The 144,179-nt window shown below is 41.0% G+C and overlaps 2 protein-coding genes and 1 pseudogene across 4 annotated transcripts; 1 reads left to right on the forward strand and 2 right to left on the reverse strand.

The window, feature by feature from the left end:
* Window positions 1–2,232: 2,232 nt before the first annotated feature.
* Window positions 2,233–110,052, forward strand: BCAT1 (branched chain amino acid transaminase 1). 2 transcript variants are annotated; one of them, XM_082635823.1, is made up of 11 exons: window positions 2,233–2,319; window positions 2,447–2,614; window positions 46,104–46,175; window positions 65,812–65,922; window positions 68,875–68,994; window positions 75,736–75,899; window positions 82,081–82,223; window positions 88,206–88,291; window positions 91,170–91,310; window positions 95,883–95,957; window positions 103,903–110,052. In XM_082635823.1, exons 1-11 carry the CDS (start codon window positions 2,248–2,250, stop codon window positions 103,942–103,944), a joined length of 1,194 nt encoding a protein of 397 aa, XP_082491949.1. In that variant the 5' UTR covers window positions 2,233–2,247; the 3' UTR covers window positions 103,945–110,052. The 2 variants fall into 2 exon arrangements, with proteins under 2 accessions (XP_082491949.1, XP_082491950.1); XM_082635824.1 differs by lacking the exon at window positions 2,233–2,319 and adding an exon at window positions 56,937–57,137 and having other exon boundaries at window positions 2,442–2,614.
* On the reverse strand, window positions 92,698–93,405 carry LOC309812190 (large ribosomal subunit protein uL6). Its single transcript, XM_082635825.1, has one exon. The coding sequence runs from the start codon at window positions 93,369–93,371 to the stop codon at window positions 92,793–92,795; it is 579 nt and encodes a 192-aa protein (XP_082491951.1). The 5' UTR covers window positions 93,372–93,405; the 3' UTR covers window positions 92,698–92,792.
* LOC309812506 (MARCKS-related protein-like) lies at window positions 99,566–100,143 on the reverse strand (annotated as a pseudogene). The gene has a single exon. The product of its transcript is annotated as an MARCKS-related protein-like (transcript).
* Window positions 110,053–144,179: the final 34,127 nt, after the last annotated feature.

Genomic DNA, 144,179 nt, shown 5'->3' on the forward strand with positions numbered 1-144,179 from the left:
GCATTGGCAGGCGGGTTCTTAATCACTGCGCCACCAGGGAAGTCCCCCAGTAACAGACTTTTTATGACAGCGATGACAAAATGGAGCTGGGCTGTCTGGGGCTTTGAAATCAATCTCAAAGTTAGTGTCTCTGGGAACTGTTAGAAATTCTGTCTCTTCTTCGAGTTCAGAAAAACACACACACACATACACACACAAAAACAAAACAAACAAAAAGCCCACTGCCCATGGATAAAGATATGGAATACATCAAGTCTGAAGAATGCAACTTCCTTTAATATCTTTTAACTGTGACTTTCTTGAAGTGTAGCGCCACTGACAGCGTAACAATCTTGGCTGATGATGACCCTCTTCATTTGGGAAACAGCATTTTTGGTGTCCAGGAGGGAAGTTTGGGGAATGTTTGCATGTTGCAATGAGGGACCTCTGTGGGACACTCCTCTCAACAGACAGAGCCGTAGAGAGATTGTTCTCATATTCTTCTGTAGATGTTAATTCCCACAATTCCTCTTTCACTTTACTTCTAGCTTCCCTTCAAGCTCTATGCCTTTATACCACCTTCTCTCTGCCTTTGTTGCTCACATAGGAAAGTCATTGGATCTAGAAGTCATTGCCAGTCATGGTTCAGAATTTATTCATTAATTCATTCAGGTCTATCACCCCATCAGTCTCTATCCCTTTACCATGGTTTATTTATCCCCATAAAATTTTCTACTTGCCACCTGATTTAAAAAAAATAACACCTTTATTGAGATGTAATTCACTTCATACAGTTGACCTATTTAAAGAGTATAATTATATTTTATTGTATTCACAGAGTTGTGCAACCATCACCACAGTTGAATTTTAGAACATTTTAATCATCCCCCAAAAAAACCCTGTACACATTAGCAGCGACTCTCTACTCCCCCCTCTCCCTAGATTGGCAACCACCATCTATTTTCTGTCCCTATGGATCTTCCTATTCTGGGTATTTCAGATAAATGTAATTATGATTTGTGATCATCTGTGACTGGCTTTGTTCACTTTGTGTAATGTTTGCAAGGTTAATTCATTTTATAGCATGTATCAGTAGTTCATTTCTTTTTATTACCAAATTATATTCTTTTGTGTGAATATACCACATTGTATTTAACCATTCATCAGGTGATGGACATTTTACTACCTGATTCATGTTCATTTTCTGTTTCCCACTTTAAAATATAAGCTCCATGTGTGTCACTTTTTTTTTTTTTTTTTTTTTTTTTTTTTTTTTTTACCACTCTACCCCTAAAATCTTGTCCAGTGCCTGGCACTTTATAAGAGTTCAGGGAATTCCCTGGTGGCACAGTGGTTCAGGCTCTGCCCTTTCATCACCCAGGGTTTGGGTTCAATCCCTGGTCTGGGAATTAAGATCCCACAAACCCTGCAGAGCCACCGAAAAAAAAAAGAAAAGCTCAATAAATTTATCAAATGAAAGACTCTATCATTCATTCACCTAACCAAACTTAGTTAAGTATCCACACACACATTTGTGTTGAACACTCCCTCTCCAAGGCAGTCCACCGGCTGTAGGAGATGAATACCACAAAGGATCTACCCTCAAGAATCTCGTAATCTAATGATGTGACATCCGTGCAGGTAATTAAAATAAAGGATACGGACAAAGTGCAGTGCATAGACAAGAGCTCAGTTCTGCTTGAGGGACTCAGCTATGACTTCATAGCAAAGACTCTAGTTGAGGTTTACAAAAACCGGAAGTTGCCAGATTGACACAGTGAGTCAGAGAGTGGTCAACCAGAAGGGCATTTAAGCAAACTCGTTGAGCCTGACCAGACAGCTGGAACAGTAGAAATGCTGGAGCTTTTGTGTAGAAGTGGGGAGAGGAACTGGCCTAGCAGGAAATATTCAAATGAGAAAAAATTGTACATGCTCAGTCAAAGGATTAGAATAATTCCCCCAAGTGTATGAGAAATTGACAAAAAATGTTGACTGAGCAGGGGACTGAGGGACTAGAGGAAGGGGTGTGAGAAACAGAGATTGGCAAACTCTTTAAAAACAGGCACGTGTTCTTTACTATTCAAAATATACATTTAAAATTTTTCTGTTTTAGATGACCGGGATCCACTGTATAATCTTGAGCAGGGGCATGCAGGAAGTTACTCTGGGGAGTGTGGAAAGTGAGGTGGGCAGGCAGCCAGCTAAGGAGGGAATGGCGATCATGATCTGTGATCTGCTTTTCTTCTTTTCTTTGACATCCCCACATCAATGATATACGCACACCCAGGCACTAACTCAGGGGTTAAGAGTTTGAAAAGCTGGCATCCTCCACCCCCAGGAGTGAGCGGTGGGTAAGGGTTTGGACTGGGCGCCGGGTCGGAATATTCGTGCGGAAGAGGCTCTACCGTCTGGGGCCCGTCTGGGGGAAACACATCCTCAAGACTCTTCCTGCTGATGCAATCTGCAGGAGAGCCAGCGATCGCCGCTGCCCGGGCCAGTCTGCGAGGCGCCCGCCACGTGTGCCCGCCGCCACTCCAGCCACTTCCCCAGACTCGCGCCGCCCGGACCGCCTGGGACGCAGCACCTTTGCCTCCGCTCACCTCGAGCTGCTCTCACGGCCGAGCGAACAATGAAGGTAACTGCTTTTGATTCTGACTGTATTTTTACAAAAATGTGTGTGTGGATTGAGCCTGCGATTCCTCCAACGCACAGTTGGCAGAAAGGAGACGGAGGAAGGACCACACGGTTTCTTGCCACGCAAACGTTTGCAATTTTTCCCTTATCAGTCATCGTCGGACAGGACCTTACATTCTTCTTCTCTTCAGACTTCTGCTTAACCCCCGCTCACAGGATGTACCGCCCGCCTCACGCTCTTTCACAACTGCATTCGTGAAGCGAGATAAAAGGCTGCTCGCAGCTCCTTCCCCTGCCTGTTTTGAAGCGCGGAAAGGAAGAGGAAGCTCTTCTCAGTTTTCTAAGATGCACAGGAGGTGGGGAATTTCGGAGGAGAGGTCTGGGGGATGTCACTGGCTGTAAACGGGTTTTCTGCTCGGCGTTAAGTTACAAAGGAGGGAGGTGCAGAACTAGGTAAGGGGCGCTGTCTCACCGCTATTAAAACAAAAGGCTTGGGCTTCCCTGGTGGCGCAGTGGTTGAGAGTCCGCCTGCCGATGCAGGGGACACGGGTTCGTGCCCCGGTCCGGGAAGATCCCACATGCCGCGGAGCGGCTGGGCCCGTGAGCCATGGCCGCTGAGCCTGCGCGTCCGGTGCCTGTGCCCGACAACGGGAGAGGCCACAACAGTGAGAGGCCCGCGTACCGCAAAAAAACAAAAACAAAAAACAGAAGGCTTGTCTTACTTTGTTTCTTGTGAATAGTCAAGCTTCTAAGAGTTACAAATCAGAGAAGCCTAAGGGCATTCTTTTATTCAAGAACACCCTGGGGTCTTTTATTCTTATGCTAATCAAGGATAATTAGCCCAGCTGCCTATTCCTTGGGAAGATTTAGGTGTAGAAATGAACAGATTTAAGGGTTCTGTTTTCCTGGTCCTACACGCTGGAAAACTGCAATGATATGAAAAACTGCAGTGCAGCTTTTTTAAAGGAAAGTGAAGGATGGACAAGTGGTCCTGCCTTCTAACATCTTGGAAGTAGGAGATTCCTCTATGCAGTCTGAACTTTGAGGAGAAAAAAAGCTGAGTTTCAGAGTTTCCAAGGAGGGAGATAAGTACGGTTTTCAACTGGGCTTATCCACAACCCATTCCAGCCTACAATTTCACTTACGAGAAATAATATGTCAATGGTGCCTTTTCACCAAACAAAAATTTCCACTATGATTAAGCAGGAAATGAGTGGAAACGTAGTTCTGTATTAAGAAGAGATATGCAAATGCGCCGCGGTGAAAAAGTCAGCAGCCTTCCTCTTCTAGAGTTAAGAGATTCAATTTCTGGCTTGCTCATGCCTGTCTACTTTCAGCTGAAAAATACACTTTGATTGAGTATTGAATTAGTGAGTAAAAGGAGAAAATTATGAGAATAAACGGTCTTGCTTTTCCAACTTTCCCCTGTACCATGTGGAACTGTGGTTGATTATCTGTATGTAGCTGATTATCTGTAAGTTCATGGGTGCTTTAACATGAGTCCAAAACCCCCTTCCCTTTTACGAGGTACTTTTTATAACACAGGAACTGAAGATATCTTCAAGTAGTCTCATTTCTGTTTTCTGATATTTTACTAAGATTAAGAAAGAAATGCTTATGTATTTTAGGCTTGATCTAAGGAGTATTTAAGGTTCCTTTAAGTGTGTTTTTATTATTTCAAAAAACCTTTCTACTAATCTTTTACCTAAGTGTTGCTCATACTTAGGTCATCCTTTAAAAAAAAAATGTTATTTGCACAAGACACCATGATAGGCTCTGTCCTCAGCAAATTTTCCAGACATGGTCTTGCCTGGGAGCTATTATGTTAAGATGGACACATACAGAGTGGGCAACCGAGTGAGAAAAATAGCATATACATTGAATAGGATGTGTATAAAAATGGTAATTACATACTATAACTTACTGAATTAAGGTGGAGATTTACAAGAGACACATATCTGAAAGGACAGAGATAAGAAGTCATTGGCAGGGATGCATGGTTAAATGAAGGGAGAGGGCTGTTTGTGTGTGCTCGTAGGGGGCCCAACAGGACGCCTGGCAGGGAGAGGGGATTCACATTCCAGACACAGGATGTGGCCCCTCAGGCCAGGCTCAGAGATGCATAGCTAGTTAAGCAGGCCTAACAAAAGGGCAGTGGTAGAACCTGCAATGGTGAGAAAGAAAAAAAAGAAAAAGGGAGAACAAAAAATGAGAGTTTAATTTTGGCCAATATTTCATTTAGTGAGTTTCCATAATAAACAACTTCATTTGATTTTAGAACTACAGAGAGAAAGGAAGATGAGTTAAGAAAATTTTCCATTTGTATGCAAGAATTTCTCTTGCCTGTCAGATCATTGAACCTGAGAAGGTCTAATCATTTGAAATGGGCTTAAAACCTTGTGAAAGACAGTCGAGAACAGTCCTCTGATTATTACAGAGGTTTATGCTAAGAATTAAAATCAAGTTATGGTTTTCTTCAGTAGTTGTGTATCTCCCAATTATTTTCATAATTTTAGATGTTATCCCTTACATCAGGTCAGGACTTTTAGTTCTGTAGGGGAGGAAAAATAATTTTCCCTCTACCCTTCTAGATTCTTGGCTAAGATATCCCCGTAATAAAACACAGATTAACAGGAAAAAAAACCCCAGAAGTTTAATAACATGTATACCTCCTGTGTACATGGAAGATACCCAGGAAAACTGAGTCACTCCCTGCAATGGCCCAAGCTATCGCCTTAAATATCATCTTCAGCTAAAGACAAAAGAAAGATGCTGGAGCAGCAGTGGAGCAAACCAGTTATGGGAGGTTATCAGACAATGCACAGAAAATTGCAGATTTAAGTTGGTACCTTCTCGGTACAGAGAGGGAGACACCCTTACAAATGGGGATTTCCATTGTAAATGCAACTTCTACCTGTTTTCAAATATTCTTTTGTGTCTGCAGCCTTTCAGAGATAATCAGTTCAAAATAATCCTTCTGCCAAAGAGGCATATTTTAGGGGTGATCTGTTCTGCTCCCCTTCAGTTCATTATTTCTAATATTAGGAGATAGACCAAGGGGCTTCCCTGGTGGCGCAGTGGTTGAGAGTCCGCCTGCCGATGCAGGGGACACGGGTTCGTGCCCCGGTCCGGGAAGACCCCACATGCCGCGGAGCGGCTGGGCCCGTGAGCCATGGCCGCTGAGCCCGCGCGTCCAGAGCCTGTGCTCCGCAATGGGAGAGGCCACAACAGTGAGAGGCCCGCGTACTTCAAAAAAAAAAAAAAAGAGAGAGAGATAGACCAGGGAAGGGTTGACCTAAAACAAATAGACTGCGGCAAATATTTCTCCAGCAAAGATGGTTTTGTTTGGGATCAGCAGAGAATTGCAATTTGGGGTCTGCGACCAAGGCCAGCCACAAGGAAGTCTCTGCGCAGCAAGGAAAGAAGTCTTTATAGAGGGGAGAAGGACATTGGAACGGCTCTAGTAAACAGAGTCCATAGCTTTTCACTGACCGAGTTGCTGCTGGAGTCTTTCTTCTTCTTGTTGGGCTCTGCTATCATTGCAGGCCCGGAGAATTCCCTCTTCTGGGCTCCTGACTCTATTAAATTGAAGTTTCTGTAATTTTTTAAAGTGCACAGCTGGATAGTATAACCTGAGAGGTCTAGGCTTATGAGTAAACTTTTTCTGTGCACAAATGAAGAGTTGTTTCTAAACTGTGGGCACTGTGAGTGTTTGGATTAGTTATATCTTTGGGGGTTTCAGGTTGTTTGGTTCTCTGAGTGGCCTCTCCTCAATGGGTGTAGAAAGATGAAAATGAAGAGTTTTCTCTGTCTTATTTTAGGCTTGGCAACTGTAATTCCTCTAACTAACAGATGCCACTCTACGGAAACCCAGTGGAATGTTCAGCCTTATTATGCCCAAGGGGATTTAGTTACCATATTAGAGTGAGAATCTGGTACCTCCCATGATAGACATCATTATCCCAGGCATCCTCCACTTCCTATATGGTACATCATTCTTTCTGAGCACAGGAGGAGACCGTGGCTGGTCTGCTCACTTTACAGTTGTAAATGTGGGCAGCCTTTGTGTTGTAACTTTATCCCCTTAACAGCTGTCCAAATGCTCTAAACATTTAAAGTGACATATGGTAACATTCCTACTGATGGGCTTTACTGAGTCTCTGTAGCCCATTTGGTAATACATGTCAGTGGCCATTCAACTAAGGCTACTGAAATTGGAATCCATGTACATCAAACTTGGGTGCAACTCAAATGTTTAAAACGTTTCAAAATGAAGCATTTGGGATGCTCTGATTCCTAAACATAACTTTGTAAATATTTGCATACATTTTTATCATAAGATCTAGTCTATGATTCACAATGTCAGTTGTAAATATGAAGCCACAGCAGAATCAGTCTTTTCTATCACACAAGGGTTCATGATGTGCCAGTTGCACCTGTGCTTCTAATTAGTCCTCTCAAATCTACAAGATGAATAATATCACCCTAGAAATTGAATCTTACATCCTTAAAATAACTTAGAAATGAGATCACCTTATTAATACAGTATAGCATATAAACATTTTCCTATTGTCATATAGGCCATGCCCCTTTTGTGGGAAAAGCCATTTTGCAAAATATTTCTCTCATGTTCAGTGATTAATGGGAGAAAGAAAATCTTAAAAAAAGAGATAATCAGAGGGCTTCCCTGGTGGCGCGGTGATTGAGAATCCGCCTGCCGATGCAGGGGACGCGGGTTTGTGCCCCGGTCCGGGAAGATCCCACATGCCGCGGAGCGGCTGGGCCCGTGAGCCATGGCCGCGGAGCCTGCGCATCCGGAGCCTGTGCTCCGCAACGGGAGAGGCCACAACAGTGAGAGGCCCGCATACCGCAAAAAAAAAAAAAAAAAAAAAAAAAAAGAGATAATCATGCTCCAGAAATTTAGGGAAAGGGTCAAGAAGAGAAGAAAAAGGAAGACAAGTGAAAAAAAAAAAAAAAAAAACCAGAGGAAATTACATTACAACAAGCAATAATCAGGAAAAGTCATACTGAAAAACGTGATTCTTTGTGATTGAAAAATTTGTCAAATTCAGCTAGTTCCATTAATAGTCTTATATTTCATCTAAAAAGAACCAATTCATTAGTTTTTTAAAATTTTCTTATGTAGATCTGAATATTTCATCAATTGTATGTACAGTCTATCCCCTAGTCTGAGAAATGTTTTTGCTATTTTGACTGGAGATGGTTAAGAATCCTAGGACATAATTAGAGTTCAAATTCTACCTGACTCCTTATACATCTAGACAGAAGGGGCACCTGTTGGGATGTTCTAAGCCAAACAAGCTACAAATGTCTCTTACGTGACCAGCAAAGACCTCAATGGATTTCCGGCATAAGGCCAAGGGTGGATGTGCACACGATGATCACTCAGCAGTTGTTAACATTCCATCACTATGAAAGGGCAATTTTGCCTAGTACATTTCATTTCATTTTAGCTGATTCAGATTCAAAGTTATATTGTTTTGATTTTAGTACTAGATATTAGGGCAGGAATCTGAAATCACAGTAAATGTTTCTTTGAACTTTGACGATAAGAGGTAGAGTTAAAATGGAGCTGTAAGGTCACTTGGGGAAGCATAATAATGCATTGCTCAGGGATTCCATGTTTTTCAAGGTTAGTGAATGGTTTGTACTTGCAAGGTTAATGTTGGTGTTCATAGTAGAAACACATCCAGGTTTTGGGAAGGACTTCTTTGCTTAACAAAAGTGAGATGCTTTATATTTTTAAATGCTATATAAGTTACGTAACATTGAATTGTAACCTCAAAACAGTCATATGAGGAAAGCATGGCGACTATTATGAACTCCCATTTTACAGGCAAGGAAAATGAAGATCAGAAAACTCACTTAAATTGTTTAAGATCACAAACTGCCCAACATTATGAGAAACTGGATATATTTGATTCCTAGTCCAGTGTGCTGTCTCCCTCACCAGTGCTTCTAGCTCTTTTTTGATGTCACTTTGCAACTCTTAGAAGAATGGATAATCACCTCAGCAAAATGCACAAATACACATAGGCACAAAAATTTATATCTAAATTATTTATTGTTAAAACCAAGGCAATGCAGTCCATACAGCGTGAAAGCCTGGTGGAAAATACTGAAATGATCTAGTTATTTAGAACAGTGGAGTGCTATTGACCCTTGCACCTGAAATCAGCTGAGATATGTAAATGTATAAGCAAGAGAGCCACACTGCCCTTTGAATATTGAAAATACCCGCCTTTAGTCCAAAAGGCAAGCAATTATTTCCTTTGCCTTTTAGCAACACACGAGTTATCAGTTTCTTCTTTTTATCTCATCAAGCACATAGTGTAGAGGAGGGAGAAAAAAGTTTCCCCTTTCCTTTTAGGTTCATTTCCTGGCATCATGCAAATTAGGCTGACAAAAGACAGATTAACAAGAGAAAACCAGAGTTTATTAGCTCTTGCAGCTTGCATACATACAGGAGAAACTCAGTGATGAGTAACTCAAGGGGTGGTTAGAACTTGGGTTTATATGGCATCTTAACAAAGAGAAACAAATTTGTAAAGGCAAACGTTTTAAGTTTCCAAGGGCAGCAAACTGTGGGAAGGTAAATATATGGAGGATACTAGAGGGGGAATATTTGTGCAGGTCCATCTCAGTACTGACTTTCTGTCTTCTTCATGGCTGTAAAACTTCTTCAGGAGAGGAGATTTTTGGCAGTCCTCTTTTCTCAGAAGTTTCTGCTTTTAGTCAGAGAAGGGAGGTTCCAGGAAGCCTTCCTGTTGCATCTGTTGGGTCTCTCGTGCTTTCAGTTTAAAATAATCCTTATCCCAAAGTGGCATATTTTAGGATGTCATATTCTGATCCTCTACAATATAGTCACAGAATAGAACTTGATGCCACAGAAGCTGCACCCTAATTTCTTTGATCTTCATCTCATTTTGAAGTGTATGCATGGCTGTTTTTATTAAACAGGGTTAGTACACAATTTCTTAGCAGAGTTTAGTAGTTTGGGGTACCTACCCTTCCCATTTCATTGGTAACTTCCCTACCCAAATAGGTCTACATGGTTATGTTGCTACCAGATGACCACTGCCTCAGCCACAGCTAATTAGAGTAAGGGTGGATATTTGGCCCAAGTCCAACCATCTTTCACTTCTTTCTTACTCTCTTATCCCCTACATTAAATCAGATACCATATGCTGCGGATTCTGTTTTATCTGTTTCTATATGTTCTCTCTTTCCCATTGCTGGTGTACTTTCATTATTTCAAAAGTCTCTCAACTGGTCTCAAGATTATTTTTTCTTAATTTTCCTAAAGCATTATTTTGATTACATCATTCACCCACCCAAAATACCTCTATGACTTCACCATTGTCTACTGAACTGAACTTAGTGCATGAGGTCTTTTCCTAATCTATCCTCTCTTCTATGTGGTTGTGCTCCTCCAATCATTATGGAGGATTTGCTATTCCTCAACATGAACTTTTGCATTTCCATATATTCATTTCTAACTCCTTCTTCCTCATACGTCCTCCGCATTTTTGCCCTCCATCATGCCACTCACCATGTGGCTCAGCCCCCAGGCACTTCTTGAGAAAGTGACTTGTTTTATAGTAGAATGAATATGGGTGAAAGATGGTTAAGGTAAGAGTAGGGTTACCTTTTGAAGTCAGGAAATAAGATATTGGTCATATCCTGCAATTTCTGCACTCACATTTCCTCTCTTCCGTGAACCTTGTACCATCATTGGGGCTCTTACAGGTATTGGTTGAGGCAAATCAATGACCCCTTTCTAGACTTCCTAGATCCAGATTAATTGATTCTGTTTTATACTTCTTTGTTTTCAAACAGCAGATACATTTTTTTCCACACCTGGATTTATTTGGAGTCAAAGTTTTAATTGACTTCCAAAAGACAGAGGGTTATAAAACCAGGCAACAGTTAGTACTTACATGTTTTAATGCTTATTGCCAAATTCATTTTATGCAGCTAGTTTTTCCTGATTGATTTTTTAGTGGTGAAACTGTACATAGATTGTAAGCATTCATTGCACACATTTCTGGGAAAGTTCATTCAAAAAGATGCTACATAACAAAATGAACTGGACCCATGAAAATCATAAGGATCAAACTCAACAATGCCAGTCCACTAAATCGCTACCATCTTCAGATTTAGGCAGTATGTAAAGAGAAAGAGTCCCTGCCACACCCCAAGGAACTGACTTAGAATATAGAACAAAGTCACGTGTCTAGGAATGTTAACAAATTCCAATACTGTTTAACATGGGGATTTTGTTGTTGTTGTTTGCAAACAAAGCAGTTCTTAAGCAAAATAATTAATGCATACACAGACAAACAAATCCAACAAAAGAGGCACTGAGAAGCAGTGTTCATTGAATATTGGAATTTTGAAAGAAAAAAATCTATTAGGTCATTTTAGGCGTTTACTTCTGCTAAAGAAGGATTGTTCTTTTGAGTTTATTTTTCTAGCTTTCAATTCTATTCCACTTAAAAATCTAAAGAACCAAGACTTCTCAAATCTTCTGTGGACAATGTTGCCACTTACTATATTCACTATTTAAAAGTTTCCTGATAATTATTTTCCTTTCCTTTTAGTTCTGTATTCTATTTGCTCTAATTAGTAATGTCAGTAATTCAGTGAATATGTAGATAGAGAATGTCAATAAGTTTTGTGCTCCTTTAATTATTTCATGCATGCCTCTTACATTAACATTGTGTCTGCTGGTCTACTGGCACCTTTCCTCCTCTTGACCAATGTTCTTAGAACATTTATTCACAGTAGTCCATCAGTCTACCATTTGATGTTAAAAGACAACTTTTTTTTTTTTTTTTTTGGCTGCGTTGGGTCTTTGTTGCTGTACGCAGACTTTCTCTAGCTGTGGTGAGCAGGGGCTACTCTTTGTTGCGGTGCGCGGGCTTCTTATTGTGGTGGCTTGTCTTGTTGCGGAGCATGGGCTCCAGGCATGTGGGCTTCAGTAGTTGCAGTGCGTGGGCTCAGTAGTTGTGGCTCGAGGGCTCTAGAATGCAGGCTCAGTAGTTGTGGCCACAGGGTTAGTTGCTCTGCGGCATGTGGCATCTTCCCAAACCAAGGCTTGAACCCGTGTCCCCTGTATCGGCAGGCGGATTCTTAATCACTGTGCCAGGGAAGCCCGGACCTCATTCTTTTTTACACCTGATGCATATGTGGGTGACTTCCAATCTTTTGTTATTACAAACAATGCTGCAGTCAATACTCTCATTCGTATGTCATTTCACACATGTACACGTAAATACAAGACACTTTTAATTAAACTAAGTACTAACAATGATGTTGAACTATTAAATCTATCTCAGACTATGTAGTTAAGATAATGTGGTTGCAAATGACCCCTCATTCCCAGCATCATAATGTTGTCTTTTGGGGCTTCCCTGGTGGCACAGTGGTTAAGAATCCGCCTGCCAATGTAGGGGACACAGGTTCAAGCCCTGGTCTGGGAAGATCCCACATGTCGCAGAGCAACTAAGCCCGTGCGCCACAACTACTGAGCCCGTGCTCTAGAGCCCGTGAGCCATAACTGCTGAGCCCACGTGCCGCAACGACTGAAGCCCACGCACCTGGAACCCGTGCTCGGCAACAAGAGAAGCCACCGCAATGAGAAGCCCATGCACTGCAATGAAGACCCAATGCAGCCAAAAAAAAAGAATGAGGTTTAAAAAAAAAACAGCTAGTCGAGGAAAGAATGAGTAAGCTCTCTAGACACAGATTAAAGGAAAATCTCCACGAGCCTCTTCACTGTATACCTTTGTGCATTTGCTTTTAGACCATGTGAGTTTATTACATTCAAAATTGAAATTAAAACAAAAAAATGGAAATCCCTTGTAGTGGAATTAATTTGACTCTAGAGCCATTATCAAGGAAATCTGAAATTCTGGGTAATTCAGCACAATCAGTTAAGACCAAGGATATATTTCTTGACAAAATCTCCAAACTATTATATTTAATGATAACTAACTAAAAATTATCCTTTGCTGTACGCCTGAAACTAACAACATTGTAAATCAACTATATTCCAATGTAAAATTAAAAATTTTTTAAATTATCTATTGAGAAAGCAGTTAAACATAATATGTACAACAAACTTTACAGTAACTATTATATTAAGAATATATAGAAGAGAAGATGGCCTTCTATGAGCCATGAAGTGGGCCCTCACCATACACCAAATCTGCCTTGGTCTTGAACTTCCCAGCCTCCAGGTCGATAAGAAATAAATTTCTGTTGTTTACAAGCCAAAAAAAAAAGTATACAAACTCTTCTTGAAACCTAACATTTATAATAATGACTAGCAAACAATGATTGACTTGAGTTTCATTTAATTAAACACGTAGCTCTTACTAAGACTATCAGGCTTTATACCAGGTAATAGGTGAATGGAAATAATTCAAGCATTATTCATACTCTTGAGAAATTACTCTATTCAGAAAGAGATATATAAAAAGTAACGCAATAAAGTATAATGCGGGTTACAGTAGAAGTCTGCACAAAGTACAGTGGTACATGAAAAAGATTAGTCAGAGAAATCAGGGAAGGCTTGAAATCAGTGGAGGTGATGTTTGAGCAGAAGCATGAGAGAAGGTCAGGTGAACAAGGAAGTAAGAGTGTTTTAGACACATATGTGGTCTACTTTCACCCAACCCCAGACTTCTGGACCTAGATTCAATCACTCATTCCTTTACCGTAAAAGACCATGAGGAAAAGCGTGCCTGGCTCCCTTCCAGACCACTGGTAAATACAGAGGCCTGAGTACCCAACATTCTTGAGGAATGAACTATTAGAACTCACACCACTGGCAAGCTTGCAATCAGTTAAATTCAGCAAATCACATTTTGCTCACAATGTCTCCATCCTTCACTGTCTCTTGATGCTCTGGGTTTTCTCTCTTGACTCAACCCTCACTAGAACCTCCCACCCAAATTCGTCCACAGTATCCTTTGCAACTCAGTATTAGCACACCCCCCTCTCCTCTCCTAGATGTTTCCCCCTCCTCCTGCCCTCAGGTGAGGTCACTTCCCTCTACAGGGGAGGTGACTCACTTTCTCTACTCTCTCCCCTCTCCGAATTAGAGGGCGCTGGTCTCCTTCACCCTGCCCATGCTGTCTCCACATCAGACAGCCCCTATAGAACCCCTTGCCACTGCTCATACTAGTAGTCTGTGCCCACTCTCTGCCTCATAGCTGTCATGGAGAGACACGCTGTCACCCTGCCTCATTCACCACTGAAGAGTTTTAGCACTTGTCTCCTGATTCTCTCTTCCATCTCAAGTCCTCTCTTCTCGTATTATTACAAGGTGCATGGCTGGCCCATTCCCCTTTCTTGCATCTCAGTGGTTTTAATTTCTTATCTCCATTGTTGCACTACATTCCTCATAATCCACCCACACCTATGGTCATACCCAGACTTTTTTTTTTTTTTTTTTTTTTGTGGTACGCGGGCCTCTCACTGTTGTGGCCTCTCCCGTTGCAGAGCACAGGCTCCAGACGCGCAGGCTCAGCGGCCATAGGTCACGGGCCCAGCCACTCCGCGGCATGTGGGATCTTCCCAGACAGGGGCACGAACCCGTGTCCCCTGCATCGGCAGGTGGACTCTCAACCACTGCGCCACCAGGGAAGCTCATACCCAGACTTTTGAATGACACTAAATTATACCAAGTCCCATCAGTTATTTTTGGTCCAAGATATAACTTACATGAGTTTGGTTCTCTCCACTTTATCTACCATGTGCCTAGTTCAAGCTACTGTCTTCTCTTCAGGTGGTATATATGTTTCTATTTTTGCTCACCTCTTGGTTATCCCCACCTCCCACCCCTAATCTATTCTTCACAAAGCAGAGTGATCACATCTGTCATCTGCTTCAAAAATTCCTCCAGGGCTTCCCTGGTGGCGCAGTGGTTGAGAGTCCGCCTGCCGATGCAGGGGACACGGGTTCGTGCCCCGGTCCGGGAAGATCCCACATGCCATGGAGCGGCTGGGCCCGTGAGCCATGGCCGCTGAGCCTGCGCATCCGGAGCCTGTGCTCCGCAACGGGAGAGGCCACAACAGTGAGGGTCCCACATACCGCAAAAAAAAAAAAAAAAAAAAAAATTCCTCCACCCCTTCCTCTTATGCTTTGAATAAAGCCCAAAGTCCCTCCCATGCTCTAGAAGCCCCCAAAATCTGGTCCTTCTTACCTTTGCAGCCTCACCTTGTTACCACTGTTTCCATCTCCCTTAATCCCCCAAACTTTTCCTTCCGGGCCTTTGCACCTGCTGATCCCTCTGCCTTAAAGGCCTTCTTCCTACTCCCCATCAAGCTGGCTCCTTTTTTTTTTTTTTTAAATATTTATTTATTTACTTAGGCTGTGCCAGGTCTTAGTTGCGGCACGTGGGATCTTTGTTGTGGCATGAGAACTCTTAGTTGCGGCATGCATGCACAATGTAATTCCCTGACCAGGGATCAAACCTGGGCACCCTGCACTGGGAGTATGGAGTCTCACCCACTGGGCCACCAGGGAAGTCTCCAGCTGGCTCCTTATCACCCTGCCAGCCTCAGACTGGATGTCGCTACCTCAGAGATAACCTCACAACACCCCAGTGATTCCCAGTCCTTTAGAGCACTAATTGCAATTTACTGGTGTGATTATCTGTACGGTTTGGGGATTGATATCTGACTCTCCCACGAGATCATACATTTCTTGAGGGCAAGGAGCATATCCAGTTTTTTGCCACTGTGCAAACACGTGTAATCCAATACCTGGCCCAGCATAAGGGGTTGGTGAGTGTGGTAAGCTGAGTAATGAACTCCCAGTTATGTCCATGGCTCAATCCTCTGAAGCTTTTATGGTAAAGGAGATTTTGCAGGTATGACTAAGTTATAGCTCGTGAGATGGGGAGATTATCCTTGATATTCTGGTTGGGGCCAGTGTAATCACAGGGGTCTACAAGAGGAAGGCAGGAGGGTCACAGGAAGAGAAGGAGATGTGACAATGGAAGAAGAGGTTGGGGGGAAAGAGGGAGTAAGATTTGAAGATGCTACGCTGCTTGCTTTGAAGTTGGAGAAGGAACCATGAGTCAAGGAATGCAGGTGGCTTCTACAAGCTGGAAAAGGCAAGGAAACAGATTCTCACCCTACAGCCTCCAGAAGGAATGTAGCTCTGCTGATACCTTGACTTGGGACTTCTGACCTCCAAAACTGTAAGATAATGCCACAAAATGTATGGTAATTGGTTACAGCAGCAACAGAAAATGAATATAGCTTTTGACACCTAGAAATAGGGTGCTACTGTAACAAATACTTGAAAATGTGGAAGTGGCTTTGAATTGGGCATTGGGCAGAGGATGGAAGAAATTTGAGGAGTGCAAAAGGAAAAGCCTACATTGTCTTGAACCGATTGTTAGAAATATGGATGTTAAAAGCACCACTGATGAGGGCTCTGAAAGTACTGGAGAATATACTTATGGAAACCAGAGGAAAGGGGATCCTTATTATATAGTAGAAGAAAGCTTAGTGGGTTTGTGTATTACAGTTATGTGAAAAGCAGAATTTGTAAGTGATGAACTGAGATATTTAGCTGAGATTTCCAAGCAAAGAATTGAAGTTGCAGCCTGGTTTCTTCTTTCTGATTATAGTAAAATGCAAAAGGAAAGAGATAAGTTGAGGGGAGAACGGTTAAGCCCGAAGGAACCAGGTCTTGAAGGGCTGGGAAATTCTCAGACTCTTCAGATTATGAAAGACCCTCACATGAGGAGATTCACCATCAGGAAAGCACACTCTGGCTGAGGCTGAGTTAGGAGACTGTGGTGACATGCAAGGAAGAGGTGATGGTGCTTGGACTAGGGGGGTGGTGGTGGTGTGGAAAAGATAGAGGAATGAGTTGGTTTTATTGGGACTTTGTTTAGGGTCTTTTGGGCCTATAAATGGAAACACATGTTACACTCTTATAGAGCTCCCTTTCCTGGCCACCTGAGCTCTCTAGCTGTCTAAACCCTCACTGGAATGTTTTGTCTTAGTGTCCCTTGGGACCAGATCATCTTTTTCTGCTTGTATGCACTCTGGATTTCTCCCTGGACTAAAGGTCCAGTGAGGAGTGGTCTCTAACTTCCTGCTCTTCCTCCATCACTCCATCAAGGAGTCTCCCAGATGCCCTTTAGGCAACTCACTGGATCCCCTTGGTGCAAGAAACAATCACCATCACATCCATTTCACCCTGGGCACAGACCAGAGGGCGGGGCCATCTTGTCCTTCAGTCCTTGGGTAGCAGACAAGTTAATACAGTGTTAACAGGATTAGAGAGAAAAGGAGAGATAATAGTAATGTGAGGGCTTCCCTGGTGGCGCAGTGGTTGAGAGTCCGCCTGCCGATGCAGGGGACGCAGGTTCGTGCCCCGGTCCGGGAAGATCCCACATGCCGTGGAGCGGCTGGGCCCGTGAGCCATGGCCGCTGAGCCTGCGCGTCCAGAGCCTGTGCTCTGCAACGGGAGAGGCCACAACAGTGAGAGGCCCGCGTACCGCAAAAAAAAAAAAAAAAAAAAAAATAGTAATGTGATGGAGCCACCAAAGGACCCAAAGCCTGTAAGGAAGATAGAAATCTCTTGATTAAGAGATCCAAAAACTAGAAGAACCAGAGCAGGTGGTGCCAAAAGGTAAACAAAACTGAGATGTGGTGATATAACTAATAGCGAAGAAGGAAGAATATCCACCCCCTTCTTTTCATTTCCCTCAGGATGATGACTTCAGATTACTATAATGCACTTACTGAACAAACATTTGAAGAGTACTTACTATGTAAGCAGCCGGCACTGCTCAAGGTCTTGAGGCTATGAGAATGAAGACTCGGCAGAGTCAACACTCTCACGGCACTCATAGGGAAAGGCCACGTAACATGATGGTTATGGGCAAAATCTGGGACCAGACTGCTGGTGTGTTTTCTTATCTATAAAATGGTGGTAATAATAGTACCTACCCCACAGGATGCTGTGAGGATTGAATAAAGAAACAAATGTAGAGCCCTTCTATCAGTGGTTTGAAATAAGTACTACATAAATATTAACTAAAGTTATTCTAATTTACTCTCTTGTGCTAACAAATAAAATATTCCAATTTGTGATGCAGTAGCAAGAAAATAAAATATACAAAGCTACAGTAATCAAGACAGTATGGTACTGGCACAAAAACAGAAAGATAGATCAATGGAACAGGATAGAAAGCCCAGAGTTAAACCCACGGACATATGGTCACCTTATCTTTGATAAAGGAGGCAGGAATGTACAGTGGAGAAAGGACAGTCTCTTCAATAAGTGGTGCTGGGAAAACTGGATAGGGACATGTAAAAGTATGAGATTAGATCATTCCCTAACACCATACACAAAAATAAGCTCAAAATGGATTAAAGACCTAAATGTAAGGCCAGACACTATCAAACTCTTAGAGGAAAACATAGGCAGAACACTCTATGACATAAATCACAGCAAGATCCTTTTTGACCCACCTCCTAGAGAAATGGAAATAAAGACAAAAATAAACACATGGGACCTAATGAAACTTAAAAGCTTTTGCACAGCAAAGGAAACCATAAACAAGACCAAAAGACAACCCTCAGAATGGGAGAAAATATTTGCAAATGAAGCAACTGACAAAGGATTAATCTCCAAAATTTATAAGCAGCTCATGCAGCTCAATAACAAAAAAACAAACAACCCAATCCAAAAATGGGCAGAAGACTTAAATAGGCATTTCTCCACAGAAGATATACAGACTGCCAACAAACACATGAAAGGATGCTCAACATCTTTACTCATTAGAGAAATGCGAATCAAAACCACAATGAGATATCATCTCACACCAGTCAGAATGGCCATCATCAAGAAATCTAGAAACAATAAATGCTGGAGAGGGTGTGGAAAAAAGGGAACACTCTTGCACTGCTGGTGGGAATGTGAATTGGTACAGCCGCTATGGAGAACGGTATGGAGGTTCCTTAAAAAACTAAAAATAGAACTACCATATGACCCAGCAATCCCACTACTGGGCATATACCCTGAGAAAACCATAATTCAAAAAGAGACATGTACCAAAATGTTCATAGCAGCCCTATTTACAATAGCCCGGAGATGGAAACAACCTAAGTGTCCATCATCGGATGAATGGATAAAGAAGATGTGGCACATATATACAATGGAATATTACTCAGCCATAAAAAGAAATGAAATTGAGCTATTTGTAATGAGGTGGATAGACCTAGAGTCTGTCATACAGAGTGAAGTAAGTCAGAAAGAGAAAGACAAATACTGTATGCTAACACATATATATGGAATTTAAGAAAAAAAAAATGTCATGAAGAACATAGGGGTAAGACAGGAATAAAGACACAGACCTACTAGAGAATGGACTTGAGGATATGGGGAGGGGGAAGGGTAAGCTGTGACAAAGTGAAAGAGCGGCATGGACATATATACACTACCAAACGTGAGGTAGATAGCTAGTGGGAAGCAGCCGTATAGCACAGGGAGATCAGCTCGGTACTTTGTGACCGCCTGGAGGGGTGGGATAGGGAGGGTGGGAGGGAGACGCAAAAGGGAGGGGATATGGAAACATATGTATATGTATAACTGATTAAATTTGTTATAAAGCAAAAAAATAAAATAAAATAAAATTAAAAAAAATAAAATAAAATAAAATAAAGTGATGTTATAGTGATAGAGCTGAGAGGAAGCCAATACTAATTTATACTGGCTGGTCAGGGAAAGCCTCACAGAGAAGGTGGTGAATTTTGTGCTGAGACCTGAGTACCATGAAAAACCATGGGGTGATCTGGAGGTAGCGTCCCATGCATAGTGAGCAGCAGAGTTAGCTTGCTAAACTTCCTGGAGTTTAGTGAGAGAGGAGAAAAGTTTCATGATAGGGCCACATCATGAATACTCCTTTAAGCCATGGTAAGGAGTGTGGATTTTATTCAAAGTGCAGTGGATCATTTGAGCAACAGATGGAATTACATTTTAAAAAGTCACTGGTGAGTCAAATAGTATATTATGGTTACATTTTTTTTTTCCTTACACACCTTTTGTTTTTCCTGTAGTTAATTATTGCATTCTTTTCTTCCATTTGCTCACTCTACTATGTATTTATTATGAATTATTCCCAACTCTCAAATAGCCTCTATAATTTTGCATAGATCAAGTGTATCCATTTATCTGTGAGTCCTTTTTTATTTTTCCTGGACTATTTTTTTTCTGCCACCCTTCTTGTTTTTATTCCAATCTGTCCTGGTTTCTCTCCAGGACAGCTGCACAGCTGTCTTTCTAAGACTTCTCCTTGGCATCCTGTATCCTCTGTGTTAGGCCCCCAGATTTCTGAATCATGGCTTCCTCTTTCTTAGTTTACTTCCTTATTTGTGTGGAGCATATCCTTCAGTAGTTTCCAATTAAAGGGTATATAAGAGGTAAATGTTTTGATTCCTTTCATGCCTGAAAATGCTTTTGTTGTATCACACTAGGTTGATATTTGATTATGAACAGCTTTCTGAGTTAGAAATGATTTTGCATCCAAGTTTTAAAGGAATTACTATATTATTTTCTAGTTTCCTGTGTCATTAATGAGAAGTCAAAGGACACTCTTATTTCAGATCCTTTTTACATGCAACCTATTTTTGTTCTTTCCAGAAACATTCAGGATCTCTTTTTATTGCTTGTGTTTGGAAACTTTACCATGACATGAGTCCTTTCATCCTAGGAAATTTTCTGGTCATATATCTTTTGATAATTTCTTCCTCTCCTCTTTCTTCTTTTCTTTTTCTTAATCTCCTATTTGTTTATTGTTAGACTGCCTTGACTGATCCTCTAATTAAAAAAATTTCTCCCCAAATGTCCAATTTGGGAAGGGGGGAGATTTCATCAATGTTATCTTCCAACCTTTTCCTTGAATTTAAAAATTTTAGTCTTCGTATTTCTAAGGCCATTAAAAATTCTCTAGGGCTTCCCTGGTGGCGCAGTGGTTGGGAGTCTGCCTGCTGATGCAGCGGACACGGGTTCATGCCCCGGTCCGGGAGGATCCTACGTAGCTGCCGAGCGGCTGGGCCTGTGAGCCAAGGCTGCTGGGCCTGCGCGTCCGGAGCCTGTGTTCCGCGACGGGAGAGGTCACAACGGTGAGAGGTCCACGTACTGCAAAAAGAAAAAAAAAATTCTCTAATTATTTAAATAATAACATCATGTTCTTGTTTCATGGATGAAATATCTTTTCTATATTTCTGAGGAAATTAATTATAATTAAAATATTTTCTTCCTACTCTCTGTATTGCTCCTCCCCTATACCTCTTATTTGTTTCTGTTTTTTTGGGAGGAGGAGGTTACCTTTCACGTAGGAGGCTTCAAATATCTGGTGACCTGTGGCAACCCGTTTATATTTAAGAATGAGGCAGCAAGAAGCCTCTGGGAAGCTCTGTACACATGCTTGGTGCCTTCTCTGGTCCATTTCATAGTTTTATGACCACAGGGAAGTGACTAGGCCATTTCATTGGAGGATTCCCAACTATTCTTTTTTTTTTTTTTTTTTTTCTTTTTGCTGTATGCGGGCCTCTCACTGTTGTGGCCTCTCCCGTTGCGGAGCACAGGCTCCGGATGCGCAGGCCCAGCGGCCATGGCTCACGGGCCCAGCCGCTCCGCGGCATATGGGATCCTCCCAGACCGGGGCACAAACCCGTATCCCCTGCATCGGCAGGCGGACTCTCAACCACTGCGCCACCAGGGAGGCCCCCAACTATTCTTAATTCTAGCTCTTTTCTCAGGGCATTATATAGTTTTTTCAGGAAGAATCATCCAATCTGCATAGGACTTTCTGCCTATGTTTTGTGGACCACTGTAGGGAACTAGTGGTTTCATCATTTAGTGTGTGGATTTTCATTATTTTCCCTGGAAAGTGTTTAGATTCCCTTAAGCCTGGATCTCTTGTGGCTCATTTCTCCAGTGAATAAATCTCTCATTTCCTGCTGGAATTAGGAAGAAGTAGTTACCTGGCTGGGCTAGGTGGGTGTGGAGCCCCAGAGGTAGGTGTATATGAACCTTATATGGGTAAGACAGGATGTTAAATGGGGCCATGGTCTCCACTGAGGCTCTAGTAGAGTTGACCCTCCATATCCAAGACTGTACTACGTGGTTTTATATAAGGGACTTGGGCATCCTCAGATTTTGGTATCTGAGGGGGCATCCTGGAACCAATCCCCAGCAGATACTGTAGGGAACACAGAGAGACAAGTACCTATACATTCCAAGCAGATACATTTTGATGTATCCAAAGAACTTCCTAAAGGACAGCAAAATTAGTTCTATAAACTTTTAACTCATTACTTATCTCCAATTTATATTTAACAGAAGGCTGGAGATTGAGCAGGCAGGGAAGAAAAGCATTATTTGGAAAAAAATTGTTGGCCAAGCAAGGTGTGCTTGGCATTTCCCCTCCTTTACCCTGGAGGAGGGAAGGAGGGATACTCCCATCTCTCCTACAGGATCCTCACCCAAAACTATGTGAGGAGATCAGTGGGTCCCTTTGCTGAAAGGGTCTGGAGTGGAGCCTGGAGATTTCTTGAGCGCACTTTATTTGTGTTCCCTGGCATTTGGGGGGCGGGGTATATACCAGTGTCTGACTCTCCCCTGGGTCAGTCAAGGCTGGCTGGCACTGCCTGTGATGGAAGAGTCAAGAGAGAGGTCTTCAGAGGATGCAGTTTACAATTCCAGAGTTTTGTGGGGCAAAGATGCCATGAGCTATGAGGACTCTTAGGAAAGGAGCCATATCAGAATCAGCCAGAAAGGATCCTGTCCAAGAAGGCTGCTTTCTGGGGCAAGGAGAGGCCAGCTGTCAGAGGCTGGTTAGAGGGTGTAATGCCAGCGCCAGAGCTGAAGGGGCCCAATCGGAGGTGAGGCAGGGTGTGCACTACTGCAGTGGGCAACTGCAGGGCAGAGGTCTCCTTTGGTGGGGCGGTAAGAGAAGACGGGTGTGTGAAGCATCCATAGATGCCCTATGATGCTATAAAAAGCCAGCATTTGACCATTTGCCATGGGATGGGGTGGGAGGGCAATGCCAGAATATAATGGTCCTAGACAAGTCTGTTCCCGTTTCCTCTTGTTGCTGGTGCACATGACCCTGGGGAACCCAAAAATTGCAGCTGGGGAGTGGAGAGAAGATGGAACAAGGAGAGTGGTGAAAAAATAGGAGGGCACATTCCAGCTGCTGGGTTTGGGGTGAGGGTTGATCAGGGAGAAACAGCCGTCAATGTGACGTGAAAATCTCATTTCAGTTCATACTGGGTCTTTTAAATACTTGAAAACGAGATTGGACTCATACTTAAAAGTGACTGGGAACACAACAGGATCAGCCTGGTCATCTCCACATGGGGAGCTAGGTTTTAAAAAGTGGGGTTGAGGGTGGTGGTGAGAGAAAAATAAAACTCTTACTGATTGTACTCATCCCAAGTTAATGCCATTCAGTAATGGTTATGCAGATTTTTATTAAAACTCCCTACTTCAGCTTTACCTTTTAAAATCCCTGGTGCCTCTCTTCTGAGTCTTTGTGAGCTTCTGTGAAGGAAATCAGATTTTCTTCAGTGTCTCCTTTGCAATGTGGTTTCAGTTCCTTCTAGGCTACAGAGTTGGTGATTTCTCTCTTTCCGCTTTCTGCCTTCCAGAATGGTTGACGTCACTCGGTACTATTGTCTCCTATTCTCTTTCTCCTACGGATTACACTTTAAAAAATACTTGTTTCAGTGAGTTTCTGGAAGGATTGTGGAGAAATGGTCTTATATTACACCATGTTTAACTGGAATCTCAGACAAATATTTTAAGGATAAATAATAATATTCTCAGTTTTCCCAGTACTGTTACGTAGAGCTTGTCTCTATAAATCACCTTGAGTTCTTTTTTTCCCCCATAATTGGATTTTTGGTCACTTCATCATCACCAAAGAGCTGAAATTTTTTCTTTTCTTTCTCTCTTTTTTTTTTTTTTGGCCACACCACGCAACTTGTAGGATCTCAGTTCCCCGACCAGGGATTGAACCCAGGCCCTTGTAAGTGAGAGCACAGATTCCTAACCACTGGACAACCAGGGAATTCGTGAAATTTTTTTCAATTTAATTTTTTATTTTTACACAATCTTTAAAGGTACTTTCCATTTACAGTTATTACAAAATACTGGTTCTATTCCCTGTGTTGCACAACACATCCTTGAGCCTATCTTACACCTAATAGTTTGTACCTCCCCCTCTCCACCCCTGTATTGCCCGCCCACCCACTGGTAACCATTAGTTTGTTCTCTTATCTGTGAGTCTGCTTTTTAAATTTTATATTCACTAGTTTGTTATATTTTTTAGATTCCACATATAAGCGATATCATATAGTATTTATCTTTCTTGAAGAGATGAAATTTAACTCAAAACAAATAACTATTGTTTTATGCAAAATTTTTAATAAGGGGATGAAGATTGTAACTCAAGAGTTGAAATGGGGTTTAAAGGTTGTATGCATTTTGTTTTTGTTTTTGTTTTTGTTTTTTTGTGGTACGCGGGCCTCTCACTGTTGCTGCCTCTCCCGTTGCGGAGCACAGGCTCCGGACGCGCAGGCTCAGCAGCCATGGCTCACGGGCCCAGCCGCTCCGCGGCATGTGGGATCTTCCCGGACCGGGGCACGAACCTGTGTCCCCTGCATCGGCAGGCGGACTCTCAACCACTGCGCCACCAGGGAAGCCCTGTATGCATTTTTAAATTATTCTGTCCCACATTTTACAGACAAGTGAAACATTTATATATATGTATGAATTTTTCTAATTTCTCCACAATTTTTTTTAGTGGACTTCCAAACCTACTGTATTAGGCAGGACTCTCCAGAGAAATAGAACCAATAGGACATATATGGAGAGAGAGATTTAGGCTAAGGAATTGGCTCATGTGATTGTGCGAGCTTGCAAGTTCAAAATCTATAGGGCAAGTTGACAGGTTGGAAATTCTGGTAAGAGCTGATGCTGTAGTCCCAAGTCAGAAATTTGCCGGACAGACCAGGTAGGCTACAAACTCAAGGAGGGTTTCTGTGTTGCAGTCTTGAGGCCAAATTCCTTCTTCTGGAAAACATAGTCTTTTTTTTTTTTTCCCTCTTAAGGCCTTCAACTGATTTGTTGTGGCTCACCCACACTACAGAGGGTGATCTGCTTTACTCAAAGTCTGCTGATTTAAATGTTAATCACATCTAAAAACTACCTCCACAGTAACATCTAGACTTATATTGGACCAAACAAATGGACACATAAAATTAGCCAACATCACACTTAACATAGAGATGAAAGAATATGCAAAAAACAACCTGTATGTCCTTTATCTAGATTCATCAGTGGTTAAGCTTTTCATGTGCTTTATCTTTCTCTCAAGTGATGAATCATATGAAAATAAATTCCAGCTGTGATGATACTCCTCACCCAAAATACTTCATGTCCCAGGAATAGGGACATTCTCCAAATAGCACACTTAAGAAAATTAAAATTACTGCAGTGAGATCATTTCCAGTCCATATGCTGTTTGTTCCAGTTGGCCTCAGAATATTTTTCATAGCTTTGTGCTTATTGGTTTTGTTGTTTACACATTGCATTTGTCTCTTTCCAGCCTAGAACTATCCCTTTTTTTGCTGCCGTTCTTTTTCATGACACTGTCTGTTTTGAAGATTTCAGCCAGTTGTCTTGTAGGATGTCCCCACATTCTGGATTGGTCTAGTTTTTTCTTTTGGGTCCAGGTTAAACCTCTTGGTAAGAATACCACTGAGGTGAGATTGTGTCTTCATTGCCTCCCATCAGGAGACACATAATGTTTCCTGGTACCTCTATGAACATGTTAAGTTTGATCACTTGGTGAAGGTGATGGCCAGGACTTCTCTCCTTGTAAAGGGATATTTCCCCCTTTTTATTTTTTAAAACTTTTTAATTTTTAAAACTATTATTATTTTTGGCTGCATCACGTGGCTTGCAGGATCTTAGTTCCCCAAGCAGGGACTGAACTGAGGCCATGGCAGTGAAAGCACCAAGTCCTAACCACTGGACCACCAGGGAATTCCCTCCCCCTTTTTAATTAGTATGTAATCTGTGGCATGATACTTTGAGTCTGTGACTATCTCATTCTCCAACCACCTTTCATCTGATGATTTTAGCATCCCTTGACTGATCTAATTATATTATTCTCAACATTGGTCCATTGGCATTCTCATGTAAAGAAGAGGTTTCCCTTTCTCTCTCTCCTCTCTTGTAATTTGTTATTTCATTATAAGTTATTAAAAATTATAATATTTTTCAATAAATTCTCAGTCTAGAAAAGGGAGGAAATGAGAGAGTAAGTTACAAACATACCTGACTGAAAATACCTAGTGCTCTAATCATGCCATCATTTAGACCAAAAAGCTACCTGTGCAAAATCAACTTGTATTTTTTTGTTCATTTTGTAATAAAATCTAACAGCGAATTAGTAAAAATTAAACAAATTGATCAAGATCCCCAGTAATTGCAGAGATGGACATAGACTACACAGACTGCTTTCTACTTTCACATCTGTTAAGTGCTCTGTGTGGTCTGAAGACTTGGCTTCTAGTACCAGCACTGCCTCATTTTATTTTATTATTTATTTATTTTTTTCTTTTGGCCGTGCCATGCGGCATGTGGGATCTTAGTTCCAACCCGTGTCCCCTGCATTGGAAGCGCAGAGTCTTAACCATGGACGGCCAGCCAAAAAGCTGCCTCTTTTTATTTTTTAAATTAATTAATTTTTTTTTTTTTTTTTGCGGTATGCGGACCTCTCACTGTTGTGGCCTCTCCCGTTGCGGAGCACAGGCTCCAGACGCGCAGGCTCAGCGGCCATGGCTCACGGGCCCAGCCGCTCCACAGCATGTGGGATCTTCCTGGACCGGGGCACGAACCCGTGTCCCCTGCATCGGCAGGCGGACTCTCAACCACCGCGCCACCAGGGAAGCCCAAAGCTGCCTCTTTTTAGATGTGACTTTGGTCAAGGCAATCTACCTTTCTGATATGCAGTTTGGTTATCTCCAAAGTGAACATGAGAACTTCACCTGGATACTTCATGGCCTTTGCCCTCAATGACAACCTCTCCACAGTTGATCAGGTCTACTCCTGTGCATAAAAGCATTAATGAAATAGATCTGAGATTGCTAGCCTTGGAAACGTCTACTGGCAAGGCTGGCCCTTGGTGTCTGGGAACTTGAATTTCCAGAGGGTTCCCACAGTTCCCTGATAAGAGTGGCTTACTGTACCTAAACTATTTGTACAATGTGCATTCTGCCATACATCTATTTCCTTCCGGGAGTCTGAAATTTGTTATGTGCTGGTAGAGGGTACCTACATGGCCAGCCCCTGATAAAAGCCTCCGGCACTGAGTCTCTACTGCGCTTCCCTGGTAGATGACATTTCACATGTGTTGTTGCAACATGTTGCTGAAGGAACGAAGCGCATCCTGTGTGACTCTGCTGGGAGAGGACCCTTGGAAGCTTGCACCTGGTTTCCTCTGGGCTTTGTCCCATGTGCCTTTTCCCTTTGCTCATCTGCCTTTGGTCCTTTTTCATCCTTTAATAAATCACAGCTGTGAGCACCGAGTCCTGCACATCATCCTAGCAAATCATCACACTTTTTCCAATTTTCTCATCTGCAAAAGGGAATTTCTAATGATAATAATACCTACCTTATAGTGTTGTTGTAATGTGTGTGGGATTAAGGGCCTGATAGAAATGTGTCTGATGGAGGGTGGTTATGATGATGCAGTATGTTCATTGTTTATATGAGGAACACCTTGTGTTTTGTGTGCATGCTCATGTCTTTTTGTCAAAGTAACACTGACACATCCGCTCACGTAAATTAACTCTCAAATCTTTGATGACTCATTTGGTGAGAACAGCACGTTCACACACCAGCTTATAAGGACACCTGCATCTTTCACTAAAATGTGTGTGTGGGTGTGTGTGTGGGTGTGTGTTTCATCACTTCACAAATATGAAATAACTTGGGAGTTTTTTTATGGTCTGAATGTGTCCCCCCAGCATTCACATGTTGAATCCTAACTCCCAAAGGTGATAGTAGTAGTAGGTGGGTCCTTTGGAAGGGGACTAAGCTCTCACGACTGGGATTAGTACTTTATAAAAGAAGCTCAAGAGAGATCCCTTGCCCCTCTACCACCCGGGACGCAACAAAAAGTCTGCACCCCCAAAGAAGGCCCTCACCGGTCACGTTGGTACCATGATCCTGGGCTTCCTGCCTCAAGAACTGTGAGAAATAAATGTTTGTTATTTATTAGGTGCCCACTATTTATGCACCCCTATGTTCACTGCAGCACTATTTATAATACCAAGAAATGGAAGCAACCCAAGTGCCCATCAACAGATGAATGGATAAAGAAATTGTAATACACACACACACACACACACACACACACACACAGGAATATTATTCAGCCACAAGAAAGAAAGAAATCTTTCCATTTGCAACAACATGGATGGAACTTGAGGGCATTACTCTATCTGAAAGTAAGTCAGACAGAGAAAGAAAAATACTGTATAATCTCACTCATATGTGGAATCTAAAAACAAACAAATAAACAAACAAGCAAAACCAAGCTCATAGATACAGAAACAGATTGGTGGTTGCCAGAGGTGGGGTTGGGGGCTGGGCAAAATGGGTGAAGGGGGTCAAAAGGTACAAAGTTCCAGTTATAAAATAAATAAGTCCTGGGGATGTAATGTGCAGCATGATAACTATAGTTAACAATGCTGTATTACCTATTTGCAAGTTGCTAAGAGAGCAGACCTTAAAAATTCTCATCACAAGAAAAAAATTTCTGTTAACTATATATGGTGACAGATGTTAACTAGACTTATTGTGGTGACCATTTCACAATACACACAAATATAGAATTATGTTGTACACTTGAAACTAATATAATGTTATATGTCAACTATACCTCAATATTAAAAAACATGTAAGTTTTTTTACATGCTCACACTTTTAAAAACATCTTTTTCTATGGCAGAAGGTAGAGTGTATGAGAAATGCAATTCTTTACTGCTGAGCCTATTTTTACACAGTAGATGGCTGCATTATTGTAAAGTCATAATATCTACTTATATTTTGTAAACTAGTCTACTCAAATGCACAGAGTAAATTGCTTTTTAAAATCTGTACTCAGCCATAAAAAAGAATGAAACAATGCCATTTGCAGCAACATGGATGCAACTACAGTTTATCATACTAAGTGAAGTAAGTCAGAAAGGGAAAGACAAATATCATATATTATAACTTATATGTGGAATCTAAAATATGGCACAAATGAACCTATCTACAGAAACAGACTCACAGACATAAAGAATAGACTTGTGGTTGCCAAGGGAGAGGAAGGAGGGAGAGGGATGGACTGGGAGTCTGGGGTTGGTAGATGCAAACTACTACATTTAGAATGGATAAACAATAAGGTCCTACTGTATAGCACAGGGAACTATATTCAATATCCTGTGATAAACCATAAAGATATAAAAAAAGAATGTCTATATGTGTATAACTGAGTCACTTTGCTGTACAGCAGTAATTAACACAGCATTGTAAATCAACTCTACTTCAATAAAAAAAAATTTTTTAATAAATAAAAGCCATCTGTGGCAAAACTTTTGCATTGTAGAAATCCTATGACAGTGGTCCCCAACCTTTTGGGCACCAGGGGCCAGTTTCATGGAAGACAATTTTTCCACAGACTCTGGGGTGGGGGGAGGCAGATGGTTTTGGGATGATTCAAGTGCATTACATTTATTGTGCACTTTATTTCTACTATTATTACACTGTAATATATAATGAATAATTATGCAACTCACCATAATGCAGAATCAGTGGGAGCCCTGAGCTTGCTTTCGCTTGCCACTCACTGATAAGGTTCTGATACGAGTCTGCAAAGAATTGATTTATTATGGTCTCCGTGCAGTCAAACCTCTCTGCTAATGATAATCTGTATTTGCAGCCGCTCCCCAGCGCTAGCACCACCACCTCAGCTCCCCCTCAGATCATCAGGCTTTAGATTCTCATAAGGAGCGCGCAACCTAGATCCCTCGCATGCGCAGTTCACAGTAGGGTTCGCTCTCCTATGAGAATCTAATGCCGCCGCTGATCTGACAGGAGGCGGAGCTCAGGCGGTAATGCGAGCGATGGGGAGCGGCTGTGAATACAGATGAAGCTTCGCTCGCTCCCCCCGCCACTCACCTCCTGCTGGGCAGCCCGGTTTCTAACAGGCCACGGACTGGTACCGGTCCTATGATATATCTGTCCTATGATATATCTGTTTGGTAAATTGAGACTGCCATATATTGGGCTTACTTTAGTGGGGAAAATGTATGCTGTTATCATTAGTGAGAAAAAGCTTCCATACCAATTTTTAAAAGCAGAAATAAATTAAACATGCTTTTTGAGGAAGTGAGTTTTAATTCACTTGAGGACTGCACCATATCCAAACATTGAAGGAACCCTAATGGAAAACCGGTTTTTCTGTATGTTGCTCCAGTAATCTGAGGAAAGGCTAAGAAGCCAGTGGACCTCTTAGTACAACAGTAGAAGTGCTAGCCACGTGGGAGTGGTCTATTTGCCAGGAGGGTTTATGGGCATCTAAGGTCAAACCACCCCTTCTCAGCCGGGCGGCAGGGTTGCAAGGAAGCCATGCCACAAAGTCTGTGTGTAGCGAGGTGAAAGTCCTGTGGATCCTTTCATCTCTATAAAATTAGAAATAATTCCAGTTTCACAGATGCCAAATTTTCTCAAATATTTCTCAGATATGAAGATTGAATATGAATCTTCACTGTAATCATTATAACTAAGGGAGTGAGAGCTTACTACGTGCCAGCACAGGCTTTATGTGAATTACCTCACTTAGTCCTCATGAATACTCTATTATTAGCATTTCACAAGTGGAAGAATTGAGACACAGAAAGGTTAAGTAACTAGACCAAGCTTGCGGAGCCACTGAATCCAGTAACGTCACTCCAGAGTCTGTGTGCTTTACCGCTGTGTTATAGGGTCTCCCTACAAACTTGATTAACCTGATATTGGAAAAAAGAAACAACTATAACATATTCTGTTCATGTTTGCAAAATGTTCTAACTTACATATTTCCTTTTTACCTCTGTAGGGAGGGTAGCTGAGGTTCAGAGACACAAGGCGATTTGCCCAAGGTTATAGATCTCCTAGATAACAGAGCTAGAGCTTGAAACAAAATCTTGCAATGAACTCGGAACGCATGACTTAGTGAGATTCAGAAAAAGTTCTGAGGGGCATTTCTATTCAGAAATGTGTGGAAGTTAGGGGAGGTAGGCAAAATATCTTGTAAATAGGTAAAGGCAGTTTTAGTAAGTCAGGTTCAATAGATCTATGACACGGGGCCTGAACAAATGGCCACTTTAAAATCTATCTTTGATTCTTTTATGCCCAACACAATTGAGTTTACTTAGGTATCTGTTTTCTACTCTTTCTCCTTCTCTCCCTATATGTATGTGTGTGTAAAACAAATCAGCTTATCTGTCCATTTTTTTAATTGTCAAAATAAGTTTAGTTAACATCCATTATATCTTTTTTTTTTTTTGCGGTACGCGGGCCTCTCACTGTTGTGGCCTCTCCCATTGCGGAGCACAGGCTCCGGACGCGCAGGCTCAGCGGCCACGGCTCACGGGCCCAGCCGCTCCGCATGTGGGATCTTCCCGGACCGGGGCGTGAACCCACACAGGCGGACTCTCAACCACTGTGCCACCAGGGAAGCCCTCTTTTTTTAAATTTAAGCAAAAACATGGTGGATTTATACATTCAATCAATTTATTCAGAAAATATTTTTTGAGGTTCACACAGTTGCCTGGCTGTGTACTAAGCCCTGGAAATCCAAAAGAGGATGAAGTCACTGCCCGGACAGTTAAAGACCATAAAGAAGTGACATAACTGCTCTAGTAAATGTAAGGTTAAACTAGCATCTCCAACCTGCAGAATTCACACCCCTGGGGATACAGGAAGACTTTCCAAAACAGTACACAGGACAGACAAGTGTTAGAAGCCCATCATCTCCCAGGTTCTTAACCTTTATTTAACTCTTTCCCGAGCTCTGCCCGCAGGAAAACATCCGTGAAGCAAGCATCTTGCCAGTTCTCTTTTCCCATCTCCCTTTTCTCAACAGCCTTCTCCCATGCTACAGGAGAAAAGCTTTTCTTTCATTCACTCCAAATTGCCCAGCAAACCACCAGAGCACAAAGAAATGGACAGTTCAGATGATGTGTCAATAAAACCTTTTAAAATTAAGTCCTCATAAACCCATTGTTGGGCTTCACTTCTTGGTCTTATTGCTGTTTCTCATCTGGGGTGGAGAATGCCGTGGGTTGTGATCGTCTGAATTTGGACTATGTTTAAGATCGAGGCAGCAGGAGCAACGACAACTTTTGTTGAAAAGCCTCGCCTCTTCCATCCCCTGACTCTGATTGATGAATCGTCCCGCCTGGCGAGGAACATTGAAAAAGGCGGCGGTTATTCATCCAGGTGGCAGACACACGGCACTGTTCCTTCTGTGCCTCATCTTTCCACATTAAAGTGAGAGTATTTCAGGGCTTCCCTGGTGGCGCAGTGGTTGAGAGTCCGCCTGCTGATGCGGGGGACGCGGGTTCGTGCCCCGGTCTGGGAGGATCCCACATGCCGCGGAGCGGCTGGGCCCGTGAGCCATGGCCACTGAGCCTGCGCGTCCGGAGCCAGAGCTCCGCAATGGGAGAGGCCACAACAGTGAGAGGCCCGCGAACCACAAAGAAAAACAAAACAAAACAAAAACGAGAGTATTTGAAGTTTATAGAAAGCATGCTGGAAATGACAGATATACAAGGCGTGCCCTTGGCCTTTTCACCTCGAGAAAGCTTGACGGTCTTTCATCCCATTTGTTTGCATTTCTCTTGCATACTTGGAATGATCTCAAAGAGCAGGTGGTGATAAGTGCCCTGTTTACAGTTCTGATATAGGGAATGGCACATCTTACAGCCAGAGGGACATATCTGAGAGAAGTTAGTTAGTATTTTATATTTTCTTGAACATATATTACGCTCACAGGAAAGGCATTTTCATTAACTTTTTCCAGAAGTTCACTGTATTCCAAAATACCTGACTTTCCTTTGCTGTATATCTTTTGCTCATGTCAATCATCAATCACTTCTCATTCTTCCTACTTATCATGTACTTATTAAAATTAGTTTACCTTAATGCGAGTATGTTGTGGATTCTACTATAAATAGTATACTTAACAAACATGAATAAAACTTAATACATCTACCTTGGTCATGGCCCAAGGCCTTTTCTTTCTGCTGTTAATTTCCTCAAAGTAGATTAACTTGTACTCTTAAAAGCAGAGCAGCTGCTTTCAGTGGAAAACAAAATGTTCTCTAAAGCAATCCAGGATCTAATACTCTGGATTTTAAAAAACAAGCCTCATTTAGTTAGGATTAATTTCTCCCTCTCAGAAGTTGATATGTGGTTCTATTTCTATAAAATGCACTATTATAAGCATAACTGTTTCCAAACATGAAATGAAATTTCTTATCTTTCTACCTAGAATCTTCAGGTGTCTGTTTCTCTGTCCTCTGTCACTCCTTTTCAGGGTACGTCAAGATGACCCTAGTATAGACACTTGCCATGCTAAGGATTTCCTCTGTGTATGAAGGAAAATAAGAAGTGCCAATGAGGGCGAGAGGAAGGACAGGAAGGGAGAGAAAGCAAGAGCTTCAGAATTTGCAGAATCCACTGAGCTCAGGAGTCTGCACTTTGTCTGGGAGCCTGGTGGTTTCAAGGTGGTTGTGTACCCCCAGGATGTGCAACAGAGACCACTGGGGTGTCAGAAGCATTGATTATATTCATGTTTTTTCTAACATACAGGAAAAAATGAAATTGTACGTATATTTAACTCACATGGGTTTACATGGGCACCGTCTACTCAGTCCATCAGAGGGTCACACTGTCACTGACTTTGAGCACTGAGTGTCCCAAGGCAGTGCAGGGGAAGGGTCTCCTGTGCAGCCTTGAGCATTCGTCCTCTTTCAGCAGAGGGGGTTGTGACTGTGACAATTTATATGAGCCTGGTTAAGGGGCTTTGTAGATTATGTCAGCCAGTGTTAATTGATAATCCTTGAAAAAGGGACAACTAGCTTTAACAGATTTCTGCAAACAGAATAAAATAAACACAAACAAAATTCAAAGCATATATCATCAAAGAGTCTACAAATAGGGGCTTCCCTGGTGGCGCAGTGGTTGAGAATCTGCCTGCCAATGCAGGGGACACGGGTTCGAGCTCTGGTCTGGGAGGATCCCACATGCCGCGGGGCGGCTAGGCCCATGAGCCACAACTACTGAGCCTGCGCATCTGGAGCCTGTGCTCCGCAATGAGAGGCCGCGATAGTGAGAGGCCCGCGCACCGCGATGAAGAGTGGCCCCCACTTGCCACAACTAGAGAAAGCCCTTGCACAGAAACAAAGACCCAACACAGCCAAAATAAATGAATTAATTAATAAACTCCTACCCCCAACATCTTCTAAAAAAAAAAAAAAGAGTCTACGAATAATAAATTTTGGAGAGAGTGTGGAGAAAAGGGAACCCTCCAACACTGTTGGTGGTACAATGTAAATTGGCCACTATGGAGTATGGAGCTTCCTTAAAAAACTGAGGGTAGAGTTACCATGTGATCCAGCAATCTCACTCCTGGGCATATATCCAGAAGAGATGAAAAACCTAATTTGAAAAGATACATGCACCCCAATGTTCATAGCAGCACTATTTACAATAGCTAAGACACAGAAACAACCCAAGTGCCCATCAACAGAAGATGTGGAGATACATACACACACACACACACACGCGCACACACACACAATGGAATATTACTCAGCCATAAAAAAGAATGAAATATTTCCATTTGAATCAACACGGATGGACCTAGAGATTAGTAACTCAGACAAAGACGAATATTATATGATATCTCTTGTATATGGAATCTAAAAAATAACACAAATCAACTTATTTACAAAACAGAAAAAGACTCACAGACATAGAAATCAAACTTACGGTTACCAAAGAGGAAAAGGGTAGGGGAGGGATAAATTAGGAGTATGGGATTAACAGATACACACCACGACATATAAAATAGATAAACAAAAAGGATTTACTGTATAGCACAGGAACTATATTCAATATCTTGTAATAACCTATAATGGAAGAGAATCTGAAGCTGTATACCTGAAACTAAACAATATTTTAAATCAACTATAGTTAAATTAAAAAAATAAAGTATTAGTGATATAAAAATAAGGAAATAACAAAAACAAAACAGCTAATATTTTTCCAATTCTATTTATTTGTTTATTTATTTATTTACGGCTGCATTGGGTCTTCGTTGCTGTGTGCAGGCTTTCTCTAGCTGCTGCGAGTGGGGGCTACTCTTCCTTGTGGTGCGCGGGCTTCTCTTTGTTGCAGAGGATGGGCTCTAGGCACGTGGGCTTCAGTAGTTGTGGCTCGTGGGCTCTAGAGAGCCGACTCAGTAGTTGCAGCGCATGGGCATAGTTGCTCCGCGGCATGTGGGATCTTCCCAGACCAGGGCTGGAACCTGTGTCCGCTGCATTGGCAGGCGGATTCTTAACCAGTGCACCACCAAAGAAGTCCCTATTTTTCCAATTCTTATTACAGCTTCTCCATTATCCATATCCCGAGATAGAAATACCAATGATTTAATCAGAACTGACAAGCAGTGGGGCACAAAATTGTGGTATCATCAAGAAGACTATTTAAAAGGGAATTCTATCTACTGTCATTAATGATTACTTAGCCCTACTGTATATTTGGCCTGTAGCCAAGGATGGTAGACGAAAACCACCATAATTAGGAAGATATTTTAAAATGCTAATTATTTCATGTTTATCTCATGTTTATCTCATTTTTTATTCCTATTTTTGTGTATGACTTATGTATTAGGTTATTTTCATAAATGACTATATATGTTAGGCTTGCATGCTGTTTTGGTTAACATTGCTATATAATCAACTAACCCAAACTCTATGGCTTAAAACAATGTTTTACTGTCTCTCATGGTCTAAAGATTATCTGGGCTCAGCAGAGTAGGTTTTTTCTTTTTTTAAACTTTTTATTTTATACTGGAATATAGTTGATTAACAGTGTTGTGGGGGACCACCCTGGTGGTCCAGTGGTTAAGATTCCATGCTTCCAATGCAGGGGGCATGGGTTAGATCCCTGGTCAGGGAACTAAGATCCCACATTCCGCATGGCATGGCCAAAAACCAAACAAACAAGAAAACAATGTTGTGATGGTTTCAGGTGTACAGCAAAGTGATTCAGTTATACATCTACATGTATCTATTCTTTTTCAAATTCTTTTCCCATTTTGGTTGCTACATAATAGTGAGCAGAGTTCCCTGTGCTATACAGTAGGTCCTTGTTTGTTAGCCATCTTAAATATGTACATGTCAATCCCAAACTACCTAACTATCCCTCCCCCCAACCCTTCCCCTCTAGTAACTATAAGTTCATTCTCTTAGTATGTGAGTCTTAGCAGAGTACTTTTAACCTAGGGTTTCTCATGTGATTTCAATCAGTCATCTGAACATTCAACAGGGCTGGATGCTCAAGATGACAACTCACACGGCTGGCAGCTGATGCTGAATGTTGGCTGGGAGCTCATCTGGGACTGCTGACTAGTGAGCCTGTACATGGCCTCTCCCTCATTTGCACTTCTTACAGCATGGCGGCTGGGTTCCAAGTGCAGGAGTCCCAAGCACCTTCCAAGGGGAAGGATGCAGAAGCTGCCAGGCCATTTAAAGTGCACACCTAGAATTGGAGCAGCATTGCTTTTACATTTCTGCTCTATTCTATTGGTCAAAACAGTCACAGGGGGCTTCCCTGGTGGCGCAGTGGTTGAGAGTCTGCCTGCTAATGCAAGGGGACACGGGTTCGAGCCCTGGTCTGGGAGGATCCCACATGCCGCGGAGCGACTGGGCCCGTGAGCCACAACTGCTGAACCTGCTTGTCTGGAGCCTGAGCTCCGCAACAAGAGAGGCTGCGATAGTGAGAGGCCTGTGCACCGCGATGAAGAGTGGCCCCCGCTTGCCACAACTAGAGAAAGTCCTCGCACAGAAATGAAGACCCAACACAGCAAAAATTAATTAATTAATTAATAAACTCCTACCCCCAACATCTTCTTTAAAAAAAAAAACAGTCACAGGGCCCACCCAGATTCAAAAGGGTAGGGGAAAACTCCACCTCATGATGGAGTTGCACAGAAGAGCAGATGCAATGGGAGAAAACGTTGTGGCCGATCTTTGGAAAATACAATCTGCCATGCATGCTATAATTTTTTTTTTTTTTACGCGGGCCTCTCACTGTTGTGGCCTCTCCCCTTGCGGAGCACAGGCTCCGGACGCACAGGCTCAGCGGCCATGGCTCACGGGCCCAGCCGCTCCGCGGCATATGGGATCCTCCCAGACCGGGGCACGAACCCGTATCCCCTGCATCGGCAGGCGGACTCTCAACCACTGCGCCACCAGGGAGGCCCCATGCTATAATTTTTAGTGATGAGTTTACAGTTGTAAAATTTGGAGCCACTGAAACAAGTCAGAATTGTAGGTAAGATCACAATCTTGAGGGCACACTGTTAACGAACAGCTGTTTGATCTCGGGGAAATGTAAGTAATGTCTCTGAGTCTCTGAAAATCAAGAAAGTAGAAGTTATGGTGTGTGTGTCGGGGAGGGGTTCTTTTGAGTATTAGGTGAGAAAATGTGTACCCAAAGTGTTACGGAACCAAACCTGGGTCCACTGGCCCGTGCGTTGTAAAGCCAATCTACTGACACCAGGTTGTGGTGAGGGAAAGTGCAGCGTTTATGATAGAGCGCCAAGCAAGGAGTCCAGGGCAGCTAGTGCTCAAAACCCCTGAACTCCCCGATGGGTATTTCAGCAAAGCATTTTTAAAGGCCACGTGAGGGAGGGGCGTCGTAGGGTGCACAATTCTCTAACTGGTTGATGGTGAGCTAACAGGGCAGTGTCACAGGGGTTCACATTATCAACCCTTAGGCATCAATAGGTCTGGGGGTTACGTACTCATGATCTTCAAGTAGTTTCCTTCCACGTGGTCGTGGTTTTTAGCATCTGTAAAACAACTCAGGAAAGGTGCATCAGATACTGTTATCTACGTACTTCGGATAGGAGCTAAAGCAGAAGATATGGGGGAGGGGTCTGTCCTGGGAAGGCCCCATAGGGTCCTGCTTGGTTACAAAAGTGCCCAGGACATCATAACTGGCTGGACCAGTAGCAGATATCATTATGGTTTTGAACTGGGGAGTGACTAGTTTAGAAAAAGCTTTTCAGAGCAAGCACTCTGGGGACAGCATGGAGGATGTAGGAGGGAGGGGAGGAGATGAGAGATCAAGAATGGAGTGGGTGGGCTTCCCTGGTGGCGCAGTGGTTGAGAGTCCGCCTGCCGATGCAGGGGACACGGGTTCGTGCCCCGGTCCGGGAAGATCCCACATGCTGCGGAGCGGCTGGGCCCGTGAGCCATGGCCACTGAGCCTGCGCGTCTGGAGCCTGTGCTCCACAACGGGAGAGGCCACAACAGTGAGAGGCCCTCGTACCGCAAAAAAAAAAAAGAATGGAGTGGGTGGAGGGACCACCTGGGAGACTGTGGCCAAGAGAGGAGCAGCGATGAAGGAGAGAAGCAGGTGGAGAAGAGAAATGTGCAGGCAGAGTCTCAGTGTGACTTGGGGACTTACTGAACGGGCTAAGAGAGGGAAGGGAAAAATCTAGAGCCACACTTTTGTGATTGATCTTTTGTAGACTATAAGTAACTTTTTTTTTTTGCCCACCCCCTGCCCCCGCCCTATAAGTAAATTTTATTAAAGATCTGTTCCCATGAACAGATGTGCCATTTGCTTTATGAGCCAAACTGAGCCTCTCTTTTTCTTTTTTTAACAAACTTTACATTAAAAACAAGAAACACTTGAGGTGCTAGATGTAGATTTTTAAGATTTCTCCTCATATGATATAGTTCTGATTATTAATATACCTAATCTAAGGGCTACACATAAGTGAAAAGCAATCATGATTTTTAATTAAAAAAAACAAAAACAGAAAAATAGTAACAGCTGACATTTATTGAGCAATTATGAGATGCTAACTAAGACTGCTGAGTCCCTTATACAATATCTTCATGTTGAATCTCATCATTGCCTTGTCACTTACTCTAATTTAAAGTGTGAGACTCAAAAGAGGTTAGTCATTTGCCAAAGATCATAGAGCTGATAAGTGACAGAGGCAGGACACCAGCCCTCAGCTATGGCCAAACTTATAACAATGCCCCCAAACTGCACTAAGACCAGAGCCACATATGGCTCTGTAAATGCAAATGAATGCAAATTAAGCAAAATTAAAAATTTAGTTCCTTAAGCACACTAACCACATTTCAACCGCTCAATAGCCACTTGGCTTGGTGCAGAGACAGAACATTCTCATCATTGGAGGAAGTTCTGCTGGAAAGCATTGATCGAATCCCTTAACAGTCATAATACGCTGAAAGCCCATATGATGGGTGGTTAAGGGAAGAGATGGAATAGTGGAAGGATGAGGACAGAGGAAAAGGAAGGAGAAAGATTTAGAGAGAAGAGTTCATGGAGAAAGGAGCCTAGATCTACTGGTAGAGTGGCCCCTGAGGACATTTTTAGTCTGTTATATTTGTAAACTTTGGCAGTTAAAATTACAAAATATGTTAAATACATACTTTAAAAAAATCGGAGATGCAATTCAACAGATAGTTAAGTCTCAGTTGTGTGCCTGGCATTGGGTGAGGGGGGATTCCTAGGTGAACAAAGTGGACACAATTTCCCATCATAAAAATTAGAGTGGGCTTCCCTGGTGGCGCAGTGGTTGAGAGTCCGCCTGCCGATGCAGGGGACACGGGTTCGTGCCCCGGTCCGGGAGGATCCCACATGTTGTGGAGCGGCTAGGCCCGTGAGCCATGGCCGCTGGGCCTGCGCGTCCGGAGCCTGTGCTCCGCAACGGGAGAGGCCACAACAGTGAGAGCCCCACGTACCGGAAAAAAAAAAAAAAATTAGAGCAATATTAATCCAATAATTAGAATAAAGTATGACAGTTATTTTGTAGTGGAAAGAATTCTATAGAAATAAATAGCAGAGGGACCCATGTAGCCTAGACAGGGCTTAGAAATGTCTCCCCGAGGAAGTGCTGTTAAATAATCTGAGAGAGGAAGGATGAGAGAGGCAGTGGGCAGTAGCAGGGGGGTGTTGCAGGCAGACGGCCAGCTGTGAGAAGGCCTGATGTCAAAAAGACGGACTGAACTAAGTTACACGGGTGGCTGGAGAGAGGAAGAATAGCAAAAGGTGAGCCAGAGAGCCAGGGACAGGATGGGGAGCTTGCTAAAATATTCTGTCATAAGGATGATGTAAAGCCTGAAGATTTTTCAGCCAACAAGAGATATGTTCAGATTTGCATTTTGAGACAATTTCTCTGGTTGACAGTCTAAGAATGGCTTAATGGGAAGCAAGCCTGTAGGCAGAGGTTACTTGGAAGCTATTTTGTACTAGGATGGCAGTAATATGGCTGGAGAAATGGTGATTGTCATGATATTTGTAGCTAGAATGTAGACAGTGGTGATCACTTGGCTGTGTCTGAAAGATGACACTTATATTTCTAGCTGGGGAAACTTCATAGAGTAGGGGTCAGTAACCTACAAGCCAAATCCACTCTGTACTATTTTTGTAAATACAATTTTATGCAAACACAGACATGCCTGCTCTTTTATGTATTGTCTATGGCTGCTTTTGTGATACAGTGACAGATTTGAGTAGTTGCAGCAGAGACCACATGACCCTTGAAGCCTGGAATATTTACTATCTGGCCCTTTAAGAAAATGTTTGCCAACTGGGATAAATGATCATTATCTATAAGGGATTAAGATTTACCAGGGAAGGCTTTAAGTAATTTACATCTGTTACATGTTATGATAATCTATCTCAATCGGCAAACATGACGTGTTTGCTATTGTCCCATTTTACAGATGAGAAAACCAAGGCAGAGATATGACATTCTCATTCACACCCATAGCTTCAGTGATCACCGCCAGTGACTTATCAAATGTTTACTTCTAATCCAGACTTCTCATTTGAGCTTCAGACAGGCTCAATATCTCTAGCAGGCTTGTATCTCTAACAGCCAGTCTCAGAGGCACCTCAAAACTCAATAGGCCCCAAACCAGACTCCTGCTCACCCCCTCAAACCACATCATCTGGGCTTCCCTGGTGGCGCAGTGGTTAAGAATCAGCCTGCCAATGTAGGAGACATGAGTTCGAGCCCTGGTCCAGGAAGATCCCACATGCCGCGGAGCAACTAAGCCCGTGCACCACAACTACTGAGTCTGCTCTCTAGAGCCCGCGAGCCACAACTACTGAAGCCCAAGCTCTAGACCCCACGAGCCACAACTACTGAAGCCCATGTGCCTAGAGCCCATCCTCTGCAACAAAGAGAAGCCACCACAATGAGAAGCCTACGCACCACAACGAAGAGTAGCCCCTGCTCACCACAACCAGAGAAAAGCCCACATGCAGCAACAAAGACTCAACGCAGCCAGAAAAAAAAACCAAAACAAAACCACCTCATCTTTCAGTATTCCATTTTTCTTGGTGAATATCGCAACCAGAGAAGCAAGCCAGAATCCAGGGAGCCCTCCTAGGCCCCTCGCCCTCCCTTGTTTCTTCTCATATCCAATCTGTCTAAAGATTGCTGAAATCTGACTGCTTCTCTCCATCTGCATCACCTACCACCTGCCAAGTCCAGCTGTTTAATAGGATCATCTCACATGTGGGTTCTGTTAATAGCTTCCTTATAACCCACTCCACCCAGGCCCTCTTCTAATCTCCAAACTGCAGTCAGAGGGCACTTCAAGCCTGTCAACTCCCACCCCCATTCCCTACCAGATCCTAATCTTTTGAACATTTTTTCTCCTTCCGAGGAGTCCTTGGGCCCTTTCATTGTGGTTTTACATTTTTATTGTTTTTTGAGTTATTGTTCCACTAACTGATAGAAATGCAAAATAATTCTTGTCAGTAGACATGCAAATCAATTCTGAAGGTCAGGGTTCAACTAACATCTCTCCTCCACTTGGAAGAAGCCAGTTTCATGTCCATTAGCAACTTCCTTTAACAATTCACTAACCCAGTAATGTGTCTGTTCTTTGAACCAGTTTTAACCTGTGCCTGGTGACTTCATTAAATGAGTTAGATAAACTCTACAAGTTCATTTTACATCTATATGACAGTCATACTTTTACCTTTTGGGGAAACTTAACCTTTGACTCTCTCTCTAAGGCACTAGCTGGTTGGCTCTTTGCCTCCCCTCCCAGGCTCACCTTTGATGGAGCACCTTCCACACGTCTCTCCTCCAGCCCTGGCTCTCTCTTTTTTTAAAAATTTATTTATTTATTTATTTATTTATTTATTTGGGGCTGTGTTGGGTCTCTGTTTCTGTGCGAGGGCTTTCTCTAGTTGTGGCAAGCGGGGGCCACTCTTCATCGCGGTGTGCGGGCCTCTCACTATCGCGGCCTCTCTTGTTGCGGAGCACAGGCTCCAGATGCGCAGGCTCAGTAGTTGTGGCTCACGGGCCTAGTTGCTCCGCGGCCTGTGGGATCTTCCCAGACCAGGGCTCGAACCCGTGTCCCCTGCATTGGCAGGCAGATTCTCAACCACTGCGCCACCAGGGAAGCCCTCTCTCTCTTTTATAAGTACCACGTTCCTTCCCTTCTCAAAGATGTCCTTTCTACCCGGAACTCACTTTCATCCCGGACATTCTTCATCCTTTCTTCCTATAGTAAATTTGTTTATCCTCCAGATCTTTGCTCAAGGATTTCTTGCTGGAAAGCCTTTCCAGACCTTTCTGAGGCAGTTACACTCCATCATTCCATCGTTAGAGGCTCTTAAAGCACAGGTAGCACTGGCTACATTTGCAATTTCACATTTGTGGGATTAGTTAACACTTTTTTAACGCGAGTAACATTTTTCTATTTGGCTGGAGGCAATGCATGCTAATAGGATGGAGGTGCGCTCACATCGCATCTCCAGCACTTATTAGCCCACTGCCTGCACAAGTGTTAATACTTAATGAATATTTTAGACAGATTTTTGACTGGAAGCACATTACTGCTCAGGAGAGAGGTGGGCTGAAAAAATATGTATTAAGAAGTCACCAGCATCTAGATGCAGCCATGAAAATGCACATGAAGGAAATCCATTGGGTTGAGCAAAATGAAGGCTATTAGGAACCTTGTGTAGGTGGAATAATTGGACAAAGTCAAATTACAGTCACTTGAAAGGGAAGGAAATAGAAGCAGTTAATACAGATGGCACTTTCTCAGAGTTTGGCTCTGGAGGGGAGGAAAGGTCAGGGTGGCCCTGTAGTAAATCTTTAATAACACCATTCTTGTATTACACATGCTTTCTTGGCTGAAAAGGGAGGATTTACAGGTCACATTTAAAATGGAAAGAAAATTAGAGCTGTACAGGATCTACCTTTAAAACAATAATAGGCCTTGAATGAATAGTACAGTGTAGACATTTATTTTTTTTAATTTTTATTTATTTATTCATTTATTATTATTTATTTATTTTTGGCTGCATTGGGTCTTCGTTGCTGCGTGCGGGCTTTCTCTAGCTGCGGCGAACAGGGGCTACTCTTCCTTGCGTTGCACGGGCTTCTCACTGCGGTGGCTTCTCTTGTTGCGAAGCACGGGCTCTAGGCGCTCGGGCTTCAGTAGTTGCGGCTCGCGGGCTCTAGAGCGCAGGCTCAGTAGTTGTGGTGCACGGGCTTAGTTGCTCTGTGGCATGTGGGATCTTCCCGGACCAGGGATGAAACCCATGTTCGATTCTTAACTACTGCACCACCAGGGATGTCCCAGTGTAGACATTTAAACCAACATTTTGAATGCAAATAAGTTGTCTGTAGCTCTTCAACTAAGGGTTTCTTATTTTTAGGCTTGGGGCAGGAGTCAAAAACTGGCAGCCCTAGAGTATACTTAAACTGTATATCTTCTTTACTTGTTCAATTCAATTTTACATTTCTTTAAAAAGGACTCTGGTTTTCAGTGACATGTGACCTGTCAGGGCTCCACCCCAGCATAAGAGGCTTTTCTATGCCTAGTATGAAGTTGAGAGAGGAAGGGAGAAGTGAATGCAGTTTTCTGAGCAATAAGATTAGAGCTGTATTGTCTCTAGGGCTGTATGAAATCAATTCTAAAAGCAGACTGGATTTAACCGCTTTTACCCAAAATAAACTGCTCTCTCCCCTACCTAAGATCAAATCAGCACAAGTCACCGCTTCCTATTAATTTAAAAGCCCAGAAAGGCTCATAATTTAGGTTGATCTGGCTTCGGGAGCACACAGCAGACAACAGCCATTACAGTCTTCCTTTTCCCTCTTTCTAAATGTTGCCATCACAGGCCTACCTCAAAAAATTGTCAAAGCTGCTTGGTTGGGAACTCATGGTCTACTTTGCCTGAAAGCGATGAATGGGTTGGGTGGGTAGGGGGTCTAAGTGGCATCAAGGTCTTTGGGCAGAAACATCCCTTAGGGGATGTGAACCTAGTAGCCCCGTAACACCCCAAGTTACAAATCCGACTTGGGTAGGTGGCGGAAAGAAATCTAAAACCCGGGTTCACGTTCTTCTCCTTCAGTTTGCGCGTGGAGGTTAGCGGCAGACAAGAAGCCAGGCACCACTGCCAGTCCCGGCTGCAAACTCTCGGGGCAGGAAGCGGGAGGGAAGCAGAAACTGCCTCTTGTGGGCTGGTCGAAGGAAAATCTGCCCTAATGTAAATTGATTTCCCCGAGGTTGCCTTCCCTTGGGCGGAGAGGCGTTTCCAGGCCCACCCAGGCGTTGTTTGGTAAATAGGGATGCTTGCTGAGTGCCCGCAGCCAGAAAGGCGCTCCTGCACTCTCGTGCCCTGGGGGCTGGGACTACGGCTTGGGGTTTCCCGACCGAAGGACCACAGTGACCACACAGTTGAAGGTTTCTCCCCCAGGGATGCTGGAGGCGCTGCGCTGTTCCCTGCGCCTGGCCCTGGCCTGGGGCTCCGGGTGTTGGCGGCCGGCTCCGCGCGGTCCTTGCGCTGGAGCTTGGCCGCGCCGCCCGCTTTCGCGTCCAGCCGGGCGCTGCGTGCCGCCGCAGTTCTCCGCAGCCGCGCGCTCCCGGAGCCGCCCCATGGCCAGCCCGTCCCCCGCCGCCGCCGCCCTCGCCCGCCAGGTACCCCGACCCCGGGCGTTCGCGGGCGTAGGGGTGGGGCGGTTGGACCCCGGGTCCCGGAAGCCCACGGGCCCGGCTGGGCGCGCTGCTGCTGTTTCCCGCACCGTCCTGCTTCGCCTTGCACCACCATGCTGTCTCCATCCGGGCGTCTCCTCTTTCCCCAGCCCTGCCCGAAATCTCGAGTCCCAGCCTGCGAATTCCTCGGAGAAGCCCCCGCCAGACAGGTCTAAAGTCCCGTCGCGGACCCGCTCCGGAGCGCGGCGCGGACAGCCACGGGGAGCGTGAGGGTCGCCATGGAAGCCGCTTTGGTGGAGGAGGGGTTGGTGGGGGGAAGCGGAATTTCTGGGCTGCCAGAACTGACAGCCACATCCTGCGTGCCTTCGCCACCCCAAAATATTTTGACCGCAGCCTTCTGCCTCTTTGGATTCCCTTTCTTCCTCTTTCCCCTAGTGATGTACCAGATTAGGCTTTTTTTTTTTTTTTTAAGGTCTTCACCGTTTCCAGTTCGACCTGTTTCCATTGTGTCCTTAAGTACGTTTAAAATGTACCCCCTAATTCCATGCGGTTTTGTCTTTCACGTGTGGGGTTTAGTGTCCTTGAGCCTGCATCGGAGGACCCTGCCCGAAGAGAAAATGGTTCATTCTGGTCCCCATCCTTTTCTAGGCTTGCTATTGTGCGCCCGTGATCGACAAGACCACGAGGCTGAGCGCGCCCAGGAGGTTTTTTCTATAAATGGCTTAAAGCCCTAGTCTAGACTATTTTCTCGGATAAAAGGGGGAGACAATTACCTTCTTGTTCTTTGCTGGTGAACCCTGGCTCTGTAGGGCGAACCTGGAATTTAACCAGTCTGCCCGAAGCCGGCGGTGGAGGACAAAAACAGCCGCGACCTCCGGCAGGGCAGAAAGAGAAGGGCACCCCCGCAGGACGCTCTCCTTTGGGGCTCGTGCCTGGGTGTTTGATCCTCCTTTTCCTGTTTGCTTGGGGACCGGACCGGAGCGGAGCAAAGGGTGTGATGGTGAGTGATATTGATTACCCCAGACCCCAGGTACCCACCTAGTTTTACTTAATGGATTTAATTCTTCTTTTAAGGACTGCAATAATGGATGCTCCGCGGAATGTACCGGAGAAGGAGGATCAAAAGAGGTGGTGGAGACTTTTAAGGTAAGTTATTTGCCAGAGGCTAAGAGAAACAGCAGTTCAATTGAATACAGCCATTTCTTGTTGAGATTGGGGCAGTTTTCACTGTACGGGTTTATACAGTAATTTAGATAAGCTGCCATGCATTTTAAATTCCACTCTTCCGGGGAAAAAGTGGAGAGCAGTGCAGTACAGATGTGTCTAAAATTACCTGGCAGTTAATTGCTTATTTGATTTCATGAATCATAAAAGGTTTCTTGGAAAGTAACCAGTTCATGAATTTCACCTAGAGGTTTATATGATTATACAATACTTTTAACCCTTCACCCTTTTTGTGGGAAAAGTTAAACTCATGTATTTTGTGTTTAAGCAGCAGCTAACATTTTACACTAAAAGGGGAAAAATGGCTGTATTTCCTTCTTTTCTCTCTGAATTATGGATTTATATATTAAATAATCTCATACATCACAGAGGAATAGTGAGGAGCAAAAGAGAAAGAATCTTGTAAAGTACTTTAAAAATCATAAATGTAAGGTGTATTATCATTTTCTCTATAATTCATTATCTCCACCTACTCCCGACCCCCCAGACCACGGAGATTTTTGCTTTTTTTTTTTTTTTTTTTTTTTTTTGCCTCCTTCTGCTCTTCTGCTGCCTGTTTCAGTCACTGTCAATTGTCATCCATAGCACAGAGTGTCCTAATGATCTCACATCCTGGCAGGGTTCAGAGAGGGAGTGAAACTTGACTCATCCATTTCACACATACCCTGCTCTTACTATGTGCCAGGGACTGTGCTAGGCATTGGAAATCCAAAGATAAATTTAATAGAAGATCTCTGCTCTCAGGACTTTTTAAAAACCAAAATATAATAGGATATAGTCATAAGTTTGTGAATTTGTTCCTTGTCCTTTAATGTCCTCTATAACCCAACAGTCAATCTACTCTGCTAGTCTATGAAGACTAAGCTCCTAATATATTTGAGGGACTTAGATGTTGAGATGTGGGTCCTTGAAAGAATGAGATAAAAAGGAATTCTACTTCATAATCTCTGAGGGTCATCTTATATAGTAAATTCCTCAAAGGTTATAGATAAATTAAAAATTTCCCCAAAGGCCTTTATACTTTTATACATAGAAGAATTGTTTGCAAAGTGAAGAGTTAATTCATCATGTAAGTAATCTTCTCTTTGTTAATTTAGATTTCAGTTAAGGAGGGGTGTATTGATAGTCTATACTCAGGTATTTGCATATCAAAACGTGAATGGTAATGGTGGTTGTATTCACAGTGCAAATGTGATGAGGTAAACGAAAAATGAAATTGATAATTTGGGGGAGGAAAATGGCGGCTTTTACAGGATCGTGTTGGCTTTGGACGTATTCTATCTCCCTTTTGATCAACTCCATTTATAACTTTTAAATTGCCTTTTGGGTCTCTCATGGGTAGTTTTCACATTGCATCTCTTCCCCCATTTTGATACAGTCATTTTAACGTGAGGAAACCGTTTTCCAAGAGTCCAGTAATGAGATGCCTTATTACTGGGAAATCCTACAGAATCTTTCTGTGGACTCCAGGGTTGTCTTTGTTTCAAGGTCAGCTGTCTGTTTCTTCCCATCCCCCCTGCTTCCACAGAATGTGCCGCTCCAAAAGCCCTAATTTGCTCCTATTCGTACCTCCTTAGATTTTTAGAAAGTGTCTGTAAATGATAATGTAGCACCCATGGCTTTCCAAATAGAGCAAGACAAACGCACTTGTTTTAGAACAAAGTTATGCAACATCTGATACAGTTGTAATGCAGAGATAGCCTTTGAATGTTTAAGTGCCAATTCAGAGAAGTACTGATGCCATGTTGGATGTTGCCTGAATGCCGGCTAATACAGCCCTCAGGTGCTCTCAATCCAGTTGCAATAGCCAGCTGTGGCTTCCCCATCTCAGACCAAATGGTTCCCCAACCACACATTTTGAGTCAAGAAGTTGTTGTTTTTAGTATGCCCTGTTTTTGTCAATATTTCTTGCCATTTCACAATCCAGTCTTTGTGGCCTTCCAAATTCTTCCACAAGTATATGGTATCCTGACTTTGAAGTCATCAGAGACCATTGGAGCATCAGAAAGAGACAGATTAATGATGCAGGATAAAGTATCATTTTACAAGTACTGTTATTTTTATCCATCTTTAGAAAGGAAATATAGAAAAAGAAAATGGTTTTTAAAGAACACTGATGAAAATTTTTTATGAAATTTGTTTCTTTTACACCAGTACTCTTTCCCCTTGGAACTGCACTTCATATCTACTAAAACCAGTCACGCACCTTCAATGCATATTTGTTTACTTTTGAATGTCATTCAACTGTATCACCTAATTGTTCAGATTTAGTATTCTTAGGTCATTTCTTTATGCACTCAGGTTAAAAGCTGTTATTTTTAGTTTCCAGAATTGCAGGAATTTTTGTCAAATGAAGGAAAATTGAAGTTGTTTTTTTTTTTTCATTTTTTTAATACTTAAAAAAAATTTATTTATTTATTTATTTAGGCTGCGGTGGATCTTCATTGCTGCACACGGGCTTTCTCTAGTTGCAGCGAGTGGGAGCTACTCTTCGTTGCAGTGCGTGGGCTTCTCGTTGTGGTGGCTTCTCTTTTTGTGGAACATGGGCTCTAGGCACGTGGGCTTCAGTAGTTGAGGATCACGGGCTCTAGAGCGCAGACTCAGCAGTTGTGGCTCACGGGCTTAGTTGCTCCGTGGCATGTGGGATCTTCCCGGACCAGGGCCGAACCCATGTCCCCTGCATTGACAGGCAGATTCTTAACCACTGTGCCTCCAGGGAAGTCCCGAAAATTGGAGTTCTTAATGAAATTCTGAAGCCACCTAATAGTGCGTTACTTTGAAAAGCTGCATGTAGGGGCAATCCTCATGAACAAATCAGAAAATTAGAGGGTCGCAATTCACATCATTAAGAAATTACATGTCTTACAAGAGGATGTCGTAGTTTACTGAAATGGAACTAATACCTAGTAATATAATCACTTATATTCGATTTCTAGAAACTTAACTAGTAGTATTAACAAGTTACTATTACAATAGCACTAAGTTGAGCATAAAAACTAAGTTGAGCAAAAAAAATAAAAAAGGCTTTGCCATTAACTAACCTGATCTCAGGGCAAGAGCGTCCTGCCCACTATGGGTGGTCTTAGAGGTATTTTAAAGAGAGGATTCAGAAAAGTAAAAAATATATACTAGGCCTTGATCATTCTTCAAGTTGGCTGTCTAAGGGTCTGGAATAACAACAACAACAAAAAGGTCTTTTATGAATTATAGTAGTACAAGTTTTTGTTTTCAGTTTTGTTTTTACACAGTCTGTTATGTTGAGATATCCAAAACCCTGAAGATAAATCCAGGTTTAGTGAAGTTTAGAACAGAATTAATCGGACATATTTGCTATGATACTGTGCTAAATGAGAGTTAGGCCAAAATGATAAAGAGAAATGACTCCCATTCCCAATTGTTTAAATCAATCTGAAGGATTTTATAGAGGAAACCAAGCATTTTGGAGAGTGAGCTGTCTATCTGGAGGGGTTGCCTGAGCAGTAGGTAAGGCACGTGTTAGGCACTTGGAAAGCTGAGGATACCCCAGACTGCTGGGCTGGGTGAGGGTACTAGTTTCCACATTTACTGCTGGAGGAAGAAAGGAGGGAGTTTGGATAAACTGGAGGCACCTCATATTCTGCTTTACAAGTGGAAGAAATAATGGAGAAAAAGAGTTGAGGGTGGGAAAACATCTATAGCCAAGTTTTAGTCTTTCTATCTCTTCCCATGTTAGACAAGAATATGTAAGTGTTCAGGCACTAGGCTAATGTGTACCGCAAATACAGCCCCAGACACGTTCCTTGTTTACAGAACTCTGATTTTGTTTGCAGTTCTCCAACCGGCCCTGGATGACAAACCTGCCTTCCCAGCCTCCCTTCTAGCTAGAGAGATCACTATGACACATTTCTAACCAATAAGGCATAGGGAATTTCTGGGAAATTTTTGCTTTTGTGATCAAAGGGAACAGATTTGTCTGGTATTGTCCTTTTCCTCCCCTTTCTTTGGACTTTGATTAGATCATTAACACTGAAGCTACAGCTACAGCTGTAGCAGCCTTCTTTTGACCCAGAGGAGACGGCCAAGAAAATCACAGAGCCTTGACACTAAGGGGTGCTGGCAGGCCTGGCTCCTCCAGACTTGTTATGAGAAAACCAGCTCCTGTTTGGTTTTTATTTATTTGCAGCTGAACGCATTGATTGGTAAATGATAAAAGGTTTATGAATAACATTAGTGAGAGGTAGAATTGTAAAAGGAAGTTAGTGCCTTTCTTGGGATCCTTGATTTTGGGGTTAAAATATTTGGACTTGAGTCTGTAGCCATTTAGCTGTTCATGGACTTTTGAAGGTAATGATTAAACATGTTACACTTGAAGGTACAAGTGTCTTAATTCAGTGATCGATATGGGAAGCGGGGTTGGGAGAATGTTGTGAGAATGATAAGCTCAAAAGTAATGAACATGCAGAGAAAATAGAGGAAAAATACACAATGAATGTGCTAGCAGAGGTCATCTCTGGGAAGTGGATATGTAGTTGCCAGGTAAAAGATGGAGATTTTTACTTTTCATTTTTCTTTACTTCTTTCAGTAGAATTTTTTGAATAAATTAAGGATTAAGAAGTCAAGAAGTAGAAAGTAATATGAATATCAGAAATAGGGACCCAGTTTTGAAGGAAATATTATGTGCTCCATTTTAGACATATTCAGTTTGAGATTACCAAGTTCATATGCTTGCAAGAGAGTAAGTGGCTTTTGGTAAATATTCTCAAATCTGTGAGATTTGAATCTCTGTCATGGTTCTCAGCCTTTCTTGTGCATTGGCATCTCCTGGAGAGCTTGAAACCACAACTGATGTGGAGCCCCACTCCTGAGTTTCTTTTGCACTGATCTTAGGTAGGGTGTGGGCATTGATATTTTTCTTAAAAAAAAAAAAAAAATCCTCCCAGGTAAATCAACTCAGCAGCCAGTGTTGGGAACCATTGCTGTTCAAGTTGATGAAATCTTCAGGGGAGATGGTGTGGTGTGGTTCTCAGCCCTGACTGCACAGTTGGAATCCACTTGGGTAAACTTAAACAAACAAGCACCCCCCTGCTCCATCCTTCTGGGATTCTGGAATGGGGTCCAGTTTAATGTTTTTTAAAAACCTCCATGGTTGAATCCAATGTTTGGCCAGGGTCGAGAACAAAGATGCCAAGGGGGGAAGTGTAGAGGCTCAAGGAAAAAGCTCAACATTACCCAGATTCTCTTATTTTTCCACCATTTAAACTCTCCTCCTTCCTCCAACTTTGCTCTTCCATACTTAATAAAAACAGCAAGAAATTAAAGCATGGTAGCCTGGCTGTAGTATTATCCTTCAAATTACCTGGAATGGAGAGAGAAACTGGGTTTACCTTAGCTGCCAGCAGTGTCTGTGGTACAGGTCCCAGGGGAAGAAGGAAGATGACGTACAATCTTGGTTACACAGAGCCAGAGCTCATGGAGAATTGGAATGTCGGTCAGTATACAATGGAGTAACTGGTTCTCTCAGCCCCTCCCTTTCCTGCATCCCCACCATACTGGCTCTTTGCTGTTTCCTGTACATGCCAAGTGTGTTCCCACCTCAGGGCCTTTGCACTTGCTCCCTCTGCCTGAAAGACTTTGCCCCTAGATATCTAAATGACCTACCCTCTTCATTCAAGTTTCTGCTCAAATGTCACCTCATCAGGGAGGCCTTCCCTAACGCTTCTATCTAAAATAATCCTTCTCTTTCCCACTCTATCCTTTCAAGCTGCTTTCATTTTCTTCATAGCACTAATCACCTCCTGACATCTATTTATCCATTTATTTCTTTATACTGTTTTTACCTCTCGCTAAGAGAAGAGGACTCCCCTGAGTTTCTTTGTGCCTATAGCAATACAGGTACATAGTAGCTCAAAAACTGTTAGGTTAAAAAAAATTGTTAATATGTTGCTGAATTGATCAACCGGACCTGTGCCAGGGTCCTAGCCTGGGCCAAGACCCCAGTTTCCCCCAGGGAGGTTCTTTTTCCAATCAGATTGTGCAGCCAATAACAAAACCAATGCTGAGACTGGAGCAGCAGAAGCTTTATTCAGTGGTTAAAGAATGGAGAAGTGGGAACCTAGTTCATTAATCAACTTCTCAACCCAAGTTGGGCGGGTTGTATAGGAGGGTCAAGGTAAAAGGGAGGGAATTGGAAAGAGTGGGAGGAATATTCATGAGTTATATGAGAACAGGGGTGTGATTTGAACCCAGAACTGATGCAGCTCTCCTTTTCAGTCCTTGTACGTGCTTTTCCGGTTGTTGTCATGGCAATCGTCAACTGTCATGGTGCTGGTGAGGGTGGCATTTAGCTAACGTATTAGAGCATATAATGAGGCCCAAGATCTAGTGGAAGTCTCATCTTCCTCCATCTTGGGCCTACTTGGTTCTAATCAGTTTTTGTTTTTTTCTTTCAGCTTCGTCCTGAAACTTAGATGAGTTTCTATTGGTTTCTATTCAAGGGAGGGGAAGGGGTATGATTCTGGGGCAACAACCTTGGTAACAGAATGAATGAATAACACTTGTTCACAGAGGCTACCACCTGTCTTTGGCCGGCGGCAAGTGTGCCTGAGAAGGAAGGCTGAGCCCTTGCGTCTTGGTATCTGCTGTGCTTGTTTAGTGCAGTGCCTGAGCCACTGTGCTGGTGCAGTGTTCACTGAGTGAATAAAAAGGCAAAATACTAAGGATAATAAAGCAAGTGAGGAAGGAAGAAGGGTGAGGGAAGGAAAAAATGAAAAGAATCACCCTACAGTTTGATATGAGGCAAAGGCATAGTCTTGTTTTTAAAATATTCTATGCAGATTGTTGTTGGAATAAAGTTGTATATATTCCATTGCCTATTGGTTTCATGGCAGGTAGGGTTACTGGAAAGCCTAGAAATCCTGAAAGGTAGATGGACCCTGTGTGGTTTGCTTCTTGTTGATTAGCTAATGATAGAATTGTTTGTTTTTTCCACATCTTTATTGGAGTATAAATGCTTTACAATCTTGTGTTAGTTTCTGCTGTACAACAAAGTGAATCAGCTATGTGTATACATATATCCCCATATCCCCTCCCTTTTTCATCTCCCTTCCACCCTCCCTATCCCACCCCCCTAGGTGGTCACAAAGCACCAAGATGATCTCCTTGTGCTGTGCAGCTACTTCCCACTAGCCATCCATTTTACGTTCGGTAGTGTATATATGTCAACGCGACTCTTCCACTTCATCCCAACTTCCCCTTCCCCACTCCCTGTGCCCTCAAGTCCGTTCTCTATGTCTGCGTCTTTATTCCTGCCCTGCCACTAGGTTCATCAGTACTGCTTTTTTAAATTCCATATATATGCATTAGCATACGGTATTTGTTTTTCTCTTTCTGACTTACTTCACTCTGACAGACTCTAGGTCCATCCACCTCACTACAAATAACTCAATTTCGTTTCTTTTTATGGCTGAGTAATATTCCATTGTATATATGTGCCACATCCTCTTTATCCATTCATCTGTTGATGGACACTTAGGTTGCTTCCATGTCCTGGCTATTGTAAATAGAGCTGCAATGAACATTGTGGTACATGAGTTTTTTTGAATTATGGTTTTCTCAGGGTATATGCCCAATAGTGGGATTGCTGGGTCATATGGTAATTCTATTTTTAGTTTTTGAAGGAACCTCCATACTGTTCTCCATAGTGGCTGTATCAATTTACATTCCCACTAACAGTGCAAGACGGTTCCCTTTTCTCCACACCCTCTCCAGCATTTATTGTTTATAGATTTTTTGATGATGGGCATTCTGACTGGTGTGAGGTGATAACCCATTGTAGTTTTGACTTGCATTTTTGTGGTTTTGATTTGAGTCATTGTGGTTTTGATTTGCATTTCTCTAATGATTAGTGATGTTGAGCATCATTTCATGTATTTGTTGGCCATCTGTATGTCTTCTTTGGTAATGATAGAATTGTTTAGCTAATATTAGAAATAGCAGGTGGAGGAATTCCCTGGTGGTCCAGTGGTTAGGACTCCGCACTTTTACTCCCGGGGCCTGGGTTTGAACCCTGGTTGGGGAACCAAGATCCCGCAAGCTGTGGGGTACGGCCACAAAAAAAAAAAGAGAAAGAAATAGCAGATGGGAGGTTGAACTTTATCTTACTTTTGAAGAACCATGCAAATTATTGGTTTTGTCATTGGGAAAAAAAAAAAAAAGCTAAGGTCTGTTGCCTTTGCAATATTTCAGATGTATCCAGAATTCAGGGATAAAAAACTCACCCCTTCTACTCTCTCTGCTACATTTTCACCTACTTTCATCTTTCTGCTTTTGTTTTGTATCTTACTACTCTCCCGTTATTAAGAAACTTTTATTAATAGTGTTAATAGGTAAAATTTTGCATTAAGTTTGTCTTGCTATATTGATATAGTTCCAGATTTTTCTTAGCCCAGGATCCCCCCAGCCACTTTTTCAAAAAAGCTAACTAAAGCAAAAGCACAAGTACTTCCTTGTGGAAGAATACTGTGAAACCATTCATGTAATAAAAAGTTTATGTTAGAATTCCACTCACTTTAAATCCCGGCCATCTTCTGTGAATGAGTCTGTCATTCATTACGGAGTGCATCTGCAATCAACCAAAGTTATTTTCAGCATTTAAGAAAACTTTACTGCTGTGTGTGCCGGGCACTGTGCTAGGGCTGGAGATTTAACTGCAAATAAGCCAGAGTTCTTATCTAACCAGTCTAGAAGGATTGGCAAACTTTTTTTTTTTTTTTTTTTTTGGTACGCGGGCCTCTCACTGTTGTGGCCTCTCCCGTTGCGGAGCACAGGCTCCGGACGCGCAAGCTCAGCGGCACGTGGGATCTTCCCGGACCGGGGCACGAACCCGTGTCCCCTGCATTGGCAGGCGGACTCGCAACCACTGCGCCACCAGGAAAGCCCTTGGCAAGCTTTTTGAATGGGCCAGATAAGAAATATTTTTGGCTTAAGGGTCATCAGGTTTCTGTCACAGCTAATGGACCATTAGGTGAAATCAGGTGAAATTTGCCCAACATCCTACTTAGTCTAGAGGATAAGGGGAGAGAAATGGAATTCAAAGATCAAAACAATTTAGCTGGAATAAATTTATTTTCTTGCACTTAGTAAAGAGTTGTAGGTTAACTTACTTGGATTAAATACCGATAGAAGAAATTTTTTCCCCAAAATTTTTCATTTTACTGGCATATTCCAAAGTAGCGTTACTAGACTGGCCTGAAAATTACAGTAATATGTGGTCCTTAATGCCTTATACTTCATTGTAATGTGAGCTTTCTGGTTGTTTTGAAATAAATAACATTTTTATGTTATTTGGCAGCCTGAATGGGAGGGGAGTTTGGGGGAGAACGGATACATGCATATGTATGGCTGAGTCCCTCTACTGTGCACCTGAAACTATCACAACATTGTTAATCAGCTATACTCCAAGATAAAATAAAAAGTTAAACAAAAAATAAATAAATAACATTTTTAGCCTAAATGTTTTTCTAAAAGTAACTGAGTATCATTCATAATATATCAAATGGCTAAAGCAGCTATAAAGCAGTGAATTAATCAGAAGTAATTAGATTATTTGAAAAAATAATGATCAGAGCTGGTGATACGAAGTGAAATTCTGTATTTGATTTTGGGGGGAAATGACTACTTTTGTGTATAGAAAGAAGTGGAGTCTGATCTTCCTTAGAACCTATTAACAGCTTGAACTTGTCCTTGGTTAATTTTGTTTTTAAGTGGTCTAAAAGCTCCTTCCCCTGTGGTTTTTGTCAGCATTCTACCACTATTGTAAAGTTACTGATGCTATTGTCTATGATCCGGGTGCTTACGTGTTGGCCATTAGTAATAGGCAGGCCGGCTGTGGAGAGCTGGTGAAATGGGGCTGTGTGAAGTTGTTTCCTATTACTCTTATTTATCTTTCTTTGAATAAGGGGTCCTTTGTTCACTGTTTCCTCAATACAGAATAGAGGATTTATATCTTAGTGTTCAATCTCTACTTCTGTTTTCAACGAGGAAAACATTTGCTTCACTCTGCTTGCTGCCTGTCCCCTACGATGCACCCGGAGGGTTTTGGAAGCCTTCTGCCAAGAATTCTTTGGGGGAGCTGGAGTATAACCATCCCAAGAGCTTCAGTTCTTAATGACATTCTTTTTAGTTTAATAAGTCATTGTGAGTGTTGCTGTTTTCATTCTAAGACCCCTCTTTCTTCTTTCTCGAATGATCCACATGGGTTCTATGGTGGGAGTGAAGAAGAGATATGTTCTTTTAGCGTCATTTAACTCCATCTACTCTTTTGTCCCTGTTTCTAAATGCCACTGAATTTTGGTTCTGATATTTGTTCGGCAGTATACATTGCAGAGGTTTTTTTTTTTTTTTTTTTTTTTTTGCTGTGCCCTGTGGCTTCTGGATCTTAGCTCCCTGACCTAACCACTGGACCGCCAGGGAATTCCCTACATTGCAGAGATTTTAAACAACAGTCCAAATTCTGAATGCAGGCATGATTTGCTTCTCTCACACAGTGTTGTTAAGTTTCTGCGTTAGTTGCCAACATTTAAAAGTCAAATGATTTCACTTTCTAACATCCAGTGACTTAAATTGTATCTGTCTTTTTACCTCCTGTCTCATCTAGCGGGTGGATGTTGTTACTTTTCTTTAATGGTGCTGATTTTCTTCCCCAGGCTAAAGATCTAATAATCACACCAGCCACCGTTTTAAAGGAAAAACCAGACCCCAATACTCTGGTTTTTGGAACTGTTTTTACGGATCACATGTTAACAGTGGAGTGGTCCTTGGAGTTTGGATGGGAGAAACCACACATCAAGCCTCTTCAAAACCTGTCATTGCATCCAGGTTCGTCAGCTTTCCACTATGCAGTGGAAGTAAGTATTTGGGAATTAATGATGGCGACATACTTGGTCTTCACTGGGGTTACTAATAGCTCCCCCGCTCAAATAGCTTTAGGGCAGCAGGACTTTACCATATTAACTAGAGCAATCATAAATGGCCTGTAAACAGTTGTATCGAGGGTAAGTCTTAAGAACTAAATTTTCAGATAATCTTGAATTTTTAAAAATCTCAGTTAAAATATCATGTAGGTGGTAAGCACGCTGTAGGGTATACAGAAATGAAAATATAATGTGCGTATAATGTGCACATGAACTTGTAACATTGGCTTATAATATTATTTAAAAACTTACTTAGAGCAAATGGGAATGACAGTTGACAAGAAAATTAGCAACCAAAAAACCTGTACTGTTAATATTTCACTAAATCACCTCTCTTAGATCTTCTAATGATTGAGAAGGGGTCATTGAGTACAATATTATATTTAGATTTTAATGCTAACTGCATGGTTTTCTGACAGCAATAACTTGTAGTTAGGCATGTTAAGGGACATGTAATTAAATGTCATTCTTCAGGCACGAGTGGGATAATTATAAGCATAAAATATTAAATAGTTAGAGGGTGCTTTTCTGGTCCTTCTCAGGATACACACTTAGCCAAATACACAATACACTCCCCATTCCCTTGACCCCAGTATATTTTACTCTTTTTTAATGTGTTGAATGTCTTTCCTAGAATATTGGGGTATAGAAATGAAGCAGTGTCCTACTTACTAGGAGACTAAAAAGGTGGTAATAGTAAATCTTCAGAATGATAATGATAAAATAACTACATCTGTTTATTGAAAGCCTGCAATATGCCCTGTACCTAGGTATCTTATACGGGTCATTTCATTTAATTGTTTTAAGTGAAAAAGCATATGGTTAATTATTCAGGTTCTGGAATCAAACTTCCTGGGCTCAAAGCCTGTCTGTGGTCATATTATTTTAATCCAAAAGTGAACGTACAAATAATCTCCTTGGACATCTTTCTCCTCCACTCATCAGCCCTATTGATTTTAGAATCCTATTGATTTTATTTTTAGAGCTACAATTACATGTGGTTTCGTTGATTTCAAAAGTATTTTTTGATAAATATGTGAAGATTTCAAAGAGTGAAGGAGAGACATGTGAAGTGTGAGTAGGGAACCTGGATGAAAGAAAATGCAATTTTATAACAGTTACTTCATTTTTCAGGTTGAGATAAATATTTAGTGAGATAAAACGTAATTTGAAAAAATGGACAACATGTACTATTTAATGAATACTTATAAATGAGTGCCCACGTAGCTACCACCCAAGTAAGGGAATAGACCTAGACCCTTTGAGCATCCCAGAAGCCTTCTCGTGTCCCTTCCACATCATAAACCCTGTATCTTCTGGCACTCGTTATTCTTACTTCTGTGGTAACTTTTCTTTGCTTTTCTTTTTGGATTGTATGTATCTCTAACACTACGGTTTTGCTTCTTTCTGAACTTTGCATAAGTGGAATTATAGTGTGCATGTGTGTGTGTGTGTGTGTGTGTGTGCGTGTGTGCGCGCGCCCGTGAGCCTATTTGAGCTCAGTGTTATGTGAGCTCTAAGCATCCAGGACCAACCCTAATATCTGTGGGTCCTGGGACAAATGTACAAGCAGAGGCACCCCAAAGTCCACCCTCTATCTCCTTCTATCCTGGCTCCATCCTGTACCACAGGGGGCCTCGCACATACACGTAGATGCCCACACCACCTGCAAACAGATGACCCTTGGCCATCCCTTGGACTTAGATGTGGACATCCTAGTAGTCCTGTCTGTTCTTAAGAGGATGAAACCAAGGAGGCCCATTGAGGCCCTGAAAATAGGATAAGGGCCATTTGGGTAGGGAATTCTAGGGAACTGAGTACTTGGAGTCTGTCTAGGAAAAGGATTCAGCCAACTACTTGCTCCAAGGGGGTCACAGCTGGAGAAAGACAGGGGTGAGAGGCCCTCTAAAGTGTGAGGCTCAGGGCAGAGGCCCAGGTTATCTGGGTCAAAGAGTGATAGGTACCGCATCACATCATATGCTCCTTGTAGCAATATTATTCTGTTATGTGAATATGTTCAGTCTATTGTTGACGTGCACTTGTGTGGTTTCCTTTTCTGTGAACATTCTTGTACATAATATGCTGGTGTGCTTGTATACATGTTTCTTTAAGTCAGCAGTTCTCAAAGCGTGGTCCACAGACCCCTGGGCTCCCCATGTTTCTTTTTTTTTTTTTTTTTTGCAGCACGCGGGCCTCACACTGTTGTGGCCTCTCCCATTGCGGAGCACAGGCTCCGGACGCGCAGGCTCAGCGGCCATGGCTCACGGGCCCAGCCGCTCTGCGGCATGTGGGATCTTCCCGGACCGGGGCACGAACCTGTGTCCCCTGCATCGGCAGGCGGACTCTCAACCACTGTACCACCAGGGAAGCCCGGAATGTTCTTGATGAAGCATAATAACAATTAATTTTATTAAATCTTGACTCGAGTAAACATTTTAATATTCTGTGTGAGAAAACAGCAATTTTGCATAAATCTCTACTGTCGTACTGAAGTGCTAAGGTTGTCTCAAGGGAAAGGAATTGTATGATTGTTTTTGCATTGTGAGCTGAACTGCTGAACTGGTTGCTTTTTCCATCTAGCACAATTTTTATTTGAAAGAACAAAGAAAAGTTACTCAAACTCAGGTGCATGGCAGATTTTTTTTTTAATCTTTTTTTCTCTTTTTATTTATTTATTCATTTATTGGCTGTGTTGGGTCTTCGCTGCTGCACTCGGGCTTTTTTGTCTATTTTGCAGTGAGCGGGGGCTACCCTTCGTGTGGTGCGCAGGCTTCTCATTGCGGTGGCTTCTCTTGTTGCAGAGCACTGGCTCTAGGCGTGCGGGCTTCAGTAGTTGTGGCACGTGGGCTTCAGTAGTTATGGCTCGTGGGCTCTAGAGTGCAGGCTCAGTAGTTGTGGCGCACAGGCTTAGTTGCTCCGCGGCATGTTGGATCTTCCCGGAGCAGGGATCGAACCCGTGTGCCCTGCATTGGCAGGCGGATTCTTAACCACTGCACCACCAGGGAAGCCGGCAGATGTTTTTTTGAAAATGAATGAAATGAGTCTGTCACTTGAAGCAGAACAGTAGACTCTGTTGCCTGTGATAAAATTCTAGCTCTCAAGTGAAAAATTGGAATTTTGGAAAACTTGTTTCCACTACTGTGAGCTTGACCCTTTCTGCTATAAAAGAGGTTTTATTTTTTGTGATATTGGTGGTGATATTAAAAGGAGTTACCCTTTGGAAGATCTGTGTAACTCAGGGAACCCAACATTTTTCCAAATGAGTGTTACATGATATTACAAATTTATGTATGACTAAAGATTTATTCAAAGTGTGGGGCTTACCTGGCAGTCCAGTGGTTAAGACTCCGTGCTTCCACTGCAGGATGTGTGGGTTCGATTCGATCCCTGGTCGGAGAACTGAGATCCGCATGCCTCACAGCACGGCCAAAAAATTAAAAGATTCAAAAAACAAAAACAAAAGTGAAGCACATTTTAAAATGAAAAGAAAAGTAAAGATTTATTGAAAGTGCAAGAAAAATTATGATGACTTTTTGATGTGTTAATTTGCTTATTCTGAACCACAGTCCCCAGAATAACATTTTTCATCTGCTGGGGATGGACTACAAGGACATTCTCTGTGAACACTGAAGGACATAGGAAGGCAGTGGCGGTTTTGTTGCGTACACACGCCTTCTTCTAGTTATTCAGTCACACACTAATTTAGGTGCTGTTTGAAGGAATTTTGCAGATGGGGTTAAAGTCCCTAATTAGTTGATTTGAAGTGGATCACAAGGGAGATTATTCTGGGTGAGCCTGACCTCGGGACTTCCATGCAGCAGCTAGGCCTACACATGCACTCAGTCTCTTCCGCTGTCCCTCCTTCCTGACTCACTTGCAGATGGGCTGCAGCCCACACACTTCCTGGGTCCAGCCTGCTTGTGATCTTCTCCTTCTCACAGCCTGTCCTACAGATTTTGGACTTTACTTAGCCAGCCTCCACAAATGCGTTGGGCAGTTCCTTCTAATATTTCTGGAAGTGTTATGCGTATTTCTTTTTTCATTTTTTAAGAATAAATGTATGTATTTATTTTTGGCTGCGTTGGGTCTTCGTTGCTGCGCGTGGGCTTTCTCTAATGGCTTCTCATTGCGGAGCATGGGCTCTGGGAGCGCAGGCTTCAGTAGTTGTGGTGCACGGGCTTAGTAGTTGAGGCTCACGGGCTCCAGAGCGCAGGCTCAGTAGTTGTGGTGCACGGACTTAGTTGCTCTGCGGCACGTGGGATCTTCCCAGACCAGGGATCGAACCTGTGTCCCCTGCGTTGGCAGGTGGATCCTTAACCACTGCGCCACCAGGGAAGTCCCTGTTGTATGTATTTCTACTGGTTCTCTTTCTTCTCAGTTGAACTCTGACTGACAGACCATTGAATTTTAAGAAATTAACAGTATGAAAACCTCATTGATGGGGTTTGATTCCACAGTGTAACTAACCTTTAAGGGACTGCCACTTGTCAAGTTTTGGAGGAGTATCAGAGAAGAATATCCACAATTATCTGAAAAGGTTATCAAAAATACTTCTTTTCTCAACCACATATCTATATGAGACTGGGTTTTCTTTGTGTATTTCAACCAAAACAACATTGCAAGAGATTGAATGCAAAAGCAGATATGAGAATCCAGTTGTCTTTTGTTAAGCCAAATATTAAAGATTTGCAATAATTTAAAACAATGCCACACTTAACATTAATTCTCTTTGAAAATATAGATAATTTTAATGAAAATATTTTAACATGTCATAGTTTATTGTTAATAAATAAATAAATTTAAAATTTCTCACTACTGATAATGGTAAATATTGATAGAATTACCTTATAAATAAAAGCTCTTTGGGACCTTTATAATTTTTAAGAGTGTAAAGACATCCTGATACCAAAAAATTTGAGAAATGCTCCTTAAGGGTCTAGGAATATGCTGGTATTGGATATTAACTACAGTTTTACACAAAAAGGGTAACTATTTTCCATAGTGATTTTACCAGTTTTTATACCCACCAGCCATGAATTAGCAACCACATTCAACCATGACTCATCAACCTTGCCAACTCTTAGTATAACCTGATTTTAAATTTTTAGCCAGTTTAATGCAATGGCATATTATTGTGATGTTTATTTCAATGGATATCTCTTTATTTGAAGTCCCTGCTTGTTTCCATCTTTTGCTCACTATTGTGTTCCCTTTCTTTTTGATCTGTAGAAGTACTTTATATACTTTAGATATGGGTCCTTTATCAGTTATATGTGTTTTAAGTATCTTTTTCAACACGCTTTTTATTCTCTCCAGAATTTTTTTTTTTTTTTGCGGTACGTGGGCCTCTCACTGGTGTGCCCTCTCCCGTTGCGGAGCATAGGCTCCGGACGCGCAGGCTCAGCGGCCATGGCCCACGGACCCAGCTGCTCCATGGCATGCGGGATCCTCCCAGACCTGGGCACAAACCCGTGTCCCCCGCATTGGCAGGCGGACTCCCAACCACCGTGCCACCAGGGAAGTCCCCAGAATTTTTTGATGACAAGAAATACATTTAAATTTTAAAAAGTTGAATTTATCAACCTTTGCTTTATGTTTGGTCCTTTTGTTTCTTGCTTAAAGACTCTTTTTCTATTCCTAGATTATGAAGACATCTACCTATATTATTGATTTTGTCTTTCACAGTTAGGGCTTTAGTTTCAGAAGTTGATTTTTGTATGAAGTAGGAGTCCAATTTTTTTTTTCCCCTACAGATACCCAATTGTCCCAGCACCATTAAAAAGACTGTTCTTTTCCTCCTGATACATTATGTCACATCTTAACATATATGCATGGGTCTGCTTCTTGATCTCCACTTGCATTCCATTGTCTTGTCTATCTGGATCTCTATTCTGTTTCAGCATTTTGCTTGTCTATCTGGACAAATGCCACACTGTCTTTATTTCCAAATCATTATAATGAGTCTGGATGTCTGCTAGGACAAATCCTTCTATTTCTTCAAGAGTGCCTTGGATATTTCTTGGTCATTTGCCTTTCCATATTACTTTTAGATTCAGTTTATCATGTCAGTCAACTTTTGTCATTCAGTTTGTTACAAGAAAAATAAATGCCCTGACATGATTTTCATTTGGATTGCATTAAATATATAAATCAATTTGGAGAGAGTCTTTATAATATTGAATCTTTCAATCTATGAGTGGCGGATTGCTTTCTACATTTAGTTATGTCTTTAATGACTTGGTAAAGTTTTATAGTTTCCTTATGGGTCTTTCACTTATGTTAGATTTTCCACACTTAAGTATTCCTTTTAATTCTACCATAAATAGTGTTTTTATTTTCTAACTGCTGCTGTTACATGGGAATATAATTTTGTATCTGATTACCTTGCCTAAACAGATAATTTCAAAAGATTATATCAGTTTTTGTGTATTTTCTATGTTTAATCTTATCTGTGTTGCATGATCTATGACAGCTTTATTTTTTTCTTCTCCTAACTTTATGCTTTTTATTTTATTATTATTATATTGGTAGTACAATATTGAATTAAAGTAGTCGCAGCAGGCAATGTGTAATGTTCTCAATCTGAATGTAAGCTTTAAATTTTACCATTTTAATAGATAAACAACAAGGACCTACTATATAGCACAGGGAACTATATTCAATATCTTGTAATAATCTATAATGGAAAAGAATCTGAGAAAATATATAATGTGTGTATATATATATATATATATATATATATGTATATATAACTGAATCACTTTGTTGTACACCTGAAACTAACACAACATTGTAAATCAACTATAGTTCAATTAAAATAAATTTTACCATTTTAAGTATAACGTTTGCTACAAGTTTATTTCTCACATAAGGAAGATTCCTTTTTTTCTTAGTTATCCGGGAAACTTTTTTAAAAATCATAAACGAATGTTCAATTTTATCAGATGCATTTATTACAATGAGATGATCATATAGTTTTTTCCACATGAACTCTTAATATAATGAATCTCCTTACTGTATTTTCTAATGTTAAACCCAACTTCTATTACTGGGATAAATCCAGCTTAGTTAGGCTGTGTTATCCTTTGTGTATTTTGCATCTGTATTTTTCAATTGAGATTATCATCCAATCTTTGCATAAATTTGAGCCTATATCAAATGTGTATAATTTTTAAACAGGGAAGTAAATTGAACTCTACGAAGTTACCTTCTTTATCTCCAGTAAAGCTGCTTGCCTGAAAGTCTATTTTGTTTTATATTTAGCAATATAGCCTCACCAGCTTTATTTTTTAAAGTATTTGTATGATATATTGCTCTCTGTGCTTTTTTGGGTTTCAGATGTTATCAGCTGAGTTAATCTGACAACCATATCTTTTAACTAAAGCTTTAGTCCTACTACATTTAAAAAATTACCCATATATTTGCACTTCAACAAAACATCTCATTTTTTGCTTTTTAATTGTGCTCCAGGATTTATATTTCTTTTCTCATGTAAGCTTTAAGGCTGTAAGCATCTAAAGGCCCTCCTTTTCATTCTCATTCAGTTCAACGTATTTTCTAATTTCCATCATTTTTCTTCTTTGACTCACACTTAATATTAAGTAATGGGTTTCTTCTTCTCCAAAATGTGGATATCTTGGGGTTATATTTTTGGTTTTGATACCTAGCTTATCTTAAGGTCAGAAAACATGTGAAAAGAACATGCCTTCTACAGGTGGTGTGTGCAGGGCTCTGTGTGTCCATTAGGTTAGTTTGTTGTTCTTGTTCAAATTGTCCATATCTTTACCATGTTTTAGCCTATTTGCTCTATCAATTACTTAGAGAACCTGTGGTAAAAATTTCCCTTTTTTTAAAAAAAAATTTAATTTTATTGCAGTGTAGTTGATTTACAGTGTTATGTTAGTTTCAGATGTACAACAAAGTGATTCAGTTACACATATACGTACATTCATCCTGTTTTAGATTCTTTTCTTATATAGGTATTCACAGAAAAAAAATTCCCTTTAAAATGATTGATTTTCCTCTTTTCTCTGTATTTGTCAATTTGCACTAAATTCAAAGTCTTTTCACGTCCCTGCCCATGTTTGTCTGCAGCGGCTCCCTGAGAAGGTGGCATGGCCCTAACATAGTATAGTCTTGAGCTGCTTGGTTTCTGAGATTTGGGAGACTGAACCAGCTCTGGTCACATCTAGATTATCCACTCTCCAGAGTTCATACGAGCCAGATAAAATGAAAAGATACATGGGTGTTTGGGGGTGGATTGGGGGCTGGGTACTGTGAGGCCTTTGATTCCAGTTCTATTTTCTAGGCAGTCAGTCAGTCCATGTTGTGTGGAGATGTTTTCTTCCAACCTCCACTGATGTGTGTTAACATCTGGCTCCTGTTAAGCAAAGGATAGCTCTGAATTCCCACCAGATCTTGGTAATAAATGGACTTCTTATTATCCCAGTGACTGTAACCAGTCTGTCTGGCTTTTCTAGATTTAGGGTCTCTGTCAGTAGCTTTACATGGTAAAGGAGATGAGGGCAGTCAGAAGAGTCAGTCTTTTGAACACAGGGATTGTTTTCATTTAGTTACCTTGTAACATTTATTTCTCTTTTATCTTCAGTTATTTGAAGGATTGAAGGCATTTCGGGGAGTAGATAATAAAATTCGTCTGTTTCGGCCAAACCTCAACATGGATAGAATGTACCGGTCTGCTATGAGGGCGACTCTGCCGGTATGTATATTTAGGAGTTTCTCTTGTGTTTCTCTTGTTGTAACAGGTCACTGAATTCCACCAGACAAACCATTTCTGAATACTTAGATCAGTATTTGGTATAAACCATATGAGCACTGAATTTCTTTCTGATCTGTTTTTTAATCAGTGAGTTAAAAAAACAAGGAAATAACCATTTGGCAACTCCACAATCTGTTTCTTTATGAGTGTCTGTGGGAGATAATGGGATAAGGAAGAAAAATATGCCTCAAACTGAAATAATAAAATTTAAAGACCATACGAAATTATGATATGAAAATATGGTGTACTGCACAGGTATATGTGGGATGTTTTGCCTAACTGCTTAAGACGCTAGCAAGTATGCAGTGATTTAAGTAGTTGTTTTGGTATTTTAGCCCAAGTTTTATTTAAAGAAAAAGAAAATAAAAAGGATATATAAAACGGTTTCTCATGGCCACTTTGTCCTGGCTATAACATTGTTTTTTATGGAGCAGAATTCATTCTAAGGTGGGTTGGATTTAGACCCTAAGGTTCATGTCTAGGTAGGAGGTGACTTAGATTACTTTCATTCCCTGAGACTTGACCAGGCTGTCTTTCTGAACTGAAAGAAGTCTTTTCCCCCTTTGACATATTTTGTTTGTCCCTAACCTTCAGCTGTGCGTTGAAGAAGCCCAAGTGATGACTCCTTTTTTTTTCTTTTTTCTTTTTTTTTGTGGTACGCGGGCCTCTCACTGTTGTGGCCTCTCCTGTTGCAGAGCACAGGCTCCGGACGCGCAGGCTCAGCGGCCATAGCTCACGGGCCCAGCCGCCCCACGGCATGTGGGATCTTCCCGGACTGGGGCACGAACCCGTGTCCCCTGCATCGGCAGGCGGACTCTCAACCACTGCGCCACCAGGGAAGCCCGATGACTCCTTTTTAGCCAGGCTCTTCCTTCTTCCTTTTATAACACATGCTTCTTCGACCTTCTTCAGAGGCCATAATATAGCAGCAGAAGGGAAATTCAGGAAATTTCTTTGGACTCCGTCCTAGTTCCACTCTTCACCCATTACAGACAAATCACTGGGAAATCCTTTAAAATGAGGACAGAAGGAAAGGGAAGTAACACTTATTGGACATCAGCTGCCACAAACTGTGTTATGTGGTTTTACATTCCTTGCCATTTTAATCATAACAGTAAGCTATCGTCAAGAAGGTACGTATTGTAAATTTTAGCAGCACCTTTGTACAGAGAAGAAAACTCAAGCCCACAGAGGTTCAATGACTTGCCTAAGATGACACAGACTAATGGGACAGGGCATAGAGCTTCACTAGGGATGTAAGTTTTTAAATCCCTAGTGGAGTTCTTTCCACTAAATCTTACATCTAGACAGCAGTGTCAGAGACCCCGTGCTTGATACAGGGAGATGGTATGTCCTATATGATTGGCAATCCCGATTTCTGTAACATGACCACACTGTGATTGCTGTTGTAAGTTAGTATTTAAATAGCCAAATCCTGATATCATGAGCTCTATTCATGTGTTTCTGATTCATTTCTACCTTGGATAACCCATAGCATCTCTGAAAGTATGTTTTTTGCCCTGCCAAGTGAATAGAAACTACTTATGTTACAAACTGTCACCCATCTAGAATATAAAAACCTTTTTCGGGCTTCCCTGGTGGCGCAGTGGTTGAGAGTCTGCCTGCCGATGCAGGGGACACAGGTTCGTGACCCGGTCTGGGAAGATCCCACATGCCACGGAGCGTCTGGGCCCGTGAGCCATGGCCGCTGAGCCTGCGTGTCCGGAGCCTGTGCTCCGCAACGGGAGAGGCCACAACAGTGAGAGGCCCGCGTACCACAAAAAAACAAAAAAAAAAACACTTTTTCACCTTAGAAGTAAACTACTCTTTGATTTTGCCCATTTTCCTGTTGGATCATCTGTCTCTTTCTTACTGATTTTCAGGTTATCTTAACATTTTCCTGTTAAAATCCTTTGTTGGTTATGTTACAAGTAACTTCACCCAGTGTGTCACTTACATCATTTGAAGAACAGAAGTTCTTAAGTTTTAAATAGTCAAATTTTGTCAATTTTTTTCCTTTATGATTTATGCTTTGTGTCTTTTATTTAAGAATTCTACTTCAAGGTGACAGATATTTTGTATGTTTTTTTACAAAAGTCTTAATGTTTTCCCACATTTAAGTGTATAATCCTACTATAGTTGGTATTTGGGTATGGTAAGAGGTAGGGAACCACTTTTTTATCTTCCTCATGTGGATAATCTCTCATTCCATCACAATTTGGGGGGAAAAAGTCGCAGAAAAAAGAATTCTTGTTTGGGTTTATTATTATTACTTTAAAATATTTATTTATTTATTTATTTATTATTATTATTGTTTAATAAATTTATTTATTATTTATTTTTATTTTTGGCTGCGTTGGCTCTTCCTTGCTGCGCGTGGGCTTTCTCTAGTTGCGGCGAGCGGGTGCTGCTCTTTGTTGCGGTGCTCAGGCTTCTCATCGCGGTGGCTTCTCTTGTTGCGGGGCACGGGCTCTAGGCACTCGGGCTCAGTAGTTGTGGCTTGCGGGCTCTAGAGCACAGGCTCAGTCGTTGTGGCGCATGGGCTTAATTGCTCCGCAGCATGTGGGATCTTCCCGGACCAGGGCTCGAACCCGTGTCCCCTGCATTGGCAGGGGGATTCTTAACCACTGCGCCAGCAGGGAAACCCCTTATTATTTTTTTTTAATTAAAAAAAAATTTTTTTGGCCACACTGCGCGGCCTTGTGGGATCTCAGCTCCTCGACCTGCATTGAAAAAGGGCCACTGCAGTGAAAACACCGAGTCCTAACCACTGGACCACCAGGGAATTCCCTGTTATTACTTTTTTAATAGTCAAAGCTTTCATGAGGATCATTTCTTACTGCTACAATGGAAGAACATTGCATTATTCATTATGTTTTTTCATTCCTTCAGGCATTTGACAAGGAAGAGCTTTTAGAGTGTATTCAGCAGCTTGTGAAATTGGATCAAGAATGGGTCCCCTACTCAACCTCTGCAAGTCTGTATATTCGGCCAACATTCATTGGAACTGAGGTGCAGACTGACTTCCTGTTTTGGGGTACTTTGGTGGGGGAGTTATCATTGTTTATGCTTGAAGCTTCTAGTATGTAGTTTGAAATAGCCACCCGCGCCCCCCCCCCGGTAGCATCATTAATGCTCCTTTCCCTTGATTATTAAGACTGTAAACATTTTCTTTAAAGGGCCAGATAGTCAGTATTTTAAGCTTTGTGAGCCATATGGTTTCTGTCACTAATCAACTCTGCCACTGTGGTACAAACACAGCCACAGATACCAACATAAATAAGTAAAGAAGGGCTTCCCTGGTGGCGCAGTGGTTGAAAGTCTGCCTGGCGATGCAGGGGACACGGGTTTGTGCCCCGGTCCGGGAAGATCCCACATGTCGCGGAGCGGCTGGGCCCGTGAGCCATGGCCGCTGAGCCTGCACGTCTGGAGCCTGTGCTCTGCAACGGGAGAGGCCACAACAGTGAGAGGCCCGCATAACGCAAAAAAAATAAATAAATAAAAGTAAAGAAATGAGCGAGGCTGTTTGCCTTCTCCTAATCAAGACTAACCGTGATCTCCTCAGCTTAGCGGTGTAATGCCAGGTAAGTGCTCCTCCAAGGTAAGAGTGGTAATGGTTTTGAAATTTGGAGGAGAGAGAGCTGCTACTTTTTTATCTTCATTTTCCTCATGTCTTGGGATTACTTGGTAAGGAAAGGGAGTAGAGGGCCCTCTTCCCCCACAGAAAATGTTGGAAATAAAGTTCACAGTGGATATTAAGGGAGGCACTTGGGAGCTAGGGGAACAGGTTTAAACAACATGGCTGTGAGATCTCCCAGTAGGTTACAGTCTATTGGTTGGTGCCCTTGCAAAGGAAGGACATGCCTGGAGTGGCCAAGGCCATCTGTGTAGGTGAATATGTGATATAAAATATAAAGACCCTGTCTCTATCTCCTTCCTCTACTGGGAAGGGGTGGCCTTATGGAGAATGGGTGATATGAGAGATAATTGATGGGGGGCATTGAATGTGGGTGGGGGGGTGAGGGGGGTGTGGCATATGGAGATCTTCAAGGATAGGGGCAACGAGACAGAGCTTTTGCTATAGTCTAACCATTCTGCTCTCTATGAGGTAATTGTATGGTTACCAGATTTTCCACTAGGTCGTATGAATTCAAGCAGTAAGGCCAGAGGATAAGTACCTAAGTGGTCCTTTGGTATCCTTTTCGATGCCTTTTGAAATACTATTAAGAGCCTACATAATGAATTTCATGAATTGCAGTCTCCCTGATAAGCTTTAAAGAATTGGGACAATTTAAAAAGTTGTCTTCTCCTTAAGTTTCTGACATTTTAATATTACTGAGTTTTTTCATATTATTATTTAACTTTAGACTAAGAAGAAGTAATTTTTTAATTTTGTTGAAACGTTTCTAATCTCAAAGCACTACCTTCTAGGTATCCTGAGGTGCTTTCCCACTCTGAGATCTGATTCTTCTATTCCTGGTTTGTTGAGAGTTTTTATCATGCATGGAGGTTGGATTTTGTTGAATGCTTTTTCTAAATGTCTTGACATGATTATGTGGTTTTGTCCTTTATTCTATTATAATGTATTATATTAACTCATTTTATTTATTTATTTATTTATTTATTATTATTATTATTATTTTTTTTTGCGGAATGCGGGCCTCTCACTGTTGTGGCCTCTCCCGTCGCGGAGCACAGGCTCTGGACGCGCAGGCTCAGCAGCCATGGCTCACGGGCCCAGCGACTCCACAGCATGTGGGATCTTTCCGGACCGGGGCACGAACCTGTGTCCCCTGCATCGGCAGGCGGACTCTCAACCACTGTGCCACCAGAGAAGTCCTAAGTATTATCCTTCTTTTTACAAAAATGGCAGTAACTCTTTGCCCAGTTTTTGCCAATACTCAAGACTGTTTTCAAATGATTTTTCTTATTGGCTGTGTTGGTTCTTCATTGCTGCACATGGGCTTTCTCTAGTTGCAGCAAGCAGCGGCTACTCTTCATTGCGATGCGCGGGCTTCTCACTGCAGTGGTTTCTCTTGTTGCGGAGCACAGGCTCTAGGCACGCAGGCTTCCGTAGTTGTGGCGGACAGGCTCAGTAGTTGTGGCGCACGGGCTCAGTAGTTGTGGTGCGTGGACTGTAGAGCGCAGACTCAGTAGTTGTGGCACACAGGCTTAGCTGCTGCACGGCATGTGGCATCTTCCCGGACCAGGGCTGGAACCCGTGTCCCCTGCATTGGCAGGTGGATTCTTAACCACTGGGCCACCAGGGAAGTCCAGAGAGAGGACGTCTTAGTCAGCTTGGGCTGCCATGACAGAATACAAAGATTAGGTGTCTTAAACACCAGAATTTATTTCCTCACAGTTCTGGAGGCTGGATGTCTAATATCAAAGTGCCAACAGGGTGGGTTTCTGGTGAAGCCTCGCTTCGTGGCTTGTATTTGTCCACTTTGTCACCGTGCCCCTCAGGGCGTTTCCTCTGTGTTGGGGGAGGAAGAGGGGTGCGGGAGGGAGCAGGGTGCACTTGCTCTGGGGTCTCCAGGCTAACAGGATTAGGGCCCCATCCTTCTGACCTCATTTAACCTCAGGTACCTCCTTAAATGCCTTGTCTCCAAATGCATTCACATTGTGGGGTCAGGGCTTCAATGTATACATTTTGAGTAGAAACTTGAGGAGGAATCTGAAGGGTTCTGTATGGTTTGAGCATGGGTTGCCTAGAGTATGAGGTCTGTGGTGAAGGCTGAGGGTAGAAGGAAGGTCTGGTTTGAACTCTCTTCACATTAGGAAATCCTGGGAATTTCACTGGTTTTTGTTTTTTTGTTTGTTTGTTTTTTTGTTTTTTTTTCTTGTCAAACTCATGGAAAAAGAGCTCTGGACTAAGAGTAGAAGATGTAGAGCTTAATAACTGAAACTTTGGGTGAATCATTTGAGCCTCAGTTTCTTCAACTTAAAAATAGGAATTATAACCCTTAACTTCCTGGATTGTTGGATTTTCTGAGATACTGGCTATGGAATGTCTTGGAAACCGAAAAGTACTGTGTAATTATTGAGGATCGTTGATTATTTTTTTAATATTAAACCAAGCCAACTAGTTTTTCCTACAAACACATTCACACTCAAGGACCCACATGGACCACTGGTCAATCCCATATCTCTTACAGTGCCCTGTTAGTCTGATGTTCTTTATCATTTTCCCCTCTAACTAATCTTCTTTCTTAAGAACTGGTAGGATTTTTTTTTTAATTAGGCTATTCTTTGGATCAAAAAAAAAAAAGTGATTTGGATCCCCCCAAAATTTCTGTTCTCTTTGAAAAATGTTCCCCTGTTATTTCTAATTATCTTTTTTCTTCTCTCTTACTTGCCTTGCCTGGCAGAATTGTTCTCAAGCCTCCACATGGCTGCTGTGCTTCTCTGCCTTCCAGGCCAAAACACAAACTAGTAAATAGTACCTTTCTCAGCTGGCTGAGTGCCCACTGCTGTCAGACTACCTCTGAAATCCTGCCTTTCTATAAAGTAATTTTCTGACTGACACAGACAGAAATGGTAATTTCCACTATGAAATGTATCTTTATTTTCCATCACACCCAATTGTCCTGTTATTCTGTGAAAAATATACACATATTTAATACCCTTATATATACATATATATTTATTTGTTGTTTGTGAAGTATAACCTATAAAGTAAAAAGAGTATTTTTTTGAACACATCAGAATTTCAACTTCACGTGGTCCCTTGAGACATTATAAACTTTGCATCTGAGATTTTATATACCTCATTTTCCCTGGGGTTTCTTTTTGTTTGTTTGTTTTTAAATAAATATCTTTTTTTTTTTTTTGGCTGTGTTGGGTCTTCGTTGCTGTGCACGGGCTTTCTCTAGTTGTGGCAAGCAGGGGCTACTCTTGCAGTGCGCGGGCTTCTCATTGTGGTGGCTTCTCTTGTTGTGGAGCATGGGCCCTAGTTGCACGGGCTTCAGTAGTTGCAGCACACATGCTCAGTAGTTGTGGCTTGCAGGCTTAGTTGCTCCACGGCATGTGGGATCTTCCTGGACCAGGGCTTGAACCCGTGTCCCGTGTATTGGCAGGCGGATTCTTAACCACTGCGCCACCAGGGAAGTCCCATTTGATGAATATTATACTATCATAAACTACTCTTAATCGTAGGAGTAGTGCAGAATTTAAATTGCTTTCCATGAAAGAAGGGAGAATTAAGAAAAAGGAACAAATAATGGTTCCTTGAGGGTAGAAACAGACCTAATCACCAAGTTCCCTTCCTGATCCATAAAGTTACATTTTATTTATTCTCACTCATGAAGCAGTGTGACCATTTTCAGTAAAGTTACAGTTCTTTTCATGAAAAGACATTTGACATAAATAATCATTTAAGGATGAAGGTGACTGAGCTGTGATCAACACCAGTACTTGAAGTGCTTGTAAAACATGAGTTGACCTTGCTTAAATTTAAAATAAAATGTTAGTACACATAAACACATTTTTTTCTCAGCATTGAAAAACTCTAGTCTATTATTTACCTGCTTGCTAAGAGTAAAAGTATTGCTTAATGGTTTATCAAGATACTCTTTTCTAGAAATAGATTTAATGAATGTTATTCTGTTTTCCATCTGTGCTCTCTCTACTACCACCTAGTGGAATAAATGCAAGTTTACCTGTCAATTAAATCACGGGAAGGAAATGAATAAGATGAAATTTATCTCTGAAAAATATTTCCATGATGATGAGTTATTGTTACTTTTTACAAAATATTTGTTTATTTGGCTGTGCTGGGTCTTAGTTGTGGTGCATGGGATCTTTGTTGCGGCATGCGGGATCTTTTAGTTGAGGTATGCGGGCTCTTAGTTGCGGCATGTGGGATCTAGTTCCCTGACCAGGGATCGAACTCGGGACCCCTGCATTGGGAGCATGAGTCTTAACCACTGGACCACCAGGGAAGTCCCTGTTACTTTTTTTAATAGTGTGTAGGTTGGAAAAAATATGTGAGTGAGAAAAGTCCAGGCATTCATGTGGTATCTAATAAAATGCTTATCAGCTTGTCCATAAATAAGCTATTTTATTTAGAACATTAGAAGCTAGGTAAATTACTGAGATGTGTCCTGCATATTGTATTTCTAAATTATGTTGAGAAGCTTAATTCCTCATTATAATGGTCAATAAAAAAATTTTTTAAAATATTAAGCTTCAAAGCATCCCTGATATGAAGTATACTTACTTAACTGATAGGTAAATAAAAGTGCAGAGATAAGATAGTCAATTTTTATCAAAGTTGGGAAGAAAGGCAGATGTGTGTGTTATTCTGAGGATTTCTCTTCCAAATAACGAAACCAAAAAAAGCAAATGGAGCTTAAGTCTCCTCATTCTTCCCTTGTAGGGGTGTCCTCTTTAGCCCCCATTCAAGAACAGACACAAATGAGCAAAAAACCAAAACCTGTGGTCGCCTGCTGACTCATTTCTTTAACTCAGTTATCCGTCACCTATAATCCGTTTGCTCTGGGGCCAGCCAAGCCCTGTGTGGTCCTCACATTCACGTGGAGTGTGAATGGACTCAGCTTCCCATTTCCTACGCCTTTCTGATGGCATCAGTGTGCACATATACAATCACATTGTATTCTGCTCACGGATATTTTCCCTACCTGATTCTTGATGATCTGGGCACAAGTAGTGGGTGAGGGGCCTTGAACTAATAGGTAGTGGAGGAGGAGATTTAATTGAAATTCAGAAAAAAAAATATCCCTAGGTCCACTTTCAGTCAGTTTCATCGAATATTACAAAAGCCGCAAAATCAGGGGAACTGAGTCTCCTCTCATTATTTCCACGCCAGACTACTACCCCGTCCAGGCAGACCAGGTTTCTTTTGAAGACTAGACACAAGTATTTTATATCCAATACTTAATGTAAGAGTCCTGACTTGTTTTCTTACTCGTGTGGTCTTGAATGGCACAGGAGAGCCCAGTGGCCTTTTTTGCCTTTATAATACGTAGCCCTCAAAACCTATCAGTCTCTCAGTTTTCCTCCTTAAAAAACAACTGGTAGTCATTACTTACAACTGCTTCTGTGCTGGAGGAATTTGTATGATTTCGCGTCGTTGGCTTGTGATTTTCCAGTATTGGTGGGAAGGGCCATTTTCTATCTTTGTCATTCCTGACACGAATTCCTGAGTCCTTCATCCTCTTGTCTTTTTTGGGGGGATTTATCTTGTCTGGTGTCTTTGCTTCTAGCGCAGCTACACTCTTGCTGTCTGCTATCTCTCACAGTCAGGTGTGCTAATGGCACACTGCCCCAAGCCCACTGCCTGCTGGAGGCACTGGCGTATCCTGAAGCAGTCAGCAGTCAGAAGCAGAAGAACAAGTTAGAGAAACAAATATTAGGTTTCACCCCCAAAGGCTGAAATCAGGTCTAGGCTCTTCCCTTTTTCAGTTCCCAATCAATGCAACACTGAAGGGTGTTATACGGCTGGTTGTTAAAAATGTACTCCTCTGAAAAAGCCTACTATGAAAAAAGTTGACAAATTTGCTTTTCCTTTAAAGTCTTAACTCAGAAAGCAAAGTAAAATGGAACCAAAGTACCCCCATTCTCGGTGTTTTCTTCTTGAAAGAGAAGACCGTCAGGCTTTGTGTAACTCAACTTTAGAAGTAACAGTTGTCCGCAGTCCCTTCTGGGAGATTGTTACAGATCTGTTCTAGACTTTGAGACTGGTGTCTGCATTTTCAATGAACAGTTGTGTGTACTTTTGCTTTATTACAGCCTTCTCTGGGAGTCAAGAAGCCTACTAAAGCCCTGCTCTTTGTAATCTTGAGCCCAGTGGGACCTTATTTTTCAAGTGGAAGCTTTAATCCAGTGTCCCTGTGGGCCAATCCGAAGTATGTAAGAGCCTGGAAAGGTGGGACCGGGGACTGCAAGATGGGAGGGTAAGTCAGTCTGTGTTTCTGTCTAAAGGAAAGAGTCCCTCATGACCATTTAATTATTGCCATTTCACTTCAATACAAGTACATATATTAGGATTGACACTGTAATGCTCATTTTTATTCTGTGTTTAGTTTTCAGTGTTTTGAATGTGCTAGTTGTTTAAAGGATAACCTTGGTGGCCCCCTCGTAAGGGAGAAACATTGACTGTTTTATATAGGTAAGAGCTAAAGTCACTAAACCAGGAATAAACGCAGTGCTTTGAATGAACTACCCCTGGATGCTGGTCCCTGGCCGCAGGCTGAAAGTTGGCATTCAAAAGCATCTGGTGCTGGGGCCCAAGCTCCCAGTTGGCTCCAAGGAGTCCTGTCTGGGGAAGATGCCTGCTTCACTGAAGTGCTGTCTTCATTGCCACAGATTGTAGACATACCTGCTGCCAGCTGGCTGAGGGATAGCCCTGCTTTGGCTTGGTCAGGCCAGTCGCATAGGCCATATGTAGCTGGCTGGAAATAAAAGAGCATTTGCAAGTGTTAGACAGTTTCAGGAGTGGACTTGGCCGTGAATCGGGAATGCCCTGATGGGTGAACAAGAATTGCTGGATTAACCAGCATGGCTCTTCCTTTGTGTGTATCACACACCCAGGGCAGCAGCAGGCCCGCAAGGTGACTCAGTGACCATCTTCTGGGCCCTGTTACAAAATGTCGATTCATGGAGCCCTGGCAGAATTGAAGGATGTGCTGCTGGGATGCCAGAGAGACATTGACAGCTGCCTTTGACCCCTCCATAGACTTTATTTCCTTCTTTTCTACCAAGAAAATAAGCATGTTGACAAAATTCTATGTCCTGTCATCCCTGTTGGTATTCCCTCATAACTGCATTCCCTCACGGGGTTAGAGAAACCCTGTCGGAGTCCATTAAACTAAAGAAGTCACTTTTTTCCTTCTGCGCTATAGCACTCCTTCCTGACTATGTCCTAGGCTAGCCAGGTCCAAAACTACTGTTGTTTTCTCTCTTGATGTCTTTTTAACTTGTTCAGACTTCTTCACAGAGCGTATGCATATGCACCACTGCATACCACCTGTATTACTCTATTAAAACTTCTCTTAGAGTGCAGTAAAGCAACCATCTTGATGAAGAGATAATAACGTAAAAGTTTTTCTTCTTTAAACCTTGCTCTCTAGCTCCCCCTACCTGCTTAGGGAAAAGTTAACATGGGAACACAGAAATTGGACGGAAATCTTTAGTTTGGTGTCTAGGCAGATTGTTATTTGTTATAAAGAAGATATAATGCAGTCTCACAGAATATATGATCACTATAGGGCAATTAAAAATTAATACTTTCTGGGACTTCCCTGGCAGTCCAGTGGTTGAGACTCCGTGCTTCCAGTGCTGGGGGCACGGGTTCAATCCTTGGTCGGGGAACTGGGATCCCACATAACACGAAGCTCGGCCAAAAAAACAAATAAACAAACAAACTTTCTGTACGACACGAGTGATCCCCAGTGTTACTATGTACACCTAGTGTATCGATATTGGCGGGGAAACTGAAGTTGGGGAGTAAGGGTATATAGGAGCTCTATTTTTGGCTCAGTCTTTCTGTAAACCTGAAACTGCTCTAAAAAATAAAGTCAGTTATAAAATAAATTAATAGTTAAGCTCAGTTGGACCAGGATCAGTGGAAGTTGACTTGAAATCTCTTAGAGGAGAGAGTACTAGAGCTCATAAGTAAAAGGAAGAATGGCAAGAGGGCAGGCAGGAACCAGAGTGGACTTGTCCCACACACGCCTGTGGTTTCCAAGAAGTTCCAAAGCTCTCACCTCCTGTCCTTCCCACCTGGAGGAGTCCAAGGGGAACAAAGGATTTTGCATTTACCATCATCCAGTTTAGTTGACAAAGACTTTTGTCAGGAACCTTAGATGTGTGTATTATTGCTCTTTTCTAAACATAATTAATTTAATAGTTACTTTCTAAGCTTTTTTAAAAAAATCAATTAGTATTTATTCACTAGCTATTGATTTTCATAAGCCCAGAACTTTCTGCTTTCTATCTCAGTGAATCGGAGGAAGGGAGAGGAGAATATATATATATATATATATATTTATATATATATATTTATATATATATATATATATATATATATTTAATTCTAAGATTATTTCACTGTTTTGAAGCCATCAGAGATAATATCCTTTTATTTCTAAGTGTACTTTAGTGAGAAAAGTAACAGTGGCACACGGTTGAAGGAGAGTTCTAGCACAGTGGTTCTCACCTGTGGGTGCAAATTGAAGTCACCTGGAGGAGCTTTTGCCACTGAGTGATGTCTGGGTCCCCCGTTAGAGATTCTAGTTTAGTTGGTCTGGCAGATAGCCTGAGCATCAGGATTATTATTATTATTATTTTTTTTTTTTTTTGCGGTACGCGGGCCTCTCACTGTTGTGGCCTCTCCCGTTGTGGAGCACAGGCTCCGGATGCGCAGGCTCAGCGGCCATGGCTCATGGGCCCAGCCGCTCCGCGGAATGTGGGATCTTCCTGGACGGGGGCACGAGCCCGTGTCCCCTGCATCGGCAGATGGACTCTCAACCACTGCGCCCCCAGGAAAGCCCAGGATTATTTTTATTGTGCAGCTAATCTTGAGAAGCACTGAGCTAGAAGTCAGTCTTTCATCAGAGGAACATCTTAATTCCCAGGCAATTTCTTAGTTAATTTGGACTCATTCAGGCCTCTCCCTCTCTCCATCTTAATTTTCCTCCTTTTTTCCTTATATTCTCATTCTGCATTTGAGTGCAAGCTTTGAAGTCAGAAGGACCTGGCTCAAAAGCCTAACTCCTTGGGCATGTTACTTGTCTAAGCCTCAGTTTCCTCATTTATAAAGTCAGGGTAATAATGCCCACTTTACCTGTGAGGATGAAGCGAGATGATATAAAGTGCATAGGACCCTGGCTGGCATATAGGGAGCTCTCAGCAAGTGTGGTGTTAGAACCAAGCAGTTACCAGAGTGGACTTGGGAATCAGATATCTGAGAGTCATACACATACATAGTCATACACGTCACACATCTGCGTAATCTTGTACAGTTAAGTCCTCTCTTCCTTCAGGTCCTCAAAAGTATAATAAGGTCTAGGGTTGTGTTGAGACAATTCATTGAAATAATGGGGTTAAGTACTTAGTACCCTGCCTGGTAGGTGGTACCCTCTCAACAGACAATAGTTTCTATTGTAAGGCTCTCCTTCTTGTTTCATCTCCAGGACTCTCTTTATCTTAAGAGCAATCAGTTGGATTTCACACAATAGAATTTACTCTTTGGGAAGGATGTATTTAATATTTCCATCTCCCAGATTCTATTTAAAATTATATTAAAATTTTTTCCACGTAAACAGTTTTCCCACTTTTTCATTTTTCTCTTTCCTCCAAGAACATGTGCTTCTCTTCTGAATATTGGCAGCACATTGGAGGAAACCCAAATATATTACCAAGGTATCAATTACCCTGTGGCCATTAATAATACAGTTTACACCTGAGGGAATTTTTTTTGGGTTGCCTGGGTCTTCATTGCTGTACGCGGGCTTTCTCTAGCTGCGGGAAGCGGGGGCTACTCCTCATTGCGGTGCGGTGGCTTCTCTTATTGCAGAGCACGGGCTCTAGGTGCACGGGCTTCAGTAGTTGCAGCAGGCGGGCCCAGTAGTTGCAGCATGCGGTCCCCAGAGCGCACGGGCTTCAGTAGTTGTGGCTCAGGCTCAGTAGTTGTGGTGCACGGGCTTAGTTGCCCCATAGCATGTGGGATCTTCCCAGACCAGGGATCAAATACGTGTCCCCTGCATTGGCAGGTGGACTCTCAACCACTGTGCCACCAGGGAAGCCCCATATTGAGGGTCTTTTAGAGGAATCTTAACATCTTGTGTTGAGTAAACCCCTTCATGCCCCAGATTGCAATAGCCCTATAGTATGATGCCTGTTTCCCATAGCTTTCTAGAATAGTTTAGTTATTAGTCAATAGTCTTTGAGTTACAAGTCAGAAAACCAGCTCAAGCAGAGAAGGGATTGATTGGCTCATGTAAGTGGGATGGTAGCTGTGTTCTAATAAGAACTCAAATCATTGTTGCCAGCTTTCTTCTGCCCTTGCCTGCGTCCTGCCCATACTGCTTCCTCCTAAATCCCTCTTCCCTCCCTTTCCCTCTGCTTCCACCCTACCTCCGTCTCTTGTCATAGCTTCTGGCTATGTGTTAGCTTAGGGCTCTCCTACTTCAGACGCCTTCTCCTTTGAAGGCTGGTGATTATGGACACAGTAGACCCAGGCTTACGTCATAGCACACAAGCTGTCACTACTCTCAAAGGGAGAAAATACATCTTTCAGGCTTCAAACATTAAAATGAATGAGTGAATGAACTCAAAGAAGAACTTACGAGCAGCTTAGTTACTTGCCCACCCTTTTGTTCAGTTGTGGCAGGACAAGATGCTATGATTGTCAACCCAAGCAGAATGACTTGGCTCCGTGGGAAGAGCCAAAGAGAATATAGTGGGAAGAGTACGTGTGCAGATGAGAATGGCACGTAGTCACTATGATATATGGCTTTTGTGCTTACCTTACACTTTGACTTAGACAATACTATAGTTTTTAATCTTGCCCAGGTGTAAAAGAGATCATTAAAAGGCCTAGGTGGGTATTTTGTAGAAGGTACCATTAATGCTTTGTAGCAGTTATTGTTATATGTTTGATTATTTCTGTGTACTTCTGGGGGTTCATAGTCCGAGGTGGGCCTAGGGTTTATTTCCTAGGCCTGATTGTCATATGGCAATGCTTCTCAAACTTGTTTGCTAATATCCTCTGAAAGCCAAGGAAAGTGAATTATATAACCAGGGGCATAGAAAGGCAAGCAAGCATCACATTTATTTGAGGACTCTCATGTTTTATCTAAAACATTGATTCATATTTTGTATTATAATCCATAATTTTCGCATTTAAGTTTAATAAAAGATAAATTTAAAATATTACTTCCTTTTCTCCTAAAGCAGCATAAAATTGGAGAACCCATTAATGAGGACAGTAGAGCTAGGCATCGTTATGAATGAATCTACCCTTGCCAAATGAAATTTTTTTTAACATCTTTATTGGAGTATAATTGCTTTACAATGGTGTGTTAGTTTCTGCTTTATAACAAAGTGAATCAGTTATACATATACATATGTTCCCATCTCTTCCCTCTTGCATCTCCCTCCTTCCCACCCTCCAAATGAAATTTTAAGGTATAAAGAACATTAATATTTCTGTTTAGTTTCGAATTCAGTTCTCCTTCCAAATGATAGACCATTTGTGAAAATATATCTTCTTAAAAAAAGTCAATTCCAAGATATTTAAATTTCTTATCTCTGTAGTTTGAGTTTATTCTCCACGGGCCGTGTGTCTGTGTGTGTGTGTGTGTGTGTGTGTGTGTTAAATGTCAATTGTATCTTACACTCTGATTCACAGAGGAAAGTGTTCCCCTAACAAGTTTACTTAAACTTCTCCTAGGAGTCAGGTAACAAATGAATGAATGAATGAATAAACTACTAAACTACATTGTCATTCCAGGAAGATATGCCATGTTCCTTTGATTTTGAGTAATCCAAGGTGAATAGTGCTGGCTAAGAAAAATAAGCTTTTGGAATACTTTTGGTTAAAATCAGGATTTTTAACATCTTGTCTCACCTTTTAGGGAATTTAGGCATTGGACATTAGGCGTTTCTTGGTTATACTGAAAGGTCTCAGAGCACAGGGTTGGTGTTCTGCTAATTAATAGCTGTAACTTGATAGTAGTTACTTCTCTAAGCCTCAGTTTCTCATCTGAACCTTGGAAATAATGATCGTGACCAACTCACAGTGTTGGTGTGGGGTTTAAATGAAATGTAAAATTGATTGGTATGTGAAAAAAATACTCAATAAGTTTTTAACTGTTAACTTGTCTATTTACCTGTGTTCTAACTTTTCAAGTTAGATTTCCATGATTTTTCTTTGCTGTCTCTTTCTCAAATGAGTGTAATTAGACCATTTAGGTTCTCTAATGGGTTTCGTTTAATATTATGCAGTTAACTAGAGAGTATATATTATTAAAAACATAGTACATTGACTACATCCACACGTGAATTAAAGACTTACTGGGAGGTAGGGGCTGAAGTATAGCCATAATCAGTATGTTTCCTCTTTCTTAAAAGGAATTATGGCTCATCTCTCTTTGCCCAATGTGAAGCAATGGATAACGCATGTCAGCAGGTTCTGTGGCTCTATGGAGAGGATAATCAGATAACTGAAGTTGGAACAATGAATCTTTTTCTTTACTGGATAAATGAAGATGGAGGTAATCCACTCAGATTTCAGCTCTTGGCTCTTTTTTAGTCATTTTCAGTGGGACTGGAAAGAAAAGAACTAGAACCTTAGAACAAGAGAATAAGTAGCATGCTTGCAAAATCTAAGAAATTCTGTGCTTTTGCTGTCCAAGTAAACATGAGTTTAAGTTTACAGCATTTATAAAGATTTTGAGTTTTGTTTTTGTTTTTTGGCTTTAGATGTACTTACTACTGAGATGTCAACTGAAGGAATTTATTTATTTATTTATTTATTTATTTGTGGCTGCATTGGGTCTTTGTTGCTGCGTGCGGGCTTTCTGTAGTTGCGGTGCACGGGCCTCTCATTGCGGTGGCTTATCCTGCTGCAGAGCACAGGCTCTAGGCACGCGGGCCTCAGCAGTTGTGGCACGTGGGCTCAGTAGCTGTGGCTCGCGGGCTCAGTAGCTGTGGCTCGCGGGCTCTAGAGCACAGGCTCAGTAGTTGTGGCACACGGGCTTAGTTGCTCCGTGGCATGTGGGATCTTCCTGGACCAGGGCTCGAACCCGTGTCCCCTGCATTGGCAGGCAGATTCTTAAACACTGCGCCACCAGGGAAGTCCCAACTGAAGGAATTTAAGTCCCCACAATTTGAAGATATGCTGCATTATCCCCTTTACCATCTTATCATTTTTCCTATCTGAAATCCCTTGAATTTGGAGATGGGTCTCAGATCAATTCAGTGGTTATTTACCATATATTATGTATAAAATGCTGTAGTAATAAACACAGTCTACTCTTTCTACTGATACAAAATTGAGTGTACTCTCTTGTTGTAATTCATTTAACAGTCATTGCCCTTTCTGCATATTTTGACAATACATTAGAAGCCTTCCAGATTTACTCTGGAGCTCAATTTGAATGAAGAACACTGTTTTTAAGGACAGATCAATCTATTTGGGTATTGTTTTTAGATTCTGGTTCATTCAAGACTATTAATATATGTCTGCTATAAAAATCAGTACTTCTTTGTTACCTTTAATATCCTGAATGCTCACTTTATCCCTCTTTGCAATTTTTTTTTAATTAGTTGGCAGAGACCACCGCAGTTCGGGGATGTTTTGGCAAAGTCTATGGTATTAGATTAAATGGTATTTTTCCTAATAATGGAGGGAAAAATACATATATATGCATTTATTTTCATTAGAATTTTAATAGTCAAAAAATTTAAAAACATTTTTAGGCCTGTTTACATTCTTAGGCTGCTCATTTCACAGTACTGAGTGCTGAGACTAGAAATGTAAAATGGTAAGTTTCTAAATACTTGTGAAGTCTCGGGATTGGTTTTAATTAAAATTGTAAATGAAATTTTAATTTTAAAGCAGCTATAGTAGCCTCTATTGCTCTTTTGTTATTTGGCTACAAATAGAGGAAAATGGTGATTCAAATGTGGCTGACTTCAGAGCTAATTTGAGCATTACTTGCAGAGAGTTATAAGATGAGCCTTATATTTCAGTCAGAGTTAGAATAAACAGAAGGTGTAGTGAGTACACCGTGTCCTGGGGTTGACCATTGGTAATCCTTAGCATATGAAAAGCCAGGTATAGATCATGCTCGTTCTTCCATACCTGCTGTTTGTACTTGACACTCTTGAAAAACAAAATTTGTATTGGAATATTTGTGATTTCTAAATTTGAGTTATTTCATATGACCTGTATCAAAAGCCGTGCTTTGGGGACTTCCCTGGTGGCACAGTGGTTGAGAGTCTGCCTGCCGATGCAGGGGACACGGGTTCGTGCCCCGGTCCAGGAAGATCCCACATGCTGCGGAGCGGCTGGGCCCGTGAGCCATGGCCGCTGAGCCTGCGCATCTGGAGCCTGTGCTCCGCAACAGGAGAGGCCACAACAGTGAGAGGCCCGCATACCGCAAAAAAAAAAAAAAAAAAAAGTCGTGCTTGAAAGTGGACAGCCAGTGTTGGACAGGCAGTGTTACTTAGGAGATAATAAACTGATTCAACTCATTCTTTCCACTTGCCCACTGCCATCCCCATCCCCCAGAAAACCCACACAACCCCAAACAAAACCAGTTACATCATACAGAAGTGGCACCATCCTTATTTATGGATGGGAGATGTCAGGATTTAAGCACAGTCTGAATCCGAGCTACATGATTTAACCAGAAACACCAGAAACTGTCCTGGTGAAAAATGACCCCTTATGCAAACAGTAATCATGAACCACTTCCACCATGGCTTTTAAAAGTCAGAAGAGAAATGAATGAATTTCTCTCTGGCAAGACCTTAAGAGTTACTCTTCAGGTTATGGTTGCCTGAGATAACGTTAGTTTTAATGTGAAGATCCTCCTTCAATTTGAGGCTGTTCACCTGCCAGATCAGATAAAATTTGAAGGAAGGAGAAAGGACATGGAATCAATGTTTGAACAGTACTCTGAGAGAAGTAAGTAGAATGTCAGGAACAACCTTTGGGCTTAAAAAAAAAAAAAAGACATTAAAGCAACTCCCGTAACTTTGATTTATACCACGTGGCCTTAGGAAAATACAAAGAATAATGTGTTGAAAATCAGAAAAATATTGATTTTCCTCCCCCCTCCCCAACTTTACCAAAAGCAGAGTTCTTCCCATGAGCACCCAGTCTCAGTGCTCCTTTGGGACAAGGTGGCTGCCACAGGGCTGTGCACTATTTTGTGGCACTTGGCCTGAAACTCATGTGGTTTTTTGTTTTGTTTGTCTTTGTTTTTGTTTTTGGAGCAGAGAAAGGTTTATTGCAGGGCCATGCAAGGAGATGAGGTGGCTCATGCCCTGAAAAGCCTCGAGCTCTTATTTTTGTTTTTAAATTGAAGTATAGCTGATTTATGTTAGTTTCAGGTGTACAACAAAGTGATTCAGTTATATATACATATATATATGTGTGTGTGTGTGTATATATATATATACATATATATATATATATATATATATATATTCTTTTTCAGATTCTTTCCCCTTATAGGTTATTACAGAATACTGAGTATAGTTCCTTGTGCTATACAGTAGTAGGTCCTTGTTGGTTATCTATTCATGTGGGTTTTGATTCCAGTAACAGCAGCCCTGGTTGTCAGATCGCACGGCCCCATATTCTCCTTTTTTATTCCGTTGATGAGTAATTTAACACACACACTTGCTATTCACTGTTGAGAAAACAGTTCTATCTTGTACCAGACACTGGAGCTACCTTGAGAGTAAGACTCAGTTGTTGTGGTTGAGTTCACAGTTGGTCTGGGAGGCATTTACGCCGCCTCTGCTTGGAGTACTCTTCCTGCATGGCTGCTCGCCCCCTCCTTCAGGTCTTTGCCACATACCCCATTCTCAGTAAGGCTTTCCCTGGATACCTTAATACAAATCTTAAACTCTCTCCCTCAGCACTCCCCATCGCCTTCCCCCTTTTCTGCCTCCATCATCTGACATACAATCTAATATAATTGTTTGCCTCTGCTTGTTAGAAAGTAAGCAAGGAGTTACATCGGTTTGGTTCACTGCTGTATCCCTAGTGCTTAGAACAGCCAACGGCACTGATCCTGATAGACACTCAGTACATATTGTTGAACGAATGAAGAATTGTGCTGATGGTGTTTGGGGTATTCCTGGTTCCCATTAGTGCTTGAATTTGGGAAGTCACAGATGAATCCCGCTGTTATTGCTTCTAAATCCTTCATCTCCCCAAAATGATTTGTCTGTCAAGAACAAGCTTCATTTGTAGGCTCTCTTTTCCTCCTGTTGAGCAATCTGGAGCCCGTTTTGGCTCTTGTAAGCATGTTTGTGGTTGCAGAGGAAAATGAATATTTCTCACCCAAATGTTGTCATGTCATCATCTCTGTCTGGCAACCAGAGAAGCAGATGTTCTGTTCCTTGACCTCAGGCTAGTGGTTACAGTTTTGGGTGTTAAATATATTTCACAAAACTGCATTTGCACATGAGGGGCTGCTGTTTTCATTTAACTTTATGCCGTCTTAGAGCTCAGCAAGTAATAGGAAAGGTCCCGTTTGGGAACACTAGAAGTGTTTGTCTATATGTGTGCCGTGTGTATGTATACGTGTACACACATATAGATCTATACATTTATATATCCAGCTAGCTTGCTATTGCAAAACACGTTTATTTTGAGACAAACACTTTTAAACAAGACAAAAAGTAGCCCTAAGAACATTGCCAAGAACAAATCTTCTTCTTTTGAGAAGTGATTTTCAGCAGATAATTTTTAGAAATAAAATTCAAAGAAATCATACTGCTGTATCCTAGCAAAAAAGGATTATTCATTTATTTTCTTATTCAAAAACATTTATTACATACCACTCAGGGCCAGGCACATTGCTGAGGGGACACAGGAATGAACATAAGAGTTCTGGTCTTCCAGAGAGCTGGGTCGTCGAGGATGTCTGATGTGGCCACAGTGGAGTGGGTGAGCCCAGACCACAGTTTACGAAAGAAAGGGCGGTGGCCACAGTGTTGGGAGACTTAGGCTCTGGTCCTGACTGTCCCCCGGTGTCACCAACCTTGGCAAGTCACTTATGTTTTTAGGGCCTCAGTTTATCCTTTTATAAAATAAGGATTGCACTAGGTGATTTCTAAAGTCTTTTTTGCCTGCATCGAATGGCTTTGGAGCTCAAAGACTGATTTCTACACTGCTTTAGCTACCCAGTGATCCTTTCCAGCATCCCTTGTGAATTCCTCTGCAGACACATGATGGGCAGCCCATCAGCTGTTACAAGGCTCAACATGTATATAAAGTGATGTTGAAGGTTTGAATTTCTCACTAGATTCAGCTTCCTGGGTGCCAGAGGTGAGGAGGAGGGTGGATATTGAGTACCGGAGGCATCCTTCTGTAAGGAGGCTTTGTGGCTGGCGGACCACACTGACTCCTGCAGACAGGTCATAATGTCAGCCCTCGCCACGGTTGGGAGTGTCTGCGGTCATTCTAGAGTAGACCAGTGTCTGGGCCTTGGGTCTGTGAGTCACCCGTGGAGTGTTATTTTGGTTTTTTTGGATTTCTTTTTTTCCTTCTTTTTTTAAAAATTTATTTTATTTATTTATTTCTGGCTGCATTGGGTCTTCATTGCTGCATGCAGGCTTTCTCTAGTTGCGGTGAGCGGGGGGCTACTCTTTGTTGCGGCGCGCAGGTTTCTCATTGCCGTGGCTTCTCTTGTTGCGGAGCACGGGCTCTAGACTTGCGGGCTCAGTAGTTGTGACTTGCAGGCTCTAGAGCGCAGGCTCAGTAGTTGTGGCTCACGGGCTTAGTTGCTCTGCGGCATGTGGGATCTTCCCAGACCAGGGCTCGAACCTGTGTCCCCTACGTTGGCAGGCGGATTCTTAACCACTGTACCACCAGGGAAGCCCCTTCTTTCTTTATTATTTCTTTGTTAGCCATATACATGCCTGAGCCCACTCTGAGCCCATTACATCTGAATCTCAGAGGGTGAAGTCAACATCTCCATATTTGATGTGGATACTTCACCAGGCTTGAAAATCACTCTGGATAGACTTGTCAAAGGCCAGTGTGGGAGCAGTGATGGCCTGAGTGGGCACGCACACCTCTTAGGGCTGGGTTTCTCCACAATATTCATAGAAGGTTTGCTAATGCCCAGTGTTTCTGAGTAAGGGTCTATCTACATTATCCTAATTACTAACCAGCTTTAATCCACTGAGGTAAATTTTGACTTTGGAATGTTCCTCTTAAGAGTATTTTATAAATCTTACTGTTTGTTAGTGATAAGCCATCTCATTTTTCACAGGTTAAGGATAAATTGAAGATGGTAGGATGACTGATTTCCTTTCTTGTTCCTTTTTTTTTTTAAACAAGGATCTACCTGAAGTATGAGTTGATTTGGAAAATTTGACAATGCAGAACAGTGACCTCCTTTTCATGTTTATTACCAGCAAAATTTCAAGAAACTTTTTTTTTTAATGGCTGTTGATAAAAGGCATGGCTAATAAAGTTTGAAACTATTCCAATTTCTAATTGACAGAGGAAGAACTGGCAACTCCTCCGCTAGATGGCATCATTCTTCCAGGAGTGACAAGGCAGAGCATCCTGGACCTGGCACACGAGTGGGTGGGTGCCTTTGACCTGAACCACTTTTATAAGCATGGAACAAAAAGTAATCAAAATAAGTCCAGCTTAGTGTTGAAATAATATCCTGTAGTTTCAACCAATGCTGTCTAATCTTTAAATCTTAACTTGAGTGAAAAGAACTCTTCTAGAAGGACTATCTTGGTGAGACTATCAAGTAAGTATTGTTTGTAGAGAGGGCAGGCAGAAACTAGTTTAGCAGGTCATCCTGGTGAAGAAGTATTCTAGTACTAGTCTCAAGCTTTGTACCAGGTGTCTCCTACCGACTCATCTGGTTTATCCTCCGAGGGCTTCCTTTTCGCCAGCCTTTAACTTTTCAAGTCTGAGTGTGTTGTTTCCAAATGGCAGTGGTACGTAGTCCTTCCCTTCCTCTGTTTATTCCAGTGTAACCGTGCTAGAAGTTAAAGAATTTTACTGACATATAAATTCTTACTAACATGACAGTATTAGTTTCGCTGCCTTCTTTCTCCCTCCTTCCTGCCCCCTGTCCTCCCAAATTCACATACATGCTTATTTTATTTATTTAATTAATTTATTTATTTTTATTTTTTTTTTTTGCGGTATGTGGGCCTCTCACTGTTGTGGCCTCTCCCGTTGCGGAGCACAGGCTCCGTACGCGCAGGCTCAGCGGCCACGGCTCACGGGCCCAGCCGCTCCGCGGCATGTGGGATCTTCCCGAACCGGGGCACGAACCCGCGTCCCCTGCATTGGCAGGCAGACTCTCAACCACTGCGCCACCAGGGAAGCCCACATGCTTATTTTAAAATCTAAGCATTCAAGCCAATGTAAAGTTGTTTTCAGTAGCCTTTCTGATTCAAGTGACACAGGCACGTGTGTTAAACCATTCGGTATTGGAAATGACTTAGCATATTCAAGATGAGTACTGAATGAGTTGATTAATCTGGCAAAGGTTCCTGGATGGGACTTTTGACCCATGTATTGAAATGGTCTCCAAGGGACAAGAAAAGGCTTTGAGCAGACTGTGGTGAAACAGTGCTAATAGGACAAATGTTTAGAAACACACACATCTACGAGAGTACAGTTTCTCTGGAAGAGGCTTTGGAAATGGAGAAAATGTGCTATAAATAATTCTACAAAACCCTGAAGTAGACAAGACCCAACTGCCACATGCTGGCTGGCGCATTGGGCATGACATTTACAAACTGTTGGTATAATTTCAAACAGCTTGCCCTGTCCTAATTGTGTTTTCAGTTGGAAAGATGTCTTTTCCAAGCTCAGTAATTTTTGTTTTATTAAAGAGAAAAATCAACCAAGTACAGAAGGTTTGATGAGAAGTTCCAGGTGGAAATTCCCCCACGCTAATGATTTGCTAGCATGAAAAATAGGTTATTATGGAGGAAGTTTCTTCCTGACTCCTTAGCTCTAATTTATTTTTGAAACTGTGAGACACAAATGCCAAGAGGCATGCGGGGGGTTACCACTATTTGCCAGGTAGGGGAAATTGTCCAAAAATAAGTGAGGGTGAGCAGAGTAAAAAGAATTCTGTTTATGTACAAGAGATTTTTTTTCTTTTCTTCTCTTTTCTTTTCCACAACGCAGAAATCAGCTTGTTCTCACTTGGCTGATTTTCTGGAATTTATTTATTTATTTATTTACCTTTGTACAACTTAATTGCAATTGCCGACTGAGATAGGTTGAAACTTATAAAAAGCCATATTTCGGTTGCAGGCATATTTCCCTACCCTTCCAAATATACTTACAGCATGATGCATTCTTCTTCTAATGTTTTAAATCTTGCCAAGGGCTGTGATTTCCATTTTTATCTATTGTGGATTTGTAGATTTTAAAAAATACTCTCATCTTATTTTTTAAAAATGTATTCATTCTTTGTTGCCCTTAATTCAAATAGCCTCCGGACAAGCTTTGAACTTTAACCACTAACATAGGAGAATGAGAGTTAAACAGATTAAAGAATGAGTATTAAACAGATAGTTTAAACATAGCTTAAAAGCATCAGATTTTTTTTCCACTTCCTATCCTTGAGCAAATAAATAGTTCAGCTGAAGTCGATGAGCGGGTGTACCAGTAATTCTATGATTAAACTCAACCTAATACAGCATCAGAGAGAAGGAAGAGGATTGCTGCTGTGAAGTCGACTGAATCAGTGAATTTAGGAAGAAAAAATATACAGTGTAATTTCTCAAATAAAGTCCAAATACACTATCTATGTTTTAAAGTAATGAAATGTTTCAGATATTTACATTCAGTCTCTGTTTCTACTCCATAAAAGAAACAGTAGAAAGAGGACCAAATTTGGAGACAGTCATTACCAGACCTGAGTTCAAGTCCAGTTTCTGCCATTTACTAGCTTTGTGGCCTTCAGGGTGTCACTCAGCCTCCTTGAAATTTAATTTCCTCATCTATAAAATGGGGATAGTAATACCCACCTTAAAAATTAGAGAACGTGGCATGTGGTGGATGCTCGATAAATGGTGGCTATAATTAATATTAGATAATAATATATTTTCTCTTATGATAAATCGGGTTTAGAATACACATTAAGTAGCACTTGGGGTGCATCAACTTGTGAGACTTATAAGAAATAAAAGGCAGAAAAGAAGGCATGTATTAAAACATACCATGTACTCTATCATGCTGATCTTATATTTTATATTCTGATCATCTCAGTTAAAGATGCTGTGACCTTGGAGTAGGTTGCTTAGCATCTCAGTGTGTTTCTCAATAAGATGGTGTCGATCTCTCCAGCTTTCCCTCTAAGGACAATTATGACATTATCTGAGTTCAGTCAGAATGTAAAGTAGAATGGTCCATACCACCGGGCATTTTTTGTATGCCTTTTCCTTAAAAATGTATTTATTTTTCTTTCTATTCCAAACAGGGAGAATTTAAGGTGTCAGAGAGGTACCTCACCATGGACGACCTGAACACAGCCGTGGAGGAGAACCGCGTGAGGGAGATGTTTGGTTCTGGTACCGCCTGTGTTGTTTGCCCAGTTTCGAATATACTCTACAAGGGTGAGGTAAGACACTGTTTCTTCACTTCCTATCATTTTCAAACATCCGCCTGTAATTTAATTCTTTAAATATGTGGACAAAGTGCTAGTTGGACCCAGGATGCAAAGGATTTTTTAAATACCTTAGCGTTCTGTTAACTGTGGCAGTTTGTCCCAATGAACTTGTGTTAGCCAATGACTTACTCATCTTTCCAGTGGCTTCCCGTAAGCTCCAACAGTTTGGTCCTTCGTTATCATACCTGCCTTACATCAGTTTAGGGATTGGAGATGTAGCAATAGACTTACACTCATTTCTTTCTATCATCTCACTAAGGAAGGTTTTACAAGTAAGTGAAATTTCAGTCCCTGGTTTCCAAAAGTACTTCTAAACTACTGGAGTAGGAATAGCAAATTATTAAAGAAAACTCATTTGAATGGTCAGCTCCTACATTTTTCATCTTCATCATCGTCATCATCATTATTAATTAGACCACTTCATAAAAAATTTTCATTTGGCAAACCTGATGCATTTACTAAAATCTTTCAGAAGGAATTCAAGCATTTAGTTAGAAGAAATTTCCTCCTAGTAAATTAATCTTGTTTATATGTGCTGTACATCCATTTTCTTGTTAGTTTTTTTACTTTCCTCTTTACAGCACAGCTCCAATACTTACGATTAACATCGTCATCTAACTTCAGAGGCATGTGGGCATTATTTTTATAATGTGAATTGGCTTAAATTACTCATAATAAATACAAATTCTATTGGGTTTTTGTTTGTTTTGTTTTTGTTTTTGGCTGCATTGGGTCTTCACTGCTGCGCATATGATTTCTCTTTTTGTGGTGAGCGGGTTCTCATTGCAGTGGCTTCTCTTGTTGCAGAGCTCGGGCTCTAGGCTCGTGGGCTTCAGTAGTTGTGGCACGCAGGCTCAGTAGCTGTGGCTCACGGGCTCTAGAGCACAGGCTCAGTAGTTGTGGTGCACGGGCTTAGCTGCTCCCTGGCATGAGATCTTCCCAGACCAGGGCTCGAACCTGTGTCCCCTGCATTGGCAGGTGGATTCTTCACCAGTGCGCCACCAGGGAAGTCCCTTCTATTGGTCTTTTTTTTCCTTTTTGACATTTTTATTGGAGTATAATTGCTTTACACTGGTGTGTTAGTTTCTGCTTTATAACAAAGTGAATCAATTATACATATACATATATCCCCATATCTCTTCCCTCTTGTGACTCCCTCCCACCCTCCCTATCCCACCCTTCTAGCTGGTCACAAAGCACTGAGCTGATCTCCCTGTGCTATGCGAGTGCTTCCCACTAGCTATCTATTTTACATGCCACTCTCTCACTTCGTCCCAGCTTACCCTTCCCCCTCCCCGTGTCCTCAAGTCCATTCTCTAGTAGGTCTGCGTCTTTTTTTTTTTTTTTCCCAAGTCAAAAGAGCTTTTATTCATTTTTAAAATATTACATATGAGCCTGGCCTCTTGCAGTTTCTGTAACTGGATCACTCAGATCTTATTCATCAGCCTGCTGAACTGTTCCTTTTTCAGAAACATAGATACCATCCAAAAATTTTCTGATATCCTTATTTTTAACTGTTGTGGCTTGCTGAATCAAAGCAGCTGAATTTGACACAAGTTCAATGTCATTTCCTTCAAGAATCAACTCATCTTTCTGGGCTTGAGATACTGAACAAGCAACACCTGGCCTCATCCGAACCCTGCGGTTGTATTTTTCACCCAAAAAATTTCGGATTTCAACAAGAGAACCATTCTCCTGAATAACGACGTTGATGGGGAAGTGAGCATACACAGACCTCATCTTGTAACGGAAGCCCAGTGTAACACCCTTGATCATGTTCTGTACATGACTACAGATAGTGCGAACAGTGGCCAGTTCCTTCCTATTCCCCCACCATTTGTCAACCCGGAGCCTCTTCTTTTTCTTCCCAAGGAGACTGAGTTCTACATTGATGTGATTGAAGTCCCTCCGCAGGGTGCCTCTGGGGCCCTTCACAATAACTGTGCGTCCCTTCAGAGTAATGTCGACATTTTCTGGAATGTCGACAGTCTGATTGCTGAGAATGGTCTTCATTCTCGCAGTAGATGCAGCAAAGAGCAGGTCTGCGTCTTTATTCCCGTCTTGCCCCTAGGTTCTTCATGACCTTTTTTTTTTTTTTTTGAGATTCCATATATATGTGTTAGCATATGGTATTTGTTTTTCTCTTTCTGACTTACTTCATTCTGTAGGACAGACTCTAGGTCCATCCACCTAACTACAAATAACTCAATTTCATTTCTTTTTATGGCTGAGTAATGTTCCATTGTATATATGTGCCACATCTTCTTTATCCATTCATCTGTCAGTGGACACTTAGGTTGCACCCATGTCCTGGCTATTGTAAATAGTGTCTCAGTGAATATTGGGGTGCATGTGTCTTTTTGAATTATGGTTTTCTCTGGGTATATGCCCAGTAGTGGGATTGCTGTATCATAACGTAGCTCTATTCTTAGTTTTTTAAGGAACCTCCATACTGTTCTCCATAGTGGAGGTATCAATTTACATTCCCACAAACAGTGCAAGAGGGTTCCCTTTTCTCCACACCCTCTCCAGCATTTATTGTTTCTAGATTTTTTGATGATGGCCATTCTGACTGGTGTGAGGTGATACCTCACTGTGGTTTTGATTTGCATTTCTCTAGTGATTAGTAATGTTGAGCATCCTTTCATGTGTTTGTTGGCCATCTGTATATCTTCTTTGGAGAAATGTCTATTTAGGTCTTCTGCCCATTTTTGGATTGGGTTCTTTGTCTTTTTGATGTTGAGCTGCATGGGCTGCTTGTATATTCTGGAGGTTAATCCTTTGTCAATTGCTTCATTTGCAAACATTTTCTCCCATTCTGAGGTTGTCTTTTCGTCTTCTTTATGGTTTCCTTTGCTGTGCAAAAGCTTTGAAGTTTCATTAGGTCCCATTTGTTTATTTTTGTTTTTATTTCCATTTCTCTAGGAGGTGGGTCCAAAAGGATCTTGCTGTGATTTATGTCATGGAGTGTTCTGCCTATGTTTTCCTCTAAGAGTTTGATAGTGTCTGGCCTTACATTTAGGTCTTTAATCCATTTTGAGTTTATTTTTGTGTATGGTGTTAGGGAGTGTTCTAATTTCATTCTTGTACATGTAGCTGTCCCGTTTTCTCAGCACCACTTATTGAAGAGGCTGTCTTTTCTCCATTGTATATTCTTGCCTCCTTTATCAAAGATAAGGTGACCATATGTGCATGGGTTTATCTCTATTCTATTGGTTTTTAAATTCAACATTATAATTATTTTTTCCTCCGCTGGGTGGATTGATTTTTTTTTTTCCTGCTAATTTTAATGGTGGTTGCTTCATTGCTTGAGATTTTCAAACTTGGCTCCTGACATAATTCCATCTACAGATTGATTTTTCAAGGGAGATGAATTATTCTATTATATATGAATGCCTACACTGATTATAAAGCTACTGTTTCACATTTTACTATGGTAGTATCTAGGTAATATATTATCAGTCCACTTTTTAAATGAACTAAAGTTGTCATTAGGTCAGATTTTTAAAGTCCAATTATTACTTCTCCTCTAGAAGTAAGTTAATAAAGTTTAACACATTTTTATGGTTTTGTTTTAGGGAGCCATTCAGAGCCAAAAGGTACATCGAATTATCCTGTTATCCTAAAGGGCATAGTAAGAAAAGTAAGAGTACGGACTCTCTACTAAAGTCAAACTATCAAAAGCCTGCAAGCCAGCAAGGCATGAATGGGCATGACTCAGAGTATAAATTAGGGCACATAAAATCTCTGTGCCCTGAATTTAACCATGCTGTCCAACTTTGTGGAATTTGTGGCCCCTGGAAGTTTGGCTTAGAATAGACAGATTTGGCAGCCCGTTTTGTGAAGACATGGACTTGCTTCAATTTATGTCCCTGAAATGACTTGCTTTAATTTGCGGCACACTGTCTTTTTTTTTTTTTTTGCGGTACGCGGGCCTCTCACTGCTGTGGCCTCTCCCGTTGCGGGGCACAGGCTCCGGACGTGCAGGCCCAGCGGCCACGGCTCGCGGGCCCAGCCGCTCCGCGGCATGTGGGATCCTCCCGGACCGGGGCATGAACCCGTGTCCCCTGCATCGGCAGGCGGACTCTCAACCACTGCGCCACCAGGGAAGCCTGCGACACACTGTCTTTTGAGGTCTCATTCCCTGCCAAGAGGGTTAGATGTGGAGGCTAATCATTCATCCTCATAGATTCTCAGGATGCTGGAAGAGGTAGGGTTCTTTAAGTTTATCCCCTATTCTATGTACCCCTGCTTCTCATTGGTTCCTCAAATCAGCCTGAAGACTGGCATATAAACCAGTTATGCCCTGAAATCAGTTGGTAAGAAACGAACAACCTATCACTGGCTAGTTCAGTTTTATTCAAATTCAGAATAGAAAAGAGTCTTTGGCGTAAGGAGCTTGCATCCATAATGTGGTTACCATAGTGCCATTCCTTATTTCAGTAAAATTGCTGAGTTTCTTACTTGTTGTTACTGTGTACATGAATATCCTCAAATGATTTCGTGTCTGGTTTTCTTTCATAGACTATACACATCCCAACTATGGAGAATGGGCCTAAGCTTGCAAGCCGCATCTTGGACAAATTGACTGATATTCAGGTAAGGGCTTCTATTTTTAAAATGCTGTCTTTTTTTCATTCAAAGCCTCTCTTCAGTGGAGAGAAGAGAGTAAGTGCTACCATCTGAGGTCAATAAATTAAATTTAAGGAAGATGTTCCCAGTAGTACGTGTGGGCATGAGCAAAGCAGAAATGAGAAAAAAGATACAGTTTAAAAAAAAAAAAAAAAAGGAAGGAAAGAAGCGGGGGGAAAAATATATATATATATAGTCAGGGGCTCAATTACTTAACATTTTTAAAAAGTATATAAATTTTGATAACACTTAAAAATATCTTGAAAAGTATAACAGACTTCTTATAAAAGAAAAGACTTTAAAGTAGAAGAAAGCACAGAAAAAAACTAATATTACCTGTGATTGCATCACAGATAAAATCACTGTTAACTTTTGATATCTCAACTTTCAGTATTTTGTAAGCACTCATGTATTTTTAGATAGATATTTTTCTAACAGTGGGATGGTACATAATTTTGTTAACCTGCTTTTTTTCAATTAATAAATCATTTGCTTTTTTGTATCAATAAATTTTAAAATTCCACATATAAAGTTTAATTAAATTCCACTATGTTGATATACCATAATTTTTAAAGAAATCTTATTATTGAACATTTAAGTTGTTGGAAATTCTTTCACTATTATAAACAGTGCATCCTTGATTTTTTCCTTAGGATAAATTCCTGGGATTGTAATTATCAGGTCAAAGAGTGTGCACACCTATTTTTTAATACTGCTAACTTTGTTTTGGCTATTTTTTCTGAGGAACAGCCTACGGTAATGTCATCAGGCAGTTAAGTGTCTTTCTAGGTAGACATATCACATACCAGGTAAACCTGGGTTACCTATAAAAGATATTGTTCTAAAGTTTGCTGAGCCCGGATGCCATCATTGCCAGTCAGTGAAAATACCCGAGGGAGCTGAGATGCATATTGAAATGTGAAATAAAGTTTGATAGATTGGGTGACATCAAGTGGTGTGGGGTCTTAAAAGGTAAGCAAAAATGTAAAGTTGGTTGGGAAAGCAGCAGGTCCCTACAGAGGACTTTGGATGAAAATGCTATTTTTTGAAGACTTAGCAACTTTTATGCAAAATTTGTAGCATTAAAAGAAAAGAATTATTGTGCTTTTAGAACCAATGAGTTGTTGAACACAAACTGTGTGCCAGAGGCAGTTCCAGGTGCTGGTGATAGAGTAGTGGAGAAAGTGACCGAAAAACTGGAGAGGTCAAAGCACACTGATATAGACGAAAGACAAATGTATTCAATTTAAATGTGAGACCATAGCAAAAGGTTTAAAAATAAAAGTTATATATGAAGCAGAAAATGAGAAGAAATAGACCATTTTCCTCTTACCTGTGTATATGCTCTATATAACTTGGTGCTTGTGGCCAAGAAGTTAATACTCTAGGTAGTAAAGTATAAATGGTAGTAACACTAAAAACTAATGATACGTTCAGAGCTCCATACTGAACAAAGAAACAAGGGGATACATGAGATAATACAAGGGTTCTGAATTAAACTACAAACAAGAAGCACCAAATCTGCTCCAAATTGTTAAGTAACAAAGGACCATCCATTTGGAATCTAAGACCACCTCTTTCTTCTTCTTCAGTTATTTTGTGCCTGTGGGCATGGAACCTACAGTTTCGAAATTATTCTCTTACAAGCTGGCAAATTGGTGCTGTCAGCCAAGCTACTAAATTGTCTGTTTCTCTCCAAGAAAAATAATTGAAGTATAATTATTGAGGAAAAAGCATAGAATTGCATCATGTTTTACATTTGATCTCTTTGACATTGCATGGAAATGTGATGTTTCCTCCAAAGTGCTCTGGTGAATTGAAGAGAGCAACAACAACCAAGAAACCTCAAGGTTCCTACAGTGTGACCTAGGGGGAAAGTACCTTCTTAACCACAGATCTGATTTTTATTTGACTTGTGTACTTCTGTATACAAGTAAGAATCTCTGAGGTTGAGTGTTCATCCCATTTGGCTAATTATCCACATAGTTCCCTGGGTCTTAGATTGCCCTACAAATACCTCTTAGGAGGGGGATATTTCAGATGACAGGATTGTTTTGTTTTTGTTTTTGTTTTAAATAAGTTTGTGTGTTTGTTTTTGGTTGTTTTGGGTCTTCGTTGCTGCGCGTGGGCTTTCCCTAGTTGCTGCGAGCGGGGGCTACTCTTCGTTGTGGTGTACAGGCTTCTCATTGCGGTGGCTTCTCTTCTTGTGGAGCACAGGCTCGAGGCGCGGGGGTTTCAGTAGTTGTGGCTCGCGGGCTCTAGAGCGCAGGCTCAGTAGTTGTGGTGGACAGCCTTAGTTGCTCTGCGGCATGTGGGATCTTCCCGGACCAGGGCTCGAACCTGTGTCCCCTGCATTGGCAGGCAGATTCTTAACCACTGAGCCACCAGGGAAGTCCTGTTTTTATTTCTTCTTTTTTTTTTAATGCAACAAAGAAAAACACTTCTGTGTTCATACTTAACCAAACTTGAACTTGGAGAACATCGCCACATTGCCCACGTTTCCGCTCTCTCCCATGGCTCTTTTGCTATTCCAGTTACCATCATATTCACCTTTGCCGCTGCCATTTGGGGTCTTCTCTGTCGTCCAATATGCTCTGCTCTCTGCTGCTTCCTTTCTGCCTTTCTGTATCTTCTACAGTTTTTCCACTTGATAAGGTGATGGTTATCCTTCGAGACACATCCTTTAGGAATCTTTTCAGTCTCTTGAACAGCGTCCCTTTCCCCCAGTACAAACACATATTCACCCACTTAAGTGCTGCTTCATCCTCCAGCTTCCATGGCCCCTGGGATGATCGCATATGACCTTTTTTTTTTTTTTAATGGGATGACATTTATTCCTTTTCCAAATGTTACATTAAAACCAGGTGGAAGAGAATGGTTTTAGCAGTTAGGAAAAAAAAAATTACAAATCTGGGGTTTGGCCATTAAGTTATTTACAACAATGGGAGGGGGAAAAAAAGACAACAAGAAGTTGTTTCACATCACATATCTCCCCTCGACCCCCAAGCTTAATACTTGCTTACCGAGTCAAAAAAGAGACACAGTTGATTCACAAGCTGGAGGTTTGAACTTGAGTAAGACATTTATAAAAACCTAGACAAGGGGCAGTGTCCTCTCCAGCCCAGGGGCCACTAGGCACACAACACGAGACCAAAAACTCAACAGGGGAAGGCTGGCCACTCAGGGTTTGGGAGTATAGCCACCTGTACATGGGGCTCAGGGATTTGGGGAATAAACAGCACCTACTTGGAAAAGAATTGGGGAAGAAAACCAGCAACTGCCTTCTGCACGGGTGGGGACAGGGAAGGAGGCAGGGACAGGGGCAGGAGCATTTCACATCACTAACCCAGCTTGGGAAACTGCAAGGGACCATCTTCAACTGGCCTTAAGGGGAAGACCAGATGGATGATGGGAGAATCCACAGGAGAGAGAAGAGGAGAGGGAACGTGGCGAGGGGGCAACAGCCCCTTCCTTTCTGGGCACAGGAAGGCAGCCAGGGCACCAGGTCCAGGCAGTGACCACAAGGACAGCGCAGTTTTCTGCAGCTTAGAGATCACCCACCTGCCCTCACCCAGCTACTCATTTTGCCCGCCCGCTGGTGTAGGGCCCCCAGCGGTGGATGGCTGTGCGCCCGGGCCCTGCACCAGCGTCTCCCCTGTGGCCTGGGGCTCCTGGCTCTCGGGTGGCGGCAGCCTTCCCTCCCTGGGCAGTGCCTTCCTCGCCGCAAGCACCGACCCCCCTGCTCCTGCACTTCCTCTGTGGGTGACTGAGGCAGACGGATGCTCCCTGCCCCCTCCCTCCGATTTCTCTTGAAGGCCAGGCCGCTCAATTTGAAAGGTTCCTTGAAAGAGAATTTATTCTTCTTGGGGGTCTCCTTGGGCGGGACCTCCCCCTTGGCCTCAGCGCCCTGGCTAGGGGGTGCCGGCTCGATGGCATCGCCAGTGGCCCCGGCTGCCTCCTCTGTTCTGTTCACGGAGGGGCGGCTCGCTTCACCTTTGGGGGATGAGTCTGCATGGCTTTTCGCGTGGCCGTCCTCCTGTCCGCTGACCTGAGCGGGAGAAGCGCCGGCTGCCTCCTCGGTGCCGGTGCCGCGGGGAGCCTTGGAGCTCTGGCTGCCTGTGAGCTGCCCCGGGCTCGCGCCGCAGTGGATCATATCGATCCGTCGGGTGGGCCTGGCCGGTGGAGGGATGGCGCCTGAGGGGGAGGGTTGGCGGAGGAGACCGAGCTGCAGCCCCGCTCCGCGCCGGGATGCCCCACATCTGACCTTTAAATTATGTTCTAATTAGTCACACACTTATCTTTGTTCTGTGGTTGTCTGAGGGTGGGCATTGTTTTGTTCTCTTTTGGTAAACCTAGTATTAGGTACAGGGCCTGGGCCATAGTACATACTCAGTAATGTTTCTTAAATAAAGGAATGAACGGGTGATTGACACACCAACCAAGTACTAAAGAGTAAAAATGTGTTGCCTTTTGCATATTAACACATTCTGAGAAGAGATGGGAGGAAGGTCTTAAATAATGTCAAATTATTTTTCAAAAAAACCTTCAGAGAATCTGATTGACGTCTTTTCAAAGTGAGATACACATCCAGACTGCTGTCAAGATCAGATAAAAGCTGCAACCCGAGTCTTAAATATCAGGGTAGCATGTTTGACTAACTGGCAGTGCTGCTCTTACCATTCCAGAAAGTGGGAGGAGTGATTGCCAAGACCCAGAGGTGGACATCTTCAACAGTTTAAAATAAGGGAAGCCGGATCTGTGTTGATGGCACGTCACCAGATAGAATTTCAAAAATCTGTTTTCCCACCAGTGGCTATGACTTTGTAAGAATAAATAACCATTAGTTGTTACTGTATTTTTCTTGTTTTCAGTGGAACAGCTTGATGACTTTAGTTCTGGAAGTTAAAGAGCCCCACCCCTTTTGTGTGCAGACTTGGTAAACATTCCAGATTGCCTTGATGGCTCAGTCCCTTGACCAGCTTCCCAGCGCCTCCCTGTCCCCTAATCCACACTTCTCCTCTTATTATGGGATCACAGAGCTTTGCATGACCATCGAATGTGATTTAGAACCAAGATGGCAAAATGCTACCTGGTGAGCAATGCTGGTTATATATGTTTTGGCCTTGTGGAGAGTAAGTACCTGATGTGAAGATTCACCTTTTACGTTGATAAGAATTTTCTGCTGAATGTAGAAAGTATTTTAGCAAAGGCCTTGTAAAATGTGCCATACATGCATTGAATGCAAGTAATAAGCTTGTCGTTAGTCATGTTTTAGTTCAGTGTTCTAACTGGAAGTGATGAAAAGATAAAAATTCTGCGCATCACACTGAGCCTTCCACGTGGACTCAAAGTACCATCCTACAGGCTCGATTTGATTGATTTGCTGCGTTGCAAACATTAAAGGTGTGGGACTGCCACTATGGTTGTGTTACCGACACTGCCAGTGGTATAAGGACAGCCTGGCTCATGCAGATGAGTGTTTTCTTGCCCCTGCTTCTCTGGACACCTCTTGAGGAAAAATTTCTATCCCTGCTAAAATCTGTCATCTCTACTCTGAATTATTTTACCTTGGAAAATTAAATGACATTATCCATCATTGAAACGAAAGGTGATTGTTAACCACCTAGGTCTAGATATTATGAATTACCTGTATTATCACATCTCTTGGATACATCTCAGAATGCTATGATTTTACATAAAAGCATAAATTATAGGATGAGAGAGATAAACCTTAACACATATTCTGCAGGTTCATAGAATTACACAGCCTATGACTGTCATTGTATTGAAAATTGATCTTGACTGTTTTTAAAACTAAAACAACTAATTGAAAGCAAATTCACTTTAACTGGTGAGATTCAAGATGAAATTATGGTGGTCATGAATCATAAGTTTTGTAACAAGATCTGCTAAAATGTCAATATGCTGACGCCTAATTATTATTAACGACTAAAGTGTCTGATGTATTAATGGGAATCCACATAAGAAAAATAAAACATATATTGCTCTTACCCCTAAGTTGTGTTGCCACCATCTATAAATCAGGCAGAATTTGGGAATGTTTTATCCAGCGTTCATCATTAATCAACAGAGTCAACAGTGGGGGGCCACCGTCTTTAGGCAACCCTTTCTGATGTGGATTAAGCAAGTCACTTATAGTCATTGGGCTCCCTTCATTCTCCTTTTCATGTAAACCAGAAGGTTGTAGGCGGACCCATTCCTGGCTTCCAGTTTTTTTTTTTTTACCAATTTGATAAATTCTGTTCTCCGAGGTCTTTTTTTATTATTATTAATTAATTAATTAATTTGGTTGTGCCGGATCTTTAGTTGCGGCAGGCAGGCTCCTTCGTTGCAGCTCTTAGGCTCCTTAGCTGTGGCATACGAAATGTTAGTCACGGCATGCACGTGGGATCTAGTTCCCTGACCAGGGATCGAACCCAGGCCCCCTGCATTGGTTGCATGGAGTCTTAACCACTGCACCACCCGGGAAGTCCTCTCTGAGGTCTTCAAAGTTCTTTAAGAGGCACCCAGCACATGGACATTGTGATGTAGAAGGAATAGCATTGCACAGAGACAGAACTGGGCTGTGATTAAGAGCTTCCTAGAAGAGAACAGACTTGGGGTTGCCAAGGGGGGCAGTGGGGTGGGGGAGGGCTGGATTGGGAGTTTGGGGTTAGCAAATGCAAACTATTATATATAGAATGGATAAACAACAAGGTCCTACTGTATAGCACAGGGAACTATATTCAATATCCTGTGATGTACTGCTACATTTAAAATGGGTAATCAACAAGGACCTACTGTATAGCACAGGGAACTCTGCTCAATGTTATGGGGCAGCCTGGATGGGAGGAGAGTTTGGGGGAGAATGGATACATGGATATGTGGCCGAGTCCCTTTGCTGTGCACCTGGAACTATCACAACATTGTTAATCGGCTATACTCCCATATAAAATAAAAAGTTAAGGGCTTCCCTTGTGGTGCAGTGGTTGAGAGTCCGCCTGCCGACACAGGAGACATGGGTTCGTGTCCCGGTCCGGGAGGATCCCACATGCCGTGGAGCGGCTGGGCCCGTGAGCCATGGCTGCTGAGTGGGCGCATCCGGAGCCTGTGCTCCGCAACGGGAGAGGCCACAACAGTGAGAGGCCCGCGTACCACCAAAAAAAATAAAAATAAAAAAATAGAAAGTTAAAAAACCTGTGATAAACCGTAATGGAAAAGAATATGAAAAAGAATATATATATGTATAATTGAATCATTTTGCTGTACCGCAGAAATTAACACAATATTGTAAATCAACTATACTTCAATAAAAAAAAATTTTTTTTTTAAAGAGTTTCCTTGAGGCTCAGTATCCTTAAATGAGAAGCTGGGCTTAAAAGTTCATTGCTCTTCACACTTGATTTTTAAGCCATTGAAATTTTCTACAAATGAAACCTTCCCTGGAATCCCACTATATAAAACCAGTAGAAGTGGAATTGCTCTGAAGTGACATCCAGAGTCCCACTTACGTGGCTCATCCCCTGCATGCTAGATGGTCATTAATGTTCTTTCCAGTTCAGGAATTCTGTTGTTTGTGTTCACTTCAACTCAAGTTATATTAGTACTAAAGAGGCAATTCATGTGGAAAGGGGACATGATCTGAGAAGCTAAATACAGAATGGCAATGAAAAGGCATATGTAAGGGACCTGTACCAGCTATAAATCTGAGCTCCACAATAATTACAAAATTTGTGATTCTTTCCAGGTATTTGTTTGCACATAGTCTTATTTTCAATGTGAATATGCTTTTAATGTTCGAAACAGAAGGGAACCTTTTGTACAACGTTGGTTATATCATGAAGTTTATTTATAAGCTGTTCCTGCGCTATGAGCTTTTACACTGAAACATGTTTTCTTGCTTTTGTTGTAGTACGGAAGAGAAGAGAGTGACTGGACAATCACAGTATCCTGAATGGAAAAGAACAGGCTGTCAGTTGTGTGCTCTGGGGACAGACCGTTGCATTTGAATTATGAGAAATTTCTTTGGCTACCTGTTTTTAGTTGTGCGTAATGTAGTTTGTATTATCAGTGTGACCAGGGCAATTGTTTCCTCATTCCAGAGAAGATGAATTGCAGTCATCCAGTGGTAGTTTATAAACTTGCTCCTAGAAGCTTACCTTACCTTCTTTCTAGATGAGAATGGAAGCCATCGAAGCGTAGACTTTTCCTCCATAACCTGAGTGCTTCCCTTGGTACTTCAATCAGATAAAAAAGTGTTTATTCTTTAGCATAAGTTACGTTCTGCTCCTCAACCAAGTGAGTGTTTTTGTGTTTGAAAGCTGATCTGAGTAAATTTCATAGGTACCATTTCCTGCGACACATCTGCATCCTCAGAAAATGTTTGTTTGTTTGTTTTTTTAAATCAAGACTTGGAGAAACTGGATTTCCTCCCCTCATATTTCTTTCCAGGTCCCCTAAGTCCGTCTTAGGGAAAATCGCTCCCTCCTTCCTGATGTCCCGGTATGCGCCAGGCTCTCCTGGTGCATTAGCAAGGCCCACCCCTGCCCTTTCCACATTGTGTTGTAATCAGCAGTCAGGCTTCACTACAAGACTGAGGGTCTTGTGCCTTATAGATCTTTTATTCCCCTGCCTGGCACATAACAAGGAATGAATGAACATGTACCTTCTATAGAAGTGTACCTTCTTTGTTTCTGTATTGTGAAACCTCTTTATTAGAATTTGTGATTGATTCTGACTTTGTATTTACCTCATATTGTCTTTATTTGAAGACTGTCTTGGAATTAAAGTAATAGCTCTAGAGAGATAGTGATACCATACCAACCAAATGGAAATGATATATGTTTCATGTTAAACACATAAATGTTGTGTTAAATACAAAATAAATCATATTTAGTTTTTTGATAGAAAGCAAAGAGGTATATACTCTGGATTTTATACTCTGGTTTTATAGATGCTCATTTCTGTTGAATGGGGATTGGATAAGCACATGGTTAGGGTACAGGGAGAGTGATTATAGATGATATTTTCCTTGTTTAGGAGCCATGAGTTAAAATTGTATCCTGGTTTATCTAGGGGAAAGTCAAATCTTGATAGAAAACATTTACCCTTGGAAGGTCAACTCTCAGACATTATATGTTGGTTTCCTTTAGTCCTAATAACTTTCATCTTGCTGATCATATTTCATCCTCTTTTCAGAGCAAGGACAATAATTCTAAAAGTTTTGCTGTGCTGGAAAACTTTCCTTAAGGCATTTAGCAACACATAGCAAGTGGGGCTTTGATTCTTTTCCAAGACTTTTGGCCATAGAGTCTTCTTAGATAGGAACAGTAAAATGAAAATGAGGGAGGTATAAAATGAAAAGGAATGGTAAAAATGTCTTTTAGGGGGCTTTTAATTGGCGATCTGAAGTCTTGGGAGAGTCTGTTCTTTTTAGGTAGGGCTGAAGTGCTTTAACTATCCTCTGCACAAATTTGTTCACCAAGTAGCATTCTGAGAGTATACATTTGCCTCGGCTAAATCCTGGGACCTCATTTTCAATATTGTAGGCTAGAAATGACTTAAGGTAATTCTAACCTGTCAAGTAGCCCATAATAACCAGACTCAACATTCCTATGAGAGATGGAAATCATCTATTTGCCACAAATATATTTTATACTTTGCATCTCTGAATTTAGTATGGCAAGACATGTTCGTTGTAAGAGTTGGAGAACAATATGTCTTGACCTTATGTCTGTGTGATTTCTTTCATCAAACCTTAAGAGCATTTTAAGCCCTTTCTACCAGACTCTGAAGATGAAGGATATACATTTAAAGACACAAGGTCTCCTAAAACAGAGAACATAATCTGCCATTCTCGTTTAAGTAATAAGACAGGAAATTGACCTTGACACTAACTTGTTAAATAGATTTAAAGGGAACATCTGCACATCTTTTTTCCTTGTGCACTATTTGTTTAATTGCAGTGGATTAATACAGTAAGAGTGGCACATTGTAACTAGGCAATTATCCATTCTTCAAGACTTAGTTATCGTAACACTAATTGATCATTTAAGGCGTAAGATAGGCTAGCATTAGGAACATGTGAGGCTAATCTGCTCAAAAAGATCAACAAATTAATATTGTTGCTGATATTTGCATAATTGGCTGCAATTAGTTAATGTTTAATTGGGTTGATCAAATGGGATTCAGCAGTTCACATGTGCATGAATATAAACAGAACTAGTGGCACTTAAAATGATAATGATTAACTTATTTTGCGTGTTCTCTTCCTTCCACTTCTTTTTCAGTTTTTACATTTCAGACCAAGTTCATCAGCCTTTTTCAAAACACATCAGTAGAAACCAAGATTTTAAAATGAAGCTTTCAGGCATTAGACAAAACCTGAGCATTTCCTAAAGCTATTCGCTATTAGGAATTTTCTTTGTTACAGTCATTTATCAAGGATTCAACTCATGATACACCAAAAGAAGAGTCCATTTCAGGGATGTGTATCATGCTCCCCAGAACCTGCAGGACTGAATAAACTAGTAATACCTAATAAAACCTTTACTTTCAAAAGTACAGAGGAAAAGTAAAAGGGAAAGAGGAATAAATGACTGAGAAAACTTGTTAGGGAATCACTTTTTTTTTCTACCTGGTAAACACCATTTATTCTTTTCTCAAAAGATTGTCACGAGAAAAAAAAAAGATCAGAGGTAGCAAGAAAGCGCAATGTCACATTGATTATATAACTTGACAATGTCAGCCCTTCTGAAGATCTGGGAAGCCTACATTATATACATCCTGGGTGAAAACTCTTCATCATATCTAGTTTCCTAAAATCAGAGTACTCTGGGGCACTTAAAGGCAATTAATGAGTATACCTTGGTCAAAAGAATTGTAGGAACTTTTTATTAAAGCTTCGGTTTCAGCTCTGCTTTAGGGAGTTTGTGCTATAAAATTAGCTGCCAACATAAACTTATTTATTTTCCCCATTCCCACTTTGTGCTCAATCACTGTATTCTTTTTCCTTTAAAAGTTCCTTTTTAAAATTATATGTTCACTTTACCCTTATGATTGGGAAAAATCTATTTTAAGCAGGAAACGACAACATTCATTCCCTTTCAATGAGTGATATTTTCTAAAATATTTAGAGCAATAAACATTCATGAGATGCACTAAAGCTTAGACAGGGGTTAGAGAAACATTGTAAGAGGGCTCTTTGATTTCATGTCCTGATTCTAAATAGGATCAAAGAATTATTCCTTTAATGTGGATTTAGGATATGCAAAAACTTAAGTTATAAATAGTAATCCTGGCCCATAATTTTAGTAGATGTTTATAACACCTATCACTTTGTTTTGCCACAAGTAGAATTTGTTCAGCTGTCTGTTTTCCAGATATCTCCTCACAAGAGGAGGCAGAGTGCCACTCTCTCAATAAGCATTACTTATTAATTGACAAAGATCACAGAGATTATAATTAATTGGATCAGTTCACTTGATAAGTGTTGATCGAGTACCCACAAATATGTGTCTAACACAACTCACATTAGGGATTAGAAAGTTAGTTTTAGAAAATAAGTAGGATAAAGACATTACCCCCATGGAGTTTATACTCTCCTACTTGAAGTTTTAGGTATAAAAGTAATATTTAATACAGTTAGATGATAAGGAGACAAAGGCCAGAGCACACCTCTGTTATCGGTGTGCTATCAAGAATCACAATAAACATTTTCATCTCATTTTTAAAAGAAATAATGTCCTTTTTTCCATTCCTTTCTTTCCTCTCGTGGGAAACTACTCAGTAGATTAGTATTTAGGGGTTCTTGGTGTGAATTACCTCCGGGTTTACTGTTTACTGCCAACCTGATACATTTGTTAACTGCATTCTTTTGGAGCGATGTTAAGTTGTCATGGTACATCTAACAAAAGAACACCTCAAATTACAGCATCCTTGCTGATCTTAAACTCAAAGTCAGGTATTATTGAAATAAACAAAATGTTCCTAGAGTGACTTTTTCTGGAAAATGTCAATTATGAATCAAACTGTTGAGACTGTTGGCTCGAAAATGATGGCTTACAGCTACTCAGAAAATAGCAGGTGGAAGACTTAACTTTAATACAACAGTTTTTCACAGTTTGAGGTTTTGAAAGAAAGGCCATTTAAAGTATTGCAAAGAGATTCTTTTTTATCATTGCCAGAAAGTTATTTTAAAAATACAAAGGTAGAAGAAAGTGATTTATTTTCCATCTTCAGTATACATACCATAGTAAAAAACTTCTCGGATATTAATTTGAGGAAGTGATAAAGAAACATATCAATAGAATAGAAATATATCAAGTGTTTGGAGGTAAATAATTCCCTGGGATCAGATATATGTAAACATATTTGCTTTAGTGAATGATAAAGGCATGAAATTCAGTCTTAGTAAATGAGGTGGTCTTTAAAATCTGATGGATACAAGTATTGAAGTTTTAAGTAATCTTTGTATACTTTCTGTCTGAAAGTATGTTTTGCATACCACATACCGATTAATAAGGTCTAAAACATGAGTTACATAATGTTCTACCTATGGAACCCACTGTTGGGATGGTAAAAATTGTGAGCTGTGATACGGGAATGAATTAAAATGTATTATCATTGACATGTATTTTCTCTACATGTCCACTGTCACAATGGCTAGGTTCCTTGTTACCCATCATTGAATGGAGACAATTTTAACTACAGAAGATGTCAGAGGAAGAACAAATGGTAGTAGAGAAAGAAAGGCAAAAAGTTGAACTTGCTTCTGTGCTGTCCAAGAGAGCTCTTTTTCTTTATTCTGCCAGCCATTGGGACCTTCGGCTTTCAACACAGGTGCCAAGTACAAATAGTGCCAATTAGAAAGTGACTAAATATAGTGACCAGCTTATCAGATAATCTTGAGATAATGATCTAACGGTCATGTTACATGGGAACTACTTTAGAGTACTACCAATATGGTTAAGACTTTATAATTGCATAGCCTATAAGATCTATTATGTCATTTCTTCAACCATTTTAAGATCTGTGAAGCTTCTTGAGACTGAATAAAAGAATAAGTGGCGAGGAGTAGATTGTGACTTCTTTTTCCCCTTGGGAATACTATTTGCCACCATCCCCCTCTCCTTGGTGAAGGTTAACTGATTTGGAAATTAGTTGAATATTATCATTTTGTTTTTAACTAAAATGTACAACATGCTGCGATTTCCTCAAGCTAATTTCACAATGGTCATTACAGTCTTTCTCAGGGTCGAGAAAGGAAACAAATAACCTGCCTCAATTTCTGCTTCCTTGATAAGTGTTTGAAGAGTGATGGTATTCAAGAATATGGCAGTAAGTAGATTGTGAATGAAATTTTAAAGATAAGCTGGCTAATCTGTATGCACCTATAAATTCTGCAGATGGTCCCTTGTTGACGTAAAAGAATGCATGATCCCATAGTTAGCCAATAAATGGAGCCTAACCCCCTAGGCTGAAGAATCTGTGCTTACTTGATATGGTGGCTGAGAGAAAAGTAGTGTGAGGAAGTAGTTTTTAAATCAGTTTATAGTTAGAAATGGGAGAATACCAGCTTAACTATGGAGTTTTTAGAATGTGTTCTCTTGCATCTAAGTCTGATTGTAATGAAAAAGCCCCAGCCATTGCTTGTCTGAAATTTCTCTGGTTGTGTAGTGATTCTTGAGATTATCTTAAAGAATAATCAAGTAGAAAGAAATAAACATAAATAAGCCTTGGCTCTCATGAGCAATTGTTTAAAGATTATGTTAAAAGGATTTAAGCTCACTGAAAGCATAATAATGGAAATGTGGAAAATATGGTGGGTAAATGAAACTACCTCATTCTTTGAAGGTTTTGTAGAAGCACAATTAAGCATTCTAAAATGGCTTTGTTACATATGAACCATCTGGTGTGAAAGAACTGTATTTGTAATGTCTAAAGGACCTGGAATAATTGTATTTTGCTGGCAATGGACATATTCTTTATTGTTCACAGGTTCCTCATCAAATCCTCATCAAATTATACACTGATTCTGTCATCAATAAAACAATTTCAAGGATTCCTGTTTGTGTGTAGTCTCTTGAAATCAGCATTGTTGAATGCATAAAATAATAATGCTCCATTACCGTTTTTTTGATGTTCCAAGGTTTTTGGTCATGGGATGTAAATGTGGTACGGTGTTTGTAAACCAAAATGACTTTGAGAGAGAGAAGGAATTAAGCACACCAGAAAGACCTGAACCCATACCCCTGGCTAGAGTCTAAATATGTCTCATATTTTCAAACATGTGGATAAGAAATTCAATGGGCATTTAAGAGTTGTCCTTTCCCCTGGTATGGATCCGTCTTTAGCAAAATTTAGCTTTGTCTTTTGCATTTTGAGCAGAATAAGGGGAATGGATGACTTCTTCCCATTCACTGTCATGAATCTCACTGATGAAACAACACACACCCATATGTGGCTTTAGAATAAAACACACAATATAAAGTGAAAGGCATTCGATTTAAACTCAGAGAACATCAATGATGTGCCCTTTTCGTCAAACAGTGATGTGTATAAATTGCTCTCATAAGCACATATCTTTGAGAGAATAAAGCCAGATGCAATATCTCTGAGGGTCACGTATTTCATTCATTTTCTTGTGATTTGTCCCAACAATTGCAAGTGCAGCAAAACCTAAGGCTTCTCAAGGAGTTACTGTAAACTGAACTTAAAAGTGTCAAAGTGCTCAGTGACCCTCTTCTCCCGACCCTGTCAACCTGTGAAAATATTGGCCTTTATCAAGATCTTTATCAAGAAATTACCTGCAGAGTTTGGAAGGTCCAGGTGAAGGTTATTAGTCCAGTTCTCTGCCAGTGTCAATGCTCAAATCCCACAAGAGCGACAAAGATAGACCCGTCATTCCTGCGGGTGATGACATACATTCACTGGAGCTGATATGATTTATCAGATGAGACAGCAATCTCCTTCAGGGTAGAAAGTGTCTTTTCTACGTGAGTTTACTAACAGAAGCCAAAAAAAAAAAACCAGGAGTGGGGCAATTTTCAGCCTTTGTAATTATTTTTCTGTTACATTGATTTGGTTTGATCTTAAGCATATTTTTTGAATCAAGAATTGATTCCACATACATGGCCTTTCATAGGTGCTTGACACCATCATATCTTTTTTTTTTAATAATACTTGATACAATTTTATTTATTTATTTATTTATTTATTTTTATTTTATTTTTTTAGAAAAATATCATACTATTTTTATTAATTAGCTGCCTGACTGTAATACCCTTTTCCTACTTTTTTTTTAAATATATTTTTTTATTAGTTTCTGCTTTATAACAAAGTGAATCAGTCATACTTATACATCTGTTCCCACATCCCTTCCCTCATGCATCTCCCTCCCTCCCACCCCACCATCATATCTTTAGATGAAATGTTCTATGGTAGCCTGACACTCTTTAAAATTGTGACGACTTGTAGAGTCACACTCCTGTAACCAACAAACCCACAGCCAACATGTAGACTCTTCTTCTGTGTGTGTAGAATCATCACTGGGCTTGTTCTCTAGCTATGTCTTTAGGCAGCAAGGATAGTTTTGATGGAAACCCATGGTTCATTCTCTCCAAAGGTCGTCATCAGGAAGTCAATAGGATTTTTGAAAAATTACAACCCTAAAGAGGTGGGTAGAGTGTAACACAAGCGCTTCACTTATGAAAACATTTTAGAGTTGCAAGATTCAGGCTGATTGTATCCTAAATGCAATATACCTGTTTTTAAACTGAACTGATTGAATTAAAAGAGATTAAATTTGCATTTGTTTTCAAGATAGTTATGATAATCTAGTAAACATTTCTCATTGATATCCATGATAGTGATATGCAGAGGTAGTGCATGCTTTAATCTCTGGCATCCTCCAAGCCACAGCCGGATGTAACAAAACCTCTTGCTGTGCAGGTTACCTAACAAGTAATGGTTAAGAGCCACCAACTGATCCTTTGATCTTCAACTAGCTACTTAAATGGGTGAAAAAATGGATATCCTTGTAGTACCAACCTCATGCATTACAAAGATTAATGAGTTAATATTGTAAGGCGCTTACAACAGTTCATGTGTAAAGCTGATGAGATTTGATTAAAAATAAGAGAGTGAACACAAAGACAGAGGGGCTAATAGATACTTCACCATATACTGGTGAAGAAGCTGGGATCAGCTGCTCCCTCTAGGCCTGGTGGGGGTGGTGAAACGTCCTAGGTCCAGGGTGCAAATACTTGCCACAGGACAAGTGGCATCATCTAGCTCCCCTTACTGCATAAGGTGAGTTAGAAACGTGTAATCTGCTCAAGCCTGGAGATAAAAGCCATTAAGCAGTGGTTGGTAAAATTATTGAGAAGTAATCAGGTGTTTTCAGTTTTTAGAAATACAAATTGTTTCATGTTCCACATGAATATAACCATGATGGTTAATTTCATGTGCCCATTTGACTAAGCTACGGTATCCAGTTGTTCCGTGAAACACTAGCCTAGATGTTGCTGTGCAAACGGTATATTTTAATGCGATTAACATTTTTTTTTTTTTTTGGGCTGTGGCATGTGGCATGTGGGATCTTAGTTCCCCAACCAGGGACTGAACCCACACCCCCTGCATTGGAAGTGCCGAGTCTTAACCACTGGACCACCAGGGAAGTCCGTGATTAACATTTAAATCAGTAAAATTTGAGTAAAACAGATTATTCTCCCTAATGTGGGTGGGCCACATCCAATCATTTGAAGGCCTTAAGTCATGTTATATATTATAATGTTATATATTATACATAAATATTATATAGGTTCTATATACATTGATTGTGTTTCTCTATAGAACGCTGACTAGTACAACATTCTTTTTTTTTTTGCGTTATGCGGGCTTCTCACTATTGTAGCCTCTCCCATTGTGGAGCACAGGCTCTGGACACAAAGGCTCAGCGGCCATGGCCCAGGGGCCCAGACGCTCCGTGGCATGTGGGATCCTCCCAGACCAGGGCATGAACCCATGTCCCCTGCATCGGCAGGTGGACTCTCAACCACTGTGCCACCAGGGAAGCCCCATGAACAACATTCTTAACACTCTTACTTATGGTTCCCTCTTCTAAGGAAGAAAATCATGTGCTATATTATTTCTTTTTGACTCTGGTGTCTTACCTAAGCCATGCCTAGCTTTCAGAAAATTGTTCATTGCATAAGGCACCTGTGGTAGTTTGTTCAGAATTCCAGGACTAGCTACGTTATACAACCCAAACTGACTAAATGAAGGCAGACCTCACCAGTGAAATTTCAGGCATCAGTGAAGGAAATATTTTTTAGCGTTGGGTCATGAAATACCCCATAAAATACTGTTAGCTTAGTGTTTCTTGCCTGAATCAATGTCCTTAGAATGCAATGTGGCCGGAAGTAGATGGTAAGAACTCTCTTTTTGGTATAATTAAGGGATGGGGTTATTTTGTCAGGTGAGCAGTCATCTTGGTGGCAGAAATCAGTTTCACAGACCCACTAGGGTACAAGGGTCATCATGGAGTCATCTGGACCCTGCTGACCTCACACAGCACGGCCACCAGGTCCAACCCATACTTACGGATGCTCTCACTACCACACTCAATTTAGGAATCATCTTTGTAGTTGTCTGGACTTTTATTTACCTACCTTCCCCATATATTAAAGTTGTATTTTGCAAGACAGTCTTTGTAAACTCCTGAGTGAAGAGAACCAATCGGTCTGCTTCTCCAATGATATTTGACAAGGCAATTTAAAGGTAATAAGAAGCCAAATGAGGTTAAGTGATGGGGACGGAGAACATCCAAAATAGCTCCTCATCAGTTTGGTTTTTGTCACATGAGAAGGTGAGTTCATATTTCCTATGAGAAGAAATGGTATTTTTCTTGGGCTGGCTTTTGCCATAAGCACGAGGTTAATGTTTACATTTTCTGCAAGAGTAGTCCTCCACCCCAGTTTAATGCAAACTCTCTCTCTCTTTTTTTTTTCTTTTTTTTTTTTGGCTGTGCTGAACAGCATGCAGGATATTAGTTCCCCAACCAGTGATTGAACCTGTGCTTCCAGCGGTGGAAACTTGGAGTCTTAACCACTGGACTTCCAGGGAAGTCCCTGCAAACTCTCTTTAATGTCAATAATTCCGACCCACTTCAACAGTTATTCTCATGACTATTCACTGATTTGAATGGCTACTATTCAGCTGAGCATATGAAGGCCACAGATGGTTCTGCTCTCATCCTTCCCCTCTCATCTAGGTGACTATGAGAACTTATCATTTTTTATGTCAACAGTTGCCTCTCCCACTTGACCAATAACTCTTCAAAGGATTACATCTTCCTCAATCTCCTATCTTCTCAGAGCAAAATTCCTTAATCCTATTATATAATCAATCATATTATATAATTGTAAACAGTGGCAAATAACAATGACAATCATATAAGCAGAAACAAAACCTCACATGAAAAAGAAAACTTGGCACCAAAACTCAAGATGTAAAATAAGAGAAGAAAAAGAAACTCCCATCAACATACTCACGTGTGGTGCTAGAAAATGTGCTACAGTGCACAGCAGCTGACATGTGTTATCTTACAGATGCAGCCTACATTGACAAGTATGTATTAAATATGATTATGTAGTATGTATTAAACACCCTGTGTAGTGCTCAGCATCTAGGAGGTACATAATATTTGTCAGCTCCACACTTTTTGTTGAAGCACCACTTAGCTCCAAGTATTGAAGACATCTCATCTGCAGACTTAATCTCACCTCATTCATGAGTTAATTGGAAACAGGTCTGCTAGTACATTAACAGCAGAAATTCAGAAGCATGAAATTAGCTTTGCTGTCCTAATCCCAGCATCTGGTGTCTCTTGGATGAGCCCCTGGATCCCACTAAGCTTTCTCCCTAACCCTCAACCTGCATGTCCATCCATCCTGATTGACTGGATATCTGCGCTGATACAGTTCTTTGTAGGAATCACCCTGCTCACAGCCTCAGCCCATCTGACCGGGGCCCAGCCACTGCCTCAAGAGCCTGGACATCGTCTCTTCCTACCTAGACATAGACTAATCCAGTTTCCATCCAGACTGACTCCTTTGGAACAAAATCACTGCCTATTGCTCGATTATGATTATTGCTGGACCCCGTCAACCAGACTGTAAACATTCATTATTGAAAATGACCTTGACTAGACGTGAGTTTGCCAAAACCCATGGACAAGGTAATTCAGGCTGAGCCTTATCTTCCCCATCAGGGGGCATCTTGCCTGGCATGGTTTTTGTCTGCCAGCTTGCTCTAGATCTCAACTCGCAAGAGCTCCTTCTTGGCCCAGAGACATAAGCATTTAGCTTTGAAAATCATCTTAGCTTCCTGTTGCTTGGGTTTAATTTAATTTATTGTTTTTAGAGAGTGACTTTTAAAATCTAAAACAACTACTGGATGAGTTTCGAAGTTATCTAAAACCTCACTACCCAAAGCATCATTACTAGACATGGGCCTCTCCTAGGCACTTGTTAGAAGTGCAGAATCTCAGGCCCCTCCCCAGATCTACTGAATCGGAATCTGCATTTCTTTTTTTTTTTTTTGTGGTACGCGGGCCTCTCACTGTTGTGGCCTCTTCTGTTGCGGAGCACAGGCTCTGGATGCGCAGGCTCAGTGGCCATGGCTCACGGGCCCAGCCGCTCCGCGGCATGTGGGATCTTCCCGGACCAGGGCACGAACCCACGTCCCCTGCATCGGCAGGTGGACTCTCAACCACTGCGCCACCAGGGAAGCCCCGGAATCTGCATTTTAACAAGGTAATTCATTTGCACATTCACATTCGACAACACTGATCTAAATACTTCTCAGCAAACATCAAATGGAGGTACTACTGAGAAACTATTGTGAGGTTAGAAAAAGATTTATTTGTTTATTTTTAAAAATATTTTCTATTGGTTTTAGACAGATATTCTTTATTTTGTTTAGGTTATATCCCTTTCTTCCCTCTATTATTATTCATATTATTATTATTATTATTGTTATATTTTTTGGCCACACCTCGAGGCTTGTGGTATCTTAGTTCTCCGACCAGGGATTGAACCCCGGCCTTCAGCAGTAAAAGTGCAGAGTCCTAACCACTGGACCACCAGGGAGTTCCCAGAAAAACATTCATCTGAAAGACAGAATCAATTTTATCAACAAAGGCATTTGTTCTGAAGTCGAAGTGATTTTACATCACTGTACTCAAGGTAGTCTTGAGTTTGCTCAAAACCCAACATGTGCAGGTTTGATTATGAAATGCACTTCCTGAATTGCTAATTACTTCTGAGTTTTCTCCTGGCACTTCCGTTCCGTCTCAGCCTCATGTGAGTAAATTATCATAGTGGTCTCCGTGAAAATTACCACACAGGAAACAACAGGAGACTCTTAATTACTGAATTCCCACACAGCATTTATTCTTTATATTAGAGCCATTGGAGAGCCTCTGGGCATATATACACAATTAAAAAGATAAACAAGATTCCCAGCCAAGTTGCAGCTGTTCTTCACTTTCTTGGAACACTAACCTGGATAACTGCTTCCTTTTATATTAGAGTAAGTTCCCTGCCAGTGACAGTTCGTTGTCTAATAACCCGAGGGACTGGAGTATGCTTGTGAAGCAGTGCAGGTGCAGTGCTGGGCCCAAGGGATCCCAGTGGCTTTTCCTTCCCCAGCTCTGAGTGTAGTAGATTTCTTAGAACCTGAAATTAGGGTGCTGAGAGGCAAGTCAGTTAGGTTTAGCTCCTACCAGAAGAATGTTTCTTGCTCTACTGTGGACCAGAAGTGACTCTTACATTGGCTGCACTACACCTAAACCAGTACAGGCAGAAGAAACAGCTGGCCCTTTTAGAAGATCATTCTTGTGTTTAACGTGTTAGGGATTTTTTTTTCTCTGAAGTCTAAAATCCTTTTTGCTGCCACATGAAGACATTTTCATACATATTCTATGTACAGACAGACATCTACACCCTGGAGAAAATGAGAGAATATTAGTGTTCAGTGTTCAGTAATTCTTCTCTAGGTGAAACTCCATTTCTCCTCTCTGTGCCTCATTTTTTCTCTTTAACTTTTGTGTCTTTTAAAAAACCCTCTCAAAGCTCTCTTCTTCTCTCAGCCTTCAGACTCTGCACCTGGACAATGAGCTTTAGTAACCTTCTGGGCAATGGAGAGGACACAGTCCTTACAGGCAGCATTCCTTTTTTACTTCCTGATACGATGCTCTTTTTCCTACATTGCTTTACTCCCCCCTGGAGAATCAACTGTAGTTATTTCTTCAGTGGCTTTTTCTTTTCAGCCATGGTGGTTGTCCCTTTTACCCCTCTTCATCCTCATTTAAGATACTGTCTCCAGTTTGCGGTAAATAACAGGTCTACTTCTAACTTCCAGATAGTCCTTGTGTTGCTAAAATGAAATTTGGTGTCACCAGTGATTAAACCAAGAGGAAACTCCAAGCAGTTGTAGTGTAATGCTGAGCAACAGACTGAAGTCAGGAGCTCTGGACGTGAGGCTCTGACCCCCTATCTCCTCCACCAGCTCCGCCAACTGGCCCCGTGACCTTGAACCGATTTACTGCTCTAAAAAGGACTGCCATTAGTTGACTCGTTGTCTCTTCTTGCTCTAAGCTTCCTCAAGTCTGAGAGATCTGTCATTAGTGGACTCAGTCTTTTTCACGATCCTTTCCATCCCTCCACTCTCCTTTAATTTTTCTATTTTTAAGAGCTCATTTGCTTGAAAATTACTCTTAGGAGAGAATCTGAAGGTAATCATCTACTTTTAATAAAGGAAGTATTAAGGAATATATACAAAAATCCAAAATATTATAAAGATTAATACTTTTATCATTATGCACCCACCTCACAACCTTAGTAAATAAAATATTACCATTAAAGTTTAACCCACTCAATATTTTAATTTAATCCTCTCATCTATTGCCATTCCTTCTCTATACCTAGGAGGTAACCTCTCTCCAAGACAGTCTTTTAGTCTTTAATGCAAATTCAAGTCATAGTTTTATCTCTGCAAGGGCTATTGTATTTTAGCCTAAGCTCTAATAATAAAATAAATAAGTTATAAATACATTTATCAGAATTTTTGGCAGATGGAAAAGACGTGAGGAGCAGAGTGTCCATCCCAGTGGAAAGAGCTGATGCTGAGAATCATAATATACCTATATTTTGTCCTATGTGTGTCAACAAGTGGACTTTTCCTGTTGCCAGTGTTTTATTTACATATGGAGGGCTCTTGCAACAGTACTAATTCTAACTTTTCTTTCCCATTTTGTAATTGCTTAATGTCCTTGTTCATTAGCTTTCTCTTTGGAAACTGAATATGGAAGAATATGGGAACAGTAGTGGTATCTATAGGATAGCGACAAAGAATGACTACTTTAAGATTTATTAGTTCAACAACAAACTTGTTTAATTTAGAACACATATCAGTAATTACGTCAGTCCTAGCTGACAATCACCTATAACAACACTTGGAGTTACTAGGCTTTTGCTCTGCCCACAATGTTGCCAACATCATCTTTGCTTTTTCCTTACCAACCATCTTCCAGCCATACTGACCACCTTCAGGGTTCTCAAAAATATGCAGATCCATCTCTCTCCCAGGCCTTTCACACATGCTCTTCTTCTGCTCTTCACAGTGCTAGTTATTTCTCCTCCTCCATCTCCTCAGATGGCCACCTCGTCTACAGTGGATCCGCACTCCCCTCATCTCATCTCAGCCCTCTATTAGATTTCCTCTAAGCATGTATCACAATTGCAATTTTACTGTCTCCTCCTTTAACGCATAAGCACTGTGTGGGCAGACACCTTTCTGTCTTCCTTACCAATTGCTTACCATAGTCTTTAGCAACAAGAGGGATTTAATTGTATCTTTTAAAAGAAAAAAAGTAAGAGAGAGAAAGAAAGAACAGAAAGAAATAAAGAAATGAAAGAAAGAAAGAAAAAGAGAAAGAAAAAAAAGAAAGAAAAAGAAAGAAAGAAAGAAAGAAAGAAAGAAAGAGGGAGGGAAGGAGGAAGGAAGGAGGGAAGGAAGAAGGAAGGAAAAGAAAGAGACAAAGTGAGTACTCACTTTCTTTATGTATAAATCTTGCGTCTTTTTTTTTTATTAGTAATTCATGGAAATATCCCTTGACTGTGGTCCAAGTCTTTGCCACAATGAATCTTATTGTGTGGTAAATTGGGCATTTCTTCATTAAATTATTGGTTTGAAAGAGAATCTTGACATTTTCAAGTCCTTTAAATAGACTTAAAGCACCAGCACTAGCAGTCAACCATCTTTGGGAGGCTATTGTAGATTTTTTTTTTTTTTTTTTTTTTTTTGCGGTACGCGGACCTCTCACTGTTGTGGCCTCCCCCACCGTGGAGCACAGGCTCCAGATGCGCAGGCCCAGCGGCCATGGCCCACGGGCCCAGCTGCTCCGTGGCATGCGGGATCCTCCCGGACCGGGGCACGAACCCGCGTCCCCCGCAGCAGCAGGCGAACCCTCAACCACTGCGCCACCAGGGAAGCCCCTATTGTAGATTTTTTTTTTAACTTTTAACTTTGAGATAATTACAGATTCACATGCAGTTGTAGGAAATAATTCACAGGAACCCTCTGTATCCTTCACTCAGTTGCCCCCAGTGGTAACATCTTGCATTACTATAGTACAACATCACAACCAGGAAAATGATTGTTTTTAACAAAATGACAGGTTTGTTTGTTTGTTTGTTTCAATTCCAATTCTTTATTCATTCTCCATCTCTTTCACAAAAGAGCTTGAGGTGGTATATAAAAAGGACAACTATAATACCATTGTTTTACAATTAATTACAAAGGAGGAAAACAAGGTTAAAAGCAGATAAGAAAATAAGGTTAACTCTTGGGGCTAATTCAAAGTTTATGACCTAGTTCTCTGCAGGGTCAACAGATTCTAATTAATTCCCAACTGGAAACATGCCACCTCTTCAATGGAAGACAAAGCCTTTCTTAGTTCCTAAAACAATAAAAAGTTCTCATAAGGGACAACTAAGTATGCTTATAAGAGACACAGTTTTTAATCACTTTCTTTGAATTACAGTGAATGTGACAAGTGGGGAACCACAGAGCTAACTCTTTAGCTAAATATCTGCCTCCTGCAAGACAATAGATCTTATCATAGACCTTCAGGGTCACTCACATAGCATCAAAACACTAGATGCTAAATTATCAAACTGCACAGTATTATTAAACTCCTATGAGTCAGTCACAGGGAACAGGCAGATATGCTCACAAATATTCTGGTTTTCCTCCTTCTGGGTCTCTGTTAAGATTGCCATTTCCAGCCCCCTTGAAGTTAAGCTTAGCCAGTGACTTGCTTCAGCCAATGAAATATGAGTGGAATTGACATGTGTCACTTCCAAGTGGAAGCATTTAATTGGTGGTGTCAACTGCACACCTCTTTTCCCTACTTCCGTGATAGTGGGATCATGAGTTAGCAAGAAGCCTCCATTATCCTGGGCCCCAAGAGACTAAATGAAGCAGAGACCTCTGCTGATCCATGTTGGACTCATTGCATGAATGAGAAATAAACCTGGATGGAGGTTAAGGTTTGATAGTTGTTCATTATCATAGGTTAACTTGATAGCCCATCTTGGTTGTTATAGGAAAAAAAATACCTTAAAATATAGTTACTTGAATATTCTATCTAGTCAGGTTCCTTTTCCTGAGGCTATCTATGACCTTTTCCTCCCATTGATGAGTGTGGAAAAGACTGGTTGCAGCATTAAATGGGTCTTGCCACCAATTTAACCGTAAGTATGATTTGGTCCTCCTTTGCTCTGAAAATAATCTGTCCCTGACACTCTATGTGAGGATGACTCTAGCAACATACTGAAACTTTGGGAACATCTCACGACTAGTCCCATAAGAACTAGTTGACTCGTTAAAGGAGAATAGCTCATCATTAAAACCCAAACCTAGAGGGTCAAGTGACAAAGTGAGATGGGAGGAAGTTGGCTGTTTGCTTTTGATACATCTGACGTCTCCCACTGCTGTGACTGTTTCTTGCACTTCATCCTTACAGGCACTGCTCACTCTTTGGTGATAAAAGGAAAGGGGAAAAGGCACTCACACAAAGCATTTTTAATTATCTGTTAATTGGATGAAATGGCAATGAAAGTGCCTAAGGGCTATATGCAAAGGGTACAATTACCAAAGCCAATGAAAAAGATTATGAGTTAATATTGGATTGTGATTTGGGGCGAAGGAGGGTGAGGTATGGTCAGATATCTTCCTCCAAATAGCTCCTAAGATTAATTTGTCTCTCTGGTTTTATATGATAATGTGTAGAGGTACAGTTTGCCTGGGAGCATAGCATATTTGTCAAAGGAACAATTTCCACAGTGGGTAGTCATTGGCCATTTTCCTGATTGCTCTAGGTGTACAATACTCTAGAGGTACAGGATGGATTTCTTACTCAATATAAAAGTTTAGACAATATTTTCCATGATTTCCATGTCTAATATTATTTCCATCAGAAATAAGTATTTCTGCTTGTGGTAAAGATTAAATATAATATTCCCTTTGTGAATTTCCATGGGAACTTAAAAACAATATTTTTGAGAGTAGTAGCAACATTTTCTTTCAGAGCTGCCAAAAAGAGTATGGAAAAGACATTTTGGGATACCATGCTGAACTCCTCTCTCTGCCTTGAAGAATATTGTGACAGTTAAGATTTAATGTCCAAGTGACAGCGCAGTAAACATAAGTTCAAATTCCACAGGGCCCAGGAATGGATGGGAATTACAGGCACTTTACTCTGTGTGCCCGCGTTCTGCTCAGCCTCTGAGGTCCGTGCAGGGGAAGATGTGGAAGGGGAAAAAAGCCATACACATCCCCAGGGCACCCTCTAAGTGCCTGAGTTTTTGTCACTATATTCCTGCCACTTCAGATAATGTAAGGCAGCTGGCAAAATATAAATGCTCAGTGACCACAGTTTGGAGATTTCCAAAGATAAAAGTTTTTTCAGTTACTTTGTGGTCAGGTCCATCTGAAAGAACCATTGACTTTTTAAAAAAATATTTTTTAAATTAATAGATTATTATTTTTAAAATGTTAATTGAAATATAGTTGATTTACAATGTGTTAGTTTCAGGTGTACTGAAAAGTGATTCAGTTTGTGTGTGTGTGTGTATATATGTATATATATATAAATATACACACACATATATATATTCTTTTTTAGATTATTTTCGATCATAGCTTATTACAAGATATTGAGTATAGCTCCCTGTGCTATACAGTAGGTCTTTGTTGGCTATCTATTTTATGTATAGCAGTGTGTATATTTTAATCCCAAACTCCTGATTTATGCCCCCACCCTTTCCCCTGTGGTAACCATAAGTTTGTTTTCTATGTCTGTGGGTCTATTTCTGTTTTGTAAATTAATAGATTATTTTTTAGAGCTAGTTCAGGTTTACAGAAAAATTGAGCACAGGTACAGAGTTCCCATTCTCCTCCTTCCTCCATTCCCTTATTATTAACGTATTGCAATAGTGTGGTATATTTGTTACAATTGATGAACCAATATTGATAACGTTATTATTTTTTAAAATTTATTTATTTTATTTATATTTATTTTTGGCAGTGTTGGGTCTTTGTTGCTGCACGTGGGCTTCTCATTGTGGTGTCTTCTTTTGCTGTGGAGCACGGGCTCTAGGCACATGGGTTTCAGTAGATGTGGCACGTGGGCTCAGTAGTTGTGGCTTGTGGGCTCTAGAGCGCAGACTCAGTATTGTGGCGTACGGGCTTAGCTGCTCCGCGGCATGTGGGATCTTCCCGGACCAGGGCTTGAACCCGTGTCCCCTGTATTGGTAGTCAGATTCTTAACCACTGTGCCACCAGGGAAGCCCCGATATGTTATTATTTATTAAAACCCATACTTCACTTAGGGTTCACTTTTGTGTTATACAGTTTTATGGGTTTTGACAAATGTGTAATGTCTTATATCTACCATTATAATATCAGATAGAATAATTTCACCTAAAAATCCCCTGTAAGAGACATTGACTTTTATAGCTATTTAAGGAGTGTGTTCCCAGCCTCCTGGCCCTCTGGACACAATCTAGCTCCACAGGGCTGAATACTGTAACCGAGAGGTGCTCTGTAGTAATGAGAGATGCGTGGCCTGGTGGTAAAGTGAATTGGCCCTGCTCTGCCACTGCCACGTCATTTAGCCTCTCTCATCTGCAAAATGGGATTAAATATATAGTACTTGGTACATGAGTATTAGATGAGATTATACATGTAAAGAACTTAGAACAGTGCCAGCTAGATAGCAGGTACTCCATACATTTTAGCTGAAATGATTATTCAAAAATGAACGTAGGTGTAGAACTAAACACATACACACATATACACACACATGAGTACAAGTTAAATTAGGAAAATCCAAATAAGTTCAGTGGGTTGTATCAGTGTCAACATCCTGGTTGGGATAGAATCCTACAGTATTGTAAAATATTACTTATCACTGGGGAGATTGGGCAAAGTGCAACTCTATTATTTCTTACATGTAGCATGTGAATCTACAATGGTCTCAATAACAATTTCAATTTAAAGTAATTCAGGTGGCGGGGGGGGCAGTGCTTTAGGGATTACCAGTTAGAGATGGAGAAATGGCAGCAGGGAATCATTGATCACACCCCGCCTGGGAACCAAAATCGGCTGTCAGGGCCTTTGGAAAAAGTTGGGGAAATTTGGATACGGAATGAGAATTGTGTTCTTATTTTTGTTAGAATTGACCTGTGGTTATAGAAGGGAAAAAAAATGAATTTACTGCCTCAACGCTTCATGGCCTGAACCTGCAAGGCTGTGACAAGCTGATTATTAGAAAGCCTCCCTACATAACTCTTTTTTTAAAATATATATATTTATTTATTTATTTGGCTGCACTGGGTCTTAGTTGCAGCACAGAGGATCTTCAGTTGCAGCATGTGGGATCTAGATCCCTGACCAGGAATTGAACCTGGGCTCCCTGTATTAGGAATGCAGAGTCTTAGCCACTGGATCCACCAGGGAAGTCCCCCAACATAACTCTTTACTTTAGAGTTATAATCACCACCACTCAATGTCTGCTCAAAATTTCTAGAAAAGAAACTCAATAAGCCACAGCAGGCCATTATTTTGCCCAAGACCTAAGCCTTTAGATACTGTAAACAAAAAGTCTTTCTATAAGAGGGTCACCAGCTCTATGGGACGTATTCTCAATAAGGGATTATTAATCATACATTATGTGCAAACTTCCCCCCAAAATGAACTACCCAGATATAAAACGGAACAACAGGCTCTACTGAGGATTCAGCCTCCTTGAATTTGAATGCCACAGATGTATTCCCAGCAAGACAAATGAATGAGTAATTATTACTCAGCACAGTGATAGACTGTATGCTTTAGAGAGTGTCATTTCGACTTTAGCCAAGGCGTTTAATGTACCTGTTTGTAAAACACTTTGTTCCCATAAACAGCTAGATCTTGGGAATTTCCTTATCATCTAACTTTCAAGTTCTTGCAACTGAGGAGTGCATTTCCAGGCATGAAAGTTTAGGGAATGCCTTTTCACCTACTGAAGATATTCACATTGCTTAGAAGTTTTAGATAAAGAACTGCTCTATCTCAGCTTCAAAGAATTGTAACAACATATGCATTTTTTTTCCTCTCTAAAGATCTTTTGTCGACCCGGCTCCTCTCTTCCTGATCTTTTCTGATAGAAAGTTACCAGCATGAACATGCTTGTGGTATTCCTGGAACTGTTATGTTGAACTAAATTTTTAAAGGTAATTTGAATTCAAATATGAAAATAAGCTCCCATGGGTTATTCTTCCTGAGTGTAGATATATATATTTCGTTTTTTAAAAACATCTTCATTGGAGTATAATTGCTTTACAACGTTGTGTTACTTTCTGCTGTATAACAAAGTGAATCAGCTATATGTATACATATATCCCCATATCCCCCTCCCGCTTGCATCTCCCTCCCACCCTCCCTATCCCACCCCTCTAGGGGGACACAAAGCACCGGGCTGATCTCCCTGTGCTATGCGGCTACTTACCACTAGCTATCTATTTTATATTTGGTGGTGTATATATTTCCATGTAACTCTCTGAAAAAATATGGAACGCTTCATGAATTTGCGTGTCATCCTTGCACAGGGGGCCATGCTAATCTTCTTTGTATCATTCCAATTTTAGTAAATGTGCTGCCGAAGTGAGCACTAAATATATATTTCCATTCCTATTTTTTAATTATAAAAATGTGGGGTTTTAAATTTATTTATTTATTTATTTATTTGGCTGTGTCGGGTCTTAGTTGCAGTACGTGGGATCTTCATGTGTGGCGTGCAGGAGATTTTAGTTGCTGCATGTGGGATCTAGTTCTCTGACCAGGGGTCAAACCCGGGTCCCCTGCATTGGGAGTGCAGAGTCTTAGCCACTGGACCACCAGGGAAGTCCCTATAAAATGTGTTTTTAAATGTATGCTTCACGGATCAGATATTTAGGACAGGTACCATCCACACTCCACCCACAGTAGTAGCTTGTCAACACTCAGGGACTTATTTTTTTTTAATTTTTTTATTTTTATTTTTTGCATTACGCGGGCCTCTCACTGTTGTGGCCTCTCCCATTGTGGAGCACAGGCTCCGGATGCACAGGCTCAGCGACCATGGCTCAAGGGCCCAGCCACTCCGCGGCATGTGGGATCTTCCCAGACCGGGACACAAACTCGTGTCCCCTGCATCGGCAGGCGGACTCTCAACCACTGCGCCACCAGGGAAGCCCCAGGGACTTATTTTTTATAGATTAAATAGAACAGTTAAATCACATACGAGTAACCTGGGCTACCAAATTTAGTTTCTCTCTTGGTTAGTATTGTTTTTTTCAGCAGCTTTACCCATATATTACAGGTTACTTCTCATTTGTTTGCAATGAAAATATTGTCTCATGCATTAAAGTTTTTTGCTTTTTTTTAAATTCTGAAAATGGAGAAGTATTTGTTCAGGTGATGGTTTAGACATCACAATTTCCCCCTTTTCAAAAAAAGGGGGTGGTGGGAGTTGTTAACAATTAACAAGTAATCTCTAGTTCCCCTTCAGATTCCAAATCCTTTGAGTCAACTCATTAGTAGCTCAGAAGAATACCCAGAAAGCTATGGCATCTAATATCTGTTTTAAAAAGATAATTTTCTATCTTCCCAACTACTCTTCTCAACTTGAAATGTCCCAGTTGGTTTAGCTTTCCCCAGATTTAAATTTTTGCTGGCACAAAGTTAAAGCTATTTTAGTAAATTTTAGCTTACTTTGCCTTGAAACTCATTGAAGTTTAAGTGATAAATAAAATGATCATTTTTCCTCTGAGTCAACAAACATGAGACATTATTCTGAGAGATGGAAAGGTGAAGTTTACAACTATACTAAGTCAAAGTTTTTGATAAACTGTCTAACGGTGGTACCAGCATTAGGTATACAAAGAACAATATGGCTCTTTAAGGTAAATCTATCTTTGGAATAAGTAGAATAAAAGTAGTTTTCTCTGAGATCCTCTCATTTAGGGCATTAATTTGAGTGCCTTACACACACAAACACACACACACACACACCCCTGCTGTACTTAGAAACTAAGTACCTGGATTAAATTGTATCTCTAGATAGATATTGATAGATAAGAAGATAGATATATCATAGCCGAATGTCATTTATAGTTATAAAAATATAGACCATGCTAACTATACCTTTGTATAAATAAATAAATGGACCAGTTTGTCTCTCTAAAGGCTTTTATGGCTTTAATTGGACTGCTTGTTTCCTTTAGCCTTTAGTTGTTATAGCTATATGGCAGTTAGCCGTACTTGAGTACATATTATCAGGTAGGTGTTTTTTTCCCATTAAGTGTCATTTTTACTAGATTCATTTATTTATGTATTTATTTCTTTTTGGCTGCGTTGGGTCTTCGTTGCGGTGCGTGAGCTTTTCATTGCGGTGACTTCCCTTGTTGCTGAGCACGGGCTCTAGGGGTGCGGGCTTCAGTACTTGTGGCTCATGGGCTTAGCTGCTCCACAGCATGTGGGATCTTCCCGGACCAGGGCTCGAACCCGTGTCCCCTGCATTGGCAGGCGGATACTAGATTCAGTTAGTTTGGTTTTGAAGGTAAGCTCCTAAAAGCTTGCACTTGAAGCAGCATACTAAGCCATGCTTTGTACAACTGGAATTGTCTCACAGCTCAATATTTTGGGCTTTTTAAAGGTAAAGGAGTAATATTGTCCTCTTCAAAGAGCAAAATCTGTCCTCATACAAAATCTGTCCTTTGGTGGAGAAAGATCCGTTCTTTAATGTGGGGAAGATGAATACTTTTATGGAGTACAGTTTTTGTATCTTCCTCCCTAAGAGTTTAAACTAATGTTTTATTCTGCAGCCTTTCCAGGCAACCCCTGTTCTTTTCACTTCTATCTTGTCCTTATTTTGGCTTTCCTAAAATAATCTCATTTTCATGGCTTGCATAACTTGAGCATACATTTCCTGATAAAATGCACTTTCCAACCCTTACTCCTTTCACTTAACACTTAAAACGTGTCCTGTCTCCAGTGATTGGAGGTCCTCATTGATTTAAGCTACCAGGATCACCCCCAGATTATTCTTCATATCAGACTTTGCATAGGCTTGGTTTTGTTGACGTGGACACAATTACTTTTTTATTTTCCAAAAGACATGCAGACCTCTTCTTCCTGTCTTAAATTAGCTTTGAGGTCTGATTTGTTTCTACCCAACACAAAGGAATATTGTTCATGCTGGATATCTTCACACCTCCCAATCAGTGACTTTCCTGAAAGTTCTTTTTCTTTTTAATAATAATTTTAGGGCTTTCCTGGTGGCGCAGTGGTTGAGAGTCCGCCTGCCGATGCAGGGGACGCGGGGTCGTGCCCCGGTCCAGGAAGATCCCACATGCCGTGGAGCGGCTGGGCCCGTGAGCCATGACCGCTGAGCCTGCGCGTCCGGAGCCTGTGCTCCGCAACGGGAGAGGCCACAACAGTGAGAGGCCCGCGTACCGCAAAAAAAAAAAAAAAAAAAATAATAATAATAATAATAATTTTATTTTAATGACTTTATTTTAATAGTGATTTGTGGTTGTGAGGATTCTATGAGTTCATTTATGTAAAGCATTTACTCAGTAACTTTTAGTTGTTCTGGATATTCCTACTGGGTTTGTTACTACTAGATATTGGTCTTTCTTCCAGGACTGTGTTTTGGATACTGATTGCTCTCTACTTTGGCAGATGTCCATTGTTAGCTCTCTCTTGTTGGTTGATATTGTGGGTTCTCTGCCCTCTTCTCCCTCCACAAGGAACTCTGCACTGTAGTTTCTTTTTATGTATTTAGGCTGCACCAGGTCTTAGTTGCAGCACGAGGGATTTTAGTTACGGCATGCAGACTTCTTGGTTACGGCATGCCTGTAGGATCTAGTTCCCCTGCCAGGAATCGAACCCAGGCCCACTGCATTGGGAGTGTGGAGTCTTAGCCACTGGACCACCAGGGAAGTCTCTGAAAGTTCTTTTTCTGTCTTTAAAGTCTAGTCCTTGACTGCAAATCCCTCAGAATTCTTACAGTCTATTCAGAGAAAATGATGTCCTTTCCTCAAGAAATTTATGACTTAATATGGGGAAGATGGAAGAGGGGATCAAATATTACCTTAGTTTGTTAGGAATGGGTAGAATTAATTTGGAAATGCTTCTTAGATTATGTAGATTTACAGCTGTAGCCTAGTAGTATATAGCTGGATGGATAACTTCCCTGAGATTTCTGACTTCCTCAGAATATTGGAACACTTGTTGAGCTTATTTCTTATTTTTTTGGCTGCACTGGGTCTTCGTTGTGGCATGCGGGTTCTTCTTCGTTGCAGTGCTCGGACTTCTCTAGTCGTGGCACGTGGGCTTCAGAGAATATGAGCTCCTGAGCACACAGGCTCAGTAGTTGCAACGTGCAGGCTTAGTTGCCCCTTGGCATGTGGGATCTTAGTTCCCCAACCAGGGATTGTACCTGCGTCCCCTGCATTGGAAGGTGGGTTCTTAACCACTGGACCACCAGGAAAGTCTCTGAGCTTATTTCTTTTTTTTTTTTTTTTTTTTTGCGATACGTGGGCCTCTCACTGTTGTGGCCTCTCCCGTTGCAGAGCACAGGCTCCGGACGTGCAGGCCCAACGACCATGGCTCATGGGCCCAGCCTCACGGGTCCAGCCACTCCACGGCATGTGGGATCCTCCCGGACCAGGGCACGAACCCACGTCCCCTGCATCGGCAGCCGGACCCCCAACCACTGCGCCACCAGGGAAGCCCTGAGCTTATTTCTTATATTTATCAATATTGACTTGGCAACCTTAATATGTCATGGGAGATAACTGATATAATTATAGTTAGTGGATTGGATATGGGGACCTTCTAATTTAAGGTATATGCATATTTTTTCCTCTTTCAAGAAATGCAGAGAAGTTCAGAAGATCTGGTTTTATCAATGTGATTTTGTAATTTCATGTTAGTTAAAGTGAATTCCCTTGATTCCAAGGTTTGAATGAGACGTGATTAAGACAGAAAAGAACTGGACATCTGAGAAACAGGTGTTTCACGTGAAATTCTCAGCAGTAAACCAGGGAACACAGGAAGGTGTCATATGCAACACACATAGACGGTGTGAAAGATCAAGAGGATGCCAGAGTGGGCAGAGAAGAAATGAAACAAGAGAAGAAGGGGGTAGGGCCAAGCGTGTGAAAAGAATGTTTCTAAAAGGTGGTTGATGGATTTTGAAGAGAGGTACTTTTATTTTTCCTTAGTTTAGGTTATGTTTAGGTGTTCACCTAATTATTCTTTACTTCCATGCAAAATGAGAGAGTGAGTTCTCATACAGAATGCTTGGCTAATGCCCATAAATCACAAGTTTTGTTGACAAATACTTCAAAACAGAAGTATTATTTCTAATGGGTTTTCACTAAGAGAGTGTTTGAGATATATAGGGGTTCACTTATGGAAATTAAGAATATTATCTCCTTAGTGTTTTTCTCTCCCTGCATCTTCCCTGCCCATACTATTTTCTTCACTTGCTTTTTTGACTCGAATACCAGGTGTTGAACAAGCTCAAAGATTATAAATTTATAAATCTCTGTCATCAAATGACCTTAATTTTACCTTCATTTTTTTAATGAGTAATTGGATCATGAGTGAGTTTTAAAAACCAGGAACATTGATTAATTTCTGGAGGCTGATAAATAGGACTCATTTGATTATTTTTATTAAGAAAAGATTAGAGATTCCTCTTTGGTTATGAAGAAGTATACATTTGTTCACTGCTATGGAATAGCCATTGCCCCAGTTGATGGAGAAATAAATGGGAATTCATTCAAAATTGAAATACCATATTATAGAAATGATTTTACTTACAAGATTCAATATTTGATTATTTTTGAACTAATTTTTTTCTTTTTCTTTTTTTTTTTGGTGGGGGGCGGAGTATGCGGGCCTCTTACTGTTGTGGCCTCTCCCGTTGCGGAGCACAGGCTCCGGATGCGCAGGCTCAGAGGCCATGGCTCACGGGCCCAGCCTCTCCACAGCATGTGGGATCCTCCCAGACCGGGGCACGAACCCGTGTCCCCTGCATCGGCAGGCGAACTCTCAACCACTGCGCCACCAGGGAAGCCCTTGAACTAAATTTTGATGACATTACATGTACCAAATTGCATAAGCTTACTATGCCTGTAACAAAATAAGGAAAAAAAGCGAATTCGAAAAGAATATAATTATACCTCTAAAGTGATCTGTGAATGCTTAACCTTTGGGATGGAAAAAAGGACAGCTTGACCAAAGAAAATGTCATTACCAATCTCCTTGAAGCAAGCAGTGATTAAATGCAAAGGAGCAGTATTTATTTTCTTTTTTATTTATTTAATTTATTTATTTTTGGCTGCATTGGGTCTTTGTTGCTGCACGCGGGCTTTCTCTAGTTGCGGCAAGAGGGGGCTACTCTTCATCGTGGTGCACGGGCTTCTCATTGTGGTGGCTTCTCTTGTTTTGGAGCACGGGCTCTAGGTGTGCGGGCTTCAGTAGTTGCGGCTCACGGGCTTAGTTGCTCCATGGCATGTGAGATCTTCCCGGACCAGGGCTCGAACCCGTGTCCCCTGCATTGGCAGGCAGATTCTTAACCACTGCGCCACCATGGAAGCCCAAGGAGCAGTATTTCTTTCTTTTTTTTTTTTCTTTTCTAAGATGAAAGTTTTTTATTTCAGATATGGTAGCATTAAGACCATGGAAAGGTATCAAAATAAGCAGTGCTACACCTTTGGAAGGCATTAAAACAAATGTATTAATAATGAAGAAATAAATATGATATTTCATGTTTTAAAATAGGTTTACATAGAAATATGGTAGAACATTTTACAATTACTGAATTTTTATGCTTTTCTGCTGCTCAAGAAATTTTCCATAATCCAAAGAATTAATTATGTTCACTTTGTAACTGTAGTTTAAATTATTAGAGGGAATTTCATAAATTAAATTATAATCAATACTTATGAAAAATTGGCTTACCAAATCATATTTATTTCATGTAATATATATGTGTGTATATAATATATATATATATATAAAACAAAGCACAAGGGGTTATAAATATTCTTCTCCACGCTCAAAAGACCTTCAGATAGTGAAGAATCATATTAACAACAACCAATTTATTTATTGCATTGTCTTTAATGGTTATTAAAAGATGTTAGAAAAAGAGAATGTTCAGATATAGATGCACTTTATTTTAAGAAAATCTTAAGTATCCAAACTGTGGATTCTTAATCCACATAAATAAATGACTGTTCTTTTCATAAAACATAACCATAGTTTTCTCCAAAAGAGCTGGTTTTCCCCCTTATTCATTTAAAGCAGTATTTGTTTCATAAAAATTAAACTCAGAGCTTTTAAGAACTCTTCTATTTATATTTGTATGACACACCCATTACTGTATTATACTAGAAGATAACTTCTCATTTTCCTTACATTTTTATTTTTATTTAAATTTTATTTATTTTTTAATTTGGTTGCACCGGGTCTTAGCTGCGGCAGGCAGTCTCCTTAGTTGCAGCTCATGGGCTCCCTAATTGCAGCAGGAGGGCTCCTCAGCTGCAGCTCGTGGGCTCCTTAGTTGCGGCATGCGAACTCTTACTTGCAGCATGCATGTGGGATCTAGTTCACTGACCAGGGATCGAACCCCGGCCCCCCACATTCAAAAGATAATTTTTTTTTTTTTACAAATTTCATGTAATGTCTGAAACATTTATATTAACATATTTCCATACAAAAGTATTTCTTGAGTTGATTGAAGAGTGCTGTAATTTTCCTTGTTCTGAGAAGTTAAACATTTAAAAATTAACATATACTCTCTGTTGCTCACAAGTAAGAATTTTATCTTCTGAATCCTCCTCTCACTAGCTGATTATTCAGTAGGTGTGTTCTCTTTTATTGTTTCATTATGCAGCCTTTGAGTCATTTTAAAGTTATTAAATATTTTAAATTAGATGCAGCAATTTGAAACATCTCATATGACATTATAATTTTTTTGAGCAATTTTTGTGTCTAGGCTCCATGTGCACGTCTCTAGAAGTGCCTTCTATTTTTCAACTATTTAGCGGAAAAGTTTAGGAAGAAACATATCTTGGAAGTTTTTCACATGGACACTGTGTACATTCAGGTTCATAAGTACAGTGGGCCCTCTGTATCCACAGGTTCTGCATCCCCTCAAATGGAAGATCGACTACTAGCCATTTTATACAGGGGACTTGAGTATCCGCGGATTCTGGCATCCAGGGAGGTTCTGGAACAAATCCCCCATGGATACCGCAGGACGACTGTGTATTTGAAGCTATTTTTTAATACTGCTATGTTTTGTTTTATCTATTTGTTGTGTCTATACTCTAAAATATCTACAGGGAATTTATTTCTCATGAGGATTTAATTGCCAACTAACTACCTATGTAGAAATTTAACACGGTTTTGTGAGTTCCTGGGTGTATTTCTAAAGTGGACATAGTACTATGTATCAGCAAGCACAGCGATCCTCTTCCAAAAGGAATGGGATGTCAGTGTAATTACACTGGTATCCACTGCTTTTCAAAAGTTTGCTTTAAGCCATGCTGCTTTTAAGGAAGACCCTCATTAGTCCCTGTTTTTGCTAATGGACAGAAATCCAAAGAGATTTCCACTTTCAGAAAAAAAGTGAAAATAGCAATCAGCATTTGTTTTGCAGGGGGTTGTTATAGAGGCATCACAGGTCTAGTAGCTTGAGTGGCCCCGCCAAGCTCCTTCCCAGGGAAATACATGCAGCATCTCAGGATCAAGCCACCATAGGTTTGAACTGTGTCTGTGAGCATCTGTGCTTAATCTCAATATATTTTGTTCATCCATGAGCAAGATGTGTTCTATAGTAATTGCTTCTTCACTTTACACCATTTCAACTTAGGAAAGTTTTCATAGGAAGGATCTACTTTTGGAAAGCGGGTAAACCTATATCTCCATTTTATTTTAGGATATGGATAACGCTACACACACACACACACACACACACAAACACACAAATCAGGATCTGGACTTTAATAAACCTTATGGAATAATAATGTCTGTTTCATTGCCAAACATGACTGCTTTGGTGTGTATTTGTGTAATGATGGGGCAGGATGGGTAGGGCGTACAGGAATGAGTTAAGGTAGTACCAGTTATACGTGGTCAAGGAACCATGGACTCACATATCTCAAGTGACCCAAGACACTGTTGCTATAACATTTTCTCAGAATGGTCCTCCCTTTGCCTGAGAAGAGTAAAATAATACAGTGTAAGTTAGCTGAGGAAATTACCATGTGCCCACGAGCCCTGAGAGAAATCAGGTCACCTTCATAGAAATCAGGTAGTAAGCCCTTGCGCAACTTAATATGCATGGTATTTCTTGCTTTCCGTTGTATTCTTGCCAGACTTTTGTGGCATTCATATTTATGGTAGGCAATGTGCAAACATTTGGCTGTGGCAAATTCTGGACTCTTCATAGGCTGGGGAGAACCAGCAGGAAGGAACAGGGAGGGTGAGTGAGCAGAGTCAGAAGACATTGAAACATGGGCAACAGGTATGGATACACTGGATTGTCTGTCAGCAACTCAGCTTCACTCATGTCCCCTTAAACATTCTCCTCCTGCAGGGACGAACTCCAGAAATACTGTTCTCAGAATCCCTCTCCAATATGTTTCTGTTAGATTCTGCTAAGTGGTAGACATTTCCATGAGGTTTGGAGGGTGCACAGAGGGAGAGCCGTTATTCTCCAGTGGCAGCTGGGATCATCCATGGTGGCTTCCTCTGTCTTCTGGGGTCCTCCTGGGAGTTACCCACTGTGGTGCCACAGGTGGCTGAAGATCTCCAGTGGAAGGTTTCCTGTGATCCCTGTACTTCCTGAGTGAATAACTTGGCCAAGGTCAAACAACTAAACAAAAAAAGCATGAATTCAAGCTCAAGAACTGAACTCCAGAGCCTATGCTTTTAGCCACTCTCTGTAGTGACTGCTACAGAGTGAAGATTGGATGCTATTTCCCTGTCTTCAAGTGCTCTTGTATTTTCTTTTCGTCTTTGACAAATCCTCAGGCCAACCTTGGACCATCCCTTAACTGTATACCTTTAACCTTTTCCATTGCTTCCATTATTCTGTTAAGGCAAAACAGAGCAACAGCCTATCCTTTTTGCCAGCCACATCAACCTAAAGCAAGGCTCTATTTTGTTAAAAGCCTGGAGAGGTACCTTATTTGTAGAATCTATTTAACAGCCTTAGCCTAGAGAGACTGTACTGGGGTAGCTTTATTAGCACTTCCCAGACCTCACTGTACACTCCAGTCTCTAGGACGACATTTCAGTAATCAGCATCCCCACGTCCCACATCAGACCTACTGAATCAGAATCTGAGGATGGGACCCAGACATCTGCATCTTTAACAAGCATCCCCAGGTGAGTATCATGCATGCCGATAGATATTGATTCCCATCCTGTGGTCTGAAGATACTAACGTTTCAACAGAGGAGAGGGTTATTGGAGGAAGTTCTACAGACCCTGCTTCAAACAAAGCAATTCCATTTTTAGCTTGTTTATACATCGGAGTGCCACTGGATTTTATTTGCTAAAAGAGTTCCACTACTTTTTTTTTAAACCACTACCATTCTCTCAGTTGAATAGCTCTCCTCAACTCTACATATTTTCCTGCTTAATTCCTCAGCAGCATCACAAAGTTCCAAATGCCTTTCTTTCCCAGCTCACCAGGACATTTCTTTCCATTTTGCATTCCATCTCTTCCTGATTCTCATGGATAACTGGAATTGACCTGAAAATATTCCCAATTAGAAACACAGTCCTTTACTTTTCTCTCAGCAATGAAATCATTTCATGCATATAATTACACAATGGAAACACTGAAGAAAGCTCCTTGGTTTTTCTTTGAACAGATTTCCATTTATCTATGTGACCATGTTTATGTTTGTCATTTATACTAATATGTTCTGAAAGCAAAAGGAGTATTTAATTTGCTTGACATAATATTCAAAATCTGAGTCAGGTATACTTTAAAAAAATTAATTATCAATTTTTGGCTGCATTGGGTCTTTGTTACTGCACACGGGCTTTCTCTAGTTGTGATGAGAAGGGGCGGCGAGCAGGGGCTACTCTTCGTTGCGGTGTGCGGGCTTCTCATTGTGGTGGCTTCTCTTGCTGCAGAGCACGGGCTCTAGGCACGCAGGCTTCAGTAGTTGTGGCACGCGGGCTCAGTAGTTGTGACTTGCAGGCTCTAGAGTGCAGGCTCAGTAGTTGTGGCGTATGGGCTTAGTTGCTCCGAGGCATGTGGGATCTTCCCAGACCGGAGCTTGAACCCGTGTCCCCTGCATTGGCAGGCGGATTCTTAACCACTGCACCACCAGGGAAGTCTTGAGTCAAGTGTACTTAAAAGCTAAGATCACTATGCTAAAGTAATGGTTTCTGTCATTTAATGAAACTATTAGGTTTTTCCCCTGTGTTTAATGACTAGAGACCATAGATTCTATGTTGTGAGTCGAAGGAATTAGGGAAGGAGAGTGAACAGTACCAAGTAAAATTTCTGATGATGGCTAGAGATGGATTTCAAAGCACACACCAATCACATCACACTCACATACAAAGCACAGAATATTTCAGAATTTTTGCCTGATGAGAATTATATGAACTTGAAAAATATATATACTATTTTAAAACTTTAATATATATTTACATCACTTTCATATAGAGTTATGAAATATGTCTCTGAGAAAACTGCAGACACCCTGAAGTGTTTTAATTTCTCAACTGATGCAACTATTGCCACCCCCACCTTCTCTGAGCACCAAACCCTGTACCTTTTATCCATTATCTGTGAAACATCATGCAAAGCACTTTATGTGCATCATCTCAAACCATCCTCAATATAATGACAGGATGTAGCTATCATATATTATTCCATTGTACAGATAGGAAAGCTAAGGCCTAGAGATGTTAGGAAACTTTCCCAAGGCGATACTGCTGGGGAACAGAGGAAGCCGGATATACATCCTAGGGTTTTAATTCTAGCAACCAAGTGCCTACCATGATGCTATTTTGCCCAGTTCTCCAGTGAAACAAATGTTAAATGTCAGCTCGCCAATCATTAGCCAAATCTCTTTTCTCCTCTGCCTTTTCCTACTTCCTCCTTTTAAGGTTCAGGAGGTAGCATGCTTTGGTGGGATAAGCACTGTCTCTGTCGCTTTGGCAGATACATGAACTTGGCAGATGTATCAATTATTTCAACCCTATGAGCTTCAATTCTTCTGAAAAATGGGCACATCAACCCTACAGGGTTGCTGTGAAGATGAAACAAAATAATACGTATGGATGTGCTCTACCCAGGGCCCAGTCAATGGGCGTTCAATAAATGCTAGCTTTTCTTCTTGCCTACTTTTCTCTTTTTTTCTTTGTTATTAGCTCCACAAAAACAAACAAATGGGCACAAAAACCCTAAGCTGCTTTTTATTCTATGTTCTTTGAGTCCCCATAATTGGAGGTGTTCAAAGAAAAAAATGAATGACTCCTTGATGGAATGTTGTGGCTGGAATTGAGGCCATCTGGGTTACTGGCTTCACCAACACTTAATTCACCTTAACTCTCCATTTCTATGATTCCATGACAACTTACTGATCAGAATGTGTCATTTTATTTTTAAAGGATTTAGTTACAGGTAACTTTACCCTCTGCACCCCTTTTTTTGGTTACCTCTTATTGTGTCAAAAACAGATGTGAAGCAGAATGACCTCAGCTCAGCCACACAAAGGGTGCAGTCAAGTGAATGGTAGTGCATTCATTTAATAGCTTGGTATACAAATTGATGATAATAAAGTAGAACAGAAATACATGCTTTTATATCTATTCCGGTTTGGCGACTGCCCAGATTGTGATCAATAAGTCATTCAAAGGAAATCTGTGTTGCCAGAAAGTCACTTCAGATTCTTTAACAAATTTCTCTATTATTGGACATCTAAATTTTGTATTAAGGTCAACTCCGGCTTCTGTATCCTAAAATTTTGGTAAAAGTTTTTCTTGCTCACATGAAGCATAATGTTCCTAGTCAGGATAGTCTTCCACATGGTTGTTCCAGGGAAGGACCCAGGCTTCTTCCTCTAGTAGCTTTATCATCATCTAGGGCTTTGGGTTTCTTCACTGGGTTCTTTGTATCTCACTAACATTAGGACAAGAGAGCATGAAGGATCACTCAGGAGGTAGTTAGGGACAAGAACTTGAGGCTGTTTGTATCACTTCTTTTTTTTCAATTTAATTTTTATTTTATATTGGAGTATAGTTGATTTACAATGTTGTGTTAGTTTCAGGTGTGCAGCAAAGTGATTCAGTTATACATATACATGTATCCAGCCTTTTTCAGAGTCCTTCCCCATATAGGTCATTACAGAATATTGAGTGGTATCGCTTCTGCTCACATTCCATCACCCAGAAACGCAGTCTTATAATCATCTCTACCAGCAGAAGAGGCTGGGAAATGTAATCCAGCTGTGTGTCCAGGAAACAGATTTTGCTGAATATCCAGCAGCTTCTACCATAGGTTATTTCCAATTTATGGCTATCATAAACAGCTCTGAGATGAACACCACTTTATTTCAATCTTTGGTCACATTCTTAAACTTTTCCTTAGGATGCATTATGTACAGTGGAAATTTAGCCAAAGACTAACTTTAAAACACATTTTCGCATTTTGATATAGTCAACTGGCCTTCTGAAAAGTTGGATAAGTTTGCTGCCCATTAGGATTACCCAGGGAGCTTTTAAAAAATCATAATGCCCAGATTATACCGTGGACCAGTCAAATCAGAATGTCTGGGGGTGAAACCAGACATCAGTGTTTTTAAAAATCTCCAAGTGACCCAATGTGCAACAGAATTTTGGAACTACTGCCTTAGGGTTTCCAGACCAGAACATTGAAGGACAATGTTAGTGTCTGTTAGTGACAGCACAGTGGTCCAGAACTACCTATAACAGGGCTATCACATGTCAGAGAAATAGACTTCTAGCCTGTGTAAGTCTGTTATTTGCAATCTCAGTTACAGCCACTGAACCTATATACTAATAAAGGTGGGTTACTGTCCTTAAAACTGACTGACTTTATTTCACAGAGAAAAAATGTCCTCTCGACCAGCATTATATAATGGTAATCATTTTTCCAGACTTTTGTTAACAAGTATGCTCTTCCAGAATCCTAGTCAATTAGAAATGAGCATTAGTTTCTTCAGCTGTAAAATGATATCTATCCCTTAGGGTTAGTGTCATTATCAAGTTAGATGGTTGGGAACGTGATTTATAAATTTTAATCTCTGTATACATTCTAGTTATTTTGAGAATGATGTTCCGGTAGACCTTGAATAGCTACCCTCATTTTCAAGTCCTTTCAAAAATTCAGTGCCTTTCTTTTATTACCAAACTTGGGAAATTACTTTAAAAGACTGCTCTTTTCCAAAATGTCCATTCTCCCCATCCTGAAGTGAGAAACATCAAGCACATCCCGGAGTGAATGAGACCAGAGTAAACTATTTTCTAGATATTTCCTCTCCCCCAGAGATCTTAAAGTGGTGGGCACAGGTTATAAGTCAACAAGAACTTAAACAAAGTTGTCAGCCAAAAGATGCCTTCTTGGGACTTCCCTGCCAGTCCAGTGGTTAAGACTTCACCTTCCAGTGCAAGGGGTGCGGGTTTGATCCCTGGTCAGGGAGCTAAGATCCCACATGCCTTGCAGCCAAAAAACCAAACCAAAACAAAAGCAATATTGTGACAAATTCAATAAAAACTTTAAAAATTGTCCACATCAAAAAAAAAAAAAAGATGCCTTATTTTTTCAACTGCCACCAGTGTCTCTGGCCACCTTGGGAATGGGTATGGATGGAGAGAGTCTGTGGAATATTACTCTAGCTCCCACCCTTTGCCTCTTCTTCTGGATTAGTCATGAAATGCCAGCAGCATGCTGAGCCTCCGGCAGCTCATGATCTGTATTGCTGTTATAAATACAATAAAACTGGGTGTTGAGTGCTGTCAAAGGTGTCCATCACTAACCTATCAATGGCATTACTACAGAAAAGAAAGTAACTAATCATAAATGGCATTTCGGTGTTGTAAGGTTGTTGGGAAAGTTATCTGTATGTTCTAAAAGAGGCCTTCAAAGCAGAGTCTCTCCACAGAACAGAAATTAACATGAGAAAATAATGACATTTATTGAATGTGTCAGTAACTGTAGATGTTTGTATGCCTCTGTGTGCATACACATGCGTTGGTGACGAGGCTGAATGGTAGGATGAGGTGAGGGACAAAGGTTGGGTGTTGGATGATAAGAAGAAATAAGGACTGACCCTTCCCACAAGGAATTTTAAACTTAGTTGGACGTTTTCATAAGAGATGGCCATTTTAAGAATACTTTGCCTAATATGCATTAGTGAGAGAAAATTAACCAATTGTACCCTGAGTCCACAAGAACTAAAATGATAAAAATAAAAAATGTTGCAAACACTAGAATGCAGCTTTCTTCTACCCTGCCTCCAATATAAATGATAATAAACCACTGCCAACATGTTGATGCCACCAGAAGTCAAGGACTTGAATTTTGGATATTTGCTCAAGGTTTTTAATTAATGCTCTAACTCACAGACCCTGCACAATAATGGCTGCCCAAGGATGTCTGGGTCTTAATCTGTGGAATCTGTGAATATGTTACTTTGCATGGAAAAAGAGAATTTGCAGATCTCATTAATGAACTTGAGATGGGGAGACTATTCTGGATAGATTGGGGGTTTGGGGGGGAGAACCCAACCCAACCACATGAGTCCTTAAAAACAGAGAACATTTCCCAGCTGAGGTCAAAATCAAAGGGACATGTGACCATGTAAGATTAGTTGGATAGATGCAGTATGGCTGGTTTTGAAGATGAAGCAAGGGAACCATGAGTGAATATGAGTAGCTGCTAAAAGCTGTGTCCACTACAAGCTAGAAGATGCAAGGATTCTCCCCTAGGAAGGAACGCTGTCCTGCTGACACCTTGATTTTAGCCCCGTGAGACCTGTTGCCGCCTTCTAACCTCCAGAACTCAAAGATAATAAATTTGGGTTGTTTTGAGTCAATCCGTTTGTGATAATTTGGTACAGCAGTAATAGAAAAAAAAATCCTGTCTTTAAAAGTCCTCCCCATAGGAAAGTGGCAGGGGCTGGTGGTGGGATGAACTGGGAGATCGGGATTGACATATATACACTAATATGTGTAAAATAGATAACTAATAAGAATCTGCTGTATAAAAAAGTTAAAGAAAACAGTCCTCCCCCTAGAACGATTTCCCCCTTTATTTATCCTACAGTTGTTTTGTTCTTGAACAATAGATGGTGCTAAGCATCCATGTTTCTAGTGTCGTCAGCCAGGTCCTCCAGTTTGAAATAATTAGGACCATATGACAACAGTTGAAACACTTACTGATGAAAATCTACAAATCACATAGTTGGGGATTCAGAAAACCTTCCTCAGAGTAGTGATGAACGCCAGGATGTTGGAGATTGGGTTGCTATAATTCAAAAGTAACTACTTATTAGAAACTCAAAGAACAATAAAACATATTTTCTGTTTGCTATATCGAATTGCTTACATCCCTTAAAAATATTAAAACTTGAACTTCAATCCTCCTTCAAAAACACTGAACACCCTGAGGCCACACAGTATATGAAAGTGAATTGGAGATGAGAAACTACAGGGAAAAGATGTCTGCCAAAGGAGTTATGCTGCTGTTCTTGGCTTTTTCACATGTGGTGTGATACAACACTGAAGAAAAGCAGTGGAAGATAGCATTCATGTTTTTCTTGCAAACTATTCACTGTATGTTTTCTTATTAGTGCTGACTTTGAACAAATGCAACATTATTTATATTTAGTCCCTAATGGGCAAGATTATATCAGTTTGACTATCTTTTAATAGTCTAAAGTATCTGTATATGTAGATTTTTGATACTATTACAATTTGTAAAAGCATGATCTGTGCTATGATAATATTTTCGACCACAGCTCTGTATTCAATTCTCTTCAGTCTAATATAATAAGATGGGTGGTTGGCATCTTGGATTTGATGACTAGCGTTGTATAATGTATCATTTCGAGACTCAAGTAAACCCTCTTATAATAAGAGGGAAAGAGGGTGCATTCTGAGGTCTTTGGGGAGCCAGTGTATGGAAAGATTTAGGAGCACTCAATGATCTCAGTATCAGTACGATCAAAAGCTTCCATCCTTTTCCTTTTCTAAACGATAAATTAAAGATACTCATTTTCTGAATAAAAGCAAACACAACCCTGAAGGATGAATATTTTTCAACTGAGAGTGCAGGCAGGCAATCCATATCCACTTAGAAAAACCACAAACTCTTGGGAACTGAACAATGAATCCTCTGAAATTCTGAGACCATCGACTAGAAACATAGATAATGACAGAAATGTCAAGGGGACAGCATATAATGTCAAGGAGACATCTCATTTCTCTTTAGGTAAATAACTTCTTAATCTCCTCTAAGCACAATTCAAGATTTTATCTATTTGAAAGCCTCCTCCATCACTCAAGGGCCAATCCCTGGAAGACTCTGCTCCTACATAGATAAGAATCAGGAGGCGAGAGGCAGTACTTATGCACACTGACTACCCCACACCACAGTGTATTCTGAGTACAGTTATATTCAGCTTGCACTCTTGAATTAGTGAAATTAAAGAAACGTTTAAAGGGACTGAATCAGGAGAAATACAAGTCATCAAGGGCTACACAAATGAAGAAAGATATTCTTTAAAAATTAAAATCAGGACTTCCCTGGTGGCGCAGTGGTTAAGAATCCGCCTGCCAATGCAGGGGACATGGGTTCAATCCCTGGTCTGAAAAGATCCCACATGCTGTGGAGCAACTAAGCCCGTGTGCCACAACTACTGAGCCCATGCACTGCAACTACTGAAGCCCACGCGCCTAGAGCCTGTGCTCTGCAACAAGAGAAGCCACCGCAATGAGAAGCCCGTGCACCGCAACCGAGAGTAGCCCCCGCTCGCCGCAACTAGAGAAAGCCCACATGCAGCAATGAAGACCCAACACAGCCCCCCCCAAAATTAAAATCAGTTTCTAAAATCTGTTTAAGTAAGGAAGAAGCCAGAGCTATGATTTTCAATTGAGGAACCAGGGAACTAGCAAAAGTTTTAACTTTTAGCGGTGTCACAAAACGTCAGAGCATTTTCTTTCTTTCTTTTTTTAATCACATGGTTTTTATTCTTCAGTTTGTTAATATGGTGTATCACATTGATTGATTTGTGTATATTGAAGAATCCTTGCGTCCCTGGGTTAAATCCCACTTGATCATGGTGTATGATCCTTTTAACGTGCTGTTGGATTCTGTTTGCTAGTATTTTGTTGAGGATTTTTCCATCTATATTCATCAGAGATATTGGTCTCTAGTTTTCTTTTTTTGGAGTATCTTTGTCTGGTTTTGGTATCAGGGTGATGGTGGCCTCACAGAATGAGTTTGGGAGTTTTCCTTTTTCTGCAATTTTTTGGAAGAGTTTGAGAAGGATGGGTGTTAGCTCTTCTCTAAATGTTTGATAGAATTCACCTGTGAAGCCATCTGGTCCTGGACTTTTGTTTGTTGGAAGATTTATAATCACAGTTTCAATTTCATTACTTGTGATTGATCTGTTCATATTTTCTATTTCTTCCTGGTTCAGTCTTGGAAGGTTATACCTTTCTAAGAATTTGTCTATCTCTTCCAGGTTGTCCATTTTATGGGCATAGAGTTGCTTGTAGTAGTCTCTTAGGATGCTTTGTATTTCTGCCGTGTCTGTTGTAACTTCTCGTTTTTCATTTCTAATTTTATTGGTTTGAGTCCTGAGAGCATTTTCTTATGAATCTAATGTCATGGTCAAAATGCTCTCACAACCTAATTGTTAGGAATTTATAAAATTATTTGCAGTGTATTTATATACTTTATAGGAATGGGGTGAGAAATTGTGTATGGCAAGTGGGAGGGGTGGTGGACGGTGGGTGGGAGTAGAGGCAACAGAGGGCTGGTGGCAGAGAGAGGTGACAAAAAATCAGTCTTATTTAAAACTGACTTAAATGACCACCAGAGGGACTCCAAAGTTCACTCATTGATATTGTACTCCAAGCAAGAAACATTTTAGAAGATTTAGATTTAGTAATATGCTAAATAGTTAAAATATGGATAAAATACAGCAATAGATGTTAGCCATTAATTCAGAGGAAGAAACTCAGATGCTTAAAATTGAGAGTTTTCAAAGACCACCAGTGGGGATAGAAAAGACTGTAATAATTGATATGAGAGATTTGTTAAATAGTTAAATTTAGTCTGGATTTAAAGTGCTGTTTTATTTCCCCAAATTTCCAGTCTCTGTTCTGCCAGAAGGTGTTGCTGTAATATAGCTGGGCTTGGAGGACAAAGTAATGTGGAATGAAATGTGGTCAGACTGAATAAAAGTGTAAACCATATAAGTATATAGAATTCAGGCACAAAGCTATCCATTATAT

This window comes from Mesoplodon mirus (assembly GCF_964341445.2).
Source record: "Mesoplodon mirus genome assembly, chromosome: 11".
Classification (NCBI taxonomy): domain Eukaryota; kingdom Metazoa; phylum Chordata; class Mammalia; order Artiodactyla; family Ziphiidae; genus Mesoplodon; species Mesoplodon mirus.

What these genes read in the sequence shown, in the direction of transcription:
- LOC309812190 (XM_082635825.1), bottom strand. Translation starts at nt 93,371, where the DNA reads ATGAAGACCATTCTCAGCAATCAGACTGTCGACATTCCAGAAAATGTC.
- BCAT1 (XM_082635823.1), top strand. Translation starts at nt 2,248, where the DNA reads ATGATATACGCACACCCAGGCACTAACTCAGGGGTTAAGAGTTTGAAA. An exon ending in AGGTGGTGGAGACTTTTAAG is followed by an intron (nt 46,176 to 65,811) that starts GTAAGTTATTTG and finishes TTTTATCTTCAG; the next exon opens with TTATTTGAAGGATTGAAGGC. An exon ending in GGGGACTGCAAGATGGGAGG is followed by an intron (nt 75,900 to 82,080) that starts GTAAGTCAGTCT and finishes CTTTCTTAAAAG; the next exon opens with GAATTATGGCTCATCTCTCT.